We start from the raw sequence: 144,179 nt of genomic DNA on the forward strand, positions 1-144,179 counted from the left end.
TCTCCTCCATTCAATATACAGGCAGCTCTCCGACAATGCATGATTATGAAACACGATTTGGCAATAAAGCCATTTGTGAATTTGGATTTTTTATTTGAAAAATAAACTCCCATTCAGTGTTACTGATTCAATCCCCAGCACCAGGTGACATCGAAAATTACCTCTGTGTGAAAAACGCAAAATCAATGAGATCACCTCCGACAGGAACGCAATCAGGCTTACAAGCCAGGAAACAATTTGAAGGGAACCTTATTTCAGCCGAAGGAGAATCTTAAGGAGGACTGGCACTCAACATTAGCTTCACGTGGTCAGTAGTTTCGCACACTTTCTGCAGAAGAATTTGTGAAAGTAATAGTGCTGCAGTCTGTGATTGTAATATTAAAGTGATTCTTATCTGTACTATTTCATTGAAATATAATTTTTACAGATTCACTTAGAATGTCGTCCCTGTTGTAATAGGTTTACTGTAATTTTTGTTTTGATTCGATAACTTGTTCTTGGATAACTCACTGCAATGACGGCTGATTCACAATCTCCACAGCCTCGTGCCTCGCTCTCTCCATTCCTTTAGTGGCGAAAAATAGTTTCTCTTTTCTATTCAGTGCCGAGGCTTCCACAGCCTGATGTGTTATAGAATTCCCCACGTCCTTCGGATCAGAGTGCAGACAATTATTCTCATATCAATGCATACTGGCCTGCCTGTACCTAATACTGTGGCCCCTTGCTTCAGAAGTCTGAGGCAGCGGAATGTGTCATTCCTGCAACTAATCTGTTGTGCCCTGTCAGAGTTTGGCATATTTCACTGAGATCTCCACTGATTTTCCAAAACTCATTGAATACAGGCCCAATCGACTCAAAGTCTGATCACACAACAAGCCTCTCAACTCAGATATCGGTCTGGTCATCTTTAATTGCTTTTCCAAAAATTCAGGTTTGTCATTAATTAGTCAAGGAGACCGAAACTGCAGAGTACTGCACAATGTTCGAGTTGAGATCTAATCAAGGCCTATACAGCAGCATGAAGACATTCTTACTCCGGTAATCAATACCCATTGAAATGAAGTTCAACACACCACTTATCGTCCGAAATGCTTTCTGTTCCTACAATATTGCTTTCACTGTTTGATGGACATGGTGATCCACATCTTTTTCAGTGTTACAATTACGGAATTCGTGTGCTGATGCACACTGGTCAGTATGCTAATGTCATTCCAAGTACTGGCGTCCAACTCCTGAACTGACTGCCCTGCATAGACTTTACAGCAGAAAAGAAAAAATAACATAAAATAGGAGCACATGTCTCTTTATAAATCAACACTTACAATCAATCCCTTTTCCAATGTTAGGCTGCTGGCTATTTTTGCCACCAACATGCAGGACGTCACAACTCCCATCTTTGCTTTTCATCCCACAAATATCTGCCCATTCCATCCACTTATCCCAATCGTCTTGGAGCTTTTTGTCATCTTCCACTCCACTCACATTCCAAAATCATGTCGTGCTGTCAGCAGACTTGGAAATATTGGATTCGGCTCCCTCAAGCAAATTTTGATATTTATTGTAAATAACTGGAGTCAGAGCACTGATCCCTGCGATAACCCACGAGCCCTCCAGTCCAAGAAGATGATTTTATTCACAAACTTTGTCAGCTTTTCCATTCTAAAAACATCTATTCAAATGAATTCCAATCCCACAAAATGTGATTTTGCACTCTCAATATGGAACATTGTCAAAAGTGCTTCTGAAAATCCAATTGCATAGAATTCGGAACTTTGCCATAATGTATCTACCAGTTGGTATCTCAAAAATGATACCAATTTCATAAATCTATTTTGACTTTGAATATGCCACTGTTGACTTCGGGGACAGTGACCACAACTCAGTGACTTTTGCTCTAGTGATGGAGAGGGATAGGTGTGCACTGCAGGGCAGGAGTTATAGCTGTGGGCAGGGAAATTATGATGCGGTGAGGCATGACTTAGGATGTGTGGATTGGAAAAATAGGCTTCAAGGGAAGGACACAAACGATATGTGGAGCTTGTTCAAGGAGCAGCTATTGGGTGCCCTTGATAAGTATGCACCAGTCAGGCAGTGAGGAAAGGGTCTTGTGAGGGAGCAGTAGTTTAATAAGGAATTGGAATCCCTTGTAATAGGGAAGAGGGCGGCATATGTAAAGATATGAATGTTCAGTTGGAGCGATTGAGAGTTATAATGTAGCCAGGAAGGATCCAAAGAGAGAGCGAAGAGCAGCGAGAAGGGGACATGAATAGTCCTTCGTTGGTAGGATTAGGGAAAACCCTAAGACTTTCTATAGGTATGTCAGGAATAAAAGAATGACTAGGGTAGGTATCTGTCCAGTCAAGGATAGTAGTGGGACGTTGTGCGTGGAGGCAGAGGAGATTGGACAGACACTAAATCAATACTTTTCGTCAGTATTCACTCAGGAACAGGTGACCAAGAAAGTGGCCGAGGGTAAAACAGTAGATGTGGTGTATATGGATTTTAGCAAGGCATTCAATAAGGTACCCCATGGTCGGCTACTGCAAAAATTACGGAGATATGGCATTGAGGGTGCATTAGAGGTTTGGATTAGGAATTGGCTGGCTGGAAGGAGACAGAGGGTAGTAGTTGATGGCAAAGGTTCTTCTTGGAGTTCAGTTACTAGCGGTGTTCCACAAGGACCTGTTTTGGGACCATTGCTGTTTATCATTTTTATATATTACCTGGAGGAGGGGCTTGAAGGCTGGGTGAGCAAGTTTGTGGATGATACGAAAGTCGGTGGAGTGGTGGACAGCAAAGAAGGATGTGGCAGGTTACAGCGGGATATAGATAAGTTGCAGCGCTGGGCAGAAAGGTGTCAAATGGAGTTCAATGTAGCTAAGTGTGAAGTCATTCACTTTGATAGGAGTAACAAGAAGATTGATTACTGGGCTAATGGTAGGCTACTTGGTAGTGTGGATGAGCAGAGGGATCTTGGTGTCCATGTACACAGATCTCTGAAAGTTGCCACCCAGGTAAATAGTGCTGTGAAGAAGGCATATGGCGTACTGGGCTTTTTTGGGAGAGGAATTGAGTTCCGGAGTCCTGAGGTCATGTTGCAGTTGTATAAGACTCTGGTGCGGCCTTATCTGGAGTATTGTGTTTGGTTTTGGTCACCATACTATAGGAAGGATGTGGAGGCACTGGAACGGGTGCAGAGGACGTTTACCAGGATGTTGCCTGGCATGGTAGGAAGATCGTTAGAGGAAAGGTTGAGGCACTTGGGGCTGTTCTCATTGGAGAAGAGAAAGTTCAGGGGAGATTTGATAGAGGTGTACAACATGATTAGGGGTTTAGATAGGGTTGACAGTGAGAACCTTTTTCTGCGTATGGAGTCAGCTGTTACTCGGGGACACAGCTTTAAATTAAGGGGAGGTTGATATAGGACAGATGTTAGGGGTAGATTCTTTACTCAGCGAGTTGTGAGTTCATGGAATGCCCTGCCTGTATCAGTGGTGGACTCTCCCTCTTTATGGTAATTCAGGCGGGCATTGGATACGCATATGGAGGTTCTTGGGCTCGTGTAGGTTCGGTCGGCTTGGATCGGCGCAACATCGAGGGCCGAAGGGCCTGTACTGCGCTGTATATTTCAATGTTCTATGTTCTATGCCCACTACGTTCAATGCCAATAATTTCATGAAGACTGTTAATTTCCTACTTTCATTATATTCTTTCTTTTTCACCAGACTTAATGTTCCAAGTATTAAAGAGAAGACTTTTTTTAACTTCTGTAAAGACAGAACTGAAGTAATTACTTCTTAGGTATGCCATATCTCTCATCGACTTTCTCCAGTTTCCAGCATTAAGAATCCTGCTCTTGTTTTCTAATAGCTTTAGCACTCGCATACATACCGAAGGCATTATTATTATTCATGTTTATACCTGTTGTTAACATCCTCTTCGGAAATCCATCGAGTCCTGTCTTACGCTGTTCAACTATTAACGTTCCACCATCATATAATCACAGAAAAGTAGACTTTGTCTGAGCAGAAATATAGTGTGATCGACAATAGTCCCACTTTCCTACACGAGGCTCGTTACCATTATGTTATGACCACTTTTTCACAGTTGTCAGATTGTACGCCAAAGAGATCATTCCAGGAGATGCATTGCATGTCACCAACAAATTTTGCATGAAAAAGAAAGCCACACATACTCTCTAAACCTCAAACGCTTCCCATTAAAAGTATGCTTCCTTGATCATAACACTTCTCTTAACATGCTATCTATCTATATTGTCTAGGCCCCACGTAATTTTATCTTTCTGAACTCCCTCGCGCTCTGCCTTCTCTGCCCAAACTAAACAAACAGACCTTATCAGGCCTGATGTAAAAGCTGAAATGCTTCCTCACGGGGAACTTACCGCTGAATCCTCCAGCCCAGATGCATGAAAAAGACTACGTGGGATTTGTCACGAATTGTCTTCTGAGAATTCTCTTTTCATTACTGTATTATCGTGGAAGTACTCTGATTCTGAGCTTATCGTCTCCATTTTTCGAATATATTACTGTGAGTCTGTACTAGTTAAGGTCGAAAATGCTTGATATTTTGCAATTCTTTATGTTCAGTTTCCAGCCGAAAAATTTGCACTGAAGAATATGTACCTGTTACGAAGGGGTGTGTGAAATACACCTTTGAAGAGAGTTAAAAGTTAGCAGTGACAACAAACCCTGTTCTCAATAAAGCACAATGTTACATGTGTTACAGGTACTAGAGTAACTGGATACCTGGAAACGACAAAAAAGAGGTTCGTTTTAAGCCAGTCAGTTTAAATTGTACCTTGAAAAAATTACTAATGTCTCATGAAGTTTGAATTGACTATACTGACAATCTTGAAAGCCAATGTGATAACATGATGTCCTGGGAGGTATAAGATTGGGGAACGCTGAACAGTTGAGAGGAGAACTGCGAAGCCAACACCATCTGCACACTGCCCAGAAAAATAGCTATCTTGAAAGTACCTTTCCGACCTCTAAGCTGCGATGCAGAAATTCCAAAGAAGATGAAAAGAAGAAGCTAACGCTGCCTAGTCTTGAGATAAGAAGTGTTGATTTGTAAATCACAATTGAGAGTTTGATCGCACGGATATTATTGAAGTGAAGTGAACAGTTAGGTTAGAATAAGAAATGGTAAGTAGTTGTTCATTAATTATTCTCTGTTATACTTTAAGAAATAAAGTTGTTAATTTTTACTTCAAATAGTCCTTGGCCACTCGAATTTATATGGATTACTGCACGGTATAAGTCTTCTCTTTATTGCTGGCCTTAACTTAAGCAGGAAGGGTTACTCAGTGTTATGACAGTTCTGGGGCTCGGGTCTTTGAGTTAATGTAGTTTAGACAGATTTGAATAGACTTGGAGTTACGAAATATCCCAGGGAATTAAAAGACATGCGGCTTAGTTTCCTAGATCTTTAAATAAAACGGAGGTGAGGGAATTATTTTAATTTTGGTGACTTGCTGTTGATTAAATTAAAAGTGACAGAAATGGATCTTAGAATTGCAAAAGCGGGTCTGCGATTTGAAGATGATTGTCAACTTTGCCAAGAAAGTTTTGAAGGAAAAAAACGACATAGTTGCAGAAATAACAAATAACCAAGGACAAACGTGAAGCTGACATTTAAAAGGGTTACTCAAATACTTCGGAGTGACAGAGAAACAGAAACGTTGGGCAGAGATAGAAAAACGTAAACTACAGTTGAGGAAAATGGACTTAGAAGATATACAAAGGGAGAGAGAAAGAGAAAGAGAGAGAAGAGAGAGACGGAAAATTAGAGATATTAAGATCCTTAGCTGAATAAGTTGAGAGAACAAAGGGATAGAGAACGAGACAGAGAAGAGTGAGAAAGCGGGTGAGATTTTGGATTGAGACCTTGCAAGTTAAACAGCAAATCAAAATAATAATATGAAGATTAGAAGATAACGTAGTGATATATGTCAATATGTTAAAATTCTGCTATATTGTGATGAGACAGATTTGGAAGCCTTCTTTATTTCATTCGAAAAATTTGGTCGGGAGTTAGACTGGTCCAAGGATATATGGGCAATGCGAGTTCAAACTAAACTGGTAGGCAGAGCTAGTGAGCAATATGCCGTACTTTCAAATGAGGTGTCAAAGGATCATGAAGAGTTTAAACAGGCTCTTTTAAGCGCTTATGAATTGGTACCAGAAGCATTTCGACCACGGTTCTGAAACACAATGAAGGAACCAGGTCAGACTTACGTTGCGTTCGAAAGAAACAAATAGAGTCATTTTTATCGACTGGTGGTTGCTTTGAAACTAGGACATTTGAATCTCTAAGAAAGAATATTCTGATGGAGCAGATTCAAAACGAACTTCCAGAGATGCTCAGACTTCACGTGCAGAGACAGTACGTTGCAGAAGTGAGAATAGCAGCAGACGTAGCAGAGGACTCAATGCTGATGCAGAAGTCCGCCTTCCAGACAGAGTTATGTCCCCTGAGGGATAGAATTTGGGTGAAGGCGAGATCCTACTCTGCTAAACCAAAATAAGATAGTTCTGGTAAGATTTCGTAACAGGATCAGAAGGAAGCCCGAGAGGGCTAAAAGAGGGTGCAAGGCCTCAGTTTATTCCACTGGAGCAATGTGGGACACGTTAAGCAACAGTATCGGTCGTTAAAGAATGGCGTTGTAGAAAATAGATGCAGTAATAGAAGCTAAGCAAGTGACATTAGTGAAGGTAGGAAAGGAGATCCGAAGAAGACCAGAGGAGCCACAGGAGATTGCGGAGCGTAGGCAGGGGCCGGGCATTGAGTGACACCTGATCTCTGTATCTGTGGGTTACGTTTACTCGGAAAGAACAAGAACAGAAAAACAACAAGTTATAATTATAAGAGCTACAGGATCTAACCGAACTCTGATAGTAAGCGATGAGCGAGTATGCACACTTTCTGATCGTTTACCCGAGAGTGCGGCAATTTGTGGTATGGATGGTCACCCATTGGCGTTCCCCTACGTAAGTTCAGGTTGGAGTATCAATTTAAGACTGGGGATGTTGCAGTGGGAGCGTTCAACAGAGTGTCAGTTCCAGAAATTCAGTTTGTTCTCGGAAGTGATTTGGCAGGATCCACGGTGGTAGTTATACACATTGTTTTAGAGAAGCCTAAGGACGATCAAGAAACTGAGAAGTTATAACAATAATATCCTGGTATTCTCCCTAACTGTGTGTTAAACAGATCCCACTATCACTTGTCACACCACGAAGGAAAAAGTAAAGAGAAAGATGAAGGACTTGAGGTTCAGTCAGAAGATACCCTGATTGATGTAATGGTGCAGGATAAACCTGAACAGTCAGAGGGTCAGACAGAAACGTTTAGTCCTGAAAGGCTAAGGGGCATGCAACCGCAAAATATATTTGTAAAAGATATACATGTGGATGTATACTCTGAAAAGAAGGCAGATAATATTCTGGAAGTTTAATATCTGAAAGATAAAGTCCTCAGACGGAAAGTGACACCAAGACAAGTTGGTGCAGAGGAGAAATGGGCCAGAGTGCAGCAGATTATGTTGCCAGTAGCATGCAGGCAGGAAGTGTTATGGGTAGCACAGGAGGTCACTGAGGGGTATGAAAGACTCAGGCGAAGGTATTTATCGGACTAGAAGGCACAAGGATGTGGGTAAATGTTGCTGTTTGTATCATACGTGCCAAATGGCAGGTAAGACACAGACTGGGTAAAACAAGGACTACAGATGCTGGAAAACAGATTCTAGATGAGGGTGGTGCTGGAAAAGCACAGCACTCCTGGCAGCCTCCGAGGAGCAGGAAAGTCAACGTTTCGGGCAAAAGCCCTTCACCACGAAGGGAGGCAGAGTGCCTGCAGTGTGGAGAGATAAATGAGAGGAGGGTGGGGGTGGTACTTTCTCCGCGGGAAACCAGAGACTGTCAAAAATGAGGAAATTTGTTTCCAATTCCTGCATTTGAAGAACCTTTCACGCGGGTTATGTCGTGTAGGTCCCCTCCTGGGAACTAAAGGTGCGAACCATTACTTGTTAACGATAATCGTTGTGTCTACCAGATTTCAAGAGGCAACTGCATTATGGAGAATCAAGGCATAACGTGTAGAAGAGGAGCTAGTCGCTTTCTTCTCACGGCATGGCCTACCCAGAGAGATTCAGTCAGACAAAGGGTTCAAATTTTACCGTGAGCTGTTCAAAGAGGTTATCGATTACTTAGGGACACAGCTCTTTACATCCAGTGTGTGACGTCCTGCATCCCAGGGAGCATCAGAAAGTTTGCACAAGACGTAGAAGACAATGTTGAAAGCATACTAACAGGATTACTAAATGATTGGGATATAGTTATCCCATTCGTATTGTTTACCATGAGAGATTCCCAAACGATTTTGATTAGTTTACTCCCTTTGTCTTAATATTCGGTCATGATGTTATCGGCACTTTGAACTTAACTAAAGAAAAATTGTAAGTAAAATTTCGGAGATCTCACAATTCGATCATGCATCGGAGTTGAGGGAGAGATTAAATCGAGTACATAAGTCAGCTCAGCAGCACGCTAATAAGGCAAAGTGTAGAATGAAATAGGGGCAGATAAAACCTAGGAAATTTGGACGGTTTCCCAAGGAGATAACGTACTAGTTCTCTTACTAGTGACTGGAGATCGCTTCAAAGCCAAGTTTAGTAGTCTCTATCAAATTGAGAAAAAGTCGAGTCAGATGTACTATCGAGTAAAGACGCCAGACAGAAAAAATAAAGCTGTCACGTATGTCATGTGAACATGCTGAAACCGGATTACACTGGAGAGCAAGACATGGAGAATCAGGTGTGAGATACTGCCCTGCAGAGTGAGCAATCAAATCCAAATGATATGGATTTTGAGTTGCCTCAAAAAGGATTAAGAATGAAGAAGACCTTGAGGAGTGGGATAGATCAGTAATCTATCTGTCTCTCAGGGGCACAGATCGGAGTTCAATGATTTCTTACCGCAGTATAAGGTCATATACAAGAATCCAATGTGGAGGAATACCGCTATTGTGCATGAACTGGACAAAGGGAACACTGTTCCGATAAAACAACACCCATATTCGCTTAAACCTTTCAAAGTCAGTCAGGTCTAGATGCAGGTGGTGTGCATGCCCGAAGAGGACATGAGTGAAACAAGCCAGAGCGAGTGGAGCTTTCCAATTATGTCTGTTCTCACACCAGATGGGACTCAATGATTCTGTGTCAATTAATTTAAGGTAACCACCGTTACAAAATCGGACTTATACCCATAGCCGAGATTTAAGAACTGTGTCAAAAAAGTTGGACAAGCCAGTTGGACTTAATGTATGGCTACTGGCAGGTACCTTTAACAGAGACGGCAAAAAAATATTTCAGCGTTTGAAACCACAAATGGGCTATATCAGTTCAATGTGATGTTATTTGGAATGAAGAATGATCCAGCCACATTCCAAGGATTCATGAAATGAGTTGTGGCTGGGTTATCAATCTGTGCAGTCTGTTTGGACAAGGTAGTAATCGTTATTAAGTCCTTAAAAGATCACGTGGCACAGTCGGCAGAGCTTATTGAATTAATACGAAAAGCAAAACTGGTGATAAATTTAAATAAAGTGGAATTCGCGAAAACAGGGGTGACGTTCTTGAGACAAAACACCTGTCGTGCATGGTTGACTCAACGGAGCACAAAGACAAAGCCTATAGACCAACCTGAAGTAAAATATTGGTTCGATTCTTCGGACTCAGCGGATTCTATCAGACGTTTGCCCGAAACGTCACAGTGTAGTTGCACCGTTAACCAATTTGCTGAAGAAGGAATCAAAGTTTAGTTGTACAGAACCATACCAGGAGGCATTTGACATTTGAAATCGATAGTAACGACCAAACCCGTTTGAGCTGCACCAAATGTTTCAACATACATAAAAGTCGCCATCAATGCTCGTGACATTGGAGTTTGAGCTGAACCCTTGGAGGAAGATAAGGATGGGATTGAACTATCAGATGGTGATCTTTTGAAGGAGATTAACATCCACAGACGAAATACTCTACAATCGGAAAGAAGCTAATGAGTTTGGTACTGGCCTTACAATATTTTAATATGTATATCATAAACAAGGTGTCGGACAGTTTATTTTTCTGACCGCAATCCGCACATTGTCAGAACGTTTTAAAGGTAATAATATGAGACTATTTGCTTGGAAACCCATGAAACAGCCTTTTAATTTCAAATTCATGCACGGTGCAGGTCAGAAGAATGTAATCGTTGTTGTGTTATCATGGATTTAACTGATAGAGTTCAGATGAGGTTTGTCTTTATTTAATGTTATATTTACGTGTGTGTGTGTGTGTGTGTGTGTGTATGTGTGTGTGTGTGTGTGTGTGTGTGTGTGCATGTGTGCCTGTGTGTGTGGCTGCCTGTGCGTGTGGAAAGAAGTTAAATGTACTTACATTAAATGTATCTGCATGTTTTTCAAAAGAAGAGAAAAGAAAATGAAGCCATTTTGATTTTGTTTGGTCAGTTTTCATAAGGGGGTGATGTTATAAAAATGTGGGTGAACTATAACTTTATAGAGAGTTACAGGTTAGCAGTGACAGCAGAAAGTGTTGTCAATAAGACAAGATGTTATATGTGCTCCAGCTACTGTAGTAATTGGTTACCAGGAAATGACAAAAAAGTTCTAATTATGCAGTTCAAATTATAATCTGGAAAAAAACGAATTTCTAATAAAGTTTGAATTGAGTATGTTCACAAAATTACAATCCAATGATGCAATCCGATGTCCTGGTGTAGCAGACCCGGAGAAAGTTGAACTGTTGAGAGGAGAACTGCCAAGCCAAGGACTTATGCACACTGCCCAGAAAAATAACTGTCGTAAAATTAGCTTATCGATCAATAACCTGTGACACAAAAATTCCTAAGAAGAAAATCGTAAGACACAGGAAGGTACAAATATAAGAACCTAAAGCTGCCTGGCTTTGAGAGAAGAAGTGTTGCTTTGTCAATCATAACTGGAAGTTTTATCGAATCGTATTGCAGATGGGAAGGTGACAGACAGGTTAAAATAAGGAATGTTAAGTAGCTGTTGGCTAATTATTCTCAGTTATACTTTCAGAAATACAGTTGTTAATTTTTACTCAGAATAGTCCTTCGCCACTCGACCTTTTACAGATTACTGTACGGGATAAATAGTCTCTGTGTCGATGTGTTTAAATTAAGAAGGAGAATTCACATCTGTACGAAAAATTGTTCTGTGTATCCTGTCTTGAAATTATTCACTGTACAGATGTGTTTTCAATTTGACAATAGAGCTCAATTAAATCAGTGAAATCAATGTTTTTTGCTGCTTTCTCCAAAATTCTAGCGTGGCCTCCATGTGGTCCGTTAGAAATATTAATGCTCAAGTCAGCGATTCCATTACCGATATAGATGATTGGAGTTTTTAGGTACACAAGTCCCACGATCACTTTGCATTTCTGGCGCAATTTACGGCTATTAGTACTTCAAGAAACACCTGAAGTAATTGTTTATTTTACATGCAATTCCTGTGTTCTCTGTAACAATGTTTCTTGCCCACTCATTCACACTTCCAGATTTGATTTTAATATATTTAATTTCCTTTCAAATACTGACAGAAACGTTTCATCACTCTTCATGTTTCTTATTAGATTGCACTCATCTTATTTTTTCCAGTGGGTAAACACAATGTCTGAGAATCAGGAGATTCGATGTTTTGGGCATAAGCCGTTCGTCAGCAATGGGCCATCCATCAGCTCCTCACCATTCCTGATGCAAAGTTTTTGTCCGAAACGTGGCTTTTCCAGCTCCTTGGATGCTTCCGAACTTGCTCAGTTTTTTCCAGAAGCACACTCTCGACTCTAACCTCAAATGTCTGCATTCCTCACCCCCGCCTAACCACGGTATCTGTCATTTTATTCTGAGCTGCTTCCTTTAATATAATGCAACCGTTAACTTCCTTTGTTTACGATCATAAAGTTAGTTTTCCCTTTCCTGTTTGCATCTGGAGGGATATGTATGTTGCCCACGTTGCATTGTTTCTATAAGCAACAGACATCACCTGATGTCCATTAAGTCTTTCCCATGTAGCTTTCCAATTCACTTCTGCCAAGTTGCCCAAGGAGCTTCATGGTTTGCTTGACTCAAAGTCTGAATAATGTGAAATAACAACAAAACTGTTTTGCATTCAGACATGCGTAGAATTCAAGATACCATGACCATGACACCCAAAGCCCCTTTAAAGCAAGGTTTTCAATTACCCTTTCTGATTACTCAACAACTAATTAAAAAGAAAGGTCGCCCTATGTTGAGCTGAGTGCTCAACATACTGTGACAGTAAACCATGTCACTCCCGTTCATGAAATCCATTTTCCATCAGTCATATTCACTTGGGTTAAGACAAGTAAGATTAAACTTGAATTTGTCCATTATTGTTGCGGAAGCCACAAATTTGTGCACCTAATTTTCTGACGTGCAACATGTCAAACGTGTCTTTTGCAATTTTCAGATTGATGTATAACTTCTATCAGTGTTAACTTCTCCTTGCTGTTTATTTGCTTCACTTTCGCAGATTCGGTGGAAAATGAGTCATGTGGGTTCAGAGAACACTAATGTTAGATTCGCGTGAGATGTTTGCTGAAGCCAATACCGACGTTGCGTTAAACTCCCCACATTTCTTCTTTTCTTCTTAAGCGTCATTGTTACATTTCATCAGTTTGTTTTCGTTATGCTGCTGTAGTAGAGAACGGCAATGATGTTTCAACAATACTGTGTATTTCACCAGAGACCTAAAAATTAACTAAACTGGGTGGAACCTGACAGAAGACTGAGAACGTGTTGCTGCTACACGGGATCTTCGCTAGATCACAGCTCGAAAAATTTCGACAGATTTTGTCTCTTTACTGAGAACAGGATATTGTTATATTCTGAGGCGATGGTTCCCTCAACAGATTCGGGCATTGTCGGTCTTAACTTAAAAGGAAATGTTGAACAGTTCGATTCAACGCACTTCGGTGTTTTTTATAGTGAAAAATTATCTTGGTTTGTCATAGAAGACTGAAAGGACTCAGCGAAAGATGCCAATTACTGTTCTCCAGGCTTTTACACAGAACATCAATATAATTTTCAGGCCGTCAATGTTGTTACATGATGAATGGACGAGGTTATGCAGCCGCAGGAACGTGACATACAGTTGCAGGAGGAGGCCAGTCACCCCCTGGATCCTGTAATACCGGTCCGAGACCACTTCATGCAGCACCAATATCCTGTGTAATTTCCACCTTCTCAAGTCTGCATCAAAGAAACTGGAAAAGGCCACGACGTGATTGACATTTGTTCTCTTGGAAAGAAGGACGTCATTCAGCCCAAGAGAACTCATTGCACAGCAGCAGCAGGAGGACAAGAAACCTTGAGCCTATTACTCAGGATAGTCCTTTAATCGTGAGTGTAAAGTAGGAAAACGAGGATGGCATACAGCCCATCTGTTTTGTAAACCAAGACATACTGTGACTCATGCCTCTCACACAGTGGTAGGAGCAGATCTTTCAAAGCTTTGTGCCAGTCACAGGAATTGGAAGGGAATGTATATGCTATAGAAAAACCAAGAATTTTGAATATCCTTCTGCATTAGGGAATTAAAAGTAATGAGAAAATTAATGGAATTGAAGGCAAATTGTTGTCATCTATTATCAAGGAATGAAAAACAGGACATTTATAAAATCAAACCACAATTCATCAGAGTCAGCAAGTGTCATAGAGGATAAACCCTGATCGTATTATTTGATCACGTTGTTTAAAATTGTGATAAGCGACATTGATGATGAGGATCCTGAAGAGGTAATACGGAGTTAGGAGTTGTTACGTAGCTTGGATAGAGAATGAGTAAACCAACAAAATGTACTGAGATGGAATAGGGAAGTGAAGCCTTCTGGTTGCCAAACCTTGGGGATGCTGGAGAGTTCAGACTATTTGCAATCAGTCACGTCACTTGAATGAGAGGAGAGGAGACACTATACACAAAGTTTCAGATAACACCAACACAGGTGGTAAAGTCGATTGCAATTAATATGTAATTAATTATGAAATGGTCATGGATTGATTTGGTCAACACTTGGCAGATGAAATATTTTGTGAATAAGAATGTTGTCATCGATTCTGTTCAGACGAACAGAAAGTAACTTACTATCAATAAGGAGAGAAACTACAGAGTATTTACGTGGAGAGATTTATGGGGCTCTTCGAGCATATTACAGAAAACTAGTGGGCAGTACAGCAGGTAATGAGAAAGCCGAGTGTAATTTCAGCGTTCATTCCTGCAAGAGTAGAATATAATAGAGGAAGAATTGCTGCAACTATACAAGGAATTACTGAACGTGGACCTGAACGACTGTTTCCAGACTGGATGCACTGGCATGATAAGGGAAGTAGTTGCATTGGAAGCAATTCAAAAGCGGTTCACTGACGTTTAAACATCACTCTCGGTGAGATCTCTAAGATATAAAGGTGCTTGAAATGCAGATGCTGAGTGGGTTTTTCCACATGTGGGCCAATCGCACAGAAGTGATCATAGTTTTATGATCCTGTCATTCAAACTTCCAAAGAGCATTGGTCGCTGGGACATTAAGTAAATGAAGGGATATGGAGAGCGGGCAGGCAAGTGTCGCTGAGGCCGAGATCGTGTGATTTCCTTTTTACGTAGCCCAGAGATTTCTTTTGAGAATATGGCATTTCGTTCTCAGGTGTCCCTTCAGTCTCACCCCTTTCAGATGTCGGTTGACTTTCCCCTCTCTGTCCAGTTTCCCTGTCATTACAGCATGTGGACATTTTCTTATGTTTATTGCAGGGTTGATTCAAGATTGTCAATGCCATCAAAATTAAATTGAATTGGTCCTTAATCTCCAACTGCCTTTTTAAATAGCTTAGCTGAATTTAAACTGCTTGGCCGTCTAACCGAACAGCTTTTTGTCACATTTTCAATTCGAGAAAATGGAACTGCTGCCCACATACATTAATCTTTAAAAGTTTAAGTATAATATGCTCTTTATCTTAAATGGATGACGTCTGCTTTCTCCCAATTTGCAATTTTGCCAAGCTGACACATCAATTTCGTGACAATATGTCATCAACTCCTTTGCGCAAATTTCTATTTCATAAAAGCTGAATGAAACTGTGGTTCTCACAGTCACTCTCAGAACCTCCCTCACCTGGCGTGAAGCTACATTTTGCGTCGTAGGAAGTGAACCCGCTCTGTGACGAGTTCCTTGTTCAATCTGGATCCCCTCACGTCGCCCTCCTGGGTTATGTGTAGCTTGGGAAATCGTTCTTCGTTACCCCGGGGTTGGATATGGCAGATCTCTTTACCCACAACACTCATTCAACAGTTTCAGGGTTTCCACTCTCTGAAGACTCTGCTCCAGTTGTTATTCATTTCGCAGATAATGATGCTGTAACTACAATCGCCATGCTCCGTCCATAGTTAGGTGAACAAATCCTCAGGCCTCCCTGAATGTCTGAGGCAGGACACAGCACAACCATCACCAAACCAACCCAAGCAGCTCCACCAAACTTTCAAGAAAAATAAACAGTCAGACACCAACAATGTCAAGTGAGATGACTGGTCCTTTACAATAATATGTGAGGCGCTTGCTCAGGCGCTTAGTAAACAGGCCCAGACCAAGTTTCAAATCCGTGAGACAAATCTTTTGAAAAGCCTACTGCAACATGGAGCAGGAAATGTCACAAATCAGGAATTGAACAACAGGCTGATACACACCGTGATTTGTGCTTATTGCACAATTTGCTTTTCATTATTTTGTTATTTCTGTTTTGTGGTCACAGTGCCAGCCAACGATACACTACCGAGGTAACAATCAAGGCCAAGGAAAGATACAGAGCGACAGAACGATTCACATGAAAGAATGCAACAGACAATTCATTAATATGAAAACTGCTGAGAAACATTGGGCAGAGGATCGGGACTAACTGGAGGATCCAAATATAAAGAATGAGAATATTGAGTAAAGGCATGACCAGTTCATGCAAAATGGTTTGTCATATCATATTTAAAAACAGCCTCCCAGGCCAAGCCCAGAAAGCATAAACTGGAAAAGATGACAGCCCATCATGGTGAGCTGTGCAGACTATGCGTGTATGGTAAGGATTCTGGACCATCTGTGGATGTGTGTGCAGGTGTTTGTCAGTGTGCGTGTGTGCATGTGTGAGTGTCTCTGCATTTGCGTGCGGGTGTCCGTGTGTGCTGTGTGCATGTGTGTTTGTATGTACGTGCATGCGGGTGGGTATGCGTGTGTGCATGTGAGTGCAAGCATGCTTGCAGGTGTGTACGTGTGCTTGTTTGTGTGCGTGTGTGTGTGTTGGGGTGGATGATTTTGAAAATCATTGTTTGAGAGTGAAAACGCACGTAGAAAATCAATTTAAATCTGAACAACTGGCAGGGAGTTTATAAACGACAGAGAGGGACTGAGAATAGTTTCGTGGAGAGATGTCATGACGTCCTTGAAAATATTAAAATAAAGGCATTGCCAGACTCAATAACAATACCGATCAGTGTGCACAGAGGGCGGTACGCATGTAGGTTCTATATTCGGAGGGTATAGGTCGATAGGTCTCCAAATAGATCCAGAGATGTTGGGGAAAGGACAGCAAAGTTGGTTCTGCATAGGAGCGCTAGAAACAGACCAATTGTTGTGGGACACTTCGACTTTCCAAATATTGACTGGAAATAAAATAGTTCGAGTACTTCAGATGGTTCAGCTTTTATCACATGTATGCAGGAGGGATTCCAGAAACAGTATACAGACAAGCCTAACAGGGGCGAGGCGGGATTGGAAATGGTAATGGGTCATGAATGCGGCCAGGTATTATATTTGGTGATAGGTGTGCACTTCAATGATAGATACCACAAGTCGATTATGTTTACCTGAGGAATGGAGAGTGATAGGTATTTACCACAAAGCAAGATTTGTTGCTGGTGGAAAGGCAATTATGATGTGATGAGGCAAGCTTTAGCATGCAAAGAATAGGGAAGGAAACTGCAGGACATGCGTACGTACATCTCAGGTATGCAGATAGTGTTCAAGGGAAGGAGTTGTGGTTTACTAACGAAGTTGAATCTCTTGTCAAGACGAAACAGAAGGCTAATGTCAGACTGAGACGTGCAGGTTCAGTTCGGGCGCTTGAGAGTTACAGGTTAGCCAGGAATGAGCGAAAGCGAAAGCTAAGAACAATCAGGACGTGACATGAAGAATCGTTGGGACATCGGATCAAAGAAAACCCTGAAGCTTTTTGTCGGCATCTCAGTCATAAACGAAGACGAGAGAAAGATTAGGGCCAATCAACGGTAGTATTCGGGAGTTCTGTGTGCAGCCCGAGGAGAGAGGAGAAGCGATAAAAATGAATATTATTCATCGAGGTTCACACTGATGACAGACAATGTTGGAGAGGAGAATTCTAAGATACGTGCTTCTATATTGGATGAAGATGAGGTTCACAAAGAGAAGTTGTAAGGAATTTTTGGATGTGAGAAAATAGAAATGTCCCCTGGGCTGAATGGTATTTATCCAAGGATTCTCTAGACAGGCAGGGAGGAGCTTGCAGAACTCTTTGCTTTGATGTTTTTTGTCGTCATTGTCTACAGTAATAGCGCCAGAAGCCTGGACGATAATAAATGTTGTCCCCTTGTTCAAGAAGAGGAGTAAAAATAACCGTGGTAATTATACACTTGTGAGCATCAATTCTGATGTGGGTAATATATTGGAAAACGTTAAAAGAGATAGAATTTATACTTATCTAGAATGGAATAAGTCGATTAAGGAAAAGAAAAACGGTTTTGTGAAGGGTAGCTCGTGCCCACAACCTTTACTGAGTTCTTTGATATGGGACCCAAACAGGTGGATGAGGGTGCATGAGGTGCATGAGGTGGATGTGGTGTTTTGGGGCGTTTGATAATGTTCCCCTCGGTTGGCCAAGCACGAAATGTTGAGAACTTGGATTGAGGGCGATTATGTGATTTGGATCAGAAATTGATTATCTGAAAGAAGACAGAGGGCGGTGGTTGATGGGAAATGTTCATCTGTTGTTCAGTTCAGAGTCGTGGAGCGCAACGATCTGTTTTGGGGTCACCGCTGTTTGTCATTTTTGTAAATGATCAAGATGATGGCTTTCAAGATGGCTTAGTAATTTTGCGGATGACTATAAGGCCGGTGGAGTTCTGAATAGTGCTGAAGGGTGTTGCAGAGAGGCATAGATAAGCTGCAGAACCGTGCCAAGAGGTAAACAATGGAGTTTAATACAGAGGAGTGTGAGATGGTTTCACTCTGGAAGCTGCAACAGGAATGTGCAGAACTGGACGTATGTAAGAGTCTTGATCGTACAAATTAGCAGAGAGATCTCAGCTCATGTACAGAGATATATTGAAAGATGAAACTCAGATTGATAGACGTTTATGAAGGCAGACAGAGTGCCGGCATTTATTGTTAGAAAGATTCCATTTCGGAGCAACGAGGTCTTGCTGCAGCAGTAGAAATCTCTCGTGTGGCCGCACTTGAAGTATTGCATGCAGTTCTGTCGCCGTATTATAAGAAGGATGTGCAAGGTTTCCTGCAATTCCCGCTCGATGGTTTATGCCCAATACGTCTATTATCCTATTCCATGGATGCAGCTTAACCTGCTTTTCCAACGCCACAGACTTTGACTTCTTCCAAAGAAACTCAAATCAAGTTATTGAGACAAGATTTCCCACGCACAAAGCCATGTTGTCTGTCCCAAATCAGTCCTTGCCTTTCAAAACACGTGTTATTCCCGTGTCTCAGAATCCTTCCCATCATTTTGCCCACCACTGATGCAGCAGTACAAATCACTCATGTGGCTGCACTTGGAGTATTGCGTGAAGTTCTTTCACTGCATTATAGGGAGGATGTGTAATGTTTGGAAACATTTCAGAAGCAACCTAATGGGATGTTTCGTGCAATTCCTGATCTTGGGTTCATGCCCAAAACGTCGACTATCCTACTCCGTAGATGCAGCTTAACGTGCTCTGCTTTTCCAACGCCACGCATTTTGTCTTCTTCAAAACAAACTCAATCAAGTTAGTGAGACAAGATTTCCCACGCACAAAGCCATGTTGGCTGTCTCTAATCAGTCCTTGCCTTTCAAAACACGTGTAAATCCCGTGTCTCAGAATCATTTCCATCCTTTTGCCCACCACTGATGTTAGACTCACCGGTTAACCTGTTCTTGCTTTTTCTGATGAAATGTTTTCGACGGTAGTACCACAATCTGCAGTTTTCTGGCACATCACCAGTGGCTATCAATGTTATACATTTTGCAGCAAGGGCACAGCAATCAATTCCCTAGCTCCGCACAGACCTGTAGGGTAGATATGATCTGATCTCTGAAGACATGTCCTGCAATACAGCATAAATCACACTCATTTACAAAAAAGAAATTCTTTCAAAATTGCAATCAGATTATTGATTGGCTGAAACGATCTGTTCCTTCTCTGTTGGTTCTTCTGTCCAGAATGCCTTCTCCGTTGATTCTTGTGTCATTAAATAATGCTTTTGCTCAGACATAAATGAGGATCTGAAAGACAATGATTATCTGATGAGAGTTGAGGCCCGATAAGTCCGTTGGATGGCAGGCTCCTCTGGTCTCTTTTTTTTTCAACTGCCCCTTCTTTTATGCACGTGATGGCATATCAAATTTCTTACAATAGGGTTCATTGTGCCATTTCACTGAAAATTAATATTTTTAAAAATCAAAGTACCTTGTTCAACATGATTGGCTACATTCAAATGTCTGTAGATTTGTTTCGTTTGCAAGCTGTACAGCCTTTCGATAGCAATGTTTCAACTGAGGTGCTGTATCTGCAGATCCCCAAGCTGCCGCTTACAGACAACTATTATCTGAGCACGTAAACAACACTAAGGAATCACATTCTTATTTTCTCCGCTAGCACTTTACAAACACTGACTTCGGAACGCATAATGCCTATTATGCAGTAGAGTGGTTTTGAAAAAGCACAGCAGTTCAGGCAGCATCTGAGGACCAGAAAAATCGACATTTCGGGCAAAAGACCTTCATTTGGAATAGAGGCAGAGTGCTTGAAGGGTGGTGAGATAAATGAGAGGAGGATGGGGTGGGGAGAAAGTAGCATAGAGTACAATAGGTGAGTGGGGGTGTAGATGAAGGTGATACGCCATCGAGGAAGGTGGGGGAAGGTAGCAAAAGTACAATCGATGGATGACGGTGGGATGAAGGTGATAGGTCAGGGTGGAGTGGATAGGTGGATAAGAAGATAGGCTGGGAGGACAGGTCATGGGGGTGGTGCTGAGCTGGAAGTTTGGAACTGCAATGAGGTGGGGGAAGGCGGAATGAGGAAACTGGTGAAGTCCAGATTGATACCCTGGGTTGAAGTGTTCTGAGGCCGAAGATGAGGCGTTCTTCGCCCAGCAATCAGGTGGCAATGGAGCAGTGGTGAAGGAGGCCCAGGATCTCCATGTGCTCGGCTGAGTGGGAAGGGGAGTTGAAATGTTGGGCCAAAAGGCCGTTGTGGTTGATTGGTGCGGGTGTCCCAGAGATGTTCCCTAAAGCGCTCAGCTAGGAGGCGTCCAGTCTCCCAATGTAGAGGAGATCGTATCGTGAGCAGCGGATACGAAAAATGATATTGGTGGATGTGCAGGTAAAACTTTAATGTACTTGGAAAGCTTCTATAGGGCCTTGGATGGAGGTGAGTGAGGAACTGTGGGCGCAGGATTTGCTATTCCTGCAGTGGCAGTGGAAGGTGACAGGACGGGAGGGTGCGTTGTTGGGGGCGTGGAACTGACCAGGTAGTCAAGGACCTTTCGGAAGGCGGAAAGGCGTGGGGAGGGAAATATATCCCTGCTAATAGGGTCTATTTGGAGGTGGCGGAAATGTCGGCCGTTGATTTGGTTTATGCGAAAATGGGTAGGGTGGAAGGTGAGCACTGTGGCGAGGGGGGAGGTTCTGTCCTTGTTACAGTTGGAGGGATGGGGTCTGAGGGCGGAGGTGCGGGATGTGGACGAGATGAATTGGAGGGCATGCTTAACCACGTGTGAAGGGAAATTGCGGTGTCTAAAGATGGAGGCCATCTGATGTGTTCTGTCGTGGAACTGGTCGCCCTGGAAGCAGATGCGGCGGAGGTGGAGGAATTGGGAATACAGGATGGCGTTTTTGCAGGCGGTAGGGTGGGAAGAGGTGTAATCCACGTATCTGTGGGAGTTGGTTAGTTTGTAGAAAATGTCGGTGTGAAGTCAGTCGTCATTAATGGAGATGCAGAGGTCCAGGATGTGGAGGGAGGTGTCAGAGATGGTCCAGGTAAATTTAAAGTCAGGGTGAAACGTATTGGTTAATTTGCTGAAGTGCTCAACCTCTTCACGGGAGCACGAGGTGGCGCCAATATAGTTATCAATGTAGCGGAGTAAAAGGTGGGGAGGAGTGCCTGTGTAATTACGGAAGGTTGACTGTTCTACGTTGCCAACAAAGAGACAGGCATAGCTGGGGCCAATTAAAGTGCGCATATATGCCCCTTTGGTCTGGAGGAAGTGGGACCATTCAAAGGAGAAAGTGTTAATGGTGAGGACCAAATGAATGAGAGTGTCGGTGGAAGGTTATATTTATTCACACCGAGAAATTGACGCAAACATAGACAAGAGGACGTACATGTATACAATCGACACAGAAGCAAGCATAGAGTTATATAGTCCCGAAGAAGACCGTTCAGACCAAGTGGTCCTTTATCACAATCGCAACTATTCTCCCCTGCCTGCGTTTGGCCAATAATTTTTCACAACTTTCTGTTGTTCATGTACTTATCCAAATGTCATATAAACATTGCAACTATATTCTTATTCCTCACTTCCTTTGGAGGTTCATTCCACGCACAAACATTGTCGTTGTAAACAGAAAAAGCACGTCATATATTTTTATTATTTAATCTTTCGACTCTCAACATGACAAGATTATGCCTGATATTCTTGAAACCTTCATTCTCGGGAAAATATACCTGTCATTGACCTTATCTATGCTCAGCATGACATAATTGTGTTCGATAAGTGCAACCTCCTACTCTCTGGGGAATAATGTCCCAGCCTACTTCGCCTATTTTTATAATGCCAACCGTCCATGCCTGGCAATAATTTTGTAAATCTCTTTCAAACTCTGTAGATTAATTGTATCCTTCCCATAACTGGTCGACCACAACGAGACACAGTTGAAACGAATCCGCCTCATCAATGCAATTTACATTGTCGACAATCCATTCCAAATTCTAAACACAAATGGCCGATTAGTGAAAGCAAGCCAGCTCAACGTCATGTCATTAAACATATTTCCATCTGACGCAGCTTTAGAGAATTATGCCTGATCACCTATACCTCTTTGATCTCCAACGTTACTCATGTACTGGCTTTTAAGTTAAATCATTTCCTTGCTTGTTTAAACAATTAGCAATAATGAGAGAAATACATAATTCTTTAACATGGAGACAGGACCTTTGGTCCAAACTACTCCAAGCCGACCAAAAGACCCGTCTACTCTGACTTTATTTGCCTCCAAATGTCCCAAATCCTTCTCATTCTTCCAATACATTCATTTAACCAAAATGCCTTTCAAATGATGATAATACTCCCGCCTCAACCAATTCCACTGGCAGCTCATTCTGTTTGCGTGACACCCTCTGTGTAAAAATCTTGTGCCTCAGATCCCCTTTTATTCTTTCCCGTTTAACCTTCAACTGGTTCCATCTATTTATCGATTCCCCAATCCTGGGAAAAAGACTGATTGTTTTTTTGTACCATCCCTATCAAGATTAGATGAGATTACTTACAGTGTGGAAACAGGCCCTTCGGCCCAACAAGTCCACACCCCCCGCCGAAGCGTAAACCACCCATACCCCTGCATCTACCCTTTACGTAACACTATGGGCAATTTAGCATGGCCAATTCACCTGGCCTGCACATCTTTGGACTGCGGGAGGAAACCGGAGCACCCGGATGAAACCCACGCAGACATGGGGAGAACGTGCAAACTCCACACAGTCAGTCGCCTGAGGCGGGACATGAACGCGGGTCTCAGGCGCTGTGAGGCAGCAGTGCAAACCACTGTGCCACCGTGCCGCCCACCAAGATCTTCTCCACTTCATTGATATCTCTCCTCGGTCTCCTCCACTGTAATGAAAGAAGTCCTAATAAGTCCAACATCTCTTCATAACTCAAACCGTTGAGTTCTGACAACATTGTTGTTAATTTCCCCAGCACGCTTTCCAGTTTAATACATGCTTCCTAGACAAAGGTGAACAAAGCTAAACACAATACTCGAAGGTTGGTCTCGGCATCGTCGTGTAATCCGCAATATAACTTGACAACCTCTGTGCTCAATGCCCTCACTGATGAAGACCAGTGTGACAAACGCCTTCATCACGACCTTGCCTAATGTGACTCCAATTTCAGAGGACTGTGCACTTGAACGACATGGTCTCCTTGCTCTAATACACTTCTTAAATCTCTATCAGTCAACATGAATCTCCTACCTTGACTTCACAGTTCAAAATGCAAGACCTCATATACATTGAAAATAAAATCTGCTTGTAATTTCTCTTCCCAATCACCAGCTGATCAACGTCTTCTGCAATTTCTGATCACCTTTCTCACTGTTCACGATAACGCGAATTGTAGCGTCAGCTGAAAACTTACTAATAGTGCTTTGTACATTATCATTGAAATAATTGAAATACTGAACAATAGAACCGTGCAGCACAGCAGTTCAGGCAGCATCCAACTTGGATGCTGCCTGAACTGCTGTGCTCTTCCAGCACCACTAATCCAGAATCTGGTTTCCAGCATCTGCAGTCATTGATTTTACCTAATAGAACAGTACAGTCGCTCAATGCTTACCACTACTGCATGGTAGCACGAGGGACTTGTGTTTGATTCGAGTTTCGGGCGATAGTCCGTGTGGCAATTCTGCCTTCTCACCGTGTCTGCGTAAGTTTTCTCTGGGTGATCAGTTCCCTCCACAGTCCAAAGATGTGCAGGTTAGATGGGTCATAGGAAATGCGAATTGCAGTAGCGCATTGGTTTGTTGAATAGGCCGGGGGAAGCAGAGTAATACGGTAGGGGTTATCCTCGGCGGTTGGTGTGCACCTGTTGGGCCCAATGGTTTATTTCCACACTGTATGATTCTATGATTCTATGAATATAAAGTGTAACGCACGCAGCACCGATCCCTGAAGCACTGCACTCATCAGCGGCCATCAATCCAACAATCATACTCACCCTATTACACTCTGCTTCGTACAATCAAGGTAGTTGCGAAACAGATTTACTTGGTCCTCCAGGAGTCTACGCGATCTTAAATGCAGAGCAGCCGACCATGTGAAATTTTCAAAGTCCATGCTGAAATCCGTGTAGACAACGCTGCACGTGTCAAACTTCCTATTCACTTCATCCACGAAATCTATCATACACCGTGATAACATCCAAAATAAACTGCTTCTGCCACTCCTCAGTCCAGTGAATGATATTACTGTCCCTCACTTTTCCCCTTCAATTTTAAGAGACCTATAATCTCAAGAATGTTGGCACACAGAGGTCTTGAATTTCATAAGACCTTCAGCTTTGTTTGCCTTGTGTAGGCGGCAGGAGGAGAGTGGTGGATTAGATACCCATGCAACGGGGAAGTCAAGCTAGTAAGTAACCAGCTGATTTATGTTATTGAAGCTTATTCGGAAGAGATGAGTCATTCGTTGGAGTCTGGAAATCATGATCGGTATTTTAGGATGTGAAAATATGCTCTTTGTTCGTCTCTGGTCGTTAGTAATAATATGTATTTGCGATCCTTCACAGTGTAGAATGTGCCTGAAGGATTGCTATCCTCATTTGCAATGTGTAGGTAATTGTCACCGAAGCTGTAAATCATAACGAAACAATTACAGCTATTAATAGTTTGTCTGAATTGCACAGTATACGCACTCAGCATCCAAAATTTGAGACAAATATCTTATATCTGTTGAACAATGTAAATTATCATCTGTGTAGTTCACGAAAGGGAACCAGATTTCAATGACTCCATAACAAGCTGAAAGCTGGCGTATCAAATGGAACCTAAACTCTGTTCATGGTTTTGGTCTTGTGTCGTGCGTAGTCTCTGAACCAGATCGCTGTCTTCGATTACAGTTCATGACCTGCGAGGCAGTGTACCTAGCTATGTACAAGAAGATCTGGATACAAGTCTAACATGTTCATAAACATGCTCACGGCGAATAATATTTCCGTTTCAGGTGCTATTGCCGAGTGATGGCCGTGTCCGTAATTCTGAGCCCAAAGTTTTACATACAGATGCCACAGCGATTTATCTTTATATGTCTGAATAAGTTGACTAAAGTTATTTTAGAATTGTGACTTCATGGAGAAGGAAGAAGTGTCAGTACTGAATTTCAGAACTTAAACCCGGGACGACTGAAAGCATAGCCATTTGTGTTGATTGAAATCTCACTTTCACTTGTAGCTTTTTCTAAAATCATGACGGGCATGGAAAGGGTGAATCATCAAGGTCTTTCCCCCTGAGCAGTGGAGACCAAAATTCGAGTGCACAGATTTATGTGGAGATTGGAAAGATTTAAACAAAGATCTAAGGGGGTCGTGTGTGTATGGATTGAGGTGCCAGATGAAGTGGTGGAGGCTGGTATAATTGTATATAATCTTATATAGCCTTCTTCAATGTCCTGTATACAACCAATACTAATCTTATACTTAAACGTTTTCAGCATGCCTTCTACATTTCACATCTAATACGTTGATATCAAGGGCAGGCAGAAGTTGATTCAGTTCTAAAGCGGATGGAACGCCGCTGGTCACAGGCTTCCAATCCAAAAAACAACCCTCCTTGACAATCCTCTGTGACCTGCCATTCAGCAAAAATACACATGCGAGCGTACACAGACATAATCACACACACACACACACACACACACACACACACACCCACACACACACACACACACACACACACACACACACACACACACACACACACACACACTCACCACAGAGATGGACTTGCTTTTTTTTGTGAACAAAGCGATCCAAGCGAAGAGTGTGGAGGCAGGAGAATTGTGTTTTGACATTTCACCCTCGATCTTGCAGCAAATCCGTTTGTCCAAATCACCTCAAAATGCTTCAGTATCTTACTTTCTGAGACTTTTAGATACCGGAAATGCCTCTCCAAGATATCAAAGGAGGATGAGTTTGATAAATATGACACTGAACAGGATCTACATTTCTTCCTATTTCATGTACCCGCATTTCTTTAACGTGGAGAATAAGATATTTTCAACGTAAGTGTCTCCCATTTAAGATTGAGATCTGGATACTCATTTTTCCTTAAGGTAATGCTGTCGTGTTCGCACTGCCAAGGAGCTGTTCTGAGATTTTCATAAAACCGTAGAGTCCATACAGAATAGAAGCAAGCCATTTGGTCTTTCTAGTTGACACCGACCCTCCAAAAAGCATTCCATCCAGCCTCACCTCGCTATGACCCCAAATTTCGCCTGGCAAATCGACCCAGCATAAAAAAAAATCCATGACCGCTTCAGGCAATCATAATGGCCATCTCACCCAACCTTCACTTCTTTGCAACAAAGAAGGAAGTCCATGCTGACACGGGAACAATGTGCAAACTCCACACAGACACCCTCCCAAACCTGGAATCAAATCCAGGTTCCTGATGCTGTGGGGAAGCAGTGCTGACCACGTGCCCACATTACCAGACCTTCATTTGTGGTATTCAAGGCAAAGCTAATGGGCAAATAAATCAGTGTTTCTTGGAACAGTCAGGAAAGAGGTGTTCAGGGTTTGATCTTTCCAAACTGGGCAGCAGGCTCAAGCGACCAAATGGCCAACTGCTGCTCCTATCACATGTGTTGTTCATTCACTCAAATGCTCAATGCTATTACAGAGGTAGAGGAAGATTACATTCAGACAGTTGGGATCATATCTCTAAAATGGCAAACACCATTCTAACCCTCTATAGTGTGAATCAATCACGGAATGAAGTATTCAGACCATTGGGTACATTGTACTGAACATGATGAGGCCACACATTCTTTCTGGCCATTTAAATGAAACGGAAAGCGCTAGTTAAATATCAGGAAAGCACGATAGCGGTAATTACTTCTTTTAAGTTTGAAAGCTGCAACTAATGGAATTCATCTGGAATCGGTTTGAGTTCATCAAAAATTTACAATCGAGTTAAATGATTTGGATAAATGGAGTCAACGGACAGGAGCTAGATTTGCGGATACACCAGGATATACATTTAAAAAAAAATGTCAACTGGCAGAGTGTCTGCAAAGGGATGCACAATGGGATTCAATGGTGAGGGCAGTGAACAAACCTTCATGTAAAAAAGAAACTTGCCAAACCATTGGATGTTTGTTTGGGGAAAGGATGAAATAACATCAATTTAAGGAAATGGAGAGAGAATTCACAGGACTTTGCATATCCTGGTGCAGGAATCACATCCAGTTAGTTCGAAGATTCAGCGACTGTTTTTGTAAGGTCAATGGAACAATGATATTTCATACAAGGGGTTTCAGGTATGAACATGGGATATTTTATGCCTCTGTGCAGACTATTGCTGTGACGACAAATGATATATTGTGTGTCGATTCGATTTCCAAAACTGGGACTAAAGTCACAATTGTTTTCAAAACCTTTCAAATAGCTTTCTCCTTACTCACTCTTGCGACGAATGTAAACTGTTATGAAGGGTTAGCAGTTTAGATCTGATAATGCAGCGTTTTCTTATTGGGAATATAATATTTTGAGGACAGTGTAGCTGCTGCATACGCGGTTGATATTTCCTCTTGTATGGAGTATACATGTGGAGATGCAATATAAGAGGAAGAAACATATTTTAATGCATATGTTGTGAAAAAAATAATTATTTTAGTTTTTAATTACGTAAGCACAAAACATAAACAAATGGGACCATTTATTGCTTGTGGAAATGGCGCTGTATATGATCACAGCAATGACGCACCTGCTCAGAGCAGGCAATGTGATGCAGTACAAGTCGGGTAACGTTCAAGGAGAGGTCACATGATCTAGTTTGGGATCGAATAACACTATTGTGTGATTAACCAGGAATCGGGTGAATTGTAATCTGCCTGAGAAGGAACTACCTAATATTCCATTTCTGTCCATGTTTCATCTTCCAGGAATGGGTGCACGCTGAAAACTCCTCAGTCATCTTTCCCCTCGTGAAGATGCATTTGTTATTCAATCAATTCTATCTGTTCCAGGTTGGGATCCGGTTAGTAGCTTATGTGAATACAATACTTTTGGGGGGAGAATAATGTGTGTGTTTGTGTGTGTGTGTTTGTGTGTGTGTGTGTGTGTGTATATATACATATGCATGCGTGGGTGCATGTGTGTCTTGCAATATTGATGCGCTGAATTTCAGTATCGAAACTGCGTAATTTCTGAGGATACTCTGTTTTGATCATAGCCCTGTTAATTTAGCAGATGAAATAAACCAGCCTGAATTCTTCCTAAAACTGAGACAACCCAGTCTGCGAACGATAATGTTTGCAGCTCACAAACCTGGTTAGATTTAAGTCTGCAGCATCTGTGGCCCGAGAAAAGGAAAAAGTGATCCCAAAACCGAGGAATCTGTTGATAAGTGCGCTATTGGATATGTTCTTGGAGGGAATTCTCCGTGATTTGCCAAACCCATGCCTTATTAGTGATAGTCAAATAGTTTTGCATTTAGGAAATCATGCCCGACTAATTTGCTTATCATCTGACGAGGTGACTAAGATGATTGATGAAGGCAGTATGGTAGACCTTGTCCATGAGGACTTCATCAAGGCGTTCGATAAGTATTGGCATGGAAGACAGATTAATAGGGTGAGAACACAACTGGATCCAGGATGAGCTGACCAATTGACTATAAAAATTGATTGACGGTTGGAGCCAGAGTCTGGTGGTCGAGGCTTGATTTTCAGACTGGAAGCTGACTACCAGCAGTGAGTCTCAAATATTAGTGCTGACACAACAGATTTTCATTGCATGAGATAAAAGATTTGAATGTGAATACGTCCATGGTTAATTGGTTTTTGGATGACATAAGGAAAAGATTGTGTAGCGGACAGTGAACAATGTCATCTCAGTATAGAATGGAATGTCAATCAGATGGACCAATTGGCCAAGGAGTTACAGAAGCAGTTTACTTGAGGTAAATGTGAGGTGTTGCATTTTGACAATGTAAAGCAAGGCAGGTCTTATAAAATTAACGATGGGACCCCAGGGAGAATTGTTGAACCACGAGACAGGTGCAGGATCATAGTTTCAGTTAAGTGGAGTGACAGCGAAATAAGATAGTGAAGGAGACATTTATCCTGCTTGCATTCATCGTTCAGTGCATTGAGGACAGGGGTTGTAATTAAAGCAAACACGCAGAAAAGCTCATCCTGCCTTTTAATCTGCTCAAGTATGAGTGACAGAGAACTCGCAAATTCCAATATTTGAAGTATGTTATCTTAAATTATTACATAACTCTAAACGTGAACATTAACCAAAAGCTATTTACAACGCTAAGTTCCCTTTCTCTTAACTGCTTATCTGCTGCACCCAAACCTATAATTATGTACTGTTTCAATTAAAATGTCATGAAATTTAAATCAAAATAATTTCACAACCAGACAGCGGCTGTCATCGTCTGTATCTGTCTCCATTCCGGTGAAGATCTCACTGGAGAGACTTCTGTCTTTCACAGAAGAATTGTTGATTTGAGAAAGTTACCTTTGACTGAGTGTTTTTGAATGGCAGTCTCTCTCGAAGATAATTGTTCTCTCGATGACAGATAATCTCTCTGACTTTCAAAATGCCTATTGCTTTTGCACCCCAAATATTGGATTGACCATTGTTTCGAGTTTGGCAAAAACAATGAATTCAAAGTCGCTAGGATTGTAGCATCTTGAGGTGTAAGTTAAACCATTTGGTTTACTTCGAATTGTTGTCAAAACAGCAACAAACTCAGGAAACTGTTTCGCATCCAAATGCTGCATATTTCCAAACTTCCACTACACGATTAGGCTGTCAAATAGGTGTATGACTGGGTATCAGCACAAAACAGCATTTGGCCTCTCTTAAAGGTACAGTACCTGTATTTCACTTCATAGCCGATGTCATTTTGAGACTGTGCAGGTTCTTGGTGATGCCACAATTACAATACTGTGCTTAATGGGATTCAATCTGGCACAGGAAGGATATTGTTAAACTTGAGAGGATACAGAAAAAAAATTACCAAAGAAGTTCAAGGGTTGGAGCGTGTGATCTGGAGGCAGAGGTTGGGCTGGCTGGGGCTTGTTAACCCTGGAACTTCGGAAGCTAAAGAAAAATATAATAGAGCTTTTCAAATTCATAAGTTTCATGGAAAGTATAATTAGCCAAGGTATTATTGCCAGGTTATGGGATTCCAAACAGAGAGGGCTAAGGTTTATGGTGACAGAGGCAACATTTTAGAGGGATATTAAGGCAAATGTTTCACCCAGAGATTGGTACATGCACGGAGTGAGCTGTCAGTGGAAGTGGTGTAAGCTAGTTCAATTACAATCTTTGAATGGCAAATGGGTGGGTACATGAACAGAAAGGATTTAGAGTGATGTGGGTCAAATGCTGAGATATGAGACTTGATTAGATTGAGATATCTGGTTGGTATGAACCAGCTCGATGAAAGGACCTGTTCTGTGCGGTATATCTTTCTTGCACGAGAAGAGGGATGAGGAGAAATTCTAAAAGGGACTTTAAAATGGGAATGCTCTGCCCCTGACGTTTGCGGTGCCTCTCCATTTAAATTTAGTGAAAGCTGAAATAATTAAATAATTTACAATGAGGTGAGTAACTGATAATATAATACAGACAAGAAAGTGGACCTGAGACCACAACCTGATGAACCACAGTCTTCTTGCATGGCGGTGTAGGTTCAAGCTGTCAAATGACATACTCTTCATCCTCAGTCCCTTGTTCGTCTGCTCCATTCAGCCTTTTGAAAATGCTAGGGAGGAGCAGTTCAAAACTACTTACTTCTGTAATCTAGTATTTAGAAATGAAGGAGAACATCCAATCCTTGTAGTCTGTCATACACTGTTTGCAACATGCTTCCTTTGAAATCGTGTTGTCGTCAAAGTTTCACTTTGAATGGAGCCCCCATGCCTTAACTGACAACATCCTCTGGTCTCAATGACTGCATTTTTCAAGAAAAGAACTTCCAGAAAAATAACTGTCACTAACCCTTCAATAACAGAACATTATAATATTAGAAACGGAACGTTTCCCCGCATTACCCCCTAGTCTGTCTTGCTCTTCAATATGTCATGAATGAGCTGCTCTCTGTCCCAAAGTGGCCCAAAAGATCAATTCTTCAGAGCCGTCAACTCTGTGCATGATCAAGATCCATGCTTGTCCTCCATTAATAATTTCAGCGATCACGCTCCCCGAACATTCTGGAAAAGCGAAGTTCTGGCATTCACTACTCTGTGTTTGAAAAAAACACAATCTTTTCTCCATTATCCTTGATGAGAAGAGAAGAGATGAACGCACGAGTTCACAGAAGAGTGACTGACCCGGTATCAAGGCAGTGTTTGACTGAGATTGATATCAAGGAGCAAAATAAAATTGTACTGGATGGGAATTAGTTTAAAGTTACCCCTCAGTGATTGGACGCAATCACAGCACAAAGCCAGACGTCTGGCCCTTGTAGATGCAAATCTACATTTACTACCTAATATCTCTGCTGCAATCCATTGGCTAGCTTCCTCAGCACAAACATCTTCAGCTGCTTCATCAATATCCTTCCCCATCATAGATCAAAGTGGGGATAGTTCGGAAGGTTACACAATGTTCAGTAAAGCGTGCCACAGATTCGCTCTTGGAGCCGTCTGTGTCCACATGCAGTAAGGCCTGGATGATATTCGAGCCTGAGCTGTTAATATGCAAGTAAAGTTCACTGTAACACGACTGTGATACACCTTTCCGTTCCACAGTTAAATATAAAGACTTCATTCAGCACAACACCTGACTTCACAGGAAGAAGAGAAAGCTATTCAGCCCATTGAAACGATTTGACAAGAACATGGATAGACCCATCCGTCGCCCCAGCCGATTTCACAGGAGGAAAAGGAGCCGCTCAAAAATTATTTCAGGCAATAGTTTAGAAACTCATGTTTTCTTATTTTATAGGGAAATATCAAGTGTCTGTTCCAAATGCAATGGCACTGATTATACTTTTGGTGTTTAGGTAAACACAATTTAATTAAAATCTCTACTTAAAACAGAGACAAATAAAGAGAAATTTAGAATAACTTATTTGGAAAACTTTTTAAAATTAATAGATACACTAACCATTGTCAATGACATGTTCTAATGCAGTAATATATCATCAGCTCACACCTGGGCATAAATGAACAAAGTATACGCAAGTTCCCACATACAGTTTTCTGAACCAGTGGGATAAAATTGAAACAAGAGAAAACTCAGAGAGAGTAGCAACGAGGAAACATTCACTGAAGTTTCCAATTCCGTTGAGATCACAACAAATTAGTGAGAAACCACAGTCCAGAAATACCAATCTGTGAGAGCTGGCCACATCCATTGAGGCTACATTTCATTCAGCCCAAGGCTTCCAATCTATTTACTCAAATATTGTTAACTAACCAGTTTGATAACTTTAGTTCAATTACACTCATAAAATAATTCAGGACAAATTAGCCTGTTAAAGCTAAAGCATTGTCACGTTTTTCTGTATTTCTTGCTATTAAACAGGTTCCAAGTTCAAGTCATTAGGCCATTGGCCCTGTCCAAATCGGACGAGGAAGTATTCATTCAGTATCTTGAGTCGATTATACACGAGTTGGACGGGGCCATTCAGCCAGTCGAGACACTTAACACGACCAAAAAAGGTATTCAATGCTGGAACAAGTCAAGCAAATGGAGCAGAAGCTGCACAAACAGACTGCTTCACGTAGTTCCTCGTGTCTCCATAGCACATGGTACACACGTTTGGTTTTCTCGCATGGTTTTCTCGCAATGCGGAGGGCAGCAAATTGCTTTGTGTGAAGTTTCAAGCAGGTATATTTCAACACCGAGAATTCAGAATGTTGTTCTCGATGGAGGATAGATGCTGGAAGGAATGGCTAATTGCTTGAGAAGGAAAGAATTAAGGCTGATGTTGGGAATTGTCAGCAAAACGACGCTCTGTGCAGAGTCGCACACGGACTGCACATTAATGTGCAGATAGTACAATCGAAACCTATAACTCGTTCTCACTCGACCTGTGGCTCAACAAAGGCGTATAAGCTCTTATGAATGCCCAATTGAGTTGACAAATGAACTCTCGAGATGATGTTCTTCATGATGATCTGATTTACCGTTTGTGTTGCGCAGTGCAACCAATATGCATTATTCATTGTATGAAGGTTGTGTTTTTGCATACTATGACCTGCCTGTATTTCTGACAAACAATTAATTTCACTATACGGATGTGAATGGAACAACAACTCAAATCCATCGATCCTGGTCAAAAGATGGAATTTCTATCCCAATCTATGTTTCCTTTGGAAATAAGTGTTCCTCACCAACCCTCGAGTTTCAACGCAATCACTTCTGTCACAGTGCAACAGATGAAGTTCTCGGTTTACTCATTCTCACCTCATGGTATATCAACTGTGTCTGTGGCAAGGCGATCACTCCTTAAAAAGGAGATCAAGTCTGCACACAGTGCTCAAAATATTCTCTCATTCTACTCCGAAGGATACGAGATGTCCACCGACTTTGAACAATTTGTTTTCCCCTTCTGTCATTCAGGCAGCACTCCACAACAACATCTCCATTCCCAGTTCCACTGTTATTAACCAACACCACCCGGACCGTTACAATCACAGTGGCCCCCTTGTCCTCACATACCACGCCAGCTGTCTCGGCACTCAACGCAACATCTTGAAACATTTCTGCCAATTCCATATAGACACCTCCACCAAGAACATATTTCCCTCCCCATAGTTCTCTACCTTTCAAAATGATTGTTCCATTTGCCAGTATTTGTTTTGTGGCAGTCACACCCCGCCCCCATCCCCGAACCACCCTGAACCGCCAGGTACCTCCCCGTGCAAACGGAAATCAACTGGAAGACTGCCAGTATACCAACCCTTTACCCCATCCAAGGACAGAAAAAAATTACAGCGTGACACAAAGGTTCACCTTCCTCGCTTCTCAACAAGCTTGCTGCATCATGTGCTGCTGATGTGGTAAGCTCTAAATCGAGGAGACTATTGTCAACTTTGAGAATGTTTTGCCCAGCATTCTCAGCAGGGCCCACAGGGTCCTGCAGTACCTCTCAGCCACTGCCCATTTAAATTCCCATTCTCACCCCCTTGCTGATATGACCATGCATGGACTCCTCCATTTCTATAATGAGCCAAACCGTAAACTGGAGGAACAATATTTCATTTCTAACTGGTCCACTTACAGACATGAGGACTCGACATTGAGATTTCCAATTCAAAATATCCTCCCTTCCCATTGCCCGACTCCCGTTCCAGCCACTCCCCCTTCTTTCTATTCCTCCCTGCCACCAACCAGATCCATTCATCTCACGAACTGAACAGGTCATAACTCTACCTGTCTTCACCTATCCCAATTTGTCCGCTGACCCCGCCACTTTGTTATCTGCAGGTCCCCCTATACCCACTCCAAGGCCTAAGGAAGGGCTACAGCCGCAACGTCAAATTCTCTACCTTCTGATTGTGCCTGGCTTCCAGTGTTCTATCAGCGTCCTGCTTTTCTACCGTGAATACTAACATTAAGTTCCTTTCTGTCTCTAACCAAATCCGCTCTCAGCAAGTCTCTACAGTTGCAAAAAGTTAAATATACTTACGTTTTGAAGCATTTCTCAATGAAGGGCATTAGGCTATTTATTGCCTAAATTATTTACATGTAATTGTGTATTATTTTGGTGACTCATGATCAACGCATGCAGACCTTTTTGTCAACTACATTTCCCAAACTCACCCGATTTCGTTCATACAAAATAAAACGCATTCTCATCGTTTCCCACATACGAATAATTAAGTTGCCTTGCAATTTGATTTTATCCCGACACTGATACATGTGGTAACTCTGCATTCTTGCTTGAAATCCAGATACTAGTGCTCTTCTCTGTATTGTCCCCATTAGCTAGTTCTCAACCCATGTGGTATATTTTCCCCTCATCGGTGGACTTGCTTTCAACTGTCAGAAACCATATCAAAAACAATGCAAATTCAAATACAAACCACTCCCGCCCCCACCGCCCCCCACCCCCCACACAGCCCGCTGTTTCTAATTTGTGGATGCCTCAACTAACACATACTGTGCAAGTTTTTCAAAGATGATTTCCCTTTCTCGAATCCAAGCTGATTCAGCCGAGTCTTATCATGATTCCAAACGTGTCTCATTATCACATTTGGCTAATTCTTTCCGATAGCTGATGTCAAGTTGTCCAGTATACAGTATTTTGTTCTGTTTTTATATCTTTGCTTGTATAAATATTTAATGTTACAATAGGTACGTTCCAGTCTGCAGAAACTAGAATTTTCAAAATCGTAAGAATATTAAAGGATCATAAATTCTTTTATTTACAACATTTAACAGACATTTCGATACATACATGAATTTGTACGGTTTGGAATGCAAAGAGTGAAGTAGAGGCAGCGTGGGCTCGGTTAGTTTGGGATCGTAGTCAACATGGAGTTGTGGGCTCAATGGTCTGATGCATTCCTGGATGACTCTGTACTATTTCACTTACTCTATTGCCACCTCTGCCACCTGGTTGGAAGCAGCTTATCTGGTGCAGAAAATTTCCAAACTTCAATTCAGTTTTTTTTTCAGTTTCTCACACCTTTTTTTTAAAAAAAATCTTCTCTATCACAGTTTCTCATTTTCACCAGTCAGTCTCTTCATGGTTTATCTGAAATACTTGATGTCTCTTCCTGTGTGGAACAGAGAGGGCCCCCGTCACTGAGTGAGTAAATCAGAGCAGTGCAATCGGAAGATGATGGACATGGCACCAAAACCTGTCGTAAAATTTTAAATTCAAAGCGGTTCCAGGAGACTGTCAGTTTATGGTCACTGAGAGCGCAGTTCTCTTTCCCGGGTGAGTTTACAGGTGACGCTGTAAGATTAGATTAGATTCCTTACAGTGTATAAATATGCCCTTTGGCTCAACTAGTCCACACAGACCCCACGAAGACTCACCCACTCAGCCCCATTTGCCCTGACTAATGCAACTAACACAATGGGTAAATTAGAACGGCCAATCCACCTGACCTGCACATCTTTGGATTGTGGGAAGAAACCAGAGCACCCAGAGACGGGAAGAATGTGCAAACGCCACACAGACAGTCGCCTAAAGCTGTGAATCGCACCTGGGTTTCTGGCGCTATGAAGCAGCAGTGCTTACTACTGAGCCACCGTAGCACCCACTGCCATGATAGTAAAGATCATTGGTTTAAACATTGTCCATTACTGAAACATTCCAGTCTTATGTTCTCAGATTTTGTTCACTTCCTCTGTCTGTAGCTATTGATTCCAATCGTGTTGAGGATGATGCTGCCGTGGCTGCTATGACATAACACCTTCAAGGAAGCCGAAATATAAAGACGAGGGAACGTTGTTGTGGTTCTGTTCGCCGAGCTGGGAATTTGTCTTGCAAACGTTTCGTCCCCTGTCTAGGTGACATCCTCAGTGCTTGAGAGCCTCCTGTGAAGCGCTTCTGTGCTGTTTTCTCCGGTATTTATAGTGGCCTGTCTCTTCCACTTCCGGTTGACAGTTCGAGCTGTCCACTGTAGTGGCAGGGAAATTGGGTCCAGGACGATGTGTTTATTGATAGAGTCTGTGTATGAGAGCCGTGCCTCGAGGAATTCCCTGGCTGTTCTCTGTTTGGCTTGCCCTATAATGTAGTGTTGTCCCAGTAAATTCATGTTGCTTGTCGTCTGTGTGTGTGGCTACTAAGGATAGCTGGTCGTGTCGTTTCGTGGCTAGTTGGTGTTCGTGTATACGGATCGTTAACTGTCTTCCTGTTTGTCCGATGTAGTGTTTTGTGCAGTCCTTGCATGCGATTTTGTACACTACATTAGTTTTGCTCATGTTGGGTATCGGGTCCTTTGTTCTGGTGAGTTGTTCTCTGAGCGTGGCTGTTGGTTTGTGTGCTGTTATGAGTCCTAGTGGTCGCAGTAGTCTGGCTGTCAGTTCAGAAAGCTCCTGATGTATGGTAGTGTGGCTGGTGTGGAGGTTCTCCTCCTGGGAGCAGATGCAGTGGAGGCGTAACAGTTGGGAATAAGGGATAGCATTTTTGAAGGAGATAGTGTGGGAGGAGTTGTAATCAAGGAGGCTGAGGAAGTCTGTGGCTTTGGAAAACATGTCAATGTTGGTTGTTCATCGTTGCTGGAGATGTCCAGGTATATGAAAGGGGACAGATGTGTCAGAGATCGTTGAGGTGAATTTTAATTCGGGTTGGAATGTGTTGGAGAAATTGATGAACTGTTCATTGTCCTCATGGGAGGTGCCACCCCCGAGGCTCCCGTCCTCATTCCTGATGAATGACTTTTGCCTGAATCATCGAATTTCTTTCCCCTCGGAAATTGCCTGACCTTCTGTCGTTTTCCATCAACACTCCAATCTTGACTCATTCTACCAGTGCTTCATTCGGCGGCTCACTCATGAAGGGACCGAGTATGGTGATGAAACTTATGAAAACGGACCTTCCAACTCAGCGAGCAAACTGCATCCATAACATCAACCAGAGTTACAAATCTTCTCACAAATTGTCTGATCACCCAGCTCCATAAGAATAAAGTAATATCTCCCAATCATCCTCAGGAAGAAGAAACATGTTCAGAGGACACAAAGACATGCATGACTGATAAGGGAGGTCAGGTACAGCATAAAAACCAAAACGCAAGACATATGATCGACAGAAGAAGATTGTTAATCCACAGGTTGAGAAAGTCGTTGAATTCCAGCAGAGATCAACTTTTAAAATGCTGGAGAAGAGGGATTTGACGGTAGACCAGTTAATAGTACAAAAGATGTTTTTATATGTATAACAGTGAAGAGAATGAGGCAAGAACAAATATTGTAATATCAGGTTGGAGAAGCAGTTATGGGAAACAAGGAAATCACCGAGGAATAAAATAGGTTCCTTGCACTGTTCTGATCAGTGAAAAGCGCCGGCAGATGGCTGGAACCTCGCGAGTCGGGGCAGATTTGAATGTCGTGACTATCACTAAGGTAAATTTGCCGGCAACGCTGGAATGTTTGAAGGTGGATAAATCACCCAGAGGAAAAAACATCATAATGCATTGTTCAAAGGAGACAGCTGAGGAGAGTTTGGAGGCATTGATGCTGTTCTTTCTGGAATCATGAGTGTCTGAGCGTCTATCGAGGACTGGCATTTTTGACTTAGCAACTTAAATAGAGAGCGAATCGGAAGACACGAAATTATGGCTGGCCAGGCAAGCTGAATCTGTTCGTAAGGCATGGGGAGTCATTGGTTTGATAAATGTTGCTATAAATTGCCAAGCAAGCAATTTATGGATGACATTGAAACATGTTTGATTAAGCTACAAAATAACAAAGTGTTTTTATTACAATTCCCATTGCGAAAAGAAAATTAGATTTGCAAGTGTGGATTGAATTGAGCTAATTGTTTTAAAGCAGACAGCATACGTGGCAAACAGAATGTTCCCTATGTATTGTAGTCGGGATGCAGTGAACGGCTTGTGACTATAGAGACTAAAATAATGTTTACAAAGTGCGATTTATACTGTTATTGCAGATGTCTCAAAACGCAACTATGCAATCCGCAGACAAGAATAAATAAAGCAAGATACTTGAAAAGATCAAAAACTCGTTCCTCATTTCTTACTAAGTCGAAACACATCTTCCACGTGAAACAGCAGGTCACGAGATTTTTTTTAAATGCAGTTGACTATCATTGCTGCTCACAATGCAATATCCTTTCCATTAGCAAGACTAAAGAGAGACTGCTTTGAGGAGCACTTTCTCTCTGTGGGAATATCCGTGATATTCTCATTGATTCTGATTTCGATAACCTACCTTGCTCTGATACGAACAGAGTGGTGCTGTGCTTCTATGCATTTCTAATGAAGCACAACCAAAGATCGACTAACAGCTCACGTTACTCTTTAGAAAGTTACAGCCTGCAGGAGTTAGTATTCAATTCCATAACTGTACAACCCCAACACTTCAGACTTTTCATTTTTTTTATAAGTCCTCCCACTTGTTCACCCAATGACTATTTCTTGATTATATGTTCTTCATCTTGCACTCAGCACGGATAACTCATATCCATAATCACATATTAATTTTCAATCATTTTATTTCTATGTCCCTCTCAACGAAATTTAACACCGATTTGTCTTTTGCACGTCGTAATCACCCCCTCAGCTTCCCGTCAACCCTCCACCTCTGCCAGTCGATTACAAATCACATTTTCCTATCATTTTCAGTTCTGAAGAAAAGTCACTCAAGAGTCAAACGTTATCTCTGCTCCTTAAGGTCGCACTGGCAACCAGACCTGACGAGTTTATACAGAAATGAACAGGTATGGAACACATATTCAATAAAAAAAAACAAATATCTCTGGATACTGGAAGTCTGAAACAAAGGCAACACTTACTGGAAAAAGTGAGAGTTTTGTGGAAGGGTCACTGAACGTAAAAGCTGATCTCTGCTTTCACTCTGCAGATGCTGACAGAACTGCATAATGTTTTCGAGCAAATTGTATTCTTGAACAAGTTCCAAAGACGGGTGTCAAAGCGCCTCAAATCCCTCTCCAAGGTAGAATGCCACACTAGAGGATATGAAAAATAACACAAGGTGCACAAATTCCTTGATTCTGAAACTCCGTAAGGCTTTCATCACTGATATTACCGGACTATGGATCATGCTCAGGGAGAGAAGCAGATGGAAATACATTCACATTAAACAAAGAATATCACACTCCAGGAAGGGAAGATTCCGATTACTATCCTAAAGGGTATTGAGGAATGTGGCAAATTCGAACGTGACAACACGGTAAGGTAATCAGAATAATAAGAACATTAAAATGGAGGAGTTACTGCATCAGGAGCTAGAGTACGTCACTGAGTGCAGTTCTGACAACTGAATCAGTCTCGCTGTGAAATGGGGCAGGCAGCAGAACTGCATTGCAAAACAAAATATGGCAGTCACGTGGTGCTACAATCGAAGCAGAATTCTTTTCAAACAAAATCTGTAACGTTTTGCCCTGAATAATCTCTCTCTCTCCAATGACCATCGAGCTGATCTACGGTCCAAAACTAGAATAAGTGAACTTGCCACTATTTCTCTGATTCGGAACTAGTTTATTAATTATTCATTTTGATCACACAACACAAACCCGAAATAATCTTGTCTCTTGTTTGGTTCACAACATACCCCTCAAATATCTCAAATAAACCAATGGCATTTAGATTTCACGATTTGACAGGGTTTTAAGTTTACAGTTTTTAGTTAAAATTGGGATCATCCAACATCACTGTAGTAGTATCACCCACGATATTTTTACGTCTAATTTCCAGAACATAAGATGTCCAAAATTTGCATTTCATTTGCACCAATGTTTGTCTCTCCTTGTTATCTGTAAGCTTCACCCAAATCTGATACTGTGGAATGAGGGTCATAGTCTGTGGTGTTATTCGTAATATAGTTGGACAAGGCATTCGACGAGGCTCACATCGACGCTGAGGTGATCTGAGATGATGTCCAGACATATAGGGCAAATGTCTTTATCCTCCACACTCTGTCAGAATAAGTGTCACCATAGTCACTCTCCTTCTTCACACTCTCTGTACAACTGTTACTGCCTCTAATTCCAATCAAGCTTCATGCTCCACAACCCCAGGCTTGAAAGCAGCACTTTCTTCCATTCACGCTCTCTGTCGAATACACAATACCCCTCTGCTAATACCACTGTAAAGATACAACACTGATTTATGCAAATGTCCATTCCCTCATTCGCCACCGCGACCCTCGCACAAGTGGGGAGGAACCGACATTATCCGTCAAAAACCGGACGATTCGTGTGGCGATTTTGAAACATCCACGTCCTAAAATCTGAGTAAGGAGTAATATTCACTGAAGGGCAATTCTTACTGAAACCCCATTTTCAGATTTGACATCAGTTTTCTCGATCCCAAAATGTCAGTTACATTATTGCATATAGATGGAGACACAGATGTACCATGCAGACTCGGGAAATTGCAACGTTACTTTCACACATAAATAGGTAAAAACTCAGATTGAAACACTCAGGCTGATACGGAGAGACACAGAAAAAACACGTGGTCAACACACAAACAAACGAGCGAAGACATGGACACTGTTGACTTTAAGATAGAGGTTAAAAAGTGTTTTTAATGAATAAGGGGAATGAGAGTTGTTGAGAATAAAGCAGGAGAATGATGTTGAGAAACATACGGGACATTATTGAATGCAGTATAAGACTCGGCATTCCAAATCGCCTAACTCAGCTCCTTTATTTAATGCTGACGTGGTGGATTGCTGCCTCATCTTCTCTTCTGTAGACAACAACAAAGGTTGAGTTTGATGCATACTTGATTGGAACGATTCAGTGGTAATGCAGTACCAGTTTCGAGGGCCAAATTTTCATTTTCCTCATTATTGTGTCCTGATGTCTCGAAAGCATTCGTGCTTTGTGCTGAGGTAAATAAGGTTTGAAAAAGACAAGTTGCCCATTGAAATAAGGATGTCCTTTTCTCTTTAGCTTTGCAGTGTCTGTGGTATTCTCATCCTCAGTGAGAAGAAGAAACTCGGTTATTAAAGATATTCAGTTTGCAGATGAACTTACCATTGCTGGACAGGAGAGTTCATGTTTATGAACAAACACGAACGGCATGGTCAGACAGGATAAGATTAGCCATGGAAATTATTAATGATGCAGCCAAATGTCAAAATGTTGCCCTTGACCAGTGTTCTGTTCTTTCCATTCAACCCTCGAGGCTGTGATAGATGTTGAGGAAAACCGATTCTGTCAATCAGTGTTATTTCAATGAGACAGGGGGAAGATCATTCTGCCCGTCTCAGGAGTTACCCACAATTAGAGAATTACGTCATTCAGATAATTGAGTACGTTATTTACAAGGACGAGCCAATCAAACTATCTGAGCAGATAGACAGGATCACGGAAGTTGTCGCTCATTCGAAACAGGAAGCAAAGTCACATGCTTATTTTCACTTTTCAAAGCTTTCAGAAGTGAATATTGTCGCAGAGATCTATGTGAGTTCATCAGTAAACAATAATCCATGTCGAAGAGTTGGATGAATTGACTGTATGCATTGAAGATAACATAACACATGTTAGATCCTGAGGTCACGGCATGAAGCTGATTAAAATCAAATACAGACGCATGAGGGAGATGTTAGGAAGAATTGATTGGGAGAGGGGTCCATCAGTAAAGGCAGTGGAATCGCAATGAGTGAAGCTTTTGGGATTAATTTAGTAGAAATAACAAACAATCATTCCAAGGAAACAGAAGCGTCGTGCAGAATGGGTAACCTTGGTAGACTAGGCAAATCAGGAAAATCATAAAAGCAGGAGAGAAAGAATATCATTTTGGGAAACGTGACGCATGGGAAGGTTCTGTTATGGTGTTCAAGTTGAAGGCGTGAACATTTAAGAGAGAGAGTAAATGTTGTACTGAACTGAGAGTTCACAAGTGTCTGTGTACATGACGAGTTGGCAATCCTAGAGTGTACTGGAAAATTGAAAATATCAAACAGGTGGCAATGGAATTACTGTAGAAGACTTCGTTGCTGTTTTGACAACAATTCAAATTTAACCAGTGAGTTTTAGTTATGTCGCAGCTGCTAAAACAAATTCAATGAACCGATGCTAGGGATATGACAATGCAGACATTTTGAAAATCAGAGAGACCAGCTGCCATCTCCGCAGGAACGCCTGGACAACTGATATCCTGCTCTCCAAAATGTAAGAAACACACTGTCAAATATAACTTTTCATATGAAATACTTTCTCAGAAGAAAAGAAAGAATATGATCCAGGAAATTCAGCAGACGGAAGAGTGAAATCACAGAAGATACAGCGGCTGCGTCGTTCTAGAATTACATTAATGTGATTTTATTAAGTGTCCTGTTGAAACGGCATATTGTTACAGAGTTGGAGGCAGTAATAAGCAGTTTAGAGGAGGGGTGCATAGAGTTGTGAATAGCTGCTGCTTCATATTCACTTTCAATTCAAAGAGTAAATTGATGTTCTTTTCTGCACATAGTGGAATTTGGTAGTTCTCCGTCACTCCTGTCTTAAGAGATTACGAAATGATGGGAAGGCTTTCTGGGAGTTTAGTTGAATTAATGGAGGGGGATCCCAGCCGTGTCTTAACAGTATGGAGCGGCGGAGTCGAGATTTGCTAAGGTTGAAACAAGGCCAGTCGGAGGTTTGGACAGATTGGAAGAGCTGTGATGCACAAAAGGTCGCAACAGATTTATGCATTTGCCAAGTGGTGTCCTCGATTCATAAATAAAAGTAGGCGAAAATGTTTGTTGAGTTTTGGTTACACGTGGTTTGTTCAATTAAAAATGAGGCCTATGTATCTTAAAATTGCTTATAACATTTTGGGATTTGAAGTTGCACGCTGTTTGTGCCAAGAAGCTTTAGAAAGATAGCGTAAGTATATATTGCGAGAATTAGCAAACACTTAAGGATTGGTTCTAACCAACGAAAAAAAGACAGCTGAAATTCTGTTGGAATTCGCCAAGCACTTAAGTGAATCTGAGAAACAAACAGTTGGAGGAGATTTAGAAAAAAAACATAAATTGCAATTGACGTAAATGCAGTAAGGAAAAGGGAAGAGCAGCCATAAGAGAAGAAACAGAGAGAGCAGAATGAAAAAAGTTAGAGTGAAACAAAGAGAGAACAAAGAGAGAGAGAGACAAAGAAGAAAGAGAACGTGGAAAAAAAGTGAACGAGAGCAAAAAGAAAGGGGAAGAAGGGTGTTAAGGAAATGGAGAGAAAGAGAAGAATGGAAACGAGAAAATGACAGAGAATTTGAATTTTCAGAAGTTCCTAATTGGTTAGCAAAGTCAAGTTAAAAGCATGGAGATGAAGACAGAAGGCATTGCCGCACAGAAGTGTGTTAGAATATTGTCACTATTTGTTGAGCACGATGTCGAAGCTTCTTTATTTCGTTTGAAATATGCTGAGTCAGATCGAGTGTTTGCAGAACTTGTGGGATATGCTACTTCAGAGGAGGTTGGTGGGCAGAGCTGGTGACGTATTTGCAGCGCTGTCAGATGAAGGATCAAAAGACTATTAAGGCATAAAGCATAGCATTCTCACCAGAAATCAATTAATAAACACGCCGACGTCGATCACAGCTACCTTTCCTTTAAAGAAAACCGACCGGAAATGGCATCATAAATCGTTACAAACCATGACAGATATATTCAGACGTGGAACACAGCACTACGCTTCACCAAAGACACTCAATATTGATGGTTGTACCTGACCATCGTGATGGAACATCTGAAAAAAAAACCTTTCAGAACATCGAACTAACTTACACACAAATTATTAAGATGTTAAATTGGCTATTTTGAGTGTTTATTCATTGTTACGAGAAAATTAGAGACAGCAGTTAAGACACATCAAGACGTAAGGAGGAAAATTTATAGAACTAAGAACATAGAACGTTACAGAGCAATTCAGGCCGTTCGGCCCTCGATGTGATGTCAATTTGTGGAGCCAATCTGAAACATATCTATTTTACACGATTTTATTTTCATCCATATGTTTTTCCAATGACTATTTAAATGTCCTGAAGTTTGCCGAGTCTACTGCTGATGCATACAGTGCGTTCAACGTTCCGACTGTCCTCTGATTAATGAACCTACCGCTGATATCTGACTTACATCTACTACCCCTCCACTTAAAGCCCTGTCTCAATCATTATCGTGGAATAACACTCTCAATGTCCACCTGACCAAATCGTTTGATGACCTTAATCGTCTCAGTGAATCACCTCTCAACCTTCTTCTCTCGAAAGTAAACAGTCTCAAATCCCTCAGCCCTTCCACGTTAGACCTTCCTAACATACAGTGAAACATCCTACTAAATGTCCTCTGAACACTTTCGAAAGCATTCACATCGTACATGTCATGCACTAACCAGAACTACATGGAATGCTGCAAGTGCGGCCAGGCCAGAGATCTGTACAGCTGCAGCATGGTCTCGGGGCACCGAAGCTCAATCCCTCCAGCAATAGTAGTCAACCTGGGTGGCAACTTCGAGGTTGGACACTGAACACTGAGACCTCAGTGACCATTGACAGCTCGAAGAATCTTACCGTTAAACCAGTTCTTTTTATTCCTGTTGCTCCTTCTGAAATGAATGACCTCACACCTTTTCCGTATTAACGATCATTTGCCGCCTCTCAACCCAGGTCTGCAGCTTATCTATGTCCCACTGTAACCTGCAATATCCTTCAGCTCTACCCATAACTCCACCGAATTGAGTGTCATCTGCAACATTACAGAACCATCCTTCTACGCCCTCATCCAGGACGTCCATAAACGTTTCAAACTGCAGTGGTTCCAAAGTAAGTCATTGCAGATCTCCAAGGTGAACATTTCTCATCAAATACAACCTGTATTCTTTCAGCCAGCCAATTTGCGATCCAAGCTGCGAACTCACCATCAGTCTCATGCCTCCGTATCTTGTGCCATCGCCTTCGTTGGGAAAACTGATGAAACGCCTTACAGTAATGCATCTACACCAAATCAAACGCTTTATCATTATCCACCTGCTTGGCAAACTTATCGGAAATATTAATAAGGGTTGTGAAGCGCGATCTACCCTTCACAAAACTATGCTGATTATCCCTAATTAAATCCTTCCTTTCCAGATGTTTATAAAGCTTATATGTTTTAACACTTCACAACACATTACCCACAACCGATGGAAGACTAATTGGTCTATTTTTGCCAGACTTGTCTCCAACGTCCTCCTTGATGAAGGAGACAGCGTGTGATATCCTCCAGTCTTCGTCTTCTGGCACTATTCCTGCAGACAATGACGACATAAAGATCAAAGCCAAAGATTTAACAATTTCCTCCCTGGCTTCCTCGTGGATCCAAGGTTAAATCCCATTCAGTCGAGGTGACGTGTCTATTTTCGCACATTCTGGAACTGATAATTATTCCTCCTTTTCATCCCGGATCCCATCTTGTCCAATAGCCTGTCTCTCAGTATTCTCCTCAACAACATTGTGTGTTACCAGTGCGAATACCAACGAAAATTATTCAGTTCGCTCTGGCCCATCTCCTCATACTCTTTGCATATCTTTCCACTGCTATCTTTGATTGGCCATCATCTTTCTCCAATCATTCTTTTATTCTTAATCAACCTAACGAAATGTTAGTGTTATTCTTGATCGTATGCGCCAATGATTTCTCATGTTCCCTGCTAGCACTTCTTCACTCTCTCTTTCCGTCATTCCTGGCTAACTTGTCATTCTCAAAGGCCCGAACTGAGCCTTCATGTCTCATCGTCACATGAGCCTTTTTATTCCTCCTGACAAGTGATTCAACTTCTTCAGTAAAACAAAAGTTCCTTGTGCGACTACTTCCTCCCGGCTTGACAGGAACACACTTATCAAAGACATACAGTAATTGTTCCTTGCATAAGCTCAACATTTCAATTTTGCCAATCCCCTGCAATTTACCTACCCATTCTATGCAATTTACATCACTGCCAACTGGTGTGGCATTTTAAGAGACATTTCTGCTCGTTTAATAAAGGCACTAACGGAAATGATGTGTTTATAAATGATAATCCAGTGGAGTTAATGCAAGTAATAAAGGAAATCGCAGGCAAAGTAGAGGAGCTGCGCCTGGAGTTAGCTCTTGATTTCCATAAAGAATTCGAATGTGTGGGTAGAGTTAACTCAGAAAGCACAGTGGAAGAAGGGGTAAAAAACACGATAATTTTGTTAGAACATGTTTTACTAAGTATCTTATCGTAAAAGATGAACACATTTGAAATCATTCTGAAACGTTACTCAAGAAAGTATTAATTTGTGGAACAGCTGGACAGATATTTAGCGTTCCCCTGTGGCAGAACAGGGTGGAGAACCAAATCAAGTCTGGTGAAGTAACAGTCGGGGTGATTGACAGAGTAGCAATACGACGAAATGCAGCTTGCTCTTCAGAATTATTTATCAGAGTTAAAGTGGGAGGGACAACGCCTGTTCAGATAAGCCAAAGGAAGAGGAGCGTACTGAGAAGTGGAAAGAAGCGTATTTTAAATTTTTTTAGCAGACTGCTGGAACACGATACACCTATCATGAGTCACAGCAAAAAGCAAAAAATCAATTAAAATACGAAGGAGTTGAGTTTTGATGAAATGGTACATGAAAAAAGTCTGAACAGGAAGAGGGTCAGGCAGATGTGTTTAGTCCTCACAGACCACGTGGACTCATAACAGAAATGCGAACGAATAAATATACATACTCAGAAATGAATGAGAATATATTGCTGAGGTTTGTTATCTTAACAATAGAATCATATTGTGTAAGGCGAGAGCACGGCAGGTCAGTGCAGAGGAGAAATGGGTGGAAGTGTACCAGGTTAAGTTACTGGTAGATTGCAGACAGGACGTATTATGGTCAAAACATAACTTACCAGTACGAAGTCACCACAGTCTGCGGAACACTCAGGCCAAGATACAAGAGCCCTTCTAATCGCCTAGACTACAGGTTATGGTTATAATTCACAATATATGTCATACGTGACACCTGGTTGGCAAGTGCAGGCAGTAAGAAAACCAAAATATTTCTGTCAATTCCCGTCGTCAAAGCACTTTCTTGCAGATTATGATTGATTGTGTAGGCCCTCTTCCTCAAACTAAAAGAGGGAAACAGAACTTGATGCCAAAGTAGGTGTGACGACCAGATTTCTGGAGGCAATTCCATGACGGAATACTAAGGCCAAAATTGTGGGAGAGGAGTTCGAGCTTCCTTCACGTGATATGGGCTACCCAGAGAGATCAACTCAAAACAAGTCTTCAACTTAGGCCGCCCAAATACGTGTTTGTTACTCCTCTGCAGAGTGAAGAAACAAATGAAGATGTCGTGTAGTTGGATGTGCCTCGACACACAGTAAACCTTGAGAATGTCCTTGAAGATGTGGATAATTTAGTCAACCGTCTGTCTCAGGACGAAACAATGCAGTTGCAAGGTATGTTGCTGCAGTACGAAGATGTATGCAGTAATAAGATGGGGTGTACTAATACTGTTTTGCAATAAGTGGAGGTAGGAATGCTGTTCTAATAAAACAACGCTTTCCTACAGACTTAATTCTCTGAATGACACACAGACGCAGAAGGAAGTGGATGAGATACTCAACGAAGTTTTCAACGAACCGAGTCACAATTAGTGGAGTTCACCAATCATTAGTTCCCAAACATGACAGGAGTCAACGATTTTGTGGGGCTCTTGGAAGATCAAGACCATGCAAGTTAGGACTCATATCTAATGCCACCATTGGTGGACTAGAAACAGTAAGTTGGCCAAGCCATTTACACCACAAAGTTGAGCTTACTGCGTGTTTATTAGCAGATAGTGTTATCCGATAAGGTGAAGGAAATTTCTGTATGTGTTACCACTAATTGGATATTCCAATACAAATATTCTGGAATGATACACGCGCCAGCCACGTTGCAAAAAATCATGGAATGATTTCTGGCCGGATAACAAACTGATCAGTTTATCAATGAGTCATGGAAAAATCTCACGCTCAGTTGGGCGACAGTGAGGCCTGCAGATATTCCAGTTTAGAGTCGAGAGTGTGCTACAACAGGTCAGACAACTTCCGAGGAGCTGGAGAGCCGCTGTTTCCGGCAAAAGCTCGTCACCCAGAATTTGGCAGATTTGGCAGAGCTCTTTGTAAGATTAAGCGAAACAAAACAAGTAACAATCTTAAAGAAAACAGAATTTGCAGATGCAATGGTGGAATTGTATTGCCATACCACCATTTTGAGAATCTTGAGAAGATTTACAACCTAAACCTCAACCTGAGCTGCAAGTCTTCTCAAAAACAACAAACACCTGTGTGCGTAATCCGTACGTAAGCCCAATGATGGGAACCCAACACCGTCCAATTGAACGCCACCAGCTAGCAACTGAATTCTCTCCACACAAATGCCTCTGAAAACAGGCATGATCATGATGTGTCTAGTGCAAACCACCTCCCAATACTGCATAAGCGGGAAGAATAGCAGAATAGATAGGTCGCAGACCTTTGCGAGAATTGATAAATGTTGCCTAACGTTGACACAACAAATTTCAACTGGAAATGACTTTCAAAACTATTCGTGCAAAACAATGTCTGACAAGGTCTGGGCAAGCACATTACAACGGAACAACAGCATCAAGTAACAGCAGACCAAGACAGAGAAAGAAGAATAGCCTGACAAGGAAATAAACTGGGCAGGTTTGCACAGAAGACGAACAGTAAAAATTCAGAAGCTTTGTGAAAGAAACTGTCTGACCGACCACTAACACAAACAAATGAAAAGTCGTCCTCGTGCAAGGGATGAACGACAACTACAGAAACGCGGACTAAAATGACTTCCTCCCAGCACTGGAATCAAAACTGCTAAAACAACAGACATACAGAATAAACCCAGCAGACGATCAGAGACGTAGAAGCACCAACACTAGGCAGAAAGAAAGGAGGGTACACCGTCAACACAAAAGACATGTCTACTCTGGAAGAACTCAGCAAAGTAAGAAATATTGTAATACTGGATTAGTGGTGCTGGAAGAGCACAGCAGTTCAGGCAGCATCCATTAGCAGCGAAATCGATGTTTCGGGCAAAAGCCCTTCATCAGGAAACTGGGAGAGGGACTCCCTGAGATTCTTGTAGAGAGAGGAGGAAAACCTCTTCAAGGAAGGCATCCTTGAAGAGGATTCGCAGTAGGGTTAAAATCAACGAGGTAAAAATAATAACTGCAGATGCTGGAAACCAAATACTGGATTAGTGGTGCTGGAAGAGCACAGCAGTTCAGGTAGCATCAAACGAGCAGCGAAATCGACGTTTCGGGCAAATGCCCTTCATCAGGAGGCCCGAATGAAGGGCTTTTGCCCGAAACGTCAATTTCGCTGCTCGTTGGATGCTGCCTGAACGGCTGTGCTCTTCCAGCAGCACTAATCCAGTAAGAAATATTGTAAGCCTACCTACAGGCAAAGGGTGCATGATCGTCATTCTAAACAGAACACAATCCATTGCAAATACGAACTCACCTCTCACAGATACCTTTACATCCTAAAACGTGACTCAGTACCCGGCTTCACAACTGGAAATCTGCAACAAATCATTTCTGAAGAAACTGCACAAATCTGGCGATGTTAACAAGACAGATCTCCAAGGAATAAAACTGAACGGACACACCGTTTCTCGGGATAACCTAAGGTACAGAAACCAGCCCCAAATTCCCCACTTAACTGCAGCAACACAACGCCTCCCCCCCACATCCCCCGTCTGGAACAAATTCAAACTCTCAATTCGCGGCAGAACAACATGCACACGACCACACAACTTCACTGTGAACTAAAATACCTCAGAGAAGACTCATGACACTCCAGAGAAGTAGACTGGAATATCATCAAGGACACCAAGTTAGTAGAGAACGATGTCATGGTCTCATTCCACCTTACGGTCCTTTTCAAAACAAGTGACGTTATCTTTGCCAAAGAACGTTTGTCCTCACAATGAGACGAGCCAAGGACATAAACAACAGTCATCACCAACTCCAGCAGCAAGGCCAGCATTCTCAAGGGAGCGGACCTTTGCCTCATTACGCACTTCATCTTCAATGGTAAGACCTACAAACAAATCATCAGGACACCCAAGAGATTATCAATATTAGGACTCTTCTCAGAATGTGTTATGGAGAGACAAGAACGAAGCGATCTCCTCATGATCCAAACCAGGCTTTGGATCCGCTGTGTGGATTACACCTTTATTTTCATAAAGCGATACATATTAGAATTATACTATAATATCATGAACAAAATCCTCATTGCCATACATTTCATCAAAGAGGAAGAGAGCTAAAACATACTTCCCTTCCTCGATGTCACAGTGGGATGTAACAGTCTACAGGAACGCGACACATACATGCCGGTACTCAACCGCAGGAGCAATCATCTCAACAACAGATGAATGAAGCTGCATCAGGAGACTACTTAAACAGACCACTACACACTGCAGCAAAACATCAACTATGGGCCATAGAATAAAAATACCTGTAAGCATAATTCAAGACTCACTTGTACGCAATGAACACAGCCCACACATTTTTGAACAACAAACCTAACCAAGAAGGCACAACGTTCCCAGAGATTGAAGCCACACAATAATACAACAAAAGACATTTGGAGAAACGACCATCCACTCTGCCTACTTGCCACTGATGAATCTAAAAGATGCTGTGTTAACAACAGGTGTAAAACGAATGTCATCTGCAAAATGCCCTGCAAGGTCTGCAAGGACAGGACGTCGGACAGACAGGCTGGTCGATCCACCAGGATACATGAGCAGGAACTATCCACCTTGAAAGCATAACCTCCAACAAGCCATTCCGAGCTCTTCCACTAACTTTTCCATGATGGAGTCAGTCAGAAGCCTCTCAGATACAATTTCGATGCTGTCTCCTTCACAGTAATGTTCCAGGAGCTTCATCATATGACAGACAGCATCTTCAGCTGAGAGTGACAAACACAGGCATTCAGTGGACAGGTTGGCCCAACTTTCATAGACACGAGACAAAGTTGATGCCTCCACCCGCCTCCGTTTAAAATGGAGCATCATGTGCACAAATCGGGAACTGAACAAAACACCATTACATCGTTTCTGAGCTTCACACTGCCAGCAATCGCTATTCTATAGAGCCAAAAATCTATTCCCCGGAAAGCTACAGAGGACAGGAAGTTTCACATATAAGATTTCTATAAAATGCAATTAGTTAACCAAGAACACATCGTGAATGTTTCGTGAAAATGACAAATAAGAGGCACTAACTGGAGCAATGAAACCAAGGAGGGTCCAAATCACAATAATGAAAACATTTAATAAAGACAATGCAGGATCAACTGTAATGTTTTATTTCATGAAGTTCTGGAACTGTATCTCGCAACCAGCTCCGAAATCGTAAACTGGGACAAGGCAATTGCCCAGCATGGAAAGCTTTGCAGACGATGGAAGAGTAATACTAAGGAAATTTGCCTCTCTGGCATGGGGAGCATTGCAATCCAGTGCCAACACATTGGTGCTGTAGGTGCACTGGATACATTTGTAGCCAATACTTTGAGTAACCGTTAATGGAATCCCCACACACTTATGTCTCCATATCATCATTGTACCAGAAAAAAGACAATTTCTTCTCGTGTGAGTGTCTGTGTTTGTGTGTGTGTGTGTGCACGCGCGTATATCTTGGGGTCATTGAGTGCTAAAATCACTTTTTGAAACAGAAAACGCAGTGACGAAATCAGTTTCAATCCGAACAGCTGTCAGGGAGGGACATGTTATACATAAACATGCTGAGTTGCTTGAGGTTACTAGAATAAACATTTTTCCTGACCAACAACAATAGGTTCACAGGTCACAGGAATGATGGATTGGTGTGATTTTAGAGTGAGCTCGGATTCTAGACAAGGAGTAACGAAGCATATTTGCTTCCACAGGTTTGTAGCTGGGAATGTCAGCAGCAGAGATTTCACATCATTAAGGCATTATCTGAAAGCTCCATATCCAATTGGTGAGAGAATTGCCCAGTTAAATATATAATGGGAGCGTTAGCATGTATAATTAGGATTGGACCGGACATGATGTCTGGAATCAGTTCATGGCCACAGCTGAGTTTCGTCACCTCCATTCTTAGATATTAGCCAGTGTCAGGATGGAATCAGAAGTGAAGCTCGCGACATCCACGTTGCAAATATTCAATTAACACAGACAGTCTTGCAATGCATCTGCTTAACAGAGAGACCCATGACGGGTACTTTCAGAAAAGAAAAAGGGAAGAAAGAACGAGCAATTTCATGCAGTTGGAAGGGCTTTCTAGCGTAAATACGTGGATTCAGAGTGTGACGAGGCACAGGTTTGGCAGCATGAGTGCAGAGAATAGATCAGTAATGCTGGCATACCTGCATTACAGAAAAAGTACCTGCACGTTAACACTTACCCGGGACACCAATGCTAGCCAGGATAGGAAAATAAATGTAATCAATAATACGGAGTGCACAACGGATCCTCCATGATAATGACATTCGATCATAATTTTTCGAAAGATGCGAAACTTCACCAGATAAACTCTTGGGCATTGCTATAACATTCCAGTCTATTGCTGTCAGATTCAGATCTAATGTTGGAACATTCCAGTCTCTCGTTTTCAGATTCTGATCCATTTTTGGGATATTCCAGTCGATTGTTTTCAGATTCTGAACTCTCAACCACCTCTCTCTGGATCTGCTGATCCCTGTTAGTGGGACAACACATTAAATGGAGACCAATTGTTATTGAAGAATGAAAACCCCAAACTGGAATAATTCGAATCCATAGAGACTGACATTAATCGCAATCACTGAGCAAGCAGTTTCAATTAACTCCTTTCTACATCACCTTTTCGCACAAAAAAAACACGAGGGGACATTTATGAGATCTGATTGAAATCGGCGCAGGTTGCTGAGAGAAGTATCAAAAATCCACCAACACGTTTAATCTTTCTTCCTTGCAACTGTTAATAGTGTCAGAACACTACTGAATTGTTTATGACCCACATTGTTTCTTAAACGGGACAACTGTAAAATATCAGATCAGCTGCATGAAAGGATTGGTGGGGAAATTTACAAAGAACTCAAGAAGGAAAGCAAAACTTATGATATATTGATGTTGTGTAATGACGTTCCTAGTTTTAAGTGCATTTTAATCAAATCCTTCGATCGACTTCAGACATCATTCAGAGTACTGAGTCTTCTGACACAGAACGGGGGAGTTTTTATCCCAATGTTGCTGTTACACACGGATGGGAGAAAGCCAATCAGCCCACACGAACTTAATTCCCACTTGAAGACGTGAAAATCTGGGACGCTCACGCAGTCTTCAAACGGAGTCATTCAAAACATAGATAAATTTTACTACAGCTGCACGAGGTTTTACGAGAGTACACCTGGAGTGCAATATGCTTGTGCTTCTGTATCTGAGAAGGGAAGAATCTCCATCAGATACATTTTCCGGCTGCTCATTACACACAGATTGCTATGGCATTTAATGACTCCAGCCTGTTACAGAGGGACAGGAGGCAGTCAATCAGGAGGAGGCCATTCACTCTTGGGTATTTTATATTCGGGCAGTCAGAGATCATTAATCCTCTCGGGTCTGTTAAAGAGGAACAGTAGAAGGCCATTCAACCTCTCAAGCCGGTTACAGATGGTCAGTAGGAGGCCATTAAATCTCTGGAACCTGTGACAGAGGGACAGTAGGAAAGCCAGTCCACATCTTCTACGTGCTACAGAGGGACAGGAGGATGTCAGGCAGCATCTCGGACGTGTGGTATAGTGATAGGCGGAGCAAATTGAACTTCTCAAGTCTGTCACCCAAAAGCATTCCCAGTCACTTGCTTGCTCATTTACTGAAAGTAAAGTAAACACTGATTAAGCATTCAGATTTTGTTGATGTGTAATAGGAGCAGGAGAAAGTTTTCAGTCAGGAGAAGCTGTAACACATGTGAAGAAGTCATTCCGTCCACCACAGGATCACTCCATGGAAACAATAGCAGACTGCACAGTTATTGGAACCTGTTCCTCAGGAGCAGGAGGACTTCGTCTATTTTCAAAATCATTGCCCACAAGAACAGGGGGCAGTCATTCAACTGCTCCAGACTGGTACACTTGGAAATCTGTGGACTCGTGAGCCCCCAAGATCATGTTACTCAGCAACAGGAAATGGCTACTCATTCCTCTCCCGTTTGGTCATTTGGGAGAGAAGGGGAATTGGCGTATTACAAACAGAAGTCTATGAATTAGTTGCCATTTCTAACATTTCCCCTACCTGCAAGTATATCCCACCACCAGAAATATATTTTCTTGCCCACCGTTAACTGCTTTCTGCAGAAACCTTTCCCTCTGGACCTTCTTTTTAATTCCCTGCACCCCCATCAACACCCACTGTGCTCCCCACACCTTCAATTGACACAGAAGGAGCATCAAAATCTGCGCCCACACCTTCCCGTCACCACCACGAAAGGATCCAAATGATCCTTCCACATCTGTTAGATTTTCCTGCAATTACAACACAACATCACGGGTGTCTGCTCCTCTTGGTTTACATTTGGAGACAGGAATTCAACTGGCAGAATGTTTCAAATAACATCTATAGAACAGAGGCACTAAACAACACCAATGCCCTGTGGCTGAACACTTCAACATGTCTCCCCACTCCTGTATGTACTGACCTCCTCCACCGTCAAACCCTTACAACATGCCTATTCGAAGAACAGCTCACCTTCCGCTTTGGGACCCTCAAACCACACGCTATCAACGTGAATTTCACTGGTTGGCTCTTCTCCACTCCTCCGACCTAATCCCAGATCCAATAACCCAACTCGGCAACGCCCTCTTGACCTGTCCTAACTGTCCATGTTCCTCCAGCCTAACGGATCCAGCCTCCACTCCGGCCTGTCACAATCATTTTACATCGTCATCTGCCCTTCACATTCCCAGCTACCTTTACCTCCCAGCCACACCCCCTTCCATTTATCTGTGCTTTTCCAACTCCTCACCGTTTGACACACATGTAGCGAGTGTGATAATGATATGCTTTCAAGGGAGCAGATGCAAACATTATCCTGACACGCTCATCTCTTTGGTATGATTGTATTAGTGTGTGTATCCGAGCATTCCTGTGTGTGTAAGTTCTGATAGGCTCCGTGGTATACAAAAGAAAGCAATGCCTACTTCTTCCAACCTCCCCATGTTGTTTCACAGGGGGAAATAGAGGATGAAAATCATAAGAGTTTCATTTGGACAGAGGAGTGGGGAAGGTGAGACATGTTATGCAACACACTGAGACAGGCACACCCACCCACCCACCGACCCCCCCGCCCTCACACACACACACACAGACTTAGACATGGTTTAGAGGGGATTGCTCGGGGCCCACAGAGAGACCTGTGCTCAAGTGGAGAAATGCTGACACATCAGGTGCAATGGAAAAGTAACTTGTCTTTGAGCAGTGTACAATTCACACAGCGTACGCATTGAAATGGTGCTTCTAATGTAATGATAACAAGGCAACTGCGCATGAACATGTCTTTCCAAAATCGATTAGATTAACGTTGTCGCACTTTCTGTAACTTGCAATTTTGTGGGATGTTCTTCTACGCGTTCTCTGAAATGTTGAAAGCTTAGAAAAGCCTTTGCTGTCGACCGGCAAAGTGGGAAATACAGGATAGTTATGGACTATCAAATTTAGGCGTAAAGCATACTGTAAATGGCAGAACACATTGGAAAACTGACATACAGATATGTTTATGTTAACAGTACCCTAAAAGTGGCAAGCGACGTGGCAAGATGTTTAATAAGCCACATAGCATACTTGCCTTCACCAGGCGGAGCATGGAGTACAAGAGTTAGCCAACGATATTTCAGTTCCAGAAAACCCTCGATAGGCTGCATTTGAAGTATTGTGTGCACTCTCCGAAGGGTGTGAAATGTTTCGAGGTAGTGCGGGGCAAGTTCACCAAGATGTTTCCTGGTCTGGCTTTGAGGCTATTGGCTATGAGGAAACTTACACTGTCGCAAATTATTTTCATGGTGAAGAAGGCAGCTGAGCAGAAACCATATAGAGGTTTCCAACAATATGAGAGATACGAAAAGGGGGTATAATCAAAGGGTTTTTTTCTCAGTTTTGTAGTTACACTTACACGGGGACATAGGGTCAAGGTGGGAGGGGAAATGTTTCAGGGAATTGTTCGATGAATGTTTTTCAGGGAGAGAAAAGAGGGGATTGAATCGGGCACTTTGACAACATTTAAGAGACATCTGGATGGTTACATTATATGGAGATAATAGAGGAATACTGACCGACTAAGAGCAAAAGGATTTAAAAAAAATATTCAGGGCACGATGATCGGTACAGGATTGGAGGGGCGAACGGTCTGTTCATATGCTGTACTTCTCTTTGTTCGTTGTTCTTTGTGACATTGCATCAAATTAAAAGAAGTTCAGCTAGCGTGAAAAACTGAGAGAGAGAGGTTTCATTAATTGACACTCATTGCACAAAGATTAGGATACGCGATAAAAATATACATCAGTACGCTAATACAGGAAAACATATTAAAAGCACCTGGAGATAGCCACAGACAGAGCAGCACACGGAGACACATATAGTCACACAGAAATAGACACAATCACGAAATAGACATGCAGATGCAAACAAAGACACACAAACACATATAGTGTCATAGACTCATACAGTATAGAAGCAAACATTTCAGTTCAAACAGTCTGTGCCAAATATAAGCGCAAACTGAACTAGTTCCACTTACCTCCCCTTGGTCCCTGTCCCTCCAATCCTTTTCTTATTCATGTCTTTATCTGAATGTCTATAAAACATTGCAATTTTACACCCATGCACCTCTGCATCTGGAACTTCATACACCATTCTGTATAAACCAAATGATCGGCGTGTCATTTTAGAACATTTCTCCTCTGCCCCTAAAATATCCGCCGAGTCTGAAAATGCCCCACCCTCGTAAAAAAAACGCTGAACCCTGTACAAGGTCACATCTCAAACTCCTACTTAACCAATGTCAAAAATTCTCGCCGAACCTCTCCATTTTTGTACCTCAACCACTCCGTTCCTGACAATATTCTCGTAAATCTCATTGACGCCTCGCCAGCTCAAAAAAATTCATCAGGTAACAGGGCGACCAGAGGTGGACACAGTTCTCCAGAAGAGGCACCACCAATATCTCTGTTGAATCTCAACATGACATCTGCACTCCTATTCTTAAAGGTCTGAACAGTGAAGGCAGCATGCTAATCGTCTTTCCAACCACGTAAATGTGCAATTTTCAAAGATCTATGTTTGGAACACGAGCACCCTCTGGTCTACACCAATAACAAAGACCCTATGTTCAACTGTGTAAGTACTGCCCTTGTTTGCTTACATAAAGTGCAGTACCATGCAGTTATCCAAGGTAAACTCCATAAGACACACGTCGGCACAATGTGTGATACTACTGGGAAGAAGGGCCTGGAAAGTAATCAGCTGACTTGTATCTTTTAAAGTGTTTAGGAAGAGTGTAATCAGACTTTGGGGAGGAAATAGTGAATATTCTCTTTTATTCTCTCTGTTGTCCAGTTATAATATCTATTCGAGATCCTTCCTTGTGCGGAGTATGTCTGCGGATCTTTTTCCGTAATATTATAGATAATAACCACTTAAACTGGAAATCATAGCCATGAAATTCAGCGTGTTAATTATATATTTCATGCACACAACATCCTTTAGTTGAGGCAACGAGTATGCATTGGTTTTGTAACGAAATCGTAAAAGTCGAAATGTCAGTTGTAATTTGGAGTAAACAATATACATGAGGCTCAGTATTATAAGGGATTGATAAATAAGAATGAATAGTGTAGACAGCATAGTTCAGAAGAATCTATTGAAAGAGAAAGCAAATCAATGGCAAGCAGTATTTGGAAGGCAACTGATAAGTTGACAGCACAAACAGTGACACATGGGTATGATGTGATGGAGATTGCCTGAAGACCAGGAGTGGGGAGTTTAATGCCCAAAGGTACACAGTACTCTGAAACGATAGACAAGAAGGAGCCAAAGGTGGAGCTGTTTATTGAAGCATAGGGTTGAAACACGCCTTCGGCCCCAAATGTCGACCCTGATACTCTGAAGAGAAATCGACGCAGACCCATTCCCACACAAGTTTGCAGAGTCCTTGGCTTTGATCATTATGTCGTCATTGCCTACAGAAACAGTGGCAGCAAAGTGGAGAATGGCAAATATTTTCCGTAGCTGGGAAGGTGATACGTAGATGAAGGTTGGAGTTGAAAGTAAAAGGGCGGAGAGGTGAGTCGAGTAGACAGTTGGGAAGGAAGATGGAATGCTCGGACAGCTCAAGGTGGTGGTGCAGAGTGGAGGTTTTGGACTTGGGTAAGTTAGTGGAGTGGATATAGATAAAGTCCACATAGATTCGTGTGGTTGGAGTATCCCAAGGCTGAAGATGAGACGTTCTTTCTCCAGGCCTCGGATGATTAGAGTTTTGAAATTGAAGAGGCCCTTGACTTGCATGTCCTTGACAGAGAGGGAAAGGGAGTTGAAGTGTTCGACCACAGGGCAATTATGTTGGTTAGAGGAGGTCTCCCAGAGATGTTCTTATAAACTATCTGTTAGATAGTGTCCTGTCTCCCCAATGTAGAGGCGACAATGTCGGGTGCAGCGGATACAGTAGAAGAAATGTTTAAAGTAGCGGTAGGTTTCTCTCAGAAGTAGAAATATGCTTTGGCGCCCTGGATTTAGGTGAGGGTGGAGCTGTGTGTGCAGTGGCAGAAGGATCTGCCATGACGGGAGGTTGGATTGGTGCTGGGGAGCGGCATGTCCCTCACAAAGTTGTAGCACCGGCAATGGTCTCCCAAGAATTCTGATAAGATGGGGAGCGAAATATATCTCTGGTGACAGAGTCTGTTTGTAGGTGGCAGAAATGGTGGAGGATGATGCGATGTATCCGAAGGTTAGGGGGTGGAAGTTGAGGACAGAGAGAGTTATGTGTTGGTTGCAACTGGACGATTGGGGTTCAAGAGGAGAGTTGGGGGGAAAGTGAAGCAGATTCGCGGGAGGGCATTGTCGACCAAGTGAGAGGCAAAATTGCGATCTTTGAAAAAGGAGGAAATCTGATATACTTTATGCCCGAAATGTCGCTTCTCCTGCTCTCGGATGGCGTTAGACCAGCTCTGACTTTCCACCATCACACTCTTCGACACTGTTCTCCAACATCTTCAGACCTCAAATTCTCTTTTTTTCCATGTGTCAGGCAGTGCCCAATGAAGTAACAAAAGGGCCATTGCTTGGGCGCCGAATATTCATTTTAACAAAGAAAAATAAAAGAAAAACAGTATAGCAGTGGATCAGGTTCATCGGTGCTCCAAGCCTGCACTGACATTTTGCCCTTCCACACTTAAACTGTCCTCTTTTACACGATCGTATCACTCTGTTTCTTTCCTATTGACGTATTAGTCCAGTTGATTCTTCAAGTACTATTGTGCCTGCTTCCACCACCTCTTCTGGCAGCATGTTCCAGACACTCACCACCTGTTTTGTAAAAAAGGTGACTCGCACATCTCATTTAAATATTCCTTCCCTTGAACCTGTTTCCCTAATAACTGACTGCATGTCTCTGGTATAAAGCCTCAGACCTTCCAATTTATCTATTCAATTGCCAATCTTGTAATTTTCTATTAGTTCGCCCTCAACCTGCCGTGTTCCAGTGAAAATAAACCCAGTTTATCCTACTTTTCTAAATAGTTAATTCCCCATAGCAGGCGACGTCCTGGCAACCCTTTTCTGTACGCTCTCGAAAGCATTCACATACTTGTGGTAGCATCGTGACCAGAAAAATGCGCAACATTCCAAGTAAATCTGCACCATAACTTGTCTATCCTAAAACCCAATGCCCTTCCGAATAACGGCAAGACTTCCATCAGCCTTTTCACGACCTTACTAATCTGCACTGCCACCTTCAGAGAACAACAGAGCTGCACACGCAGACCTCTCTGCATTCCAACATTCCTCATGGTTCTGCCATTCAATATATAGTTGTCAACTTTAGTTGACCTTCCAAAATATATCACCTCACGTTTGTTTTAATTAAAAGTACTCTGTCATTTTCCTGCACGTGCTTCAAAATGATTCATACACTGCTGTATTCACTGATAATCGTCGCGATCCACAACTCCACCAATCTTTGAATTCTCCGCACAGTTAATAATTTGAACAAATATCTCTTCCTCCAAATCATTTCTGTAGACCATGAGCAGCAGAATGCCAGAAGCACCATCCCTGATGAAACACTAGTCACAACTCTCCATTCCAAAAAATAATTAAACTTTACCGTCTTCCTCCAATGACCCACACATTTTTTGTCACTTTTCCTGACAACATGTGATTTCACCTTTTGGACTAATCTGCAATGAATTATCCTGTCAAAGGTTTTATGAAAGTCCATGTAAACAACATCAACCACTCTTTATTCATTATCTTTGTTCCCAACTTGAAAAAACTCAATAAAGACAGTGTGGAAAGACTTCCCTGCACAAAACTATTTTCGCTGTCACTACTAAGTCCATTTGTTTCGAAATGATTATTTATCTTACCCCTGAGAATTCTTTTCAATAATTTCCTTGTAACGAGCATGAGGCTCACAGGCTTGTAATTTCCAGAATTATCCCTGCTCCCCTTCTTGAACAATGGGAAAATATTTCGTATTCTGCTGCCCTCTGGGACATCACCTGCCGTCAGCAAAACACAGGAGAGTTTGTCAATGCTCCAGCGATTTGTTCATTTTTTTTCCCACAATATTCTGGGATATATTCCAGAAAGACCCATGGAAATAACTACCTGAATGACTTGTTTTAAAATACTCAACGCCGCTTTCATTTTCATAAAAAAGGCTTAGAAATTCAACACTCCCTTTCCTGAGATTGTGCTCCACAAATTCCTTGAAACTTTTTTTGACTACCGACACAAAGTATTCATTTTACTTCCTTACCTACCTCTTCTGGCATCACACCTTTTCCCTTTTCCTGGCCACCATCTTGCTTTTTATACATCGATAAGAAGCCTTGTAATTCCATATAATTCTCTTTGCTCACAGCTTTTCTTGACATGTTAGCTCTGCTAAATATTTGCTAAGAATCTTTCCTGATTTACATCTAGTCTTTAAAGCGTTTGTCATTTTCTATCCTCCTAGAACTTACAAGTGCATTCCTTCTAGTTTTAACCAAGATCCTAACATCTCTAGCCATGAAACGTTCATGCAACTTACCATACTTTACCTAATTTCTCACAGAAATTAGCCACAGCTGAACTACTAGCAAATGCTTGTTGAAATAATTCCACATGTCCAATGTGGATGTCCATTTAAATAGCTGTCCTCAATCAAAATTCTCCAATTCCTGCAGAATATTTTAGTAGTTCGCCATTCTCCAAATTAACACCGTCACCGTAATTTTGTGTTAACAGTATCCATGATTATCGTAAATCTGACGGTATTATGATAAGTACTCGGAAATGCTTCCCCGCCGAAAATTCACTCACCTCTCCTAGTTCATTTCCTAAAATCAGGTTCAGTATTACCGCATCCTTGGTTGGGCTGTTTATATACCATTTCAAAAACACCTCCTGAATGGCCATTCCAAGCTCCGCCCTGTCCAAAGACACTGCATCCAGTGAGTCTCATTCAATACAGGGGAAGTTAAAATTACCCATTAAAAGTTTACTTTCATGTTTATACCTTTCCAAAAGTGATCTAAATATTCAATCCTCGATCTCCTGCTGCATGGTTGGTGGTCTGCACTATAACGTCAGCACTGTGATTTCACCTCTCCTATTCCCGAGGTTCACCCAAGCTGACTCACTGCACGAGACCTCTGATTTGAATTCCCTCAGTACAGCTGTGAGATGCTATTTTACCAGTAATGGTAAAATTACCACTCCCTCAACTTCTGCATCTTTAGCCCTAATTCTCTTGTTTCCATCCCCCGCCACACTAGTTGAAACCCTGCCCAGCTAGAAACAGGTATTCCCCCGAGAAAGGACAGCAATCCAGGTCATGGCCAGGAATGTGAGGTCCGAACCCATCAGAACTGGTGCCAATGGCCACGAATCAGAAACCCTTTCCCTCACACCATCTTTTCACTAACCTCTTCATCCTATTTATCCTTTTTGTCAATGCTGACTAGCTTGTTGTATTTGTTGTAATCATGAGTTAACTAACTTCGATATACGACATTTCAGATTTCTTCCTTGTTCTCTAAATTCTGCTTCTAGCAGGCCATTCATTCTTTTTTCAAAACTTATGTTGTTACTAGAAGGTGAACCACTGCCACTAGCTTTGCACTCTCCCATCAGAATGTCGTTCAATGCCTCTGACACATCCACACCTTTAACACCACGTTAGAAACTCGTTTGCAGCAACAGACAACGTAAATATTCCACATGCAATTGGATCCCCTCATGGGAACGTTTCTGTGAATATCTTACCTTCCCTCTGGAGCTGAACCAACCATGGTGCCTTTCCCCTCAAAAGTATCCAAAACTGTATAATATGTTTTGCAGCAGAAGAGCCACATTAGGTTCCTGCATTGCCTGCTAAGCCGTCCATTTCTGTCTGGTGGTCACTTTTTCCCTTCCTATCTCTGGACTCTGAGTCTGCGGTGTGATTATCCAGCTGTACATGCTCTCCACAATACACTCCGCCTTGTGAATCATCCCCAGCATCCCAGAAACTGCTTCAACTGCAAAACCCGGGCTTCCAGGAGCTGAAGCTGCAGACACGGCTTGCACACGTACGTGTCTCGGGCACTAGAAATGTACCTGGTGACCCATATCGAGAAAGAGGAGCAGACTATCATTTTGCGCTCTGCTATTATGTCACATGCACTTACAATGTCAAATACTTTTAACACTAATTTGAAATTGCTGGTTTTATTGGCTCTGATAACAATTTGGTTATACTTACCTGCTAATCTCCAGCAACAGTGACCAGAAGCTGTTTATACTGGTGCTCCATGATTCGTTGGTGACGGTGGAATCAAATGCAACATTTCCAAGTTTATTTTTGGCACAAAGCTGTGCAGGATCGAAATGAGTTTGGAGCATGGCAAGAGAATTCAAGGTGATCTAGATTAGGTGAGGAATGGGAAACAACAAATGCATTGAAAAGTGGGGAAATTTGAGATTGCATTCTTCTTTTGAATGAAAATCAAAACGTTATTAGCAAATAAAACTGCAGAGGCTGGAATTCAAAGTCGACCAACAGAAGGATAGCTAATTCAGGAGGTTGGAAAGCGAGTTTTTCAGGAATCCACCCTCTTCAGTACAATATAAGGGGATACGGGAGCAACATATAAAGAGCGAGTAGAGGTGTCTGGGGTGGGGAGTATATCAGGAAGGTGAGGTAGTGATAGGTGGACACAGGTAGTCAGCGGGTAAAACCTGGCTGGTCCATAGGAAGGAAGAATCCGATTGTAAGTTTGAAGGAAGGGTCGGGAGGTGGAATGGATGCAATGATTTTGGGGTGGAAGTGGCGATTTATTTGAAGTTTATCTGAAATTCGAGAACTCAAAATTAAGTCCTCCAGTCATAAAATAAAAGGTAGAGGTTTTTTTAATATGATGACACACTTGGAAATGGAAAAAAAATATGATCTGGGTCGCGTTGCATATCAATGAAAATAGGCAGACAGATGCACTGAGCAATTGGGAAGAGAAATGATATCCTGACCAACATTGCAAGAAGATCGGAGAACATTATTAGGGATATCGTACTGCAGTTCCATAGGGCCAAACCTGGAGTGCTACATGCAGTTATGCTTACCCTGACTATAATTATATTTGTATTGTCCAGAACACAGCAGAGATTCATTGGGTTAATCACAGGAATAGCAGAAATATCTTATGAGGCATGATTTGTTTGACTGGGCCTGCATTCACCAGAGTTGAACAGGGTGAGAGGGGATCAGATGAAAATGCATGAAATTCTATCATGCTGGAAGAAATCTTCATGCAGGAATGATGGTTCCCTTGGTTCTGGACTTCACAAACTTTTTCAGGATATATTATAGAATATTTTGTACTGGAAAGAGGAAAATAAATCTTCATACCAAGGATTGTGAATCTATGGAATTCACAGCCACAGAATGCTGAGAAAGCCAAGTCACTGAAATTGTTCGTGGAAGAGATCGATATTTCTTCAGATTTTAAAAACACCTTGAAATGAAGATAAAGTGGGAGAATGGCACTGCAATAGAGGTTCAGCCATTATCACATTTAATGGCAGAGCAGACTCCAAACACGAAACATGTTTCTGTTAACGGGTTTATCTCCAATAACGGATTTCTTCTTCGAATAACTCATGTTGCTGGATCTTGCAAAATAGCAAGAGGAGACTTTCGACCAAAAAAAACAAGTTTATGCTTCAAACTTTACAAGACCACAAGCAAAATATAATTTTGAGACTAAAAATAGATGAATGGAACCAATTTCGACGCTTTAATTAAAGGCAGTACCATAATATGACTGAAGCCTCTTCCACATGTGCAGTCGCTGAACCCCCCTGTCCTGTCCAGAAAATCAGAGCGCCTTTAATCTGTAGAGCAGTCTTGTTTACTACGAGTCTTCCTTTAGATCTTCTGGATATTTTCGGCAACCTCCAGGCACGACGATTTCAGGATTGCTGGTACACATCTACCGTAATTAATGATAAATATCTCAAAAATGAGACCGCATGCTACACCAGCAATGAACACTTCACATGAACAACCCAACCGAACTCAGAAACAACTATTCCACAAGAAAGATTCCAAATAAGAACTAGGGCCCAAGGGAAACACAGTACTGTGCGAGTGAGCAAAATCGGCATAAGCACAGCTCACCGAGTGAACAAGTACCCATAAACACAACACCATGAGTGACGAACTTAATAACCGTGTTCGTTAATTCATACTCTAAACTCCCAGTCGATGCCATTCCAGAGAGGTGCACTTGCCATAAAATAAGGAGAGGAACAGATGGGAAAGGGGAAACGGGAAGGGACCGGTGAATGGGCAGAGAAATAGGCACAGTCAAGATTTGGTGAAGGGCTTTTGCCTGAAACGTCGATTTTCCTCCTCCTTGGATGCTGGCTGACCTGCTGTGAATTTTCGGAACCACTCTAACCTTGACTCCAATCTCCAACACCTGCTGTATTCACTTCTGCAGAGAGAAGTCGGCACAGAAATGGACGCGGAAATGGGCGGGAACATTTACACCGAATACGTCGAGGAACACGGTGGGGAAAGGGAAGGGAAATGGACGACGACAAGGGGTGGAAAGGTGCAGAGAAAGGTAATCGAAACGGGCGGGAAAAGGGAAAAAGTGCAAGGCTGGGAAATAGCCATGGAAGGACCAAGAAAGGGCTGGGCAAACAGGCAGGGAAAGAGGCAGGATTAGAGCCGCGGAAGTGGGTGCAGAAATTTTCTGGGAATGGGACAGTGAACAGGTCGAGGAAATGGACTTGGAAATAGGCACGAACATGGGCGTGGAAATTTGCGCGAAATGCTTGGGGAAGGGGGAGTGGAAATAGACTGGAAATCCCAGTTGGAAGCGGCTTAGAAATGACTTGGAACCGGGCCTGGAATAGAGGGGTGAATGAAGCCGGTGAAAATGTGGTGATAGTCTGGAGGATGATATAGGAAAAGACGGGGCAATGGGGCGCGGAGTGCTTCAGAGAGATGGATGCATGAAGGATTGCTGGAAATGAAAAGGTAAAGAGCGGAAAAAGGGCCGGGGAAGTACGGTAGAAAGGGATACAGATGAGGACAGAGTGAATATGGGGTTGGGGAGTTGAATGGACTTGACAGGGTGAATTCGTTTATGTTCAGAGGTGCGGTTCGGGAGGTGGATAGCATTGAATAAGACTACCTTTTCATTGTTTGATTTGGGGATGTGGTTTTGTGACGATGGAGAGAATGAGTTTTCTACCTTTGCAGGATGTGTATGTCTCGAGGTTGTGTGGATGTAAGGGGATTAATGGCGATCAGGTGACATGGGGACTGTGGGTGTGTTGGTTGAAGAGTACCGGCTGGAAGGTATGGGTGATATGGATCTGGATGATTCGGGGAAGTGAGGTGATGTGGATCTAGTACTTGGGGATCTAGGGTGTTGCAAGTAACAGAGTGGGTAGAGTGTAGTTTGGAGTCTATAGCGATATATGATGTTATGTGACTTGGTCTTTGTGGCTAAGCGTCAAAGTCAACGGGGATTCTACAATTAATCGGATAGATTGAATCCATTGCATACAGATCGAGAGTCGCACATGGTGTGTTGCATATCCCGTGCCAGGATGTAGGACTTCTCTGACAAGTTTGAAAGGATACCGGAGCTTGGGGGAGCATCCAATTCTTGTGATACTTGTTCAGGCTAAAAGCATCGGCAAGGTTTAGATGGAGGACCTGTTTGAGGATTATCAAGCACTAGGAACGAAATTAAGGGATAGATCCTAGAGGGTCTTAAGCTTTGGATGACTGCCCAAGCTACATGCAAATTGGTTTCGGGACACGAAAATTAGGGAAGTAAACACATGGCTAAGGATGTCGGAAAGCAGAGCTCCATTTTATGGTGCATTGACAGCTGTTTTGGAACTGGCTTATCAGTACCAATGGGACCATCCACACCTGAAACGATTTGGATCCAGTATTCTCAAGAAACGTACAAATGGGTAATCACTAGGACTTTAAAATTGTCTGTCAAGAAGGTGGGGGGAGGGAATAGAAAAGGAAGCAACAGGAAGTATGCTGACAAATCTAAAGGCAAGGAACAGGTTTTCATGTATGCAGGAGGTTTTCAGTTCTAGGCAGACACTGAAATAAGTAAAAAGAAAGGAAACCATCTGGTGATATCAAAGATGTTGCAATCATAACGGTAGGAATGCCAGCATAAAGAGATGTGATCGAAATGGTCGGAGCATTCAAGGCAAGGTTGATGAGTTAACTGCACAAATCATGATGAATGAACATAATTTGGCTAAAATTCCCGAGACATAGTTATAGAATGGTCACGACTCGGAGTTAAATATCCAGGGGTGACAAATTATTCAGAAGTGTAGGCACGATTGTAAGTGCGGTAGTGTAGCTCTGATATTCAAGGACGACATCAGGGCAGTGCTGAGAGATGATATAAGTTCTGTGGAGAATGAGGATGAATTCACTTGCGTGGAAATTGTAAATCTAAGAAGAAAATGTCACTCATAGACGTGGTCTAAAGGCAACCTATTAATAACATCACATTTGGGCGGGCAATAAACAATGAAATAACTCATGCTTTTAAAATGGTACGGCTATTAACATGGGGATTCGAATCTCCATGTAGATTGTCGAAACAGCTCGGTCTGGATGTCCTTGAGGAAGAGTCTGTTGAGTGCCTCCATGGTAGTTGTCTTGAAAAACATGTGAGGGAGATGATGAGGTAGTAATCTATCTGGCATCGAGTCCTGTGTAAGGAAACAGGAATAAGTAATGACCTCATAGTCGGCGATCCTCTTAGAAGGAGTGATCACAATATGACTGAATTTACAGTACAGATGTAGACAGTGAAGATAAGCTCCAATACCAGTGTGAAGTGACTTAGACATTGAACAGGTATTTTGTATTAGTCTTTGCATTGGAAGAAAGTCTTTGCAGTGGAGGACACTAAGAAAATGCCAGTAAGTAACAAAGATATGAATGACTGTGAGGACCTAGAAACAATCTATTGGAGCTGATGACCGATAAGTCTCCTGTCGCCAGTCTACGAAAATAGATGGCAGAAGAAATCGCAGATGCACTGGCAGTAATTTTGCATAATTCGCTCGAATATGGGACAGTCGACAAGATTGCAAAACACTAAATGCATAGCCACTATTTAAAAAGGGAGGTCGACAAAAGAAGGAGAATTAAGGACCAGATAGCTTAAGCTCTGCAGTGGGCAAGATGTTTGAGTCTGTTATGAATGAAGAAATAGCAGGGGATCTCTGGAGAAATTTTCACGTTGTGCATATGCAGCATAGGTTCATGAAGGTCATGCTTGACAAATCTTTGGAAATCTATGAACATATTTCAAGCAAGGTGGATAACGAGGGTTAAATGGATATGATGCACCTAGAACTCCAGAAGGCCTTTGACACGTTCCCACACAAGAATTTGCTGCATAAGATAAGGAGGAATGTCGTTCAGAGTAGAGTCGCAGTATGGATAGAGGATTGCTTGACTGACAGGAAGCAAAGTGTAGCAAAAAGTGCCACTAGAATTAGTACTATTCTGCATGCAATCAGTGACATGTGGTGTGCTTCAGAGACTCGCTGTTCCGACCGCAATTATTTACAAATTTTTCAGATGATTTAGCTTTGGGGACGATGTGTACCATGTTAAAGTTTGCAGATGATACTAAGTTCAGTGGCAGACCAAAGTGGGTAGAGGATGTGAAACCCTGCAGTGAAACACAGTTATTGAGTGAATGGGCAACAGTCTGGCAAATGAATTACAATTTTGAGAAATGAGAAGTCATGTATTTTGATAGGAGTAACAGAAAATATAGATTGTTACTTGAATTGCATTTTTCGCCGCATGCTGATATGCAGAGGGACCTGGATGTCCTTCTGTATGATTCATAGAAGGTTGGTCTGCAGATAGAAAAAGCAATTCGGAAGCCAAATGGAATTTTCTCCTTTTTGGTTAAAGTGGTGACTTTAAAACCAGATATTGCAGCTGTGCAAGGTGATAGTGAGGCCAGGCCTGGAGATCTGTGTGCTGATTTGATGCCCTTACTTTAGAAAATATGTACTGGTACCGGAGAGTGTGCAAAGCAGGATCACTAGGTTGATTTCGGAGTTGAGGGGTGTGGCTTATGAGGAGAAACTGAATAGATTGTATTATATCCATTGGAATTCAGAGGAATTGGAGGAATATTCAAAAGCCTCAAATTTTAATGGGAATTGATAAAATACAAGAAGATAGGGTGTTACTACTCACAGGTGAAGCTGGGACAAGAGGGCATTGCCTCAAGATTAGTGTGAGCAGAGTTATGACTGAATTGAGAAGGAACTTTTTAATCCAGATTTCTGATATTCTATATAATGCCTTGCCAGGAAAGTTGTTGACTCTTCTTCAGTAAACGCCTTTAAAGCTAAGCTCAACAATGTTGAAAAAATAAAGGGAATTCGGGGATATGGAGAGAGCATGGGTAAATGGATGAGTTCATGAAAACTTATGCCATGATCATATTGAGTGGTAGAGCAGGTTTGAAGGGCCGGATGGGATACTCCTGCACCTAATTCATCTGTTCTTATGTTATGGTTTGTTGTGAGTTGTGCGGCCGGAGAGTTATTGTTGATTATGAACGAAAGAGAATTTTGGATCACAGGGCTGTTGATATTGGTTATCACTGGATATTTTGTTGGGGGTGTGGACCTAGAAGGGCAATGGAGCACATCAGGTGAAAGTATGGGACATTTGGATCTGCGGCATGTTTGAGTTTGGATCTGTGTGGCTATGGAGCTGATGAGCAAGAAGTGCTATTGATGTGACGGATCATGGACCAGGATCGGAATGAGGGGCGACAGGAACAGGGTTTGGTGTTGCGACATATGGGGTTTAGATCTGAGGGCAGTAGTGTGTGGGGCGTCGACTAGAGAGTTAGAGGTGGATAAGGGGTGGCGTTTTTAAATCTGGCAAGAAATGGACTCGGGCTTGAGTGGTATGGAGGAGGTGGTATGTGGTCTTGGGATATCTGAAGGATGGTGGTACATTGGCGTTCAAAATGGGTTTTGTGACTTGGGTGCATCAGACTGGGTGGAATGCACATTGAGTATGATGGAGGTCTCGGGCTGTGACATAAGGGATGGAGGATAAGGTTCTTTAGGGTATGGGGTTTGTGAAAATGGGCTTACATGGAGCTATGGTAAACGAGATAATAGGGGGTACAGTACTGGGGGAAGGTAACTGGAATATTTCGAGTTGATGAATCTGAGGTGTATGGGAAAGGGTGTTGTGTCACTAGTGGTGTGTAGCTGCAGCTGTATAGGCATGGAGCTGTGTCGGACATTTGGAGTTTGGGTGTATGGAGCTGAGGTTAAGGGGTTATGGAAAGAGAAATATGGGGTTACGGAGCTATTGGATATGGATAGGGTATGAGACTTGGGAAGCTGTGATATTAAAATGCCTGTGGGGAATTCACAGGTGGGATTGTGGCTCAGTGATGAGCACGGCTGCCTCACTGCGTCAGCGACCTGGGCTTCTTTCAGGCACAGGTGACATTCTGTGTCTCCTTTATGACGAACCTGTTCCTTTAACAAGTTTAGGTTGTCCTTGATTTTTATTCGGAGAGTTCTGGCATGACAGAGCTTCCGAAAAGTCTGAGGAAGGATGGATTTTAGGCCCAATTGGCTCACAAGTAATGGAGATTGACTCTTGCAGGTTTTCAAGTTTAAAAAAAACGAGAATATTGAAAGGAGAGTCGAGAGTTTGTTGCTGGACAAGCTCAGCATGTCAAGCAGAATTCGAGGAGCAGGAGAATCGACTTTCCGAGTACAAGCCCTTCATTCCTGACAAAGGACTTACGGCCGAAATGTCGATTATCCTGCTCCTCAGAATTTCCCTCACCTGTTGTGCTTTCCCATCAGCACAACCTCGATTCTGATCTGCAAGATCTGCAGTCCTCGCTTTCTCGTCGTGAAAGGGGAATGCCAGTTTAGATTAGATTACTTACAGTGTGGAAACAGGCCCTTCGGCCCAACAAGTCCACACCGCCCCGCCGAAGCGCAACCCACCCTACATCTACCCCTTACCTACACTACAGACAATTTAGGATGGCCAATTCACCTGACCTGCACATTTTTGGACTGTGGGAGGAAACCGGAGCACCCGGAGAAAACCCACGCAGACACGGGGAGAACGTGCAAACTCCACACAGTCAGTCGCCTGAGGTGGGAATTGAACCCGGGTCTCTGGCGCTATGAGGCAGCAGTGCTACCCACTGTGCCACCGTGCCGCCCAGTTCAGATATTATCTCTGTTTTTGTTGGAGTGTGTGTGTGCGTGTGTGCGTGTGTGTGAGTGTGTTTGAGAGAAGGGGGTAGGGGAGAGAGAGACAGAGATAAACAGAGAGAGGGAGAGAAGAAAGGCTGCTGGACTCTCTCTCTCTCTCTCTCTCTCGCTCGCTCGCTCTCTTTCTCTGTCTCTGCATCTCTCCCTAACTCTCTCCTGTAAGAACTAGTTTCATTTTAACTTCTGTGCCAAAGTTTGTTTATTGGAATTGTTGAACGTATTTTTGAACTTCATCATTATATTCGGGTTATCTGTTGTGTTTCCGGATAGGATACTTTATTCAATATTCTGTTTTCTGTTCTTTATGTTTAATTCAGTATAATGTTAATAAATTCAATTTTGTTTCGGACTATCAGGTTTATTTGTCAGCACTAACTTTCCGAGCGCTGCTTCTTCATCAGGTAGCTGAGGACCAACTGATGAAGGTCCAGTGCTCAGAATTCTAGTGCTTCCAAACAAACCTGTTTTGACTATAACCCGGCGCTGTCTGTTTTTTTTTACTTTCTGAAACTCCGTCCAACACCGACATTTCAATATCAGTTTAGAGCTAATTAGTTTGACCATCTGATGCTCTCCTCGAATATCGACAGTACACTTTCTGAATATCAAATGGCATTATTACGGTCAGTGCCACCATCTTGAAATGTTCTGAGGGTTCTGGCCTGGTCAATCCTGGTGGCCAAGCTGCGTGAATTAGCAGGCAACCTGGATTTCGAGCCACCTTGTTCCGTGAGGAAAGAAGAGATAATTACAGCTGGAGCTCAGCACTTACACTTAATGGAAACACTAATTGAATCTTTCGAGAACTCAAACGTTTATTTGAAAATGAAAGAGTTTCTGACAGAGGCAAAAGGCAAGGAAAGGGCAACGCAAATGAAACAGTTTGAATTACGATTAAAAGCAGAGGGAGAAAAAGAGAGAACTGTTGAACTTCAGAATTTGGTGTTTTGGAAATACTGCTTAAAAGGATGGAGGTGAAGGCTGAACTTAAGCCCCGTGAGAAAGAGAGTGAGGAAGAGCTACCAATAGTAGCCAAAGGACTGTTAGGAATCTGTTTAATTAAATTCAAGCATTGCAAAAGTTGGAGAATAAAGATGTGGAAACCCAGTTCACCTCATTTTAAAAAGTGCTCAACAAATGCTGTGCCAATGACCATGTGGATTTTCTTGAGCCAATGCTAACCTTTAGTCTAGCGTTTAAGGAATTCGCATCACGATCATTGGTGGTCGATGGGACGATCGAGGCGATGTGAATACAGGCAGCTTAAGTGCATGTGAGATTGTGCCAGAAGCCAACAGACAGCGTTTCAGCATTCTAAGGAGTGACACTGGTCAAACCGACATTGATTTAGAAAGAATCAAACGAAGTAATTTTGGTACAATTATTTTGGAAGGGGTTCAAGAATTCACTTCCTGAAGTCTGAGACTCATGTAGAAGAGCATAAAGTTAAAATAGCAAGGTTACCAGCGGGAGTCGCTGATGATTGAGTTGATCTGTAATGCAATGTTTGGCTTCCAGAATCAATTTTAAACTATGACGGATATAAATTGTGGAAAAGAGAAATCCTCACATTGTTAAGGAACGGCAGTTCTCGATGAAAGTCATAAGAATAATTTACTACAGGCTAAAATGGAAACTCTTGAAGTGGACATTGATGATAAAAATCTCCGGTGTTTTCACTGCAATAAAGTAAACCACATGACATCACAGTGTTAGTGGGTTAAGAGAAGCAATGGGAAACTAGATGGAAGAAAACCGAATAATCCTATCAAATTTCATGGAGTCGTCATAAAAAGCGCAGTAGAGGCGAGGAAGCTACACCAGAATGTACAAGCTGGTCAGATATTGGTTAAGGATGAAGTGCCCGTTCTTAATAAAATTATTTCTGCAAAGTTAAAGTTTATTCAGATATTTCAGGATGAGCACGTAGATAAGTCGCCATGCTAAGGTTTGGAGATGCTGGTGTTGGACTGGGGTGTTGGACTGTGCCGCAATGATCAGACTGTAGCACAGAAAGCCTTACAGGGAAGCTTGCACGTTCAAGACGTTATCTGGGCCGACATGACACTAATTGTTTAAGTTCACTTGAGAATGAAAGTTTAAAGAAGTTTGTGTTTTACATATGAAAGAACTGAGACCAACATGGTCAATCTAAAACGTGAAAGACTTCACAAATAATCCCGGTCTTTTTTCAATACATAATTTCAGTTATATCACACTGTAAACGTTTGCTTAAAATTTTGTATGTTTCGATCTTATTTTGCACAACCATTTGATGAAGGAGCAGTACTCCGAAAACTACTGGTTCCAAATACACCCGTTGCCCTATAGCCTGGTGTTGATTGATTTTTAACAATATGAAGTGACGCAGAAAACTCTAGTCTGTGATTTGGAATGATAAGCAGATGTGTTTTCTTGAAGGATTATTGCCAGAAAAGATACTAGTAATGGGAGTTTCCGGTGAGACAAACAGGCCGCTATTGTATAAAGTGAGATTGTAATTGAGTGGAGAATTCATGGTAGAAGTACTGGGCAAACTGTCAGTTCCATTAGTACAATTTATCGTGCTAATCAAATCGCTGATTCACGGTAAGAGTGCTGCCGAATGCGACTAAAAAGCGCTTGGAAACTCAGGCAACTGAGAAAGTGCAGAGCGTACATCGTGGATTTTACCTGGTTAGTAACGCGGTCACAAATTCAGTATTTAAATCAGGAAAGATCAAAAAGTACAGGTAGGAATTTTGATGTGGAATTAGTCGAGACCCCGTTTGATTATAAGGTTGGCACAAACAAGGAGCAAATGGATAACAATGTGCACATCGTTAGCTCAAATCGATAAATTGAGTTACAATAGAAAGATAAAACTTTAAAGTAGTTGAATCCAAAGGTATACACAAAAAAGGAATCCGAATATGTCAGTAGATATTATTAACTTAGAAATGATGTCTTAATGTGGAAATAGATACCATAAAATATTCAACAAGAGGGGAAAAGGGCAGATATTCATCAAATGGTACTGCCAGTGGGCGATAGAAAGGACATGCTGCAAGTGACGAAGGAGCTGCCACTTTTGCGTTATTTCGGAGTGAGGAAAACACAAGTTAAAATCATTTTGACTGGCCTGGAGTATAAAGAGCTATTTCAAATTTGCCAGACGTGTAATACATGTCAGGCAATTGGAAATCAAAGGTGGTAATAAAACCTACAACTTTAATAACAATTTTTGCACTCTAGGAATAATTTACAAGACTCTTAAATATATATTTCCCCTATCTGACATAATAAAGTGGGAATCAGTACTTGCTAGCAGCAAAGAATATATCGAATAGGTTTCCAGAGTTCATTATATTCCATTCTGCATTATCACAGGTAAAAAACGATTGGAGAGAAAGGACTCAGTTTTTTGTACGAATTGAGATACAGTCAGGCCAAGGTTCAAAATTCACATCAAACTTACTTCAGGAAGTAATGCGCAGTTTGAGAATAGAACAATTAAAATCTCTTACGTTTCAGTCACAATTGCAGGGAGCGCTGGAAAGGTGGCATCAGATCTTAAAGATCATGTTGAGGGCTGACAGTCAAGGCTATCCAGGTGATTTGTGGTTTTTGCGATCGCAGATGCAACAAATGACTCGACCAAATTCACTCCATTTGAATTAGGTTTTGCTCCAGCATTTTGAGATCAAGAAAAAAGTGGCGTTGTGTCTCCTGAAGAGTATTAAATTGAATAAGTCCCAGGTTCTGATAATATCTACCAAGGTTATTAAGTGAAACAATAAATTGCAGGAGTCTTGATTATGGTCACGAGCCACTGGAGAATTGCTGAGGACTAGCGAATGGATAGTGTCTTTTCCTCTGTTATAGCTTGGGCTCAATGTTAGTTGCCACAATAGAAAATGTGGAGGCTTTGCAGAATAGGATTACGAGGATGCTGTCCTAATTAAAGGATATGAACTATAAAGAAGGGCCAGAAAAGCTCATATTGATTTCTGTCGTGCAGCGGAAGTGGAGGGGAGACTTGATCGATGTCTGTACAATTGAGAGGAAGTTGACAGTGAAAATGCTTTTTCCCCATAGTTTATATGCCCAATACTAATGGGCATACATTTAATGTGAGAGTGGGTAAGTTCAAAGTCCCTGTGAGGTACTTTAATGGTAGGTGTCAGAAAGTCGTTGTCAGGTGTCGTGGTGGAGGCAGGCAGTAAAGCAGCGCTTATGAACTGAGGTTGATTAGTGCCTGACTGCTGAGCAGGAAGAATTAAACAACGGATTCACAATGGTCTAGTCCCTTTCTTACCGCTAAAACAGCTGATTGGAAAATACCTACCTTACTGCAGCAGTTGTCTGAACATGTCTCTGTGATTTTAAATGAACTTCAGACTCAAGTTATGTCAACTTGCTAATAAAATTAACTTTCCTTCATTAACACTGAACTGGAGATGGAAATTAGAAATGAGGTGGAGAACCGGAGCAAAGAGAGCACGTGATGTAAGTCATGGTAACCGAAGTGGTTTTTGGTAAGTTTACACATAGTAAAATAAGGAACTATTGTGGCACAATTATAGTGCCCTTAACTCTGAACCAGAAAGCACAGGTTCAAATTCAGGTAATTCCATCGCTGTGGAGTAAAATCTCCGAACAGGAAACTTAAAGTACTTTAAATCGTAAAATGGCAATTATGGAAAGAGTGGGAACAAGGTAGAGAGCGTCGTATAGAGCGTTAGGCCATGGATGAGGTAATGAATGAAAACACTCCAACATTTCACTTGAGAAGAAAATTATTCTGATGTCTCAGTAGAGCAAGTGTCATGTAGGACAGAATGAAACTTGAGAGAACTTGTACAAAAACGGTAGCAATCTTCAAAATTGAAAGGCCCCAGCTGTGGGGATGAGGTGTCTTCTTTTATTTTGAAAAAAGAAGTGGAGTTCCACATCAGAGTGGTGACAGATGACAGCTGAATTGCTAATGCCCCATTCCTGTTCCAGAGTGGAAGGATAAACATAGTTAGTAATGAGATATTACTCATCCTGACACTGCTGGTGGGAAGCGTTACAGCAAAAGGGCTGCATATTAGCATCTGTCCAAAAACATAGCAAATGGAGGTGGTGAATAAATGTTTGCCCTCATCCCAGGAGTGAGTTTGAAAGGGATTGGTGTTCCATTGTCTCCTGCCTGCTCTATATTTTCTTCCCACAACTTTATATAATTCAGCCATGGCCCCCTCAGCCTTGGCTGTTCCAAAGAAAACAACCCAAACATCTGTTATATCTCCTTGCAACTACAATTCTCAACCCCTGACAACATCCGTGTATATTATTATTGCACTCTCTCCAGAGCAATTACACCATTTCGCAAACCCTGACGCTCTCATTTCCGCACAATCTCATTTGCACCAACTACGCCTGCTTCCCTTACATCTACATCTTTCACCCTCTTACCCCCTTCAACATCACCACGTTCTACCCATGCCCCTCACTCATCAACCTACACCATACACCATCCACGAGCACCTGGTCCATAAACACTTACATAGCAAATCCCCAGTGCACACAGTCCTCGAGACATACCCTCCTTTTCCGTAATATCCATATCTCCTAGGTCCATAATCCGCCATAACCCTAGCCCTATATTTCCACTTACCCCCACTCAATTCCTCAAATTAGAACAAAGCCCACAAACCTTCATTACCCCTGTAGCCACACAACACCCCACATAACCACAATATCCCCAGCTACATACCACCCCAATCCATTCACTTAACTACCATACCACGCCATACACAATAAGAATCAAACTCATTTTTGCCAACATAGGTCATAGAAACCCATATGTCCCAACCCCATAACCACTAGCCTTATAACCAGCACACACTAACCATGTATTCTCTAAAAATCGCCATAAAATTCGGGACCCATTACTTCCCATGCTCTGCTGCTCCCACGACCCTGTTGACTGCAGCTCAATAGACCCCTCGCCATCACCACCAAACGTCCTCTTGCCAAATTACATTTCCCCCGCCCCACACACAAGAAACCCACCTGTAACCACCGAATGACATCTCCAGGTATATTTCAACTTGCTCAATACTCCCCAGTTCTGCAGACCCTCAAAACACAAAAGATCCATAAACCCAGAACGAAAAGCCTCATACTCTCCAGCACATACCCTTCTCTGTCCTCCAACCTTATCCCCCATCCGATCTCAATGCCTCATGACGACCGCCCTAGGACTCTCACACCGTAAATCAAATTCCATACCAAGATGGAGCTCTATAGCTCCATCCAATCCCCAGTCCCAAATAAACACAATAAGCTCCTTGTTGCATTCCTCACAATACACATAACCCCCTAACTACCGATCACTCCATAACTGGAAGCCTGATATTGTCCATCTCCCTGAATCACATCCAAACTCATACTCCACAGCCTCATTCATTCCAATGCCCCCACATAATCCTGAACCACCTTCATCCTGATACATATACATAAACACAGGCCCCATTCATAGAATCAGAATCATAGAATTCGTTCAGTGTGGAAACAGGCAATTTGGAGCAACAAGTCCACACCGGTGCTCTGAACACTATCCCACCAAAGAACCATTCCCCTACCCTATATCGTTTATATTACTGGTATCTAATGAAACTAAGCTGCACAACTTTGGGTTGGTGGATGAAACCGGAACCATGCCGATATTTGGCGTATGTGAACACTTGTTAGTGATCAGGGCAGACCACTCAAAACACTTCCAGTAGTAAACTATGAACATAAATTTACTATTTGATTTTCAGCAGGTATATAATGGATTCTCCAGGAGATAATCAGATGGTCAGACTACTTAGTTTGAAAAAAACGGAATTTATTTACAAGAATGCTGAATGAAACATAGAAAAGGGAAAATACCGAATAACGAATCCTATCCGAAAACCCAACAGACTTTCCTGACGTAATGCTGATGATCCAAAGTACATGCAACAATCCCCATTAACACGCCTCGGCACAAAACGAAAAATGAAACAATTCTTATAGGAGAGAAGACAGAGGGATATAGAGAGAAAACAGCAGTCTTTCTTCACTTACACACCTTCATAACACACATACACACAAACAAAGCTACATTAGAAACAAACTGAATAGCTGAGCTTTGAGAACTGAGCACACACCTTTCATTCGACAAATTTTGGTGTATAACTTGAAACCTTTGTGCCATCGGAAGTATCTGTAAGCTTTCAACAAATGGGCCCTAAAATCCATCTAGCAACAGAACACACCAGATGGAGTCCTTGTTTCGAGATCGCAATTTCCCTTCCCACGTGGTTAAAGATGCACTCCAACGCACCTCCTCCACATTCGCAACTCTGCCCTCAGACCACACCCCTCCAACCGTAACAAGGACAGAACGCCCCTGGGCTCACCAACCACCCTTCCAACCTTCGCAGAAACCAAATCATCCGCCGGCATTTCCGCCTCCTCAAGACAGACTCCAACACCAGGGATATATTACCCTCCCCTCCGCTTTCCACCTTCTGCAAAGACCGTTCCGTCCGTGACTACTTGGTCAGGTACATGCGCCCCAACAACCCACCCTCCCATCCTGGCGCCTTCCCTTGCCACCGCAGGAATTGCAAAACCTGCGCCCACACCTCCTCCCTCACCTCCATCCAAGGCCCTAAAGGAGCCTTCCACATCCATCAAAGTTTTACCTGCACATCCACCAATATTATTTATTGTATCTTGTGCTCCCGATGCGGTCTCCTCTATACTCGGGGGACTGGATGTCTCCTAGCAGTGCGCTTTAGGGAACACCTCTGGGACAAACGCATCAATCAACCACACCACCCTGTGGCTAAATATTTCAACTACCATTCCCATTCACCCAAGGACATGCAGGTCCTGAGCCTCCTTCACCGCCGCTCACTCACCACCCGACGCCTGGAGCAAGAACGCCTCATCTTCTGCCTTGGAACACTTCAACCCCAGGGCATTAATATGGACTTCAACAGTTTCCTCATTTCCACTTGCCTCACTTCACCCTAGTTCCACACTTCCAGCTCAGCACTATCCCCATGACCTGTCCTACCGGCCTATCTTCTTTTCCACCTATCCAGACTACCCTCCTCTCTGACGTTTCACCTTCATCCTCATCCCCACTCAACTATTGTACTCTATGCTACTTTCTTCCCACCCCACCCTCCTCTCATTTATCTCTCCACACCTCAGGCACTCTGCCTGTATTCCTGATGAAGGGATTTTGTCCGAAACATCGATTTTCCGGCTCCTCGGATGCTGCCTAAACTGCTGTGCTCTTCCAGCACCACTCTACTACATAATGTGGTTTCCAGCATCTGCAGTCATTGATTTTACAGAGTTGATTTCAGCCCTACTGCGAACATTCTTGCAAGGATGCCTGCCTTGAAGAAGTTTTCCTCCTCTCTCTAAAAGAATCTCAGGGTGTCCCTATCTCACTGCAACTCCCAGGTCAGTTCCTCTGCTCTGAAGCTCTTCAACCATGTCCTGAAACAGATTCGCTACTACAGCCACATTTGCTTCCTCAGTGCCTGCCTCCATATCCAACTCATCCCATACGGACTTCGGAGCATGTTTAAACCAGTAGAGTTCGCATCAAAATGGAATAAAGAGTACAGACTACAGATTCAAAAACCCCAGCAACGGTTCTCCTTCAAGATCCTCCGCTCCATGTTTGCAGCAATGAGCCTGCACCTAACCTCTCTGCAGCCTGCACTGCCTCAGCTGAGGGCCACACTCTCTCAGAATTGCAAAGAATCCCTCGTTTACTGTCTACTCAGGAGAATTCACACTCTCAAAAGTATTTCAACACCATCTCAAACATCAAATACTGTAAATACAACAACCTTTTTCCTTTTCCACGTTCATAACCATCACTCCTCAAACATTCCAGTAGATTTCCCCAGCCTCCGGAACTGTTCGGAGGTCAATAGCCATCCGGCTGTTGCAGCCACGATCCCCACGCTGATTGTTGACGTCACTTTCGCCCCCATCATTGCCGCTTCCACAGCCACTTGCGCCCTTCACAATTCCTCATGCACCACTCGTGGCATTACTTCCATCCCTCACATCATCGCTGATGTCACACGTTCAGTGATTTCCGTCCCCTATTGCCGTGTTTGCCACCACTTACACCCCCACCAACGCCACTCACCTGCATTCTGCTGACATGCCTCCTGCAGATCCCACTGTCACCACCTCCGCCCTCCCGAACACTGAGGGGAACACCACCGCCGCTCATGACTCCACCCCCATTCCCCCTAACACCACACCCACTCCAGTTGCAGGCTCCGTCCCAATCCCAGCTCCACAGCCACACCAGATCCCAGCACCCAGCCCTGCCGAGTGTTCACCATACCTCCAGACCTCACCCTTACTGAGGACTAACTATCAGTCCTGAGCAAAGGACTCACGTTCATCCCACTCCACCGATGCATCAATAAATTTAATATACGCTGTGACGTCGAACACTTCTTCCACCACCTCAACCTCCGATGACTCACAATCAGGAGTCCCGCCCACTCTCCGAGGACCCCTTCACTTTCCTCCAAAACACTCCATCCACTTGGACACCCCGTGCTGGCCCATTAACCGCCCTCGACCTCTTCATTTCCAACTGCCGCCGAGACATTAACCGACTCAACCTGTCTACCCCAATCCCCCACTCCAACGTCTCACCCCAACAACGCGCAGCCCTCCACTCCCTCTTCTCCAATCCCGACCTCACCATCAAGCCAGCAGATAAAGGGGGTGCAGTCGTACTCTGGCACACTGACATCTGCACCGCTGAAGCCAGACGCCCACTCGAGGACACCGCCTCCTACCGCCCTCTCGATCCTGACCCGAAACCCATCACCAAACCATCATCTCCCAGACCATACAGAACCTCATGACCTCAGAAGATCTCCCACCCACTGCTTCCAACCTCATAGTCCGGGAATCCAGCACTTCCCCGTTTTTACCTGCCTCCCAAGATCCACAAGCCTGACCATTCTGGCAGACCCATTGTCTCAGCATGCTCCTGCCCCACTGAACTCATCTCTACCTACCTCGACACTGTCCTAACCTCCAGTACAGGAACACCCCACATATATTGGAGACACCACCCATGCCATCCACCACCTCCAAGCCTTCCGTTTCCAACGACCCCAACGCATCATCTTCACCATGGATATATATTGCCACTACACCTCCATCCGCCACGTTCAGAGCCTCCAAGCCCTCAGTTTCTTTCCTTCCTGACGTCCCCATCAGTACCCTTCAACCAACACGCTCATTCGTTTGGCTGAACTGGTCATCACACTTAACAAATTTTCCTTCGAATTCCCCCACTTCATCCAACCAAAGGGTTGCCCGTGAGTCCCCCAGATATGCCTGTCTCTTTGTTGGCTACGTGGAACAGTCCACCTTCCGTAGTGACACCGGCACCACTCTTCACCTATTCCTCCGCTGCATTGATGACTGCATTGGCGCGACCACGTTCTCCAGCGAGGAGGTTGAGCAACTCATCAACTTCACCAATGTAGTCCACCCTGACCTTGAATTTACCTGGACCATCTCTGACATCTCCCTACACTTCCTGGACCTGTGCATCTCGATAAATGACGACTAGCTTGACACGGACATTTTTTACAAACCCAACGACTCCCACAGCTACCTGGATTGCACCTCTTTCTACCCTACTTCCTGCAGAACTGTCATCCCGCATTTCTAATTCCTCCACCTCCGCTGTAACTGCTCCCAGGAGGACCAGTTCCAACACAGAACAAACCAGATAGCCTCCTTCTTTGGAGACCGCAATTTCCCTTCCCACGTGATTGAAGATGCCTTCCAACGCATCTCGTCCACATCCCGCACCTCCGATCTCAGACCACACCCCTCCAAGCGTAATGAGGACAGAACCCGCCTGGTGCTCACCTTCCACCCCACCAAACTTCACATAAATCAAATCATCCACTGACATTTCCACCACGTCCAAACGGACCCAACCACCAGGGATATATTGCCCTCCCCACCTCTTTCCACCTTCCGCAAAGACCGTTCCCTCCGTGACTACATAGTCAGGTCCACGTCACACAACAACCCACCCTCCCGTCCTGGCACGTTCCCCTGCCACCGCAGAAATTGCAGAGTCTGCGCCGACACCTCGTCCCTCACCTCCAGCCAAAGCCCTAAAGGAACCTTCCACCTCCATCAAAATTTTCCTGCGCTTCCACCAATATCATTTATCATCTCTGTTGCTCCCGATGCGGTCTCTACATTGTTGAGACTGGACGCTTCCTTGCAGTGCGCTTTAGGGAACATCTCTGGGACACCCGCACCAATCAACCACACCGACCTGTGGCTCAAGATGTCAACTACGCCTCACACTCAGCCGAGGACATGGAGGACCTGGGCTTCCTTCACCGCCGCTCCCTCACCACCGGACGCCTGGAGGAAGAATGCCTCATCTTCTGCCTCGGAACACTTCAACCGCAGGGCTTCAAAGTGGTCTTCACCAGTTTCCACATTTCCCCTTCCCCCACCTCACCCCAATTCCAAACTTCCAGATCAGCACCGTCCCTATGACCTGTCCTACCGGTCGATCTTGTTTGCAACATATGCACTCCACCACCTCCTTACCCCCATCAACCCATTTTATTCTTGGCTACCTTCCCCCAATCTCCTCCCTGACGTATCACCTTCATCCCCACCCCCACTCCCGTATTGTACTCTATGCTACTTTCTCCCCACCTACACCCTCATCTCATTTATCTCTCCACCTTTCAGGCCCTCTGCCTTTATTCCTGATGAATGGTTTTTACCCGAAACTTCGAGTTTCCTGCTCCCCGGATGATGAATGAACTGTTTTGGTTTCCCAGCACTCTCTACACTAGAATCTGGTTTTCAGCATCTGCAGTCATTGTTTTTACCAACCACAGGCTTGTCAGGGAGTCTGTCGTTTGCAATCTATCTGGAAAAAAAACAAGGACAATATAAACCTGCCAAAGGAATACGTTCATCACATCTCCTCCTTAAAAATCAATATATAAATTTTGCTTCACTTTAAAACGCCTTAAAATTCAGTTAGTTCTCTAAAAGAAGCATATACGTTACATTTACTTAAACATGCAAACATGCACAACTACATTCCGCCTCAGTCTGTTGTACACCCGCCAAAGCATGCCTGCATTTCTCATTCGAGTCTCGACAATGTGTCAGCAATGACATTTTCTCATCTTGCCACAGGTCAAACTTTTAAGCTGAATGGCTGTATAAGGAAGCTCCATCAAAACAGTCTGACATTTTTTCATTAAATTTCTTCACAAACTTCACTGGGTTATTATTAATGTATGATTGTTTCAGATGCGTTACTGGAAATATAAATACTAAAATGTTTAATGTTAACACCAAGCTCAAAATCTCCTTCTCAACTGTCGAATATTTCTGCTGACGAATGTTCAACTTCCTGGAGGAATACCCTTTAGGCTTTTCTAACTTTTCATCGACTTCTTGCAAGAGCAAATCACCGACACTAACACCACTTGCATCAGTAGCCACCTTGAACTGCTTTGCGTAAATAGCCGTGGTTAGTGCCGGGGCAGTGGTGAACACAGCTTTCTTGCTAGCAAATGCCTTCTGACAGTCCGTTGTCCTTGGAAGTGTCTTGCCTTTCTTCAGCAATTCATTGTGTGGAGCAGCCAAACATCCAATCTTTGGACCAAATTTTCGATATAATTCACCCAATCCCAGGAAGGGCAGTACTGCTCTTTTTGTCGATGGTAATAGAAACTCCTAATTATCCTGTTTTTTTTTGCATCCCGTGATGCCATTTGTCCATGTCCAATAACATGGCCCAGGAAGCTGACTTGGACTTTGGCAAATTCACTTTGTGCCAGGTTTATCATTAAATCTGCCTTTCGAAGTCGATCGAAAATGTCTGACAAATGTTGTAAATGTTCATTTTACGTGTGACTAAAAACCATCAGATCATCTATAGAAACAACCGAGTTGGCTGCACCGGCAATGATCTTATTGGATAGTCCCCGAAATATGGCTGACGTTTTTCATGCGAAACGGCAAGATTTTATGTTGCTATAGATTATTCACTGTTACGAAAGCCGAATTGCCTTTGCTCTCTCTGACAAAGACACCTGTCAGTGTCCTATGACACGGCCAATTTATAAGTATAAGTTGTTTGTGCCAACTTCTCAACGCAGTCTTTCAACCACAGAATCGGATATGCATCAGTCTTTGTCATTGCATTGACTTTGCGATAGTCCTGTCATAACTGTTGTATACCAGCTGGTTTTGGCAACATGCCTATGGGCTAGCTCCAACCAACGTAACTCATTTTGGTTTTGTCATCCTGGAGCATGCGTTCAATCTCCTATTTAACCTGTGACAACTTTAGAGGATTATGCCTCTAAACACGTTGCTTCATTGGAACCGTATGCCCGAAATCTACTTCCGCATAATTCGGTTAACACATCCCAGTTTATTTCCACTTACCTCCTCACGTTACAGCAAAAACTCTTTTCAATTTATTTCGGTTTTTCTTCAGAAATCAACTCAATAATTTTTTCTAAAATTTGACAACTTCCTTATTGTTCAATTTAATTTGCGGAATGTCCAATTCAGAATCTTCTGAACTTGATACTTCCTTATGTGTCACTGGAAGTAACACTTATACCTTATCCCCGATAGCAAAATTTCGAATGTTTGCTTTCTTGTCTGCTCCTGTTTCATCATATGCTGCGATATTTTTAAATTTTGTTCGTCAAATCACCAGCTCTACTTAATCGAACCCTAAAATTTGGCACACAGTTGTGTGGTCTCTAATGTTTGATTTACTGTTTTCTCCTCAATAATTTTTAACGGTCCTCTCATATTATGGACTGAATTTGGTCTAGTCATTTGTTGCATCTGCGATCGCAAAAACCACAAATCACCTGGATAGCCTTGACTGTCAGCCCTCAACATGATCTTTAAGGTCTGATGCCACCTTTCCAGCGCTCCCTACAATTGTGACTGAAACATAAAAGATTTTAATTGTTCTATTCTCAAAATGTGCATTACTTCCTGAAGTAAGTTTGATGTGAATTTTGAACCTTGGCCTGACTGTATCTCAATTCGTACATAAAACTGAGTCCTTCCTCTCCAATCTTTTTTTTTTAACCTGTGATATTGCACAATGGAATATAATGGACTCTAGAAACCTATTTGATATATTCTTTGCGGCTAGCAAGTACTGATTCCCACTTCATTATGTCAGATAGGGGAAATATACATTTAAGAGTCTTGTAAATTATTCCTCAAGTGCAAATATAGTTATTAAAGTTGTAGGTTTTATTACTGCCTTTGATCTCCAATTGCCTGACATGTATTACACGTCTGGCAAATTTGAAATACCTCTTTATACTGCAGGCCAGGCAAAATGATTTTGTATTTTAGCTTGTGTTTTCATCACTCCTAAATAACACACAAGTGGCAGCTCATTCGTCACTTGAAGCATGTCCTTTCTATAGCCCACTGGCAGTACGATTTGATGAATATCTGCCCTTTTTCCATCTGGTTGAATATGTTATCGTATCTATTTCCACATTAAGACATCATTTCTATGTTAACAATATCTACTGCCATGATCGGATTCCTTTTCTGTGTATGCCTTTGGATTCAACCGCTTTAAAGTTTTATCTTTCTATTGTAACTCAATTTATTTATTTGAGCTAACGATGTGTACATTGTTATCCATTTGCTCCTTGTTTGTGCCAACCTTCTAATCAAACGGGGTCTCGACTAATTCCACTTCAAAATTCCTACCTGTAATTTTTGATCTTTCCTGATTTAAATTTTGAATTTGTGACCGCGTTACTAACCAGGTAAAAATCCACGATGTATGCCCTGCACTTTCTCAGTTGCCTGAGTTTCCACGCGCTTTTCAACCGCATTCAGCAGCATTCTTGCCGGTGAATCAGCGATTTGATCAGCACGATAAATTGTATTACTGGAGCTGACAGTTTGTCCAATACTCCTACCATGAATTCTGCACTCAAATAAAATCTCACTTTATACTATAGAGGTCTGTTTGTCTCACTGGAAACTCCCATTTCTAGTACCTTTTTCTGGGAATAATCCTTCACGAGTACATATCTGCTCATCATTCCAAATCACAGACTAGAATGTTTTGCATCACTTCATATTGTTTAAAATCAAACAACACTAGGCTATCGGCCAACGGGTGTATTTGGAACCAGTAGCTTTGGAGTACTGCTCCTTCATCTTTTGGTTGTGCAAAATAAGATCGAAACATACAAAATTTTAAGCAAACGTTTACAGTGTGATATAACTGAAATTATGTATTGAAAAAGACTGGGATTATTTGTGAAGTCTTTCACGTTTTAGATTGACCATGTTGGTCTCAGTTCTTTCATATGTAAATCACAAACTTCTTTAAACTTTCATTCTCAAGTGAACTTAAACAATTAGTGTCATGTCGGCCCAGAAAACGTCTTGAACGAGCGAGCTTCCCTTTCAGGCTTTCTGTGCTACGGTCTGATCATTGTGGTACAGTCCAACACCCCAGTCCAACACCAGCGTCTCCAAACCTTACCATGGCTACTTATTAACATGCTCATCCTGAAGTATCTGAATAAACTTTAACTTTGCAGGAATAATTTTAATAAGAAGTGGCACTTCATCCTTAACCAATATCTGATCAGCTTGTACATTCTGGTGTCGCTTCCTAGCCTCGACTGTTCTTTTTGTGACGAATCCAAGAAATTTCACAGGATTATTCGGTTTTCTTCCATCTAGTTTCCCATTGCTTCTCTTAACCCACGAACACCGTGATGTCACGTGGTTTACTTTATTGCAGTGAAAATCCTGGAGATTTTTAACATCAATGCCCACTTCAAGAGTTTCCATTTTAGCCTGTGGTAAATTATTCTTATGACTTTCATCGAGAACTGCCGTTCCTTAACAATGTGAGGATTTCTCTTTTCCACAATTTATATCCGTCATAGTTTAAAATTGATTCTGGAAGCCAAACATTGCATCACAGACCAACTCAATCATCAGCGACTCCCGCTGGTAACCTTGCTATTTTAACTCTCTGCTCTTCTACTTGAGTCTCAGACTTCAGGAAGTGAATTCTCGAACCCCCTTCCAAAATCATTGTACCAAACTTACTTCGTTTAATCCTTTCCAACTCAATGTCGGTTTGACCAATGTCACTCCTTAGAATGCTGAAACGTTGTCTGTTGGCTTCTGGCACAATCTCACATGCACTTAAGCTGCCTGTCTTCACATCCCCTCAATCGTACAATCGACCACCACTGACCGTGATGTGAATTCATTAATCGGTAGACGACAAGTCTGCATTGGCTCAAGAAAATTCACGTGGTCATTGGCACAGCATTTGTTGAGCACTTTTTCAAACGAGGTGAACTAGGTTTCCACATCCTTATTCTCCAACTTTTGCAATGTTTGAATATAATTAAACAGATTCCTAACAGTCCTTTGGCTACTATGGGTTAGCTCTTCCTCACTCTCTTTCTCACGGGGCTTAAGTTCAGCCTTCACCTCCATCATTTTAGCTGTATTTCCTAAATACCAAATTCTGAAGTTCAAAAGTTCTCTCTTTTTCTCCCTCTCTGCTTTTAATCGTAATTCAAACTATTTCATTTGCGTTGCCCTTTCCTTGCCTTTTCCCTCTGACAGAAACTCTTTCATTTTCAAATAAACGTTAGATTTCTCAAAGGATTCAGTTAGTGTTTCCAGTAAGTGTAAGTCCTGAGCTCCTGCTGTAATTATCTCTTCTTTCCTCACGGAGGAAGGTAGCTTCAAATCCAGGTTACCTGCTATTTTACGTAGCTTGGCCACAAAGGGTATGCACCAGGCTCGACCAGGCCAGAACCCTCAGAACATTTCAAGATGGTGGCACTGACCCTAATTTTGCCATTTGATATTCAGAAAGTGTACAGTCGATATTCGAGGAGATCATCATATGGTCAAACTAATTGGCTCTAAACTGATTTGGAAATGTCAGTGTTGGACTGAGTTTTTGAAAGTAAAAAAAAAACAGACACCGCCAGGTTATAGTCAAAATAGGTTTGTTTGGAAGAACTAGCATCTGAGCACTGGTCCTTCATCAGTTGGTCATCAGCTACCTGATGAAGAAGCAGCGCTCGGAAAGTTGGTGCTGACAAATAAACCTGATAGTCCGAAACAAAATTGAATTTATTAACAATATTACTGAATTAAACATAAAGAACAGAAAACAGAATATTGAATAAAGTATCCTATCCGGAAACGCAACAGACAACCCGAATTTAATGATGCTGTTCAAAAATACTTTCAACAATCCCCATAAACAAACTTTGGCACAGAAGTTAAAATGAAATTAGTTCGTACAGGAGAGAGTCAGGGAGAGATGCAGAGATAGATAGAGAGAGAGCGAGAGGGAGAGAGAGAGAGAGAGTCCAGCAGCCTTTCTTCTCTCCCTCTCTCTGTCTGTCTCTGTCTTTCTCTCCCCCTCTCTCCCCCTCTCTCCCCCTCTCTCTCTCTCTCTCACACACACACACACACACCAACAAAAGCAGAGATCATATCTGAACTTCGAGAACTGGCATTCCCCTTTCACTAGGAGAAACTGAGGACTGCAGATCTTGCAGAGCAGAATCGAGGTTCTGCTGCTGCGAAAGCACAACAGGTGAGGCAACTTCCGAGGAGCAGGAGAATCGACATTTCGGCCGTAAGTCCTTTGTCAGGAATGAACGGTTTGTACACAGAACGTCCATTCTCCTGCTCCTCGAATTCTGCTTGACATGCTGAGCTTGTCCAGCAACAAACTCTCGACTCCTCTTTCATTATTCTCGGTTCGTTTTAAACCTGAAAACCTGCAAGAGTCAATATCCATTACTTGTGTTCAAATTGGGCCTAAAATCCAGTCCTTCCTCAGACTTTTCGGAAGCTCTGTCATGTCAGAACTCTCCGAATAAAAATCAAGGACAACCTAAACTTGTTAAAGGAACAAGTTCATCATAAAGGAGACACAGAATGTCACCTGTGCCAGAAAGAAGCGCAGGTCGCTGACGCAGTGAGGCAGCCGTGCTCATCACTGAGCCACAATCCCACCTGTGAATTCCCCACAGGCATTTTAATATCACAGCTTCCCAAGTCTCATACCCTATCCATATTCTCTAGCTCCGTAACCCCATATTTCTCTTTCAATAACCCGTTAACCCCAGCTCCATACACCCAAACTCCAAATGTCCTACACAGATCCAAGCCTGTACAGCTGCAGCTACACACCACTAGTGACACAACACCCTTTCCCATACCCCTCAGTTTCATCAACCCGAAATCTTCCAGTTACCTTCCCCCAGTTCTGTATCCCCTGTTATCCCGTTTACCATAGCTCCATGTAAGCCCATTTTCACAAACCCCATACCCTAAAGAACCTTATCCTCCATCCCTTATGTCACAGCCCGAGACCTCCTACACCCTAAATGTGCATTCCACCAATGTGCACTCAAGTCCCAAAACCCCTTTTGAACGCCAATGTACCACCACCCTTCAGATACCCCAAAACCACATACCACCTCCTCCATACCACTCAAACCCAAGTCCATTACTTGCAAGATTAAAAAACGCCACCCGTTGTCCACCTCTAACTGTCTAGTAGACGCCCCACACACTACTGCCCTCAGATCTAAACCCCATATGTCGCAACACCAAACCCTGTTCCTGTCGCCCCACATTCCCATCCTGGTCCATGATCCATCACATCAATAGCACTTCTTGCTCATCAGCTCCATAGCCACACAGATCCAAACTCAAACATGCCACAGATCCAAATGTCCCATACTTTCACCTGATGTGCTCCATTGCTCTTTTAGGTCCACACACCCATCAGAATATCCAGTGATAACCAAATCAGCAGCCCTGTGATCCAAAATTCTCTTTAATTCATAATCAACAATAACTCTCCGGCCGCACAACTCACAACAAACCATAACATAAGAACAGATGAATTAGGTGCAGGAGTATCCCATCCTGCCCTTCAACCCTGCTCGACCACTCAATAGGATCATGGCATAAGTATTCATGAACTCATCCATTTAACCATGCTCTCTCCATATCCCCTAATTCCCTTTATGTTTTCAATAATGTTGAGATTAGCTTTAAAAGCGTTTACTGAAGAAGATTCAACAACTTCCCTGGCAAGACATGACATAGAATATCAGCAATCTGGATGAAGAAGTTCCTTCTCAATTCAGTCATAACTCTGCTCACACTAATCTTGGGGCAATGCCCTCTTTTCCCAGCTTCACCTATGAGTAGTAACAGCCTATCTTCTTGTTATTTATCAATTCCCTTTATAATTTGAGGCTTTTTAATATTCCTCCAATTCCTCTGAATTCCAATGGATATAATACGATCTTTTCAGCTTCTCCTCATAAGCCACACCCCTCAACTCCGGAATCAACCTAGTGATCCTGCTTTGCACACATTCCGGTACCAGTACATATTTTCTCAAATAAGGGCACCAAATCAGCACACAGATCTCCAGGCGTGGCCTCACTATCACCTCGCACAGCTGCAATATCTGGTTTTAAAGTCACCACTTTAACCAAAAAGGAGAAAATTCCATTTGGCTTCCGAATTACTTTTTCTATCTGCAGACCAACCTTCTATGAATCATACAGAATGACATCCAGGTCCCTCTGCATATCTGCATGCTGCGAAAAATGCAATTCAAGTAACAATCTATATTTTCTGTTACTCCTATCAAAATACATGACTTCTCATTTCTCAACATTGCAATTCATTTTCCAGACTGTTGCCCATTCACTCTATAACTGTGTTCCTCCGCAGATTTTCACATCCTCTGCCCACTTTGGTCTGCCACTGAACTTAGTATCATCTGCAAACTTTAACGTGGTACACATCGTCCCCAAAGCTAAATCATCTGTATAATTTGTAAATAATTGCGGTCGGAACAGCAAGTCTCTGAAGTACACCACTAGTCACTGATTGCATGCAGAATAGTACTAATTCTAGTGGCACTTTTTGCTACACTTTGCTTCCTGTCAGTCAAGCAATCCTCTATCCATACTGCGACTCTACTCTGAACGACATTCCTCCTTATCTTATGCAGCAAATTCTTGTGTGGGAACGTGTCAAAGGCCTTCTGGAGTTCTAGGTGCATCATATCCATTTAACCCTCGTTATCCACCTTGCTTGAAATATGTTCATAGAATTCCAAAGATTTGTCAAGCATGACCTTCATGAACCTATGCTGCATATACACAAAGTGAAAATTTCTCCAGAGATCCCCTGCTATTTCTTCATTCATAACAGACTCAAACATCTTGCCCACTGCAGAGCTTAAGCTACCTGGTCCTTAATTCTCCTTCTTTTGTCGACCTCCCTTTTTAAATAGTGGCATTGCATTTCGTGTTTTGCAATCTTGTCGACTGTCCCATATTCGAGCGAATTGTGCAAAATTACTGACAGTGCATCTGCAAATTCTTCTGCCATCTATTTTCGTAAACTGGGGACAGGAGACTTATCGGTCCTCAGCTCCATTAGATTGTTTCTAGGTCCTCACAGTCATTCATATCTTTGTTACTTACTGGCATTTTCTTAGTGTCCTCCACTGCAAAGACTTGCTTCCAATGCAAAGACTAATACAAAATACCTGTTCAATGCCTAAGTCACTTCACACTGGTATTGGAGCTTATCTTCACTCTCTACATCTGTACTGTAAATTCAGTCATATTGTGATCACTCCTTCTAAGAGGATCGCCGACTATGACGTCATTACTTATTCCTGTTTCCTTACACAGGACTCAATGCCAGATAGATTACTCCATCGTCATCTCCCTTACATGTTTTTTCAAGACAACTACCATGGAGGCACTCAACAGACTCTTCCTCAAGGACATCCAGACCGAGCTGTTTCGACAATCTACATGGAGATTCGAATCCCCATGTTAATAGCCGTACCATTTTAAAAGCATGAGTTATTTCATTGTTTATTGCCCGCCCAAATGTGATGTTATTAATAGGTTGCCTTTAGACCACGCCTATGAGTGACATTTTCTTCTTAGATTTACAATTTCCACGCAAGTGAATTCATCCTCATTCTCCACAGAACTTATATCATCTCTCAGCACTGCCCTGATGTCGTCCTTGAATATCAGAGCTACACTACCGCACTTACAATCATGCCTACACTTCTGAATAATTTCTCACCCCTGGATATTTAACTCCGAGTCGTGACCATTCTATAACTATGTCTCCGTAATTTTAGCCACATCATGTTCATTCATCATGATTTGTGCAGTTAACTCATCAGCCTTGCCTTGAATGCTCCGACCATTTCGATCACATCTCTTTATGCTGGCATTCCTACCGTTATGATTCGCAATATCTTTGATATCACCAGATGGTTTCCTTTCTTTTTACTTATTTCAGTGTCTGCCTAGAACTGAAAACCTCCTGCATACATGAAAACCTGTTCCTTGTCTTTATATTTGTCAGCATACTTCCTGTTGCTCCCTTTTCTATTTCCTGCCCCCACCCTCTTGACTGACACTTTTAAAGTCCTAGTGATTACCCATTTGTACGTTTCTTGAGAATACTGGATCCAAATCGTTTCAGGTGTGGATGGTCACATTGGTACAGATAAGCCAGTTCCAAATCTGCAGTCAGTGCACCATAAAATGGAGCTCTGCTTTCCGACATCCTTAGCCATGTGTTTACTTCCCTAATTTTCTTGTCCCGAAACCAATTTTCATGTAGCTTGTGCAGTCATCCAAAGCTTAAGACCCTCGAGGGCCTATCCCTTAATTTCGTTCCTAGTACTTGATAATTCTCAAGCAGGTCCTCCATCTAAACCTTGCCGATGCTGTTCTCCTGAACATGTATCACAAGAATTGGATGCTCCCCCAAGCTCCGGTATCCTTTCAAACTTGTCAGAGAAGCCCTACATCCTGGCACGGGATATGCAACACACCATGTGCGACTCTCGATCTGGATTGCAAAGGATTCAATCTGTCCGATTAATTGTAGAATCCCTGTTGACTTTAACGCTTAGCCACAAAGACCAAGTCACATAACATCATATATCGCTATAGACTCCAAACTACACTCTACCCACTCTGTTACTTGCAACACCCTAGATCCCCAAGTACTAGATCCACATCACCTCATTTCCCCGAATCATCCAGATCCATATCACTCATACCTTCCAGCCGGTACTCTTCAACCAACACACCCACAGTCCCCATGTCACCTGATCGCCATTAGTCCCCTTACATCCACACAACCTCGAGACATACACATCCTGCAAAGGCAGAAAACTCATTCTCTCCATCGTCACAAAACCACACCCCAAACCAAACAATGAAAAGGTAGTCTTATTCTATGCTATCCACCTCCCGAACCGCACCTCTGAATAGAAACGAATTCACCCTGTCAAGTCCATTCAACTCCCCAACCCCATATGCACTCTGTCCCTATCTGTATCCCTTCCTACCGTACTTCCCCGGCCCTATTTCCGCTCTTGACCTTTCCATTTCCAGCAATCCTTTATGCATCCATCTCTCTGAAGCACTCCGCGCCCCATTGCCCCGTCTTTTCCTATATCATCCTCCAGACTATCACCACATTTTCACCGGCTTCATTCACCCCTCTATTCCCGGCCCAGTCCCCAGCCATTTCTAAACCGCTTCCAACTGGGATTTCCAGTCTATTTCCACTCCCCCTTCCCCAAACATTTCGCGCCAATTTCGAAGCCCATGTTCGCGCCTATTTCCATGTCCATTTCCTCGCCCTGTTCCTGTCCCATTCCCAGGAAATGTCTGCGCCCACTTCCACGGCTCTCCTCCTACCCCTTTCCCGACCTGTTTGCCCAGCCCTTTCTTGGTCCTTCCATGGCTATTTCCCAGCCTTGCACTTTGTCCCTGTTCCCGCCCATTTCGATTTCCTTTCTCTGCACCTTTCCACCCCATTTCGTCGTCCATTTCCCTTCCATTTCCCCACCGTGTTCCTCGACTTATTCGGTGTAAATGTTCCCACCCATTTCCGCGTCTATTTATCTGTCTTCTTCTCTCGGCAGAAGTGGATACTGCAGATGTTGGAGATTGGAGTCAAGGTTAGAGTGGTTCCGAAAATTCACAGCAGTTCAGCCAGCATCCAAGGGTGAGGAAAATCGACGTTTCAGGCAAAATCCCTTCACCAAATCTTGACTGTGCCTATATCTCTGCCCATTCACCGGTCCCTTCCCGTTTCCTCATCCCCATCTGTTCCTCTCCTTATTTTGTGGCAAGTGCACCTCTCTGAAATGGCATCGACTGGGAGTTTAGAGTATGAATTAACAAACACAGTTATTAAGTTCGTCACTCATGGTGTTGTGTTTATGGGTAATTGTTCACTCGGTGAGCTGTGCTTATGCCGATTTTGCTCACTCGTACTGTGTTTCCCTTGGGCCCTAGTTCTTATTTGGAATCTTTCTTGTGGAATAGTTGTTTCTGAGTTCGGTTGGGGTGTTCATGTGAAGTGTTTATTGCTGGTGTAGCATGCGGTCTCATTTTTGAGATAATTATCATTAATTACGATAGATGTGTACCAGCAATCCTGAAATCATCGTGCATGGAGGTTGCCGAAAATATCCAGATGATGTAAAGGAGGCCTCGTAGTAATCAAGACTGCTCTACGGGTTAAACCCGCTTTGATTTTCTGGACAGGACCCGGGGGGGGGGGGGGGGGGGGGGGGGGGGGTTCAGCGACTGCACATGTGGAAGAGGCTTCAGTCATATTATGGTACTGCCTTTATTTAAAGCGTGGAAATTGGTTCCATTCATCTATTTGTAGTCTCAAAATTATATTTTGCTTGTGGACTTGTAAGGTTTGAAGCATAACTTGTTTTTTTTTTCGCGAAAGTCTCCTCTTGCTGTTTTGCAAGATCCAGCAGCATGAGATATTCGAAGAAGAAATCCGTTATTGGAGATAAACCCGTTAACAGTAACATGTTTCGTGTTTGGAGTCTGCTCTGCCATTAAATGTGATAATGGCTGAACCTCTATTGCAGTGCCATTCTCCCACTTTCTCTTAATTTCAAGGTGTTTTTAAAATCTGAAGAAATATCGATCTCTTCCACGAACAATTTCAGTGACTTGGCTTTCTCAGCATTCTGTGGTTGTGAATTCCATAGATTCACAATCCTTGGTATGAAGATTTATTTTCCTCTTTCCAGTACAAAACATTCCATAGCATATCCTGAAAAAGGTTGTGAAGTCCAGAACCAAGGGAACCATCGTTCCTGCATGAAGATTTCTTCCAGCATGGTAGAATTTCATGCATTTTCATCTGATCACCTCTCACCCTGTTCAACTCTGGTGAATGCAGGCGCAGTCAAACAAGCCTTGCCTCATAAGATATTTCTGCTATTCCTGTGAATAACCCAATGAATCTCTGCTGTGTTCTGGACAATACAAATATAATTATAGTCAGGGTAAGCATAACTGCATGTAGCACTCCAAGTTTGGCCCTATGGAACTGCAGTACGATACCCCTAATAATGTTCTCCGATCTTCTTGCAATGTTGGTCAGGATATCATTTCTCTTCCCAATTGCTCAGTGCATCTGTCTGCCTATTTTCATTGATTTACAACGCGACCCAGATCATATTTATTTTTTTTCTCCATTTCCAAGTGTGTCATCATATAAAAAAGCCTCTACCTTTTATTTTATGACTGGAGGACTTAATTTTGAGTTCTCGAATTTCAGATAAACTTCAAATAAATCGCCACTTCCACCCCATAATCATCGCATCCAGTCCACCTCCCGGCCCTTCCTTCAAACTTCCAATCGGATTCTTCCTTCCTATGGACCAGCCAGGTTTTACCCGCTGACTACCTGTGTCCACCTATCACTACCTCACCTTCCTGATATACTCCCCACCCCAGACACCTCTCCTCGCTCTTTATATGTTGCTCCCGTATCCCCTTATATTGTACTGAAGAGGGTGGATTCCTGAAAAGTTCGCTTTCCAACCTCCTGAATTAGCTATCCTTCTGTTGGTCTACTTTGAATTCCAGCCTCTGCAGTTTTATTTGCTTATAACTTTTTGATTTTCATTTAAAAGAAGAATGCAATCTCAAATTTCCCCACTTTTCAATGCATTTGTTGTTTCCCATTCCTCACCTAATCTAGATCACCTTGAATTCTCTTGCCATGCTCCAAACTCATTTCGATCCTGCACAGGTTTGTGCCAAACACAAACTTGGAAATGTTGCATTTGGTTCCACCGTCATCAGCGGACAATGGAGAGACAGCATAAATAGCTTCTGGTCACCGTTGCTGGAGAGTAGCAGGTAAGTATAACCAAATTGTTATCAGAGCCAAGAACACCCGCAATTTCAATTTAGTGTTAAAAGTATTTGACATTGTAAGTGCATGTGGCATGATAGTCTGCTCCTCTTTCTCGATATGGGTCACCAGGTACATTTCTAGTGCCCGAGACACGTACGTGTGCAAGCCGTGTCTGCAGCTTCAGCTCCTGTACCCCGGGTTTTGGAATTGAAGCAGTTTCTGGGATGCTGGGGATGATTCACAAGGCGGACTGTATTGTGGAGAGCATGTACAGCTGGATAATCACACCGCAGACTCAGAGTCCAGAGATAGGAAGGGAATAAGTGACTGCCAGACAGAAATGGACGGCTTAGCAGGCAATGAAGGAATGTCCTGTGGCTCTTCTGCTGCAAAACATATTATACAGTTTTGGATACTTTTGAGGGGAAAGGCACCATGGTTGGTTCAGCTGCAGAGGGAAGGTAAGATATTCACAGAAACGTTCCCATGAGGGGATCCAATTGTATGTGGAATATTTAGGGTGTCAGTTGCTGCAAACGAGTTTCTAACGTGGTGTTAAAGGTGTGGATGTGTCAGAGGCATTGAACGACATTCTGATGGGAGAGTGCAAAGCTAGTGGCAGTGGTTCACCTTCTAATAACAACATACGTTTTGACAAAAGAATGAATGGCCTGCTAGAAGCAGAATTTAGAGAACAAGGAAGACATCTGAAATGTCGTATATCGAAGTTAGTTACCTCATGATTACAACAAATACAACAAGCTAGTCAGCATTGACAAAAAGGATAAATAGGATGAAGAGGTTAGTGAAAAGATGGTGTGAAGGAAAGGGTTTCTGATTCGTGGCCATTGGCACCGGTTCTGGGGTGTTCGGACATGCACATTCCTGGCCATGACCTGGATTGCTGTCCTTTCCTGGGGGAATACGTTTCTAGCTGGGCAGGGTTTCAACTAGTATGGCGGGGGATGGAAACAAGAGAATTAGGGCTGAAGATGCAGAAGTTGAGGGAGAGTTCGAAACTAAGGTAAACATGACTAAGAACAAGAGCATTACGGGAAACACTGCTGAAAAGCGAAGGAAAGATTTTCTGAGAAGCATGATTTTCAATGAGAGAAGTTAAAAGGCAAGTAAAATGGAGTTAGAGTTTTCCTCAATATTTCGAATTATGATATCATAGCCAATACAGAGACTTGGCTAAAAGAAAGGCAGGAAATGGTCGCTTAACCTCTCTGAATTTAGATATTTAACGTGTCAGACGAGGGGACCTAAATGTGCTGGGGGTGATGCATTACTGGTAAAATAGCATCTCACAGCTGTACTGAGGGATTTCAAATCAGAGGTCTCGTGCAGTGAGTCAACTTGGGTGGATCTCGGGAATAGGAGAGGTGAAATCACAGTGCTGACATTACAGTGCAGACCACCAACCATAGAACATAGAACATAGAACAATACAGCACAGAACAGGCCCTTCGGCCCACGATGTTGTGCCGAACTTCTAACCTAGATTAAGCACCCATCCATGTACCTATCCAAATGCCCTTCAAGGTCGCCAATGATTCTGACTCTACCACTCCCACGGGCAGGGCATTCCATGCCCCCACCACTCTCTGGGTAAAGAACCCACCCCTGACATCTCCCCTATACCTTCCACCCTTCACCTTAAATTTATGTCCCCTTGTAACACTCTGTTGTACCCGGGGAAAAAGTTTCTGACTGTCCACTCTATCTATTCCTCTGATCATCTTATAAACCTCTATCAAGTCACCCCTCATCCTTCGCCGTTCCAACGAGAAAAGGCCGAGAACTCTCAACCTATCCTCATACGACCTACTCTCCATTCCAGGCAACATCCTGGTAAATCTTCTCTGCACCCTCTCCAAAGCTTCCACATTTTTCCTAAAGTGAGGTGACCAGAACTGCACACAGTACTCCAACTGTGGCCTAACCAAAGTCCTGTACAGCTGCAACATCACTTCACGACTCTTGAATTCAATCCCTCTGCTAATGAACGATAATACTCCATAAGTCTTCTTAAAAACTGTATTAACATGAGTGGCAACCTTCAAAGATCTATGTACATAGACCCCAAGATCCCTCTGTTCCTCCACCTGACTAAGAACCCTACCATTAACCCTGTATTCCGCATTCTTATTCGTTCTTCCAAAATGGACAACCTCACACTTGGGATGGTTGAACTCCATCTCCCACTCCTCAGCCCAGCTCTGCATCATATCTAAGTCCCTCTGCAGCCGACAACAGCCCTCCTCACTGTCCACAACTCCACCTATCTTCGTATCATCTGCAAATTTACTGACCCACCCGTCGACTCCCTCATCTAAGTCATTAATAAAAATTACAAACAGCAGACGACACAGAACTGATCCCTGCGGAACTCCACTTGCAACTGGGCTCCAGGCTGAATATTTACCATCTACCACCACTCTCTGACTTCAACCGGTTAGCCAGTTTTCTATCCAATTGGCCAAATTTCCCTCTATCCCATGCCTCCTGACTTTCCGCATAAGCCTACCATGGGGAACCTTATCAAATGCCTTACTAAAATCCATGTACACTACATCCACTGCTCTACCCTCATCCACATGCTTGGTCACCACCTCGAAGAATTCAATAAGACTTGTAAGGCAAGACCTACCCTTCACAAATCCGTGCTGGCTGTCCCTAATCAAGCAGTGTCTTTCCAGATACTCGTAAATCCTATCCCTCAGTACCCTTTCCATTACTTTGCCGACCACAGAAGTAAGACTAACTGGCCTGTAATTCCCGGGGTTATCCCTATTCCCTTTTTTGAACAGGGGCACAACATTTGCTACTCTCCAGTCCCATGGTACCACTCCCGTTGCCAGTGAAGACGAGAAGATCATTTCCTTCGGTACTGCAATTTCCTCTCTTGCTTCCCACATAATCCTAGGATATATCCCGTAAGGCCCGGGGGACTTATCTATCCTCAAGTTGTTCAAAATGTCCAACACATCTTCCTTCCTAACAAGTATCTCTTCTAACTTAACAGTCCATTTCACACTCTCCTCTTCAACAATACGGTCCCTCTCGTTCGTAAATACTGAAGAGAAGTACTTGTTCAAGACCTCTCCTATCTCTTCCGACTCAATACACAGTCTCCCACTACTGTCCTTGATCGGACCTACCCTCGTTCTCGTCATTCTACATGCAGCAGGAGATAGAGGACTGAGTATTTAGATCACTTTTGGAAAGGTATAAACATGACAGTAAACTTTTAATGGGTAATTTTAACTTCACCTGTATTGAATGAGACTCACTGGATGCAGTGTCTTTGGACAGGGCGGAGCTTGGATTGGCCATTCAGGAGGTGTTTTTGAAATGGTATATAAACAGCCCAACCAAGAATCGGGTAATACTGAACCTGATTTTAGGAAATGAACCAGGACAGGTGAGTGAATTTTCGGCGGGGAAGCATTTCCGAGTACTTATCATAATACCGTCAGATTTACGATAATCATGAACAGGGTTAACACAAAATTACGGTGACGGTGTTAATTTGGAGCATGGCGAACTACAAAAATATTCTGCAGGAATTGGAGAATTTTGATTGAGGACAGCTATTTACATGGACATCCATATTGGACATGTGGAAGTATATCAACAAGTATTTGATAGTAGTTCAGCTGTGGCTAATTTCTGTGAGAAGTTAGGTAAAGTATGGTCAGTTGCATAAACCTTTCATGGCCAGAGATGTCAGGATCTTGGTTAAAACTAGAAGGAATGCACATTTAAGGTCTAGGAGGATAGAAAATGACAAAGGCTTTAAAGACTAGATGTTAGGCAGGAAAGATTCTTAGCAAATATTTAGTAGAGCTAACATGTCAAGAAAAGCTGTGAGCAAAGAGAATTATATGGAATTACAAGGCTTCTAATCGAAGTATAAAAAGCAAGATGGTGGCCAGCAAAAGGGAAAAGGTGTGATGCCAGAAGAGGTAGGTGAGGCAGCAAAATGAATACTTTGTGTCGGTAGTCAAAAAAAAGTTTCAAGGGACTGGTGGAGGACAATCTCAGGAAAGGGAGTGTTGAATTTCTAAGCCTTTTTTATGAAAATGAAAGAGGCGTTGAGTATTTTAAAACAAGTCATTCAGGTAGTTATTTCCATGGGTCTGTCTGGGATATATCCCAGAATATTGTGGGGGAAAAAATGAACAAATCGCTGCAGCATTGAAAAATTCTCCTGTGTTTTCCTGAGGCAGGTGATGTCCCAGAGGGCAGCAGAATACGAAATAGTTTCCCATTATTCAAGAAGGGGAGCAGGGTTAATTCTGGAAATTACAAGACTGTGAGCCTCATGCTCGTTCCAAGGAAATTATTGGAAAGAATTCTCAGGGGTAAGATAAATAATCATTTCGAAACAAATGGACTTAGTAGTGATAGCGAAAATAGTTTTTGCAGGAAAGTCATTCCACACTGTCTTGATTGTATTTTTTTCAAGTTGGGAACAAAGATAATGAAGAAAGAGTGGTTGATGTTGTTTACATGGACTTTCGAAACACCTTTGACAGGATAATTCATTGCAGATTAATCCAAAAGGTGTAATCACATGTTGTCAGGAAAAGTGAAAAAAACTGGGTGAGTCATTGGAGGAAGACAGTAAAGTTTAATTATTTTTTGGAATGGAGAGTTGTGACTCCTATTTCACCAGGGTTGGTGCTTCTGGCATTCTGCTGCTCGTGGTCTACAGAAATGACTTGGAGGAAGAGATATTTGTGCTAATTATTAACTATGCAGAGAATACAAAGATTGGTGGAGTTGTGGATCGTGAAGATTGTCAGTAAATACAGCAGTATATGAATCATTTTGAAGCACGTGCAGGAAAATGACAGAGTACTTTAAATTAAAACAAACGTGATGTGATATATTTTGGAAGGTCAACTATTGTTGAGAACTATATATTGAATGGCAGACCCATGAGGAGTGTTGGAATGCAGAGAGGTCTGCGTGTGCAGCTCTGTTGTTCTCTGAAGGTGGCAGTGCAGATTAGTAAGGTCGTGAAAAGGCTGATGGAAGTCTTGCCGTTATTTGGAAGGGCATTGGGTGTTAGGATAGGCAAGTTATGGTGCAGATTTACTTGGGCCATACTTGGAATGTTGCACATTTTTCTGGTCACGATGCTACCACAAGTATGTGAATGCTTTCGAGAGTGTACACAAAAGGATTGCCAGGACGTCGCCTGCTATGGGGAATTAACTATTGAGAAAAGTAGGATAAACTGGGTTTATTTTCACTGTAACACGGCAGGTTGAGGGAGAACTAATAGAAAATTACAGGATTGGCAATTGAATACATAGATTGGAAGGTCTGAGGCTTTATACCAGAGACATGCAGTCAGTTATTAGGGAAACAGGTTCAAGGGAAGGAATATTTAAATGAGATGTGCGAGTCACCTTTTTTACAAAACAGGTGGTCAGTGTCTGGAACATGCTGCCAGAAGAGGTGGTGGAAGCAGGCACAATAGTACTTGAAGAATCCACTGGACTAATACGTCAATAGGAAAGAAACAGAGTGATTCGCATCCTGTAAATGAGGACAGTTTAAGTGTGGAAGGGCAAAATGTCAGTGCAGGCTTGGAGCACTGAAGAACCTGATCACTGCTATACTGTTTTTCTTTTATTTTTCTTTGTTCAAATGAATATTCGGAGCCCAAGCAATGGCCCTTTTCTTACTTCATTGGGCACTGCCTGACACATGGAAAAAAGAGAATTTGAGGTCTGTAGATGTTGGAGATCAGTGTCGAAGAGTGTGGTCGTGGAAAGTCAGAGCTGGTCTAACGCCATCCGAGAGCAGGAGAAGCGACATTTCGGGCATAAAGTATATCAGATTTCCTCCTTTTTCAAAGATCGCAATTTTGCCTCTCACTTGGTCGACAATGCCCTCCAGCGAATCTGCTCCACTTTCCCCCCAACCTTCCTCTTGAACCCCAATCGTCCAGTTGCAACAAACACATAACTCTCTCTGTCCTCAACTTCCACCCCCTAACCTTCGGATACATCGCATCATCCTCCACCATTTCTGCCACCTACAAACAGACTCTGTCACCAGAGATATATTTCGCTCCCCATCTTATCAGAATTCTTGGGAGACCATTGCCGCTGCTACACCTTTGTGACGGACATGCCGCTACCCAGCACCAATCCAACCTCCCGTCATGGCAGATCCTTCTGCCACTGCACACACAGCTCCACCCTCACCCAAATCCAGGGCGCCAAAGCATATTTCTACTTCTGAGAGAAACTTACCGCTACTTTAAACATTTCATCTACTGTATCCGCTGCACACGAAATTGTCTCCTCTACATTGGGGAGACAGGATACCATCTAATAGATAGTTTATAAGAACATCTCTGGGAGACCTCCTCTAACCAACATAATTGCCCTGTGGTCGAACACTTCAACTCCCTTTCCCACTCTGTCAAGGACATGTAAGTCAAGGGCCTCTTCAATTTCAAAACTCTAATCATCCGAGGCTTGGAGAAAGAACGTCTCATCTTCAGCCTGGGGATACTCCAACCACACGAATCTATGTGGACTTTATCTATATCCACTCCACTAACTTACCCAAGTCCAAAACCGCCACTCTGCACCACCCCCTTGAGCTGTCCGACCATTCCACCTTCCTTCCCAACGATCTACTCGACTCATCTCTCCGCCCTTTTACTTTCAACTCAAACCTTCATCTACGTATCACCTGCCCAGCTGCGCCCTCATCAACGTCATTTATATAAATGACATACAACAAAAGGAAAATATTTGCCATTCTCCACTTTGCTGCCACTGTTTCTGTAGGCAATGACGACATAATGATCAAAGCCAAAGGCTCTGCAAACTTGTGTGGGAATGGGTCTGCGTCGATTTCTCCTCAGAGTATCAGCGTCGACGTTTGGGGCCAAAGGCGTGTTTCAACACTATGCTTCAATAAACAGCTCCACCTACGGCTCCTTCTTGTCTATCCTTTCAGAATACTGTGTACTTTTGGGCATTAAACTCCCCACTCCTGATCTTCAGGCAATCTCCATCACATCATACCCATTTGTCACTGCTTGTGCTGTCAACTTATCAGTTGCATTCCAAATACTGCTTGCCATTGATTTGGTTTCTCTTTCAATAGATTCTTCTGAACTATGCTGTCTACACTATTCATTCTTATTTATCAATCCCTCATAATACTGAGCCTCATGTCTATTGTTTACTCCAAATTACAACTGGCATTTCGACTTTTACGATTTCGTTACAAAACCAATGCATACTTGTTGCCTCAACTGAAGGATGTTGAGTGCATGAAATATATAATTAACACGCTGAATTTCATGGCTATGATTTCCAGTTTAAGTGGTTATTATCTATAATATTACGGAAAAAGATCCGCAGACATACTCCGCACAAGGAAGGATCTCGAATAGATATTATAACTGAACAACAGAGAGAATAAGAGAATATTCACCATTTCCTCCCCAAAGTCTGATTACACTCTTCCTAAACACTTTAAAAGATACAAGTCAGCTGATTACTTTCCAGGCCCTTCTTCCCAGTAGTATCACACATTGTGCCGACGTTTGTCTTATGGAGTTTACCTTGGATAACTGAATGGTACTGCGCTTTATGAAAGCAAACAAGGGCAGGACTTACACAGTTGAACATAGGGTCTTTTTTATTGGTGTATTACCAGAGAGTACTCGTGTTCCAAACATAAATCTTTGAAAATTGAACATTTACGTGGTTGCAAAGACGATTAGCATGCTGCCTTCACTGCTCAGACCTTTAAGAATAGGAGTGCCGATGTCAGGTTAAGATTCAACAGAGATATTGGTGGTGCCTCTTCTGGAGAACTGTGTCCACCTCTGGTCGCCCTGTTATCTGCTGGATTTTTTTTGAGCTGGCGAGGCGTCAATGAGATTTACGAGAATATTGTCAGGAACGGAGAGGTTGAGGTACAAAAATAGGGAGGTTCAGCGACAATTTTTTTTCATTGGTTAATTAGGAGTTTGATATGTGACCTTGTACAGGGTTCAGCGTTTTTTTTACGAGGGTGGGGCATTTTCAGACTCGGCGGATATTTTAGGGGCAGAGGAGAAATGTTCTAAAATGACACGCCGATCAATTGGTTTATACAGAATTGTCTATGAAGTTCCAGATGCAGAGGTGCATGGGTGTAAAATTGCAATGTTTTATAGACATTCAGATAAGGACATGAATAAGAAAAAGTTTGGTGGAACATGGACCAAGGGGAGGTAAGTGGAACTAGTTTAGTTTGCGCTTATATTTGGCAGAGACTGTTTGATCTGAAATGTTTGCTTCTATACTGTATGAGTCTATGACACTATATGTGTTTGTGTGTCTGTGTATGCATCTGCATGTCTATTTCGTGATTGTGTCTATTTCTGTGTGACTATATGTGTCTCCGTGTGCTGCTCTGTCTGTGGCTATCTCCAGATGCTTTTAATATGTTTTCCTGTATTAGCGTGCTGATGTGCATTTATATCGCGTATCCTAATCTTTGTGCAATGAGTGTGAATTAATGAAACCTCTCTCTCTCAGTTTTTCTCGCTAGCTGAACTTCTTTTAAGGTGATGCAATGTCACAAAGAACAACGAACAAAGAGAAGTACAGCATATGAACAGACCGTTCGCCCCTCCAACCCTGTACCGATCCTCGTGCCCTGAATATTTTTTTTAATCCTTCTGCTCTTCAGTCGGTCAGTATTCCTCTATTATCTCCGTGTTAATGTAACCATCCAGATGTCTCTTAAATGTTGTCAAAGTGCCCGATTCAAGCCCCTCTTTTCTCTCCCTGAAAAACATTCATCGAAAAATTCCCTCAAACATTTCCCCTCCCACCTTGACCCTATCTCCCCGTGTCAGTGTAACTACAAAACTGAGAAAAAAAACCTCTGATTATGCCCCCTTTTCGTATCTCTCATATTGTTGGAAACCTCTATGTGGTTTCTGCTCAGCTGCCTTCTTCACCATGAAAATAATTTGCGTCAGTTTAAGTTTCCTCATAGCCAATAGCCTCATAGCCAGACCAGGATTCATCTTGGTGGACTTGCCCCGCACTCTCTCGAAACATTTCACACCCGTCGGAGAGTGCACACGATACTTCAAATGCAGCCTATCGAGGGTTTTCTGGACCTGAAATATTGTTGGTGAACTCTTGTACTCCATGCTCCGCCTGGTGAAGGCAAGTATGCAATGTGGCTTATTAAACATCTTGCCACGTCGCTTGCCACTTTTAAGGGACTGTTAACATAAAGATATCTGTATGTTAGTTTTCCAATGTGTTCTGCCATATACAGCATGTTTTACGCCTAAATTTGATAGTCCATAACTATCCTGTATTTCCCACTCTGCCGGTCAACAGCAAAGGCTTTTCTGAGCTTTCAACATTTCAGAGAATGCGTAGGAGGACATCCCACAAAATTGCAAGTTACAAAAAGTGCGACAACGTTAATCTCATCGATTTTGGAAAGACATGTTCACGCGCAGTTGCCTTGTTATCAATGTATTAGAAGCACCATTTCAATGCGTATGCTGTGTGAGGTGTACATTGCTCATAGACAAGTCACTTTTCCATTGCACCTGATGCGTCAGCATTTCTCCACTTGAGCACAGGTGGGCCCGAGCAATCCCCTCTAAACCATGTCTATGTGTGTGTGTGTGTGGGTGGGTGGGTGGGTGTGCCTGTCTCAGTGTGTTGCATAACATGTTTCACCTTCCCCACTCCTCTGTCCAAATGAAACTCTTATGATCTTCGTCATCCATTTCCCTCTGTGAAACAACATGGGGAGGTTGGAAGAGGTAGGCATTGCTTTATTTTGTATACCACGGAGCCTATCGGAACTTACACACACAGGAATGCTCGGATACACACACTAATACAATAATACCAAAGAGGTGAGCGTGTCAGGATAATGTTTGCATCTGCTCCCTTGAAAGCATATCATTATCACACTCGCTACATGTGTGTCAAAAGATGAGGAGCTGGAAAAGCACAGATAAATGGAAGGGGTTGGGTCTGGGAGGTAAAGGTAGCTGGGAATGTGAAGGGCAGATGACGATGTAAAATTATTATGACAGGCCGGAGTGGAGGCTGGATCCTTTCGGCTTGAGGAACATGGAGAGTTAGGACAGGTCAAGAGGGCGTTGCCGAGTTGGGTTATTGGATCTGGGATTAGGTGGGTGGAGTGGAGAAGAGCCAACCAGTGAAATTCACATTGATAGCATGTGGTTTGAGAGTCCCTAAGCGGAAGGTGAGCTGTTCTTCGAATAGGCATGTTGTAAGGATTTGACGGTGGAGGATGTCAGTACATACAGGAGTGGGGAGACATGTTGAAGTGTTCAGCCACAGGGCATAGTTGTTGTTTAGTGCCTGTGTTCTATAGATGTTATTTGAAACGTTCTGCCAGTTGAATTCCTGTCTCCAAATGTAAGCCAAGAGCAGCAGACACCCGTGATGTTGTGTTGTCATTGCAGGAAAATCTATCAGACGTGGAAGGATCATTTGGACCCTTTCATGGTGGTGACGAGAAGGTGTGGGCGCAGATTTTGTTACTCCTTCTGTGTCAATTGATGGTGTGGGGAGCACAGGGGGTGTTGATGGGGGTGCAGATAATTAAAAAGAAGGTCGCAGAGGGAAAGGTTTCTGCAGAACGCAGTTAACGGTGGGCAAGAAAATATACTTCTGGTGGTGGGATATACTTGTAGGTAGCGGAACTGTTAGAAATGGCAACTAATTCATGGACTTCTGTTTGTAATACGCCAATTCCCCTTCTCTCCCAAATGACCAAACGGGAGAGGAGTGAGTGGCCATTTCCTGTTGCTGAGTAACATGATCCTGGGGGCTCACTAGTCTTCAGATTTCCAAGTGTACCAGTCTGGAGCAGTTGAATGACTGCCTCCTGTTCTTGTGTACAAGGATTTTGAAAATAGATGAAGTCCTCCTGCTCCTGAGGAACAGGTTCCAATAACTGTGCAGTCTGCTATTGCTTCTATGAAGTGATCCTGTGGTGGACGGAATTACTTCTTCACATGTTTTACAGCTTCTCCTGACTGAAAACTTTCTCCTGCTGCTATTACACATCATCAAAATCTGAATGCTTGATCAGTGTTTTCTTTACTTTCAGTAAATGAGCAATCAAGTGACTGGCAGTGCTTTTGGATAACAGACTTGAGAAGTTCAATTTGCTCCACCTATCACTATACCACACGTCCGAGATGCTGACTGACATCCTCCTGTCCCTCTGTAACACGTACAGATGTGGAATGGCTTTCCTACTTTCCCTCTGTCACATGTTCCAGAGATTGAATGGCCTCCTACTGACCATCTGTAACCGGCTTGTGAGGTTAAACGGCCTTCTACTGTTCCTCTTTAACAGACCCGAGAGATTTAATGATCTCTTACTGCTCCAATATAAAATAACCAAGAGTGAATGGCCTCCTCCTGATTGACTGCCTCCTGTCCCTCTGTAACAGGCTGGAGTCATTAAATGCCACAGCAATCTGTGTGTAATGAGCAGCCAGAAAATGTATCTGATGGAGATTCTTCCCTTCTCAGATGCAGAAACACAAGCATATTGCACTCCAGGTGTACTCTCGTAACACCTCATGCAGCTGTCGTAAAATTTATCTATGTTGTGAATGACTCCCTTTGAAGACTGCGTGAGCATCCCAGATTTTCACGTCTTCAAGTGGGAATTCCGTTCGTGTGGACTGATTGGCTTTCTTCTATCCGTCTATAACAGCATCATTGGGATAAAAACTCCCCCGTTCTGTGGCAGCAGTCTCAGTACTCTGAATGATGTCTGAAGTCGATCGAAGGATTTGATTAAAATGCACTTAAAACTAGGAACAGCATTACACAACATGAACATATCATAAGTATTGCTTTCCTTCTTGTATTCTTTTTAAAATTTCCCCACCAATCCTTTTATGCAGCTGATCTGATATTTTATACCTGACCTGTTATAGAAACAATGTGGGTCATATACAACTCAGTAGTGTTCTGACACTATTAAAAGTTGCAAGGAAGAAAGATAAAACGTGTTGGTGGATTTGTGATCCTTCTCTCAGCAACCTGCGCCGATTTCAACCAGATCTCATAAATGTTCCCTTGTGTTTTTTTTGTTGTAAAAAGGTGATGTAGAAAGGGGTTAATTGAAACTGTTTGTTCAGTGATTGCGATTAATGTCAGTCTCTATGGATTCGAATTATTCCAGTGTGGGGTTTTCATTCTTCAATGACAATTGGTCTCCATTTAATGTGTTGTCCCACTAACAGGGATCAGCAGATCCAGAGAGAGGTCGTTGAGAGTTCAGAATCTGAAAACAATCGACTGGCATATTACAAAAATGGATCAGAATCTGAAAACGAGAGACTGGAATGTTCCAACATTAGATCTGAATCTGACAGCAATAGACTGGAATGTTATAGCAATACCCAAGAATTTATCTGGTGAAATTTCGCATCTTTCGAAAAATTATGATCAGATGTCATTATCAATGAGGATCTATTGTGCACTCCGTATTATTCATTACATTTATTTTCCTATCCTGGCTATCATTGGTGTCCCGGGTAAGTGTTAAAGTGCAGGTACTTTTTTCTGTAATGCAGGTATGCCAGCATTACTGATCTATTCTCTGCGCTCATTGCTGCCAAACCTGTGCCTCATCACACTCTAAATACACGTATTTACGCTGGAAAGCCCTTTCAACTGCATGAAATTGCTCGTTCTTTCATCCCTCTTTCTTTTCTGAAAGTGCCCGTCTTGGGTCTCTCTGTTAAGCCGATGCATTACATGACTGCCTGTGTTAATTGAAAATTTGCAACGTGGATGTCGCAAGCTTCACTTCTGATTGCATCCTCACACTGGCTAATATCTATGAATGGAGCAGATGAAACTCAGCTGCGGCCATAAGCTGATTCCTGACATCATGTCCGGTCCAATCCTAATTATCCATGCTAACGCACCCATTATATATTTAACTGTGCAATTCTCTCACCAATTGGATATGGAGCTATGAGATAATGCCATAATGATGTGAAATATCTGCTGCTGACATTCACAGCTCCAAACCTGTGGAAGCAATTATGCTTCCTTACTCCTTGTCTCATATCTGAGCTCACTCTAAAAGCACACCAATCCATCATTCCTGTGAACTGTGAACCTATTGTTGTTGGTCAGGAAACATGTTTATTCTAGTAACCTCAAGCAACTCAGCATGCCTATGTATAACATGTCCCTCCCTGACAGCTGTTCGGATTGAAACTGATTTCGTCACTGCGTTTTCTGTTTCAAAAAGTGATTTTAGCATTCAGTGACCCCAAGATATACGCGCGCGCACTCACGCACACATACACAGACACTCACACGAGAAGAAATTGTCTTTTTTCTGGTACAATGATGATATGGAGACATAAGTGTGTGGGGATTCCATTAACGGTTACTCAAAGTATTGGCTACAAATGTATCCAGTGCACCTACAGTACCAATGTGTTGGCACTGGTTTGCAATGCTCCCCATGCCAGAGAGGCAAATTTCCTTCGTATTATTCTTCCATCGTCTGCAAGGATTTCCATGCTCGGCAATTGTCTTGTTCCAGTTTACGATTTCGGAGCTGGTTGTGAGATGCAGAGCCAGATTAATGAAATAAAACATTATAGTTGATCCTGCATTGTCTTTATTAAAATTTTCATTATTGTGATTTGGACACTCCTTGGTTTCATTCCTATAGTTAGTGCCTCTTATTTGTCTTTTTCACGAAAAATTCACGATATGTTCTCGGTTAACTAATTGCATTTTATAGAAATCTTTTATGTGAAACTTGCTGTCCTCTTTAGCTTTCCGGTGAATAGATTTTTGGCTCTATAGAATATCGATTGCTGGCATTGTGAAGCTCGGAAACGATGTAATGGTGCTTTGTTCAGTTCCCGATTTGTGCACATGATGCTCCATTTTAAACGGAGGCGGGTGGAGGCATCAAATTTGTCTCATGTCTCTGTAAGTTGGACCAACCTGTCCACTGAATGCCTGTGTTTGTCACTCTCAGCTGAAGATGCTGTCTGTCATATGAGGAAGCTCCTCGAACATTACTGTGAAGGAAACAGCATCGAAATTGTATCTGAGAGGCTTCTGACTGACTCCAGTCATGGAAAGGTTAGTGGAAGAGCTCGGAATGGCTTGTTGGAGGTTATGCTTTCAAGGTGGCTAGTTCCTGCTCGTGTATTCTGGTGGATCGACCAGCCTGTCTGTCCGACGTCCTGTCTTTGCAGACCTTGCAGGGCATTTTGCAGATGACATTCCCTTTACACCTGTTGTTAACACAGCATCTTTTAGTTTCATCAGTAAATGTTTCAGTGTGTTGGTATGTTTGTGGGCTACCATGATGGCAAGTAGTCAGAGTGGATGGTCGTTTCTCCAAATGTCTTTTCATGTATGGTTGTGTGGCTTCAATCTCTGGGTACGTTGTGCCTTCTTGGTTGGGTTAGTTGTTCAAAAATTTGTGGGCTGTGCTCATTGCGTACAAGTTAGTCTTGAATTATGCTGACAGGTATTTTTATTCTATGGCCCATAGTTGATGTTTTGCTGCAGTGTGTAGTGGTCTGTTTCAGTAGTCTCCTGATGCAGTTTCATTCATCTGTTGTTGAGATGATTGCTCCTGCAGTTGAGTACCGGCAGGTATGTGTCGCGTTCCTGTAGACTGTTACATCCGACTGTGACAACCAGGAAGGGAAGTATGTTTTCGCTCTCTTCCTCTTTGATGAAATGTATGACAATGAGGATTTTGTTCATGATATTATAGTATAATTCTAATATGTATCGCTTTATGAAAATAAAGGTGTAATCCACACAGCGGATCCAAAGCTTGGTTTGGATCATGAGGAGATCGCTTCGTTCTTGTCTCTCCATAACACATTCTGAGAAGAGTCCTAATATTGATAATCTCTTGGGTGCCCTGATGATTTGTTTGTAGGTCTTACCATTGAAGATGAAGTGCACAATGAGGCAAAGGTCCGCTACCTTGAGAACACTGGCCTTGCTGCAGGAGTTGGTGATGACTGTTGTTTATGTCCTTGGCTCGTCTCATTGTGAGGACAAACGTTCTTTGGCAAGGATAACGTCACTTGTTTTGAAAAGGACCGTAAGGTGGAATGAGACCATGACATCGTTCTGTACTACCTTGGTGTCCTTGATGATATTCCGGTATACTTGTCTGGAGTGTCATTTGTCTTCTCTGAAGTATTTTAGTTCACAGTGAAGTTGTGTTGTAGTGTGCATGTTGCTATGTCGCGAATTGAAAGTTTGGATTTGTTCCAGCCGGGGGATATGTTGTCGGGGGTGGGGGGGGGAGGGGCGTTGTGTTTCTGCAGTTATGTGGGGTATTTGGAGCTTGTTTCTGTACCTTAGATTATCCCGAGAAACAGTGTGTCCGTTCAGTTTTATTCCTTGGAGATCTGTCTTGTTAACATCGCCAGATTTGTGCAGTTTCTTCAGAAATGATTTGTTGCAGATTTCCAGTTGTGAAGCCGGGTACTGAGTCACGTTTTAGTATGTGTCGGTATCTGTGCGAGGTGAGTTCGTATTTGCAATGGATTGTCTTCTGTTTAGAATGACGATCATGCACCCTTTGCCTGAAGGTAGGCTTACAATATTTCTTACTGGATTAGTGCTGCTGGAAGAGCACAGCAGTTCAGGCAGCATCCAAAGAGCAGCGAAATCGGGCAAAAGCCCTTCATCAGGGCTTCCTGATGAAGGGCTTTTGCCCGAAAGGTCGATTTCGCTGCTCGTTGGATGCTGCCTGAACTGCTGTGCTCTTCCAGCACCACTAATCCAGTATTTGGTTTCCAGATTCTGCAGTTATTTTTTTACCTCGTTGATTTTAACCCTACTGCGAATCCTCTTCAAGGATGCCTGCCTTGAAGAAGGTTTCCTCCACTCTCTACAAGAATCTCAGGGAGTTCCTCTCCCACTTTCCTGATGAAGGGCTTTTGCCCGAAACGTCGATTTCGCTGCTTGTTGGATCCTGCCTGAACTGCTGTGCTCTTCCAGCACCACTAATCCAGTATTACAATATTTCTTCCTTTGATGAGTTCTTCCAGAGTAGACATGACTTTTGTGTTGACGGTGTACCCTCCTTTCTTTCTGCGTAGCGTTGGTGCTACTACGTCTCTGATCGTCTGCTGGATTTATTCTGTATGTCTGTGATTTGAGCAGTTTTGATTCCAGTGCTGTGAGGAAGTCATTTTAGTCCGCGTCTCTGTAGTTGTCGTTCATCCCTTGCACGAGGACGACTTTTCTTTTGTTTGTGTTAGTGGTCGGTCAGACAGGTTCTTTATCAAAGATTCTGAATTTTTATTGTTCGTCTTCTGTGCATACCTGCCCAGTTTATTTCTTTGTCAGGCTATTTTTCTTTCTCTGTCTTGGTCTGCTGTTGCTTGATGCTGTTGTTTCGTTGTAATGTGCTTGCCCAGACCTTGTCAGACATTGTTTTGCACGAAGAGGTTTGAAATGTCATTTCCAGTTGAAATTTGTTGTGTCAACGTTCGGCACCATTTATCAATTCTCCCAAAGGTCTGCGAACAATCTATTCTGCTATTCTTCCCGCTTATGGAGTATTGGGAGGTGGTTTGCATTAGACACATCATGATCATGCCTGTTTTCAGAGGCATTTGTGTGGAGAGAATTCAGTTGCTTGCTGGTGGCGTTCAGTCGGACGGTGTTGGGTTCCCATCATTGGGCTTACGCATGGATTACGCACACAGGTGTTTGTTGATTTTGAGAAGACTTGCAGCTCAGGTTGAGGTTAAGGTTGTAAATCTTCTCAAGATTCTCAAAATGGTGTTATGGCAATACAATTCCACCATTGCCTCTGCGAATTCTGTTTTCTTTAAGATTGTTACTAGTTTTGTTTCGCTTAATCTTACAAAGAACTCTGCCAGCTCTGCCAAATTCTGGGTGAAGAGCTTTTGCCAGAAACAACGCCTCTCCAACTCCTCGGAAGTTGTCTGACCTGTTGTCCTTTATCAGCAGCACACTCTCGACTCTGAACTGGAATATCTGCAGGTCTCACTGTCGCCCAACTGAGCGTGAGATTTTTCCATGACTCATTGATAAACTGATCAGTTTGTTATCCGGCCACAAATCATTCCATGATTTTTTGCAACGTGGCTGGCGCGTGTATCATTCCAAAATATTTGTATCGGAATATCCAATTAGTGGTAACACATACAGAAATTTCCTTCACCTTATCGGATAACACTATCTGCTAATAAACACGCAGTAAGCTCAACTTTGTGGTGTAAATGGCTTGGCCAACTTACTGTATATAGTCCACCAATGGTGGCATTAGATATGAGTCCTACTTTGCATGGTCTTGATCTTCCAAGAGTCCCCACAAATCGTTGACTCCTATCATGTCTGGGAACTAATGATTGGTGAACTCCACTAATTGTGACTCGGTTCGTTGAAAACGTCGTTGAGCATCTCATCCACTTCCTCCTGCGTCTGTGTGTCATTCAGAGTATTAAGTCTGAAGGAAAGCGTTGTTTTATTAGAACAGCATTCCTACCTCCACTTATTGCAAAACAGTATTAGTACACCCCATCTTATTACTGCATACGTCTTCGTACTGCAGCAACATACCTTGCAACTGCATTGTTTCGTCCTGAGACAGACGGTTGACTAAATTATCCACATCTTCAAGGACATTCTCAAGGTGTACGGTGTGTCGAGGCACATCCAACTACACGACATCTTCATTTGTTTCTTCACTCTGCAGAGTAGTAACAAACACGTATTTTGGCGGCCTAAGTTAGAGACTAGTTTTGAGTTGATCTCTCTGGGAAGCCCATATCACGTGAAGGAAGCTAGAACTCCTCTCCTACAATTTTGGCCTTAGTATTCCGTCATGGAATTGCCTCCAGAAATCTGGTCGTCACATCTACTTTGGCATCAAGTTCTGTTTCCCTCTTTTAGTTTGAGGAGGAGGGCCTACACAATCAATCATAACCTGCAAGAAAGTGCTTTGACGACGGCAATTGACAGAAATGTTTTGGTTTTGTTACTGCCTGCACTTGCCAACCAGTTGTCACGTATGACATATATTGTGAATTTTAACCATAACCTGTGTGGTCCAGGCGATTAGAAGGGCTCTTGTATCTTCGCCTGAGTGTTCCGCAGACTGTGGTGCCTTTGTACTGGTAATTTATGTTTTGACCATAATACGTCCTGTCTGCAATCTACCAGTAACTTAACCTGGTACACTTCCACCCATTTCTCCTCTGCACTGACCTGCCGTGCTCTCGCCTTACATAATGTGATTCTATTGTTAAGATAACAAACCTCAGAAATATATTCTCATTCATTTCTGAGTATGTATACCCATATATTTATTCGCTCGCATTTCTGTTATGTGTCCACGTGGTCTGTGAGGACTGAACACTTCTGCCTGACGCTCTTCCTGTTCAGGCTTTTTCTATGTACCATTTCCTCAAAACTCAACTCCTTCGTATTTCTCATTGGATTTTTGCTTCTTGCTGTGACTCATGATAGGTGTATCGTGTTCCAGCAGACTGCTAAAAAAATTAAAAATACGCTTCTTTCCAATTCTCAGTCCACTCCTCTTCCTTTGGCTTATCTGAACAGGCGTTGTCCCTCCCACTTTAACTCCGATAAATAATTCTGAAGAGCAAGCTGCATTTCGTCGTATTGCTACTCTGTCAATCACCCCGACTGTTACTTCACCAGACTTGATTTGCTTCTCCAACCTGTTCTGCCACAGGGGAACGCTAAATATCTGTCCAGCTGTTCCACAAATTAATACTTTCTTGAGTAACGTTTCAGAATGATTTCAAATGTGTTCATCTTTTACGATAAGATACTTAGAAAAACATGCTCTCACAAAATTATAGTGTTTTTTTCCCCCTTCTCCCACTGTGCTTTCTGCGTTAACTCTACCCGCACATTCGAATTATTCATGGAAATCAAGAGCTAACTCCAGGCGCAGCTCCTCTACTTTGCCTGCGATTTCCTTTATTACTTGCATTAACTCCACTGGATTATCATTTATAAACACATTTTTTTCCCTTAGTGCCTTTATTAAATGAGCAGAAATGTGACTTAAAATGCCGCACCAGTTGGCAGTGATGTAAATTGCTTAGAATGGGTAAGTAAATTGCAGGGGATTGGCAAAATTGAAATGTTGAGCTTATGCAAGGAACAATTACTGCATGTCTTTGATAAGTATGTACATGTCAGGCAGGGAGGAAGTAGTCGCGCAAGGTACCTGTGTTTTACTGAAGAAGTTGAATCACTTGTCAGGAGGAATAAAAAGGCTTACGTGACGATGAGACATGAAGGCTCAGTTCGGGCCTTTGAGAATGACAAGTTAGCCAGGAATGACGGAAAGAGAGAGTGAAGAAGTGCTAGCAGGGGACATGAGAAATCATTGGTGCATACGATCAAGAATAACACAAACGTTTCCTTAGGTTGATTAAGAATAAAATAATGATTGGAGAAAGATGATGGCCAATCAAAGATAGCAGTGGAAAGATATGCAAGGAGTATGAGGAGATGGGCCAGAGCGAACTGAATAATTTTCGTTGGTATTCGCACTGGTAACAGACAATGTTGTTCAGGAGAATACTGAGAGACAGGCTATTGGACAAGATGGGATCCGGGGTGAAAAGGAGGAATAATTATCAGTTCCAGGATGTGCGAAAATAGACACGTCACCTCTACTGAATGGGATTTAACCTTGGATCCACGAGGAAGCCAGGGAGGAAATTGGAAAATCTTTGGCTTTGATCTTTATGTCGTCATTGTCTGCAGGAATAGTGCCAGAAGACGAAGACTGGAGGATATCTCATGCTGTCCCCTTCATCAAGGAGGACTTTGGAGACAGGTGTGGCAAAAATAGATCAATTAGTCTAACATCGGTTGTGGGTAATGTGTTGCGAAGTGTTAAAACATATAAGGTTGATAAACATCTGGAAAGGAAGGATTTAATTAGGGATAATCAGATTAGTTTTGTGAAGGGTAGATCGCGCCTCACAACCCTTATTAATATCTCCGATAAGGTTGCCAAACAGGTGGATAATGATAAAGCTGTTGATTTGGTGGAGATGCATTACTGTAAGGCGTTTCATCGGTTTTCCCACCGAAGGCGATGGCACAAGATACGGAGGCATGAGACTGATGGTGAGTTCGCAGCTTGGATCGCAAATTGGCTGGCTGAAAGAATACAGGTTGTATTTGATGAGAAATGTTCACCTTGGAGATCTGCAATGACTTACTTTGGAACTACAGCAGTTTGAAACGTTTATGGACGTCCTGGATGAGGGCGTAGAAGGATGGTTCAGTAATGTTGCAGATGACACTCCATTCGGTGGAGTTATGGGTAGTGCTGAAGGATATTGCAGGTTACAGTGGGACATAGATAAGCTGCAGAGTTGGGTTGAGAGGCGGAAAATGATCGTTAATACGGAAAAGGTGTGAGGTCATTCATTTCAGAAGGAGCAAGAGGAATAAAAATAACTGGGGTAACGGTAAGATTTTTCGAGCTGTCAATCGTCACTGAGGTCTCAGTGTCCAGTGTCCAACCTCGAAGTTGCCACCCAGGTTGACTACTATTGCTGGAGGGATTGAGCTTCGGTGCCCCGAGACCATGCTGCAGCTGTACAGATCTCTGGCCTGGCCGCACTTGCAGCATTCCATGCAGTTCTGGTTAGTGCATGACATGTACGATGTGAATGCTTTCGAAAGTGTTCAGAGGACATTTAGTAGGATGTTTCTCGGTATGGTAGGAAGGTCTAACGTGGAAGGGCTGAGGGATTTGAGACTGTTTACTTTCGAGAGAAGAAGGTTGAGAGGTGATTCACTGAGACGATTAAGGTCATCAACCGATTTGATCAGTGTAGACATTGAGAGTGTTTTTCCACGATAATGATGGAGACAGGGCTTTAAGTGAAGGGGTAGTCGATGTAGGTCAGATATCAGCGGTACGTTCATTAATTAGAGGACAGTCGGAACGTTGAATGCACTGTATGCCTCAGTAGTAGACTCGGCAAACTTCAGGACATTTAAATAGTCATTGGAAAAACATATGAATGAAAATAAAATCGTGTAGAATAGATATGTTTCAGATTGGCTCCACAAATTGACATCACATCGAGGGCCGAACAGCCTGAATTGCTCTGTAACGTTCTATGTTCTTAGTTCTATAAATTTTCCTCCTTCCTTCTTAATGTGTCTTAACTGCTGTCACTAATTTTCTCGTAACAATTAATAAACACTCAAAATAGCCAATTTAACATCTTAATAAGTTGTGTGGACGTTAGCTCGATGTTCTGAAAGGTTTTTTTTCAGATGTTCCATAACGATGGTCAGGTACGACCATCATTATTGAGTGTCTTTGGTAAAGCGTAGTGCTGTGTCCCACGTCTGTATATATCTGTCATGGTTTGTAACGATGTATGATGCCATTTCCGGTCGTTTTTTTTCAATGGAAATGTAGCTGTGATCGACGTCGGCGTGTTTATTAATTGATTTCTGGTGAGAATGCTATGCTTTATGCCTTAATAGTCTTTTGATCCTTCATCTGACAGCGCTGGTAATACCTCACCAGCTCTGCCCACCAGCCGACTCTGAAGTAGCATATCCCACAAGTTTTGCAACCACTCGATCTGACTCAGCATATTTCAAACGAAATAAAGAAGCTTCGACATCGTGCTCAACAAATAGTGACAATATTCTAACACACTTCTGTGCGGCAATGCCTTCTGTCTTCATCTCCATGCTTTTAACTTGACTTTCCTGACCAATTCGGAACTTCTGAAAATTCAAATTCTCTGTCATTTTCTCGTTCCGATTCTTCTCTTTCTCTTCATTTCCTGAGGACCCTTCTTCCCCTTTCTTTTTCTCTCGTTCTCTTTTTTTCCACGTTCTCCTTCTTCTTTGTCTCTCTCTCTCTTTGATCTCTTTTTGTTTCACTCTAACTTTTTTCATTCTGGTCTCTCTGTTTCTTCTCTTATGGCTGCTCTTTCCTTTTCTTTACTGCATTTACGTCAATTGCAATTTATGTTCTTTTTTCTAAATCTCCTCCAACTGTCTGTTTCTCAGATTCACTAAAGTGCTTGGCGAATTCCATCAGAATTTCAGCTTTCCTTTTGTCGCTGGTGAGAACCAATCCTTAAGTGTTTGTTAATTCTAGCAATATATACTTACACTATCTTTCTAACGCTTCTTGGCACAAAACTAAGCAAACATGTTCGCTTACTTTTATTTATAAATCGAGGACACCACTTGGCAAATGCATAAATCTGTTGCGACCTTTTGTGCATCACAGCTCTTCCAATCTGTCCAAACCTCCGACTGGCCTTGTTTAAACCTCAGCAAATCTCGACTCCGCCGCTCCATACTGTTAAGACACGGCTGGGATCCCCCTCCATTAATTCAACTAAACTCCCAGAAAGCCTTCCCATCATTTCGTAATCTCTTAAGATCGGAGTGACGGAGAACTACCAAATTCCACTATGTGCAGAAAAGAACATCAATTTACTCTTTGAATCGAAAGTGAATATGAAGCAGCAGCTATTCACAACTCTATGCATCCCTCCTCTGAACTGCTTATTCCTGCCTCCAACTCTGTAACGATATGCCGTTTCAACAGGACACTTAACAAAATCGCATTAATGTAATTTTAGAACGACGCAGCCGCTGTATCTTCTGTGATTTCACACTTCCGTCTGCTGAATTTCCTGGATCATATTCTTTCCTTTTTTCTGAGAAAGTATTTCATATGAAAAGTTATATTTGACAGTGTGTTTCTTACATTTTGGAGAGCATGATATCAGTTGTCCAGGCGTTCCTGCGGAGATGGCAGCTGGTCTCTCTGATTTTCAAAATGTCTGCATTGTCATATCCCTAGCATCGGATCATTGAATTGGTTTTAGCAGCTGCGACATAACTTAAACTCACTGGTTAAATTTGAATTGTTGTCAAAACAGCAACGAAGTCTTCTACATTCATTTCATTGCCACCTGTTTGATATTTTCAATTTTCCAGTACACTCGAGGACTGCCAACTAGTCACATACACAGACACTTGTGAACTCTCAGTTCAGTACAACATTTACTCTCTCTCTTAAATGTTCACGCCTTCAACTTCAACACCATAACAGAACCTTCCCATGCGTCACGTTTCCCAAAATGATATTCTTTCTCTCCTGCTTTTTATGATTTCCCTGATTTGCCTAGTCTACCAAGGTTACCTTACCCATTCTGCACGACGTTTCTTTTTCCTTGGAATGAATCTTTGTTATTTCTACTAAATTAATCCCAGAAGCTTCACTCATTGCAATTCCACTGCCTTTACTGATGAACTCCTCTCCCAATCAATTCTTGCTAACATCTCCCTCATGCGTCTGTATTTGCTTTTATTCAGCTTCATGCCGTTACCTCAGGATCTAACTTCTGCCTCTCATACTGCAGCGTAAATTCAGTCATGTTGTGACCACTGCCTCCTAAGGATTCCTTCACCTTAAGCTCACGTATCAAGTCTGCCACATTGCACAACGCTAAACCAGTATTGCTCGTGCCTGAGTATGCCTCATCACAAAGTGCTCCAAAGAGCCATCTCGGAAATATTCCACAATTTCCTTTTCTTGCAATTCACTACTAAATTGATACTCCCAGTTTACCTGCATTTTGAAATCTCTCACGAACACTGTAACTTTGCCTGTCCTGCATATCTTTTGTGTCTCCTATCATATCTTGCGCTCTAATTCCTGACTACTTTATGAGTGCTAGAACTAACTTCAGCTGTGTCTTTTTTATTTCCCTTAACGTTGCTTCAATTATACTCACATATATTCTCTGCCATCTGATTCAATAGCAGTTCCTGCTGTTGATTTCATTTCGTTTCTTTCCCGGATGAAGCAACAACACGCTCTCGACCCAGTTGTGCTTACTTTCGAGAGACTGTATTTACTTAAATATTCAGTTTCCAATTCCAATTCCTTTGCCACCACGTCTCTGTGATGCCCACGACGTTTTGCGACGTCATTTCAATCTGCACCACAAGTTCACTTACGACATTTTTTACGCTGTGTGCATTCAGAGAAAACACTTCAGGCCTCTATAAACCTTCACACTTCTCACTGTCATTCATCTATCGAATATGTTTGAAGAACGCTTGCTGACAGTCTCCATATATTCCGCCATGCGTTTTTTAACTGTTCCAGAGATTTTAATAATCTCTCCTGAGTTTTGCTTTCTCCTTTACTTTGTCTTTTCTAATTTTACCTACAACTGAAACCTCCCCTTCTTCCTCCCAATCTCCCGCGCGCCATTGACTTCAATGCCATTTCTGTACTCTTAGTTCTGCGATTTGCAAGGACTCTGCTACCAGCCTGGCTCGGATGAATGCATTGCCATTGAAAAATATTCCCTTCTTCCCCGGTCCTGGCGCCAAGATTCCATGAATTCAAATGCATTTCTGCCACACTAATCTTTTCGTGAGCCAAGGTTTTACCTGCTGAATCTTAGTGACCTTGTGCCAATTTGACCGTGGCTCAGGTATTACTGCAGATATGATAAGCTTTTTGAATCTGGTTAGTGATATGGTCAAGAATATAGGTGCCAGATTAGGTCATTTTCTCGAGAAAAAATCGAGAGACAAAACGACATACGTACAGATGCACACACAAATGTAAATGTCTTAAGATAAACAAAATAAAGAAATCTTTCCAGTTTTCCATAACAGTTGACTCACAAGTGGAAAAAACTGTCGCACACATTGTCTTATGTTAGCAGATATGTTTCCACCTTATAATTCGATAACATACCGACTTTAGTCTGCATTACTTTTAAAAGATCGCTCGATTCCGTTATAATATGTGTTAAAATATATACATCTTATGCTTAAAATTTATTCCCGAGGTTTAGTCTCCTCGGCAAAAGAAAAATATGCTTCCAACTGATATACATATTCAAAATCGTGAATTGTTTAACAGTATTTCTTGTCATCCTTCAAAGCAAAGGCCTTCATTCCACAAAAGAGCAAAGGGAAATCTCCTTGAAACTCTTCAAAAACAATCATACATTTTCTTTTGAACAGTTGATGAAAAATGCACACAGTGTATTAAGTGTATTGCCTTTTCCAATTGCAATAAAATGTTCCTGCAATTAAAACAATATTTTCCCGTTTACCTTCCAAATCAGTTGGAGCCTCTGCAGATTAACTATCGACGATTCATGTTAAGGAATATGGAATTCTCAATCGTCCTGTATTTAAATTGTTTACCCTTTGTGTTATCCTTCTGGCCAAAATGGACAACTCAGTTTTTCTAATTTCTGCTTGTGTTTTACTCATTAACATTCCCTGCTAAGTCACATTGCAGACTCATTACTTCCATTTGATGACGTATTGAGTTACCATCCTGATATATGTGTTATGTTATCTTCAAGACATACAGTCAATTCATCCAACTCTTCGACATGGATTATTGTTTACTGATGAACGCACATAGATCTCTGCGACAATGTTCACTTCTTATAGCTTTGCAAAGTGAAAATAAGCATGTGAATTTGCTTCCTGTTTCAAATTAGCGACAACTTCCGTGATCCTGTCTATCTGCTCAGACAGTTTGAATGGCTCGTCCTTGTAAATAACGTACTCAATTATCTGAATGACGGAATTCTCTAATTGTTGGTAACTCCTGAGACAGGCAGAATGATCTTCCCCCTGTCTCATTGAAATAACACTGATTGACAGAGTCGGTTTTTCTCAACATTTATCACAGCCTCGAGGGGTGAATGGAAAGAACAGAACACGGGTCAAGGGCAACATTTGACATTTGGCTGCATCATTAATAATGCCCATGGCTAATCTTATCCTGTCTGACCATGCCGTTCGTGTTTGTTCCCAATAAACATGAACTCTCCTGTCCAGCAATGGTTAGTCCATCTGCAAACTGAATATCTTGAATAACCGAGTTTCTTCTTCTCACTGAGGATGTGGATACCACAGACAGTGCAAAGCTAAAGAGAAAAGGGCATCCTTATTTCAATGGACAACCTGTCTTTTTCAAACCTTATTTACTTCATAACAAAGCACGAATGCTTTCGAGACAACAGGACACAATAATGAGGAAAATGCAAGTTTGGCCCTCGAAACTGACACTGCATTACCACTGAATCGTTCCAATCAAGTATGCATCAAACTCAGCCTTTGTTGTTGTCTACAGAAGAGAAGACGAGGCAGCATTCCACCACATCAGCATTAAATAAAGGATACGAATTAGGCGATTTGGAATGCCGAGTCTTATACTGCATTCAATAATGTCCCGTATGTTTCTCAACATCATTCTCCTGATTTATTCTCAACAACTCTCATTCCCTTTATTCAATAAAAAAAACTTTTTAACCTCTATCTTAAAGTCAACAGTGTCCATGTCTTCGCTCGTTTGTTTGTGTGTTGACCACGTGTTTTTTCTGGGTCTCTCCGTATCAGTCTGAGTGTTTCAATCTGCGTTTTTACCTATTTATGTGTGACAGTAACGTTGCAATTTACCGAGTCTGCATGGTACTACTGTGTCTCCATCTATATGCAATCATGTATCTGACATTATGTGATCGAGAAAACTGATGTCAAATCTGAAAATGGGGTTTCAGTAACAATTGCCCTTCACTGAATATTACTCCTTACTCAGATTTTGGGACGTGGATGTTTCAAAATCGCCACACGAATCGTCCGGTTTTCGACGGATAATGTCGGTTCCTCCCCACTCGTGCGAGGGTCGCGGTGGCGAATGAGGGAATGGACATTGGCATAAATCAGTGTTGTATCTATATAGTGGTGTTAGCAGAGGGGTATTGTGTATTCGACAGAGAGCGTGAATGGTAGAAAGTGCTGCTTTCAAGGCTGGGGTTGTGGAGCATGAAGCTTGATTGGAATTAGAGGCAATAACAGTTGTACAGAGAGTGTGAAGAAGGAGAGAGACAATGGTGACACTTATCCTGGCAGAGTGTGGAGGATAAAGACATTTGCCATTTCTGTCTGGACATCATCTCAGATCACCTCAGCGTCGATGTGAGCCTCGTCGAATGCCTTGTCCAACTATTATACAAATAACACCACAGACTATGACCCTCATTCCACAGAATTAGATTTGGGTGAAGCTTACAGATAACAAGGAGAAACAAACATTGGTGCAATCGAAATGCAAACTATCATGCAAATTTTGTACATCTTATGTTCTCGAAATTAGAGTGAAAATATCGTGGGTGATACTGCTACAGTGATGTTGGATGATCCCAATTTTAACTAAACACTGTAAACTTAAAAAAACTGTCAAGTCGTGAAATCTAAATACCATTGGTTTATTTGAGATATTTGAGGGGTATGTTGTGAACCAAACAAGAGACAAGATTATTTCGGGTTTGTGTTGTGTGATCAAAATGAATAATTAATAAACTAGTTCTGAATCAGAGAAATAGTGGCAAGTTCACTTTTCTAGTTTTGGACCGTAGATCAGCTCGATGGTCATTGGAGAGAGAGAGATTATTCAGGGCAAAACGTTACAGATTTTGTTTGAAAAGAATTCTGCTTCTATTGTAGCACCACGTGACTGCCATATTTTGTTTTGCAATGCAGTTCTGCTGCCTGCCCCATTTCACAGCGAGACTGATTCAGTTGTCAGAACTGCACTCAGTGACGTACTCTAGCTCCTGATGCAGTAACTCGTCCATTTTAATGTTCTTATTATTCTGATTACCTTACCGTGTTGTCACGTTCGAATTTGCCACATTCCTCAATACCCTTGAGGATAGTAATCGGAATCTTCCCTTCCTGGAGTGTGATATTCTTTGTTTAATGTGAATGTATTTCCATCTGCTTCTCTCCCTGAACATGATCAATAGTCCTGTAATATCAGTGATGAAAGCCTTACGGAGTTTCAGAATCAAGGAATTTGTGCACCTTGTGTTATTTTTCATATCCTCTAGTGTGGCATTCTACCTTGGAGAGGGATTTGAGGCGCTTTGACACCCGTCTTTGGAACTTGTTCAAGAATACAATTTGCTCGAAAACATTATGCAGTTCTGGCAGCATCTGCAGAGTGAAAGCAGAGATCAGCTTTTACGTTCAGTGACCCTTCCACAAAACTCTCACTTTTTCCAGTAAGCGTTGCCTTTGTTTCAGACTTCCAGTATCCAGAGATGTTTGTTTTTTTTTAATTGAATATGTGTTCCATACGTGTTCATTTCTGTATAAACTCGTCAGGTCTGGTTGCCAGTGCGACCTTAAGTAGCAGAGATAACGTTTGACGTCTTGAGTGACTTTTCTTCAGAACTGAAAATGATAGTTAAATGTGATTTGTAATCGATTGGCAGAGGTGGAGGGTTGACGGGAAGCTGAGGGGGTGATTACGACGTGCAAAAGACAAATCGGTGTTAAATTTCGTTGAGAGGGACATAGAAATAAAATGATTGAAAATTAATATGTGATTATGGATATGAGTTATCCGTGCTGAGTGCAAGATGAAGAACATATAATCAAGAAATAGTCATCGGGAGAACAAGAGGGAGGGCTTATAAAAAAATTGAGAAGTCTGAAGTGTTGGGGTTGTACAGTTATGGAATTGAATACTAACTCCTGCAGGCTGTAACTTTCTAAAGAGTAACGTGAGCTGTTAGTTGATCTTTGGTTGTGCTTCATTAGAAATGCATAGAAGAACAGCACCACTCTGTTCGTATCAGAGCAAGGCAGGTGATTGAAATCAGAATCAATGAGAATATCACGGATATTCCCACAGAGAGAAAGTGCTCCTCAAAGCAGTCTCTCTTTAGTCTCGCTAATGGAAAGGATATTGCATTGTGAGCAGCAATGATAGTCGACTGCATTTAAAAAAAATCTCGTGCCCTGCTGTTTCACGTGGAAGATGTGTTTCGACTTAGTAAGAAATGAGGAATGAGTTTTTGATCTTTTCAAGTATCTTGCTTTATTTATTCTTGTCTGCGGATTGCATAGTTGCGTTTTGAGACATCTGCAATAACAGTATAAATCGCACTTTGTAAACATTATTTTAGTCTCTATAGTCACAAGCCGTTCACTGCATCCCGACTACAATACATAGGGAACATTCTGTTTGCCACCTATGCTGTCTGCTTTAAAACAATTAGCTCAACTCAATCCACACTTGCAAATCTAATTTTTTTTTTCGCAATGGGAATTGTAATAATAACACTTTGTTATTTTGTAGCTTAATCAAACATGTTTCAATGTCATCCATAAATTGCTTGCTTGGCAATTTATAGCAACATTTATCAAACCAATGATTCCCCATGCCTTCCGAACAGATTCAGCTTGCCTGGCCAGCCATAATTTCGTATCTTCCGATTCCCTCTCTATTTAAGTTGCTAAGTCAAAAATGCCAGTCCTCGATAGACGCTCAGACACTCATGATTCCAGAAAGAACAGCATCAATGCCTCCAAACTCTCCTCAGCAGTCTCCTTTGAACAATGCATTATGATGTTTTTTTCCTCTGGGTGATTTATCCACCTTCAAACATTCCAGCGTTGCCGGCAAATTTACCTTAGTGATAGTCACGACATTCAAATCTGCCCCGACTCGCGAGATTCTAGCCATCTGCCGGCGCTTTGCACTGATCAGAACAGTGCAAGGAACCTATTTAATTCCTCGGTGATTTCCTTGTTTCCCATAACTGCTTCTCCAACCTGATATTACAATATTTGTTCTTGCCTCATTCTCTTCACTGTTATACATATAAAAACATCTTTTGTACTATTAACTGGTCTACCGTTAAATCCCTCTGCTCCACCATTTTAAAAGTTGATCTCTGCTGGAATTCAACGACTTTCTAAACCTGTGGATTAACAATCTTCTTCTGTCGATCATACGTATTGCGTTTTGGTTTTTACGCTGTACCTGACCTCCCTTATCAGTCATGGATGTCTTTGTGTCCTCTGAACATGTTTCTTCTTCCTGAGGATGTTTGGGAGATATTACTTTACACTTATGGAGCTGGATGATCAGTCAATTTGTGAGAAGATTTGTAACTCTGGTTGATGTTATGGATGCAGTTTGCTCGCTGAGTTGGAAGGTCCGTTTTCATAAGTTTCATCACCATACTAGGTCCCTTCATGAGTGAGCCGCCGAATGAAGCACTGGTAGTATGAGTGAAGATTAGAGTGTTGATGGAAAACGACAGAAGGTCAGGCAATTTCCGAGGGGAAAGAAATTCGATGATTCAGGCAAAAGTCATTCATCAGGAATGAGGATGGGAGCCTCGGGGGTGGCACCTCCCATGAGGACAATGAACAGTTCATCAATTTCTCCAACACATTCCAACCCGAATTAAAATTCACCTCAACGATCTCTGACATATCTGTCCCCTTTCATAGACCTGGACATCTCCATCAACGATGAACAACCAACATTGACATGTTTTCCAAAGTCACAGACTTCCTCAGCCTCCTTGATTACAACTCCTCCCACACTATCTCCTGCAAAAATGCTATCCCTTATTCCCAACTGTTACGCCTCCACTGCATCTGCTCCGAGGAGGGGAACCTCCACACCAGCCACACTACCATACATCAGGAGCTTTCTGAAATGACAGCCAGACTTCTGCGACCACTAGGACTCATAACAGCACACAAACCAACAACCACGCTCAGAGAACAACTCACCAGAACAAAGGACCCGATACACAAAATGAGCAAAACTAATGTAGTGTACAAAATCGCATGCAAGGACTGCACAAAACACTACATCGGACAAACAGGAAGACAGTTAACGATCCGTATACACGAACACCAAGTAGCCACGAAACGACACGACCAGCTATCCTTAGTAGCCACACACACAGACGACAAGCAACATGAATTCGACTGGGACAACACTACATTATAGAGCAAGCCAAACAGAGAACAGCCAGGGAATTCCTCGAGGCATGGCACTCATCCACAGACTCTATCAACAAACACATCGACCTGGACCCAATATACCGGCCACTACAGTGTACAGCTCGAACTGACAACCGGAAGCGGCAGAGACAGGCCACTATAAATACCGGAGAAAACAGCACAGAAGCGCTTCACAGGAGGCTCTCAAGCACTGAGGATGTCACCTAGACAGGGGACGAAACGTTTGCAAGACAAATTCCCAGCTCGGCGAACAGAACCACAACAACGTTCCCTCGTCTTTATATTTCGGCTTCCTTGAAAGTGTTATTTCATAGCAGCCACGGCAGCATCATCCTCAACACGATTGGAATCAATAGCTACAGACAGAGGAAGTGAATAAAATCTGAGAACATAAGACTGGAATGTTTCAGTAATGGACAATGTTTAAACCAATGATCTTTACTATCATGGCAGTGGGTGCTACGGTGGCTCAGTAGTAAGCAGTGCTGCTTCATAGCGCCAGAAACCCAGGTTCGATTCACAGCTTTAGGCGACTGTCTGTGTGGCGTTTGCACATTCTTCCCGTCTCTGGGTGCTCTGGTTTCTTCCCACAATCCAAAGATGCGCAGGTCAGGTGGATTGGCCGTTCTAATTTACCCATTGTGTTAGTTGCATTAGTCAGGGCAAATGGGGCTGAGTGGGTGAGTCTTTGTAAGGTCTGTGTGGACTAGTTGAGCCAAAGGGCATATTTATACACTGTAAGGAATCTAATCTAATCTTTCAGCATAACCTGTAAACTCACCCGGGAAAGAGAACTGCGCTCTCAGTGACCATAAACTGACAGTCTCCTGGAACCGCTTTGAATTTAAAATTTTACGAGCAGGTTTTGGTGCCATGTCCATCATCTTCCGATTGCACTGCTCTGATTTACTCACTCAGTGACGGGGGCCCTCTCTGTTCCACACAGGAAGAGACATCAAATCTTTCAGATAAACCATGAAGAGACTGACTGGTGAAAATGAGAAACTGTGATAGAGTAGATTTTTTTTTAAAAAAGGTGTGAGAAACTGAAAAAAAAACTGAATTGAAGGTTGGAAATTTTCTGCACCAGATAAGCTGCTTCCAACCAGGAGGCAGAGGTGGCAATAGAGTAAGTGAAATAGTACAGAGTCATCCAGGAATGCATCAGACCATTGAGCCCACAACTCCATGTTGACTACGATCCCAAACTAACCGAGACCACGCTGCATTAACTTCACGCTTTGCATTCCAAACCGGACAAATTCATGTACGTATCGTAATGTCTGTTAAATGTTGTAAATAAAACAATTTACGATCCTTTAATATTCTGAAGATTTCGAAAATTCTAGTTCCTGCAGACTGGAACATACCTACTGCAACATTGAATATTTATTCAAGCAAAGATATAAAAACAGAACAAAATACTGTATACTGGACAACTTGACATCAGATATGAGGAAAGAATGAGCCAAATGTGATAATTAGACACTTTTGGAATCATGATAAAATTCGGCTGAATCAGCTTGGATTCGAGAAAGGAAATCATCTTTGAAAAACTTGCACAGTATGTGTTAGTTGAGGCATCCACAAATTAGAAACAGCGGGCTGTGTGGGGGGTGGGGGGCGGTGGGGGCGGGGGTGGTTTGTATTTGAATTTGCATTGTTTTTGACATGGTTTCTGACAGTTGAAAGCAAGTCCACGGATGAGGGGAAAATGTACCACATGGTTTGAAAAATAGCTAATGGGACAATACAGAGAAGAGCACTAGTTTCTGGATTTCAAACAAGTATGCAGAGTTACCACATGTATCAGTATCGGGTCAAAATCAAATTGCAAGGCATCTAAATTATTCGTATGTGGGAAACGATGAGAATGCGTTTTATTTTGTATGAACGAAATCGGGTGAGTTTGGGAAATGTAGTTGACAAAAAGATCTGCATGCGTTGATCATGAGTCACCAAAATAATACGCAATTACATGAAAATAATTGGGGCAATAAATAGCCTAATACCCTTCATTGAGAAATGTTTCAAAATGTAAGTATATTTCATTTATTGCAACTGTAGAGACTTGCTGAGAGCGGATTTGGATAGAGACAGAAAGGAACATAATGTTGGTATTCACAGTAGAAAAGCAGGACGCTGACAGAACACTGGAAGCCTGGCACAATCAGAAGGTAGAGAAGTTGACGTTGAGGCTGTAGCCCTTCTTCATGCCTTGGAGTGTGTTTAGGGGGACCTGCGGATAAAAATGTGGCGGGGTCAGCGGATAAATTGGGATGGTGAAGACAGGTAGAATTATGACCTGTTCGATTATTGAGATGAATGGATCTGGTTGGTGGCAGGGAGGAATAGAAAGAAGGGGGAATGGCTGGAACGGGAGTCGGGCAATGGGAAGGGTGGATATTTTGAATTGGAAATCTCAATGTCGAGTCCTCATGTCTGTAGGCGGACCAGTTATAAATGAAATGTTGTTCCACCAGTTTACGGTTTGGCTCGTAAGAGAAATGGAGGAGTCCATGCATGGTCATGTCGGCAAGGGAGTGAGAATTGGGAATTTAAATGGGCAGTGGCTGGGAGGTCCTGCAAGACCCTGTGGGCCCTGCTAAAAATGCTGGGCAAAACTTTCTCTAAGTTGACAATAGTCTCCTCGATTTAGAGCTTACCACATCAGCAGCACATGATACAGCAAGCTTGCTGAGAAGCGAGGAAGGTGAACCATTGTGTCACGCTGTAATTTTTTTCTGTCCTTGGATGGGGTAAAGGGTTGGTATACTGGCAGTCTTCTGTTTGATTTCCGTTTGCACGGGGAGGTACCTGGCAGTTCTTGGTGGTTCGGGGATGGGGGCGGGGTGTGACTGCCACAAAACAAATACTGGCAAATGGAACAGTCCTTTTGAAAGATAGAGAACTATGGGGAGGGAAATATGTTCTTGGTGGAGCTGTCTGTATGGAATTTTCAGAAATGTTTAAAGATGTTGCGTTGAGTGCCGAGACAGGTGGTGTTGTCTGTGATGACAAGGGGGCCACTGTGATTGTAACGGTCCGGGTGGTGTTGGTTGATAACAGTGGAACTGGGAATGGAGATGTTGTTGTGGAGTGCTGCCTGAATGACAGAAGGGGAAAACAAATTGTTCAAAGTCGGTGGACATCTCGTATCCTTCGGAGTAGAATGAAAGAATATTTTGAGCACTGTGTGCAGGCTTGATCTTCTTTTTAAGGAGTGATCTCCTTGCCACAGACACAGTTGATATACCATGAGGTGAGAATGAGTAAACCGAGAACTTCTGTTGCACTGTCACAGAAGTGATTGCGTTGAAACTCGCGGGTTGGTGAGGAACACTTATTTCCAAAGGAGACATAGATTGGGATAGAAATTCCATCTTTTGACCAGGATCGATGGATTTGAGTTGTTGTTCCATTCACATGCATGTCGTGAAATTAATTGTTTGTCAGAAATACAGACAGGTCATAGGAAGCAAAAACACAACCTTCATACAGTGAATAATGCATATTGGTTGCACTGCGCAACACAAGCGGTAAATCAGATCATCATGAAGAACATCATCTCGAGAGTTCATTTGTCAACTTAATTGGGCATTCATAAGAGTTTATACGCCTTTGTTGAGCCACAGGTCGAGTGAGAAAGAGTTATAGGTTTCGATTGTACTATCTGCACATTAATGTGCAGTCCGTGTTCTACTCTGCACAGAGCGTCGTTTTGTTGACAATTCCCAACATCAGCCTTAATTCTTTCCTTCTCAAGCAATTAGCCATTCCTTCCAGCTTCTATCCTCCATCGAGAACAACATTCTGAATTCTCGGTGTTGAAATATACCTGCTTGAAACTTCACACAAATCAATTTGCTGCCCTCTGCATTGCGAGAAAACCATGCGAGAAAACCAAACGTGTGTACCATGTGCTATGGAGACACGAGGAACGACGTGAAGCAGTCTGTTTGTGCAGCTTCTGCTCCATTTGCTTGACTTGTTCCAGCATTGAATACCTTTTTTGGTCGTGTTAAGTGTCTCGACTGGCTGAATGGCCCCGTCCAACTCGTGTATAAGCGACTCAAGACACTGAATGGATACTTCCTTGTCCGATTTGGACAGGGACAATGGCCTAATGACTTGAACTTGGAACCTGTTTAATAGCAAGAAATACAGAAAAACGTGACAATGCTTTAGCTTTAACAGGCTAATTTGTCCTGAATTATTTTATGAGTGTAATTGAACTAGAGTTATCAAACTGGTTAGTTACCAATATTTGAGTAAATAGCTTGGGAAGCCTTGGGCTGAATGAAATGTAGCCTCAATGGATGTGGCCAGCTCTCACAGATTGGTATTTCTCGACTGCGGCTTCTCACTAATTTGTTGTGTTCTCAACGGAATTGGAAACTTCAGTGAATGTTTCCTCGTTGCTACTCTCTCTGAGTTTTCCCTTGTTTCAATTTTATCCCAGTGGTTCAGAAAACTCTATGTGGGAACTTGCGTATAATTTGTTCATTTATGCCCAGGAGTGAGCTGATGATATATTACTGCATTAGAACATGTCATTGACAATGGTTAGTGTATCGATTAATTTTAAAAAGTTTTCCAAATAAGTTATTCTAAATTTCTCTTTATTTGTCTCTGTTTTAAGTATACAGTTTAATTAAATTGTGTTGACCTGAACACCAATATTATAATCTGTGCCATTGCATCTGGAACAGACACTTGATATTTCCGTATAAAATAAGAAAACATGAGTTTCTAAACTATTGCCTGAAATAATTTTTGTGCGGCTTCATTGTAGGTCAACACACGAGACTCCTTTTCCTCCTGTGAAATCGGCTGGGGAGACGGATGGGTCTATCCATGTTCTTGTCCAATCGTTTCAATGGGCTGAATAGATTTCTCTTCTTCCTGTGAAGTCAGGTGTTGTGCTGAATGAAGTCTTTATATTTAACTGTGGAACGGAAAAGTGTATCACAGTCCTGTTACAGTGAACTTTACTTGCATTTTAACAGCTCAGGCTCGAATATCATCCAGGCCTTACTGCATGTGGACACAGACGGCTCCAAGAGCGAAGCTGTGGCACGCTTTTCTGAACATTGTGTAATCTTCCGAACTATCCCCAACTTGATCTATGATGGGGAAGGATATTGATGAAGCAGCTGAAGATGTTTTTGCTGAGAAAGCTAGCCGATGCATTGCAGCAGAGATATTCAGGTAGTAAATGTAGATTTGCATCTACAAGGGACAGACGTCTGGCTTTGTGCTGTGATTGCGTCCAGGGGTGACTTTAAACTAATTCCCATCCAGACCAATTTTATTTTGCTCCTTGATATCAAACTCAGTCAAACACTGCCTTGATACCGGGTCAGTCACTCTTCTGTGAACTCGTGCGTTCATCTCTTCTCTTCTAATCAATGGATAATGGAGAAAAGAGTGTGTTTTTTTCAAACACAGAGTAGTGAATGCCAGAACTTCGCTTTTCCAGAATGCTAGCGGAGCGAGATCTCTGAAATTATTAATGGAGGACAAGCATGGATCTTGATCATGCACAGAGTTGACGGCTCTGAAGAATTGATCTTTTAGGCCACTTTGGGACAGAGAGCAGCTCATTCATGACATATTGAAGAGCAAGACAGACTCGGGGGTAATGCGGGGAAACGTTCCGTTTCTAATATTATAATGTTCTGTTATTGAAAAGTGAGTGACAGTTATTTTTCTGGAAGTCCTTTTCTTGAAAAATGCAGTCATTTAGACCAGAGGATGTTGTCAGTTAAGGCATGGGGGCTACATTAAAAGTGAATCTTAGACGACAACACGACAAACAAAAGAAACATGTGGCAAACAGTGTATGACAGTCTACAAGGATTGGATGCTCTCCTTCATTTCTAAGTACTAGATTACAGAAGTAAGTAGTCTTGAACTGCTCCGCCCTAGCATTTTCAAAAGGCTGAATGGAGCAGACGAACAAGGGACTGAGGATCAAGAGTATGTCATTTGGCAGCTTGACCCTACACCGCCATGCAAGAAGACTGTGGTTCGTCAGGTTGTGGTCTCAGGTCCACGTTCTTGTCTGTATTATATTATCGGTTACTCACTTCATTGTAAAATATTTAATTATCTCAGCTTTCACTGAATTTAAATGGAGAGGCACCGCAAACGTCAGGGGCAGTTCATTCCCATTTTAAAGTCCATTTTAGAATTTCTCCTCATCCCTCTTCTAGTGCAAGAAAGATATACCGCACAGAACAGGTCCTTTAGTCGAGCTGGTTCATACCAACCAGATATCTCAATCTAATCAAGTCCCATATCTCAGCATTTGACCCACATCACTCTAAATCCTTTCCACCCATTTGCCATTCAAAGATTGTAATTGAACTAGCTTACACCACTTCCACTGACAGCTCATTCCGTGCATGCACCAATCTCTGGGTGAAACAGTTGCCTTAATATCCCTCTAAAATGTTGCCTCTGTCACCATAAACCTTAGCCCTCTCTGTTTGGAATCCCATAACCAGGCAATAATACCTTGGCTAATTATACTTTCCATGAAACTTATGACTTTGAAAAGCTCTATTATATTTTTCTTTAGCTTCCGAAGTTCCAGGGTTAACAAGCCCCAGCCAGCCCAACCTCTGCCTCCAGATCACACGATCCAACCCTTGAAACTTCTTTGGTATTTTTTTTTCTGTATCCTCTCAAGTTTAACAATATCCTTCCTGTACCAGATTGAATCCAATTAAGCACAGTATTGTAATTGTGGCATCACCAATAACCTGCACAGTCTCAAAATGACATCTGCTATGAAGTGAAATACAGGTACTGTACCTTTAAGAGAGGCCAAATGCTGTTTGTGTGCTGATATCCAGTCATACACCTATTTGACAGCCGAAGCGTGTAGTGGAAGTTTGGAAATATGCAGCATTTGGATGTGAAACAGTTTCCTGAGTTTGTTGCTGTTTTGACAACAATTCGAAGTAAACCAAATGGTTTAACTTACACCTCAGGATGCTACAATCCTAGCGACTTTGAATTCATTGTTTTTGCCAAACTCGAAACAATGGTCAATCCAATATTTGGGGTGCAAAAGCAATAGGCTTTTTGAAAGTCAGAGAGATTATCTGCCATTGAGAGAACAATTATCTTCGAGAGAGACTGCCATTCAAAAACACTCAGTCAAAGGTACCTTTCTCAAATCAACAATTCTTCTGTGAAAGACAGAAGTCTCTCCAGTGAGATCTTCACCGGAATGGAGACAGATGCAGACGATGACAACCGCTGTCTGGTTGTGAAATTATTTTGATTTAAATTTCATGACATTTTAATTGGAACAGTACATAATTATAGGTTTGGGTGCAGCTGATAAGCAGTTAAGAGAAAGGGAACTTAGCGTTGTAAAAAGGTTTTGGTTAATGTTCACATTTAGATTTATGTAATAATTTAAGATAACATACTTCAAATATTGGAATTTACGAGTTCTCTGTCACTCATACTTGAGCAGATTAAAAGGCAGGGTGAGCTTTTCTGCGTGTTTGCTTTAATTACAACTCCTGTCCTCAATGCACTGACCAATGAATGCAAGCAGGATAAATGTCTCCTTCACTATCTTATTTCGCTGTCACTCCACTTCCTTGAAACTATGATCCTGCACCGGTCTCATGGTTCAACAATTCTCCCTGTGGTCCCATCGTTAATTTTATAAGACCTGCCTTGCTTTACATTGTCAAAATGCAACACCTCACATTTACATCAACTAAACTGCTTCTGTAACTCCTTGGCCAATTGGTCCATCTGATTGACATTCCATTCTATACTGAGATGACATTGTTCACTGTCCGCTACACAACTTTTTCCTTATGTCATCCAAAAACCAATTAACCATGGACGTATTCACATTCAAATCTTTTATCTCAAGCAATGAAAATCTGTTGAGTCAGCACTAATATTTGCGACTCACTGCTGGTAGTCAGCTTCCAGTCTGAAAATCAAGCCTCGACCACCAGACTCTGGCTCCTACCGTCAATCAAATTTTATAGTCATTTGGTCAGCTCATCCTGGATCCAGTTGTGTTCTCACCCTATTAATCTGTCTTCCATGCCAATCCTTACCGAATGCCTTGCTGAAGTCCTCATGGACAAGGTCTACTATACTGCCTTCATCAATCGTCTTAGTCACCTCGTCAGATGATAAGCAAATTAGTCGGGCATGATTTCCGAAACGCAAAACTATTTGACTATCACTAATAAGGCATGGCTTTTGCAAATCCCTTAGAATTCCCTCCAAGAACATATCCAATAGCGCACTTATCAACAGATTCCTCGGTTTTGGGATCACTCTTTCCTTTTCTCGGGCCACAGATGCTGTGGACATATATGAAACCAGGTTCGTGAGCTGCAAACATTATCGTTCGCAGACTGGGTTGTCTCAGTTTGAGGAAGAATTCAGGCTGGTTTATTTCATCTGCTAAATTAACAGGGCTATGATCAAAACAGAGTAGCCTCAGAAATTACGCAGTTTCGATATTGAAAATCAGCGCATCAATATTGCAAGACACACATGCACCCAAGCACGCATATGTATACACACACACACACATTATTCTCCCCCCAAATGTATTGTATTCACATAAGCTACTAACCGGATCCCAACCAGGAACACATAGAATTGATTGAATAACAAATGCATCTTCACGAGTGGTCAAGATGACTGAGGAGTTTTCAGCGTGCACCCATTGCTGGAAGATGAAACATGGACAGAAATGGAATATTAGGCAGTTCCTTCTCAGGCAGATTACAATTCACCCTATTTCTGTTTAATCACACAATTGTGTTATTCGATCCCAAACTAGATCATGTGACCTCTCCTTGAACGTTACCCGACTTGTACAGCATCACATTCCCTGCTCTGTGCAGGTGCGTCATTGCTGTGATCATACACAGCGCCATTTCCACAAGCAATAAATGGTCCCATTTGTTTATGTTTTGTGCTTACGTAATTAAAAACTAAAATAATTAATTTTTTCAAAACATATGCATTAAAATATGTTTCTTCCTCTTATATTGCATCTCCACATGTATTCTCCATACAAGAGGAAATATCAACCAGGTATGCAGCAGCTACACTCTCCTCAAAATGTTATATTCCCAATAAGAAAACGCTGCATTATTAGATCGAAACTGCTAACCCTTCATAATAGTATACATTCGTCGCAAGAGTGAGTAAGGAGAAAGCGATTTGAAAGGTTTTGAAAACAATTGTGATTTTAGTCCCAGTTTTGGAAATCGAATCGACACACAATGTATCATTTGCCGTCTCAGCAATAGTCTGGACAGAGGCATAAAATATCCCATGTTCATACCTGAAACCCCTTGTATGAAATATCATTGTTCCATTGACCTTGCAAAAACAGTCGCTGAGTCTTCGAACTATCTTGATGTGATTCCTGCACCAGGATATGCAAAGTCCTGTGAATTCTCTCTCCATTTCCTTAAATTGATGTTGTTTCATCCTTTCCCCAAACAAACATCCAATAGTTTGGCAAGTTTCTTTTTTACATGAAGGTTTGTTCACTGCCCTCACCATTGAATCCCATTGTGTATCCCTTTGCAGACACTCTGCCAGTTGACATCTTTTTTAAAATGTATATCCTGGTGTATCCGCAAATCTAGCTCCTGTCCATTGAGTCCATTCAGCCAAATCATTTAACTCGATTGTAAATTTTTGATGAACTCAAACCGATTCCAGATGAATTCCATGAGTTGCAGCTTTCCAACTTCAAAGAAGTAATTACCGCTATACTGCTTTCCTGATATTTAACTAGCGCTTTCCGTTTCATTTAAATGGCCAGAAAGAATGTGTGGCCTCATCATGTTCAGTGCAATGTACCCAATGGTCTGAATACTTCATTCCGTGATTGATTCACACCTTAGAGGGTTAGAATGGTGTTTGCCATTTTAGAGAAATGATCCCAACTGTCTGAATGTAATCTTCGTCTCACTCTGTAATAGCATTCAGCATTTGAGTCAATGAACAACACATGTGATTGGAGCAGCAGTTGGCCATTTGGTCCCTTGAGCCTGCTGCCCAGTTTGGAAAGATCAAACCCTGAACACCTCTTTCCTGACTGTTCCAAGAAACACTGATTTATTTGCCCATTAGCTTTGCCTTGAATACCGCAAATGAAGGGCTGGTAATGTGGACACGTGGTCAGCACTGTTTCCCCACAGCATCAGGAACCTGGGTTTGATTCCAGCTTTGGGAGGGTGTCTGTGTGGAGTTTCCACATTGTTCCCGTGTCAGCATGGACTTCCTTCTTTGTTGCAAAGAAGTGAAGGTTGGGTGAGATGGCCATTATGATTGCCTGAAGCGTTCATGGATTTTTTTTATGCTGGGTCGATGTGCCAGGCGAAATTCGGGGTCATAGCGAGGTGAGGCTGGATGGAATGCTCTTTGGAGGGTCGGTGTCAACTAGAAAGACCAAATGGCTTGCTTCTATTCTGTATGGACTCTACGGGTTTATGACGCTCTCAGAACAGCTCCTTGGGAGTGTGAACACGACAGCATTACCTTAAGGAAAAATGAGTATCCAGATCTCAATCTTAAATGGGAGACACTTACGTTGAAAATATCTTATTCTCGACGTTAAAGAAATGCGGGTACATGAAATAGGAAGAAATGTAGATCCTATTCAGTGTCGTATTTATCAAACTCATCCTCCTTTGATATCTTGGAGACGCATTTCCGGTATCTAAAAGTCTCAGAAAGTAAGATATTGAAGCATTTTGAGGTGATTTGGACAAACGGGTTTGCTGCAAGATCGAGGGTGACATGTCAAAACACAATTCTCCTGCCTCCACACTCTTCCCTTGGATCGCTTTGTTCACAAAAGAAGCAAGTCCATCTCTGTGGTGAGTGTGTGTGTGTGTGTGTGTGTGTGTGTGTGTGTGTGTGTGTGTGTGTGTGTGTGTGTGTGTATTTGTGTGTGTATGTGTGTGCACGCTCGCATGTGTGTTTTAGCTGAAAGGCAGGTCACAGAGGATTGTCAAGGAGGGTTGTTTTTTGGATTGGAAGCCTGTGACCAGCGGCGTTCCATCCGCTTTAGAACTGAATCAACGTCTGCCTGCCCTTGATATCAACGTATTAGATGTGAAATGTAGAAGGCATGCTGAAAACGTTTAAGTATAAGACTAGTATTGGTTGTATACAGGACATTGAAGAAGGCTATATAAGATTAAAAAGAGACCTTGATCAATTCGATCAATTAATCATAGGATTTCTTAGTATTGAACCTTTGTTCCAAATAGTATTTACCAACCAGGTATCCCAGATTAATCTAGTTTGGCCCATACTCCTCGAAAACTGTCCTATGCATATACCGAACAGATACCTTTGAAACTATATAATTATACCAGCCTCCACAATTTCATCTGGCACCTCATTCCTTTCACACAGACCCCCTTAGATCTTTGTTTAAATCTTTCCAATCTCAACATAAATCTGTGCACTCGAATTTTGGTCTCCACTGCTCAGGGGGAAAGACCTTGATGATTCACCCTTTCCATGCCCGTCATGATTTTAGAAAAAGCTACAAGTGAAAGTGAGATTTCAATCAACACAAATGGCTATGCTCTCTGTCATCCCGGGTTTAAGTTCTGAAATTCAGTCCTGACACTTCTTCCTTCTACATGAAGTCACAATTCTAAAATAACTTTAGTCAACTTATTCAGACATATAAAGATAAGTCGCTGTGGCATCTGCATGTAAAACTTTGGGCTCAGAATTACGGACACGGCCATCACTCGGCAATAGCACCTGAAACGGAAATATTATTCGCCGTGAGCATGTTTATGAACATGTTAGACTTGTATCCAGACCTTCTTGTACATAGCTAGGTACACTGCCTCGCAGGTCATGAACTGTAATCGAAGACAGCGATCTGGTTCAGAGACTACGCACGACACAAGACCAAAACCATGAACAGATTTTAGGTTCCATTTGATACGCCAGCTTTCAGCTTGTTCTGGAGTCTTTGAAATCTGGTTCCCTTTAGTAAACTGCACAGATGATAATTTACATTGTTAAACAGATATAAGGTATTTGTCTCAAATATTGGATGTTGAGTGCGTATACTGTGCAATTTAGACAAACTATGAATAGCTGTAATTGTTTCGTTATGATTTACAGCTTCGGTGACAATTACCTACACATTGCAAATGAGGATAGCAATCCTTCAGGTACATTCTACACTGTGAAGAATCGCAAATGCATATTATTACTAACTATCAGAGACGAACAAAGAGCATATTTTCACATCCTAAAATACCGATCATGATTTCCAGCCTCTAACGAATGACTCCCCTCTTCCTAACAAGCTTCAATAACACAAATCAGCTGGTTACTTACTGGCCTGTCCTCCCCGTTGCATGGGTATCTAATCCACCACTCTCCTCCTGCCGCCGACACAAGGCAAAAAAAACTGAAGGTCTTCTGAAATTCAAGACCTCTGTGTGCCAGCATTCTTGAGCGTGATGGGTCTCTTAAAATTGAAGGGGAAAAGTGAGGGACGGGAATATCATTCACTAGACTGAGGAGTGGCAGAAGCAGTTTATTTTGGATGAATTCACGGTGTATGATAGAATTCGTGGATGAAGTGAATAGGAAGTTTGACACGTGCAGCGTTGTCCACACGGATTTCAGTATGGACTTTGAAAATTTCACATGGTCGGCTGCTCTGCAGTTAAGATCGCGTAGACTCCTGGAGGACCATGTGAATCTGATGCGCAACTACCTTGATTGTACGAAGCAGAGGGTAATAGGGTGAGTATGATTGTGGGATTGATGGCCACTGATGAGTTCAGTAACTCAGGGATCGGTGCTGCGTGCGTTACACTTTATATTCATAAAATCATAGAATCATACAGTGTGGAAATAAACCATTGGGCACAACAGGTGCACACCAACCGCCGAGGAGAACCCCTATCGTATTACTCTGCTTCCCCCGGCCTATTCAACAAACCAATGCGCTACAGCAATTCGCATTTCCTATGACCCATCTAACCTGCACAACTTTGGACTGTGGAGGGAACTGATCACCCAGAGATAACTCACGCAGACACGGGGAGAAGGCGGAATTGCCACACGGACTATCGCCCGTAGCTCGAATCAAACACAAGTCCCTCGTGCTACCAGGCAGCAGTGGTAATCATTGAGCGACTGTACTGTTCTATTAGGTAAAAACAATGAGTGCAGATGCTGGAAACCAGATTCTGGATCAGTGGTGCTGGAAGAGCACAGCAGTTCAGGCAGCATCCAAGTTGGATGTTGCCTGAACTGCTGTGCTGTACTGTTCTATTGTTCAGTATGTCAATGATTTCGATGATACTATATAAAGCACTATTAGTAAGTTTTCAGCTGACGCTACAATTAGCGTTATCGTGAACAGTGAGAAACGTTATCAGAAATTGCAGAAGACGTTGATCAGCTGTGATTGGGCAGAGAAATTACATACCGATTTTATTTTCAATGTATGTGAGGTCTTGCATTTTGAACTGTGAAGTCAAGGTAGGAGATTCATGTTAACTGATAGAGATTTAAGGAGTGTATTAGAGCATGGAGACCATGGCGTTCAAGTGCACAGTCCTCTGAAATTGGAGTCACATTAGGCAAGGTCATGATGAAGGCGTTTGTCACACTGGTCTTCATCAGTGAGTGCATTGGGCATAGAAGTTGTCAAGTTATATTGCGGATTACATGACGTTGCCGAGACCAACCTTAGAGCATTGTGTTTAGCTTTGTTCACCTTTGTATAGGAAGCATGTATTAAACTGAAAAGCGTGCAGGGGAAATTAACAACAATGTTGTCAGAACTCAACGGTTTGAGTTATGAAGACATGTTGGACGTATTAGGACTTCTTTCATTCCAGTGTAGGAGACAGAGGAGAGCTTTCAAAGAAGTGGAGAAGATCCTGATAGGGATGGTACGAAAAAAGGATTCAGTCTTTTTCCCAGGTTTGTGGAATCGATAAATAGGCGGAACCAGTTGAAGGTTAAACGGGAAAGAATAAAAGGGGTTCTGAGGCACAAGATGTTTACACAGAAGGTGTCACGCATACAGAATGAGCTGCCAGTGGAATTGGTTGAGGCGGGAGTACTATCATTTGAAAGGCATTTTGGATAAATGAATGTATTGGAAGAATGAGAAGGATTTGGGACATTTGGAGGCAAATAAAGTCAGAGTAGACGGGTCTTTTGGTCGGCTTGGAGAAGTTTGGGCCAAAAGTCCTGTCTCCATGTTAAAGAATTATGTATTTCTCTCATTATTGCTTATTGGTTAATCAAGCAAGGAAATGATTTAACTTAAAAGCCAGAACATGAGTAACGTTGTAGATCAAAGAGGTATAGGTGATCAGGCATAATTCTCTAAAGTTGCGTCAGATGGAAATAAGTTGAATAACGTGACGTTGAGCTGTCTTGCTTTCACTACTCGGCCATTTGTGTTTAGAATTTGGAATGGATTGTAGACAATGTATAGTGCATTTATGAGGCCGATTCGTTTCAACTGTGTCTCGTTCTGGTCGACCAGTTATGGGAAGGATACAATTAATCTACAGAGTTTGAAAGAGATTTACAAAATTATTGCCAGGCATGGACGGGTGGCATTCTACAAATAGGCTTAGTAGGCTGGGACATTATTCCTAGAGAGTAGGAGGTTGCACTTATCGAACACAATGAAATCATGCTGAGCATAGATAAGGTCAATGACAAGTATATTTTCCAGAGAATGAAGGTTTCAAGAATATCAGGCATAATCTTGTCATGATGACAGTCGAAAGATTAAATAATAAAAATATACGACGGGCTTTTTCTGTTTTTGTGCGTGGAATGAACCTCCAAAGGAAGTGAGGAATAAGAATATAGTTGCACTATTCAAATGACATTATGATAAGTACATGAACAACAGAAAGTTGTGAAAAAATATTGGACAAACGCAGGCAGGGGAGATTAGTTTAGTTTGTGATAAAGTACCACTTGGTCTGAACGGTCTTCTTCGGGACTGTATAACTCTATGCTTGCTTCTTTGTCAATTGTATACATGTACGTCCTCCTGCCTGTGTTTGCGTCAATTTCTCGGTGTGCATAAATGTCTCAGTGTGTCCCTCTCTGTGTGTTGATGACTGTGTATGGATTATGTGGTTAAAATCAACTAGGTTCAATCTCTCTACCGCCCTCCCCCACTCCAACTTCCTGCCCTCACAATCCAGAGCCATCCACGCCCTCTGCTCCAATCCCGACCTCACCATCAAACTAGCAGATAAAGGGGGTGCAGTGGTAATCTGGCACACAGACCTCTTCACCACTGAAGCCTGACGCCAACTCGAGGACACCTCCTCCTCCTGCCGCCTCGACCATGACCACACCGCATCGCCAAGCCATCAACTCCCAGACTATACAGGACCTCATCACCTCAGGAGATCACCCACCCACGGCTTCCAAAATCATAGTCCGGGAACCCCACACTGCCCGGTTCTACCTCCTTCCCAAGATCCTCAAGCCTGACCACCTTGGCTGACACATTGTCTCAGCATGCTCCTGCCCCACTGAACTCATCTCTACCTACCACGACACATCTACCTACCTACCTCATCTCTACCTATCCCCACAAGTCCAGGAACTCCCCACATATATTCGACACACCACGCATGCCCTCCACATCCTCCAAGACCTC

This window comes from Chiloscyllium punctatum, chromosome 43 (assembly GCF_047496795.1).
Source record: "Chiloscyllium punctatum isolate Juve2018m chromosome 43, sChiPun1.3, whole genome shotgun sequence".
NCBI classification, from domain to species: Eukaryota; Metazoa; Chordata; class Chondrichthyes; order Orectolobiformes; family Hemiscylliidae; genus Chiloscyllium; species Chiloscyllium punctatum.